Below are 137,127 nucleotides of genomic sequence, written 5' to 3'. Positions count from 1 at the left end.
ATAGCTCACGGCAAGTGCGTGCTGCTCGCCCGCAGCCTGGGCTCGTTTCACAGTGGGTTTAGACCCAAAGCACTGTGTCCAAAAGAAATCCTCCGGAGACTGCACAACTGGAGAAGACCCTTCAGTCCCCGCGTTCTGGAGGGAGACCCTCCGGCACTACCACGGCTCGGAGCAACACCGGAGTGTGAAAGAGTGAACCACCAAAGCTTTCTGCAGCCTCAGTAGCGCTCCTCCCTGCACAAAGCCATTGCCTTCAGAGGCTGCAACTTCCTTGGCAGCTCTTGGTTTCATGTGAGGTATTAAAGGCACATGTTTACTTACTAGAAACCACAGCCTACAGCATATTTTTATTAAATCACTAGCAAGCACTAGCTAGCCCTGCCTGTAGATCAGAGATAAGCTGGCAGAGCTGCATGCGGCTGAGGGCCGGCGCGGTCCCATCGGGTGCTGTGCAACACCCGTGCAGCGGGGACAACTCCGCAGCTTTTGCTGCTGCATGTCTCTGCCTACCACACTGCAACAGGCTGCTTTTCCCAGTTTAATCCGCTGCTTTTCCCCGTTTAACCCGCTGCATTTCCCCATGGCTTTCTCCCGTGCTGCCGTGAGCTCCTGCTGCCCCATCCGAGGGTCCCTCCAGCAAACACCCCTCAGACGTGGGCCCTGCAAAAGGAGCTGCCAGGGGGGTGCTGGCAGCCCCTGCCACCGAGCTCTGCGTCGCTTCGTCCCCACGGTCCCCCACCCTGGGCGCTCAGTGCCTCCTGCTGCCTTTAATCCTGACTCACTTTATGACTCCAAGGCTCAGGATTATGAGGCTCAACACACCCCTGGGGAGATACGGGTGCGCTCGGGGTGGAGGGAGCGTGTGGGAAGGCTGGGGTTTCGCTTGGCAACATCCCCCCTCCTTGGTGGAGGACGCTTGGCTCTGCGGGATCAGTGTCCGAGCCCGAGGGGCTGCACGGGGACCCTCGTGAGTCAGGGAGCAGCAGAAGGAAAAGCAAAATTAAATCATGCCATATTGAGGGAGGGGATGCCGAGCCCTCCACAGCCACCCAGCTTTGCAAGGGGATGGATGCAACAGCCCAAGAGGGCCAGCCCTCCGAAAATGGAAGTGAAAACCGGGGAAGAGCGGGCTTGGCCCCGTCACCCAGTGCCATGTTTGACTTTCGCTTTCAGCAGAAAAAAAAAAAAACCTCCTCCCGGAAAAAGCAGCGGCCACACGCAAACCTCCAGCAGCCAGCTCCGAGGAAGGGCTGTGCTCCCCGGCCCGTCCTGCCCCGTCACCCCTGTCCCCTCCTCGCCCCACTCCTTCAGGACTCCTCCAAAGCGCTTTGCGCCAGCCAGGCACCCACAGAAAGGAGCAGCCCGAGTGCTCAGGCATTGCAAACCCGGGCCAGACCTGCATTCACAACCACTTTTTTGCAGTGGTTGTGCAGCATCTGGCATGGGAGGCATCAGGCACCCCCTGGGGATGGCAATGTCCCATCTCTGCCACCTGTCACCGCTGGCGTTTGCCCAGCAAAGCCCTCGCAGCAGAGCCCGAGCAGGCGGGGAAGGGGACGGGGACAGGCAGGAGTTCTGGAGCTGGCACTAGCGGCTCAGATGCCCTGGGACAAGAAGGTCCCTGCTTGCAAGGAAAGCACTTCCCCGGAGAAACTCCACACTTGGGAAGGGCTTAGGGAAAAAATAATGAATGAGCATTTTATCAATACCCATGTCATTGGCAGGAGAAAACAAACAGTGATCCACCCAGCACACATTCAATCCGCGAGGCATGCAATCAATAAACCCCGAGCGGGGCTCTGTCAGATTTATGGGCTGCACTCAGAAAACACGCCGTTGCCCGCCGGGGCACGCGGGGGCCGAGTGCCGCCTTTGAGGTGGGCGGTGGGGACGGTCGCACACCCACGCCGCGTCCCCGTCCCCACAATGCCCCATTGTTCGGCGCGGGCCGCGTGTGAAACCCGGGGAAAGCGTGTTTGCTTTGCCCGCTGGGCCCTCTTATCTTATCAGTGCCGCCGCCACAATAGCCCAGGTGTACTCACCATTTTGCCGTCGGGAGAGAGCAAACCGTGGCCCGGGTCCAAGCCGGCCGGGGAGACCTGCTGCAGGACCGCCTGGCTGGTGGTGACCATGGCACCGCCGCCGTGGTGGCTGATGGCCCCGGAGGATGCCGCCTCGCCGCTCGCCTGGCTGTACCGGACCCCTGCAAAACATCACCAGGAGCTGGAATCACCCATGGGCACCTTGGTGAGGGTGCCCTGGCTGTGCCAACCCCCCCGAAAGTGGCTCTGCCAAAGGGACCCCCCCACCCCTCCCCGGCTCCCTCGGTGTGCGCAGCACGAGGGTGCAAAACAGATGGGCGAGCTCCTAAATGACACCCTTGAATGACAAGGGATGGCACCAGACGACGTGTCCCTCCCTTTCCAGCTTCGCCCAAACCCCACCTTCTGAAATTACAGCCAGAAAACGATGGTGAGGGGTGCTGAACGCCCAGGCAGGGCCGCAGCCCCCACGCTGCCCATGGGTCCCCGTGCCGTGGGGTGGAAAGAGCTGCTCCCCGGGGAGCCCAACCCGGGCCAGGGACACCCGTCCTCATCCCTTGTGCTTTCGTTTGCACCCATCGTGCAAACCCCTGTGATGTTCCCACAGCTCTCGCACACCATCCCGGGGACCCTGAGCCGTGGGGAGCGACTCTGCACAGAGCTCTTCTCTCGGCAAGGCCAGCACTGCCCAGCTCCCAACAGCGACTCCTCTCGCTTTTTTCTCAGGCCCTTCTGCATCCGATTTCCCTCTCGACAAGTGTATGATTAACAGGTTACTGCAGGAAAACAGAGGGACCAGACACATACAAGCCTTCAAATCAGAGCACAGCCCACCACTGCCGAGAAGGGAAATCTGGCTCAAGCACAGGTCTTCTGTACAAATATATTTAATTTGGCTAAAACGCCGCGCACTGATAACCATATGATCAGCCATGTGTCATGGAAAGGCATCTACAGATCACAAATAATTAACCGAGGAAAACCCACAGGAAACAAAAGCGTCTTTTACGAAGCTGCCTTGATGACTATGGTGAAAAGCCATTTATTACAAGGAGCCCAGCACTGTGCTTGTGGCTGGGTGCACTGAACTGCCCCGGGATCGAAGCGGATGATGGACAGCCAGCCAGCCCACTGCTCTCCTGGGAACGAAACCCACAGGGTGAAGCCCACCCTCCCAAGTGAGACCACCAAGAGCATCGCCCACCCATGAACCCGGCCACTGCAGAGTGGCATTGGGGACAGCTCCCCAAAATGACCGTCAGCCGGAGAGGTTCTGCCTGTGGAGGATGCTGGTGGCTTCTCGGCTGCCCCGGCACAGCTCCCAAACCCGCCCAGGTAAAGGATGCTCCTCCTGGGATTTGGGAGGCTCCTTCTCCCAGGTGCGCGAGGGGAAGAGCAGATGCAGGCTGGCTTGGCAGAGGATGCTCTAAGGGCTACTCTAAAAACCACTGAATCGAGATAAAAGAAAGAAGTGAGAACGTGAGTCCAGAAGCTTTCCACAAGCTCCAAAAGCACCTGCTAAAGTACAGAGGGCTACTCACACCCTCCACCAAAACTACGGCAAAGTCACTCTTTAATCGCCTCCAAATTTTCCCCATCAGCTGGTTAAACACGTCCCACAGATAGGAATCTCCCCGCGATGTCTGGTTCCTGATCATTTCCCAGCAGACCCCTTTTATCCCTGATAATAAAAGAATGTCCTCTGGCAGGTGGATATTTGCCGGTCCGAGTGGACGTCCCCGCCGCGCACAGGGTAAACATTACCCAACCGGGGCACTGTCACACACATTCCTCCCTGCGGCCCCGGCCCCGTGCAGCGTGTGCTGTGGCCGCTGCCGCCCGACATCCCGCAGCGCGGGTTAAACAATGCGGGGGAGATAAAATAAAGCCCTTTCTTCTGAGCATGATCTTCAAGATAGACAAGGAGCACAGGCAGCTCCTCTTGGAAAGAAAATCAGAGTTTCTGCTCAATCTTCAATCTCTTTTGGGTTCAGCGAAGCTTTCAGTAAAAAAAAAAAAAAAAAAAAAGCCATTTTAATCCCCAAATCATGGTTTACCCAAGTGAGGATGCTTGTAACCCATGAGCCAAGACACCCAAAGTCATCAAGTTGTCTTTAAAACATACGAGAAGTTAAAAGTTGATGTTAAAGCTTTTCCCTGCAACCCAAAGGACTACGCTTTTATTGTGTGAGAAACAATAACCAGTGCTGGGATTGCCAGATAATCGGGTGACCGAGATTTTGGTTCTCCAGATAAAACCGCTGAAGACTCCGACTCTTGATGAAGATTAACTCTCCTGAGGAGCGCGAGGTCGGGCTCCAGGGATGCTGGCCGTGGCAGGGGTGCCAAGACCTGGGAACCAGCTGTCCCCCACCAGCACAACCCCTTGTCCCCACCATGGGACCCTCCCGGGATGCGGTGAACGCATGGGGACGGCTCCGGCGGTTCGCAGTGGGACACGGGGGTTTCCTCCCAGGGGCTCTGCAGTCCCCAGGGCTCTGACAGCCAGTGATGCCCGACACGACTGTTCTCCCGCCCCGTGCAGAGATTTATTCCTCCTCAGCCTCTCCCCGCAGCCACCAAGAGAGGAGCCTGGATGGGGATCAGCGGGAACGGCCTCGGCCACAGAGCTTTTCCTCTTTAAGGCTTTTATTTTTTTTACTGGAGCTACAGCCGTAATATAAAAGTCTGTTTATGGGACCCAGCTATTGTGCGGCCCCTGAGCTGCACTGCCTGTGAAATGTTTTACTGCTTTCCCGTGTTTCCAGACAAGCCGCAGGGTCCGGCTCCGGAGCCTTAACCCTGTGTTTGAGCCAAGGGGAACGGGGACAGGCAGCACGACAGCTCCCAGACCCCCCGGCTGGTTGGGGGTCCCACGCACCCACAGCTCCCAGCAGCCAGCCCCAGCACCCTCTGGCTTCTCAGAGGTGCCAAACCCAGCTTTTGGGGTGGGGAGAGCAATGGGGGGATTTGGGGCAATAATCAATAACTTTGCTGTTTTCATTGCAGTCTCGTGCCATTTTCTAGGTAGACACCAGTCTGGTGTCTTTGGCAGGCAAAAGCAAAGAAACAGCTTTGTTCTCCTCTGCTTTAAGTCATATTGCTATGATTAAATTGTGCTTCAAAAAAACCCCAAACCAAACCAAAACCTCACTGTACTTGTAAATGTATTTCCCATGCAGCAGGAGCCCTGGCCATTGCACAGCACATCCCAGCCTCCGCTACTCACCGGTACCTGGCTGCACTTTTGCCCACAGCTTTGTAAACATCCTGCAAATCACCAGCGATGCCCAACCCCACAACGGCCCCGGCCGCTCTGCGCCTGCTCAGCACTGGCTCAGCGGCGGCAGGGACTCAGCCCCAGGAGCCCAGCAGTGGAGGAAGAAAGGCAAAGTGTCATTTTTGGGGTCACGCTGGACTCAGCGATGCCGCAGCTATTGACATCGTGGGAGCAGCTGGGTGGGTGACAGGACCGTTTCACCCTCCCAAACGCAGGTCCAGGCAGCTCTGATTTTTGGGCTGCCACTCAAATTGTCTCTAAAGTGTTAATCTTGCTAAGTTACAGAGGTGCGTAGTTTATATCCATTATAAACCTGTTTATGGGGACTGGACCCTCCCATTTTGCTGCTGTCATAAAGTCCTAATTACCCCCCATAAAACGGGCAAAAGCTCCTAACAGCGCACTGTACCCACCAAGCCCCACAATGTGCCCAACAGTAAAATATTACAACCACTGGCACCGGGTCCACAATCAGAACCAGCACATACCCCAAGGAACAACGTGTAGGATCCAGATATAAACCAAAGCACCTCTGGACCGAGGGTTTATTGATGGGCTCTTCTTTAAAATAAAGTTAAAACACTTAAATTGGCCTTTGGGTTTAGAAAGAATCTCAGGGGTGGTACAGAGTTATTTTTCTTATCTACATCAATAGAGATATCTAAAAAATATAGATAAATACTGTACATTCATATGTGTGTGTGTGCACTGATTACTCTGATATTGCTCCGATACTCTGATATTGCAGCGTAGGTGCTGCTGGACAGACAGACGGAAGCCTTGACCACATTTTGGTGTAGGACCCCCCAGGAGGGGCTGGAGGTGACACCACGACCCCCGGCCGTGGGGATGGGGATTTGGGGGGTCCAGCGATCACCAAGCAGCCCTTTGTATGCAGGACGGGGCGGGGGGCGGCTGGCGAGCGGGGCGGTGTGTCACCTAATCTCGTCAATGCGCTGATTGTCTGCAGGGCTCTTGAAGATAAAAATGGCATAAGCCAGAGTCTACGGCACCAAGATAAAGCCCCGAGTGACCTTCAAATCAAACGGAACCAAGATCGCTGATAATACCCCCTATGAAGGGAAAAGTCCAGAGTCTGAGAGAAGCCTCCAAGATAGATAGGCTTTAAGTATTTACCTCCAAATAGTTAAAAACTACGGCTCCAGGCCTGACAGATGGGTCTCCCAGAAGAGGCCGGGAAGATGTTTGACTTTTACGGCTCTCACCCCTGCCCGGCCATCATTGTGCCGTTTTGCAAGACCCTGCTGACGTCCCGAGGAGCGGGCGATCCCTTTGTCTGCGGGCACCGGAGCGGCTCTGCAGCTGCCCCCCACCACCAGCCCCATCGTTTTGTGCCGGGGGACGTCCCGGGGGGGACAGGGCAGGACGTGGGCAGCGTCCCAGCACCGCACCGTCATTAAGCTGTTAAGGCATTGAGCGCCCCAGCCGTGCGGTGCAAGGGCAGTTCAAATCCCAGCATGGGCAGCCCCAGCGGGGTCAGCCGGGCAGCGGGGACAGCCCCAGCACAGCCCTGCACCTCCCCAGGCAGCGGGTCCCCCACCACTGCAAACATTTCTTGGAAGAGGTTTTAGCTGCGATGGACCCAGTGGCGCTTTGGGAGCTGCAAGCCCACCAGACCCAGCTTGGTCCAAACGACCCCGAAGCATCACCACTGAGCTCTGCCCCTGCCCACCACCCCCAAACAAGACCTACAACCCCGTGGGCACCCTCACCATGCCCACCTACTCCTCCTCAGCGAGGCCGACGGATACGACCACCGGCCACCAGTAAATTCCTATGGCCGAGCCCTCCTGACCCCTCCACTGCTGCCGCGGCCATCACTCCTGCCCTGCTCAAAAGCCCCTCCGAATGGGCTGTCACCGGCCCTATAGCCGCGGCCGGCTCCTGCTGGCCACCGCTCCAGCAGGAAAATAAAGGTTGGGGATTAACGGCCCTCCAGCCCTGAGATAAATGCCCGCGGTGACAGGAATTGCCATCCCCTAACAGCAGAAAACAAAGGCTCTCGAGGGGTGCCTGCATGGGCGCTGCCAGGACGGGGCACATCAAAGGCAGGGGGGTTCGTTCAAAGCCCCGGCTTAATTGTCAATTAAGCATGCACGGGGGGCGGACAACGCCATGACAACGCGGGGCTGCATGCTGGTGGGGTATTGTAAAACCTGCCGGCCGACACTGAAAACAGCTGATTTTGCTGACAATGTGCTTGTAGGGCACCTTGTAAGCAATCAGCCGGTGACAGGAGGGCAAACGTCCTCCCTGTCCCCACCATTGTGCGGGGCATTCCTGGGGCAGGGTCACATTTTGGTCACCACCAGCCGGCCCTATGGGATGAGTGGTACCCAGGAGCGAGGTTGGATGCTGCCTGTCCCCCCACGGGTGGCAGTGGGGTCGGATGCTGCTTACCCATCCGGGGCTGCTGCATCCCCCGGGTACCACTTCGGGGGCTGCCCTCGCTTGCTAACGCCCAGGGCCCTGTTTCCAGCCACGGACTGGCACTGTCCCCAGCTCCCAGCCTCCGCTCCCCAGGCTCCTTGCCCTTCCCTCGGGCACTCTCTGCCACATGGGGTTATTTTAATTTGCCTTTGTAATGAGCTGGGTGTGGGTAACGAGCCAGGCAGGGTCATTTCCAAGAGGCGGCTGGTTTGAGCCTCCCCGGCTGGGCTGTGCCGGTGCCGTGGCCGAGGGGGGATGTGGAGGCAGTTGGGGTGCAGCCCACACACTGACCCCCCTGCAGCCGCCTTGGCGGCACAGGGCAAGGAGGGGGACAATGGGGATTGTTCTCCCAACAATGCCTCTCGCCCCACGGCGCGCCACCCCCACCCACCCTGATTAGCCCCCTCCCCGGGCGTTATCTCCTGCTTAAATCCCTCGGGAGTTGTCGGGTCTGCTCTCCCCAGCCAGCTCCTCGCTATGGGGCTGGACCACAGTGGGGAGATGTGGAGGTTGGGGTGAGCCCTGTACCCCACAAGTAGCTTTCTTCACCCACCTCCTCCTGCTCTGGCATGGGGACGGTGCAGCACCGCACACCCATCAAGGCTGGGACAAGCTGCTGCAGCTTCCTACGGGCTTTGCAGCACCACCTGCGCGCTCCTCCAGCCAAAACCAGTGCTCACCAGTGGGCTGCACCCCAAGGCCCCAGCACCAACGCGTCAGCCTGCCTCCCTGCCCTGCCCAGCACAGCCCGCACGAGGACTCCACTGAATTAAACCAACCAAGCAAATGCTGATTTATCCCTGGCAGGATGGAAATCCAGCCCCCACCACGTGGCTCACCCGGCCATAACGCTGCAGCCACAGCACTTGCTCCTCTCCACACCAGCATCACTTGTTTAGGCTGCAGCAGGGACCAGGATGACCATCTCCCCCCCTTGAAGGCCACCCATGCACGGCCCCGAGGGCTCAGCACCTCTTTCCCCAACAGAAACAGGAGCCAGCGCTGCAACTGCTCCGTGCCACCACCCGAGCACACCTGCCGAGGTCTCACCTGGCATTTTGCTGGGAGGCGAGGCGCTGGGCTGGTTGTGGTGGGGGGAGCCGTGGGACAGCAGCAGGTTCATGCTGTGCGGGGGCTGGCCCGAGCTGTAGGCGTCCATGGCCAGCTTCTGGCGGAAAGCCTCCTCCTTCCGCCGGTTGGCAAACCAGTTGTAGACGCGGACCTCTGTCACCAGGTTGGAGCCGAGCCCGTGCGCCTTGGAGGGTGACACCCCTCGCTGCAGACACTCAGCCCTGTGTGGGCAAGGGGACACGCTGGAACAGAGTGCTGTCAGGGGGTCCTCTGCCAGCACTGCTGGGATGGGGCTTCGGGGAGGACAGGTAAATTTGGGGGCATTTAAGCTCTTCCTAAGAGCCTGCTTGCTCTTTCCAGCTACATACATTCCGTAAAAGCCATCCCCGCACCCTCTGACATTGCTGTAACACTGCAGCATCCCCACAGCATCCCTGCTGCATCCCCGAGCATCCTTGCTGCAGCCTCATGGTATCCCCGTGGCATCCTTGCTGCATCCCTGCTGTATCCCAACGGCATCCCCATGGCATCCCTGCCACAGCGTGGAGCTCACTTAGCCCTGGCCACCATCCAGATGGGGAAAACAAGACAAAAAGGGGCCAGGAAGCTCAGCAAAGCTGGGCCATGGGCTGGCAGCCTGGGCTGCACACCAAGAGCCCAGCATCACATGCAGTTTTCAGAAAAAAGGCTGCGGGGCAGGCATGGAGGCGGCAGAGGGTGTGGGACAGCCTTTACCTGTTGCATTCCTCCACCAGAACCTCACGCTCCTCCTTGCTGGGGTTCTTTTGGCGGTCGTAGGCTTGGTACAAGATTTGCTGGGAGGCCGGCCCCCACTTGAACCGATTGCGCCGCATCTTCTTGCTGGGGGTTTCAGAGCAGGCGTCGTCGAGCTGGGCAGCCCCTTGGTTCTGCTGATTGAACTCTGGAAAGAGAAACAGCAGCTGATCCTGAGTGCTTTTGTCTGTCCTATTTCCACACCCCTGGACTGTCTGGTTGAATTCTGAAAGAGAAAGGAGCAGACGTGAGCCGGGCTGTCGCCGCTGCTCGGAGGCAACATCCCGCGCCGAGGCGGCCCCCCCGTGTCCCGTCCTGCAGCACCCCCAGCCCACAGCCCTGGCCCGGTTTGGTGTGAGCGCAGTGCACCCCAGCACTGGCTCTCTGCCCCCCGGCGGGTGTGGAACCCCGGGAAGGGGGCGAGGGAGTTGTCACCATCCCTTGGGGACAGTGTTTAACAGGGTGGCACGTGCAGCGCATGCATATTCACGGGCTGTGTCTCTGCCACTGTGCACTTGTTTTGGGTGGATTTTTGCAAGCCGGGAGCCAGGCAGGACAACAGCAAAGCCCTCCAAGAGGGAACCTCTCCCTGCTCGCCCCCGGCTCCCGCTCCCGTCCCAGCGCGGCGGGACACGGTCCCGCGCCCCGGCAGGCACCAGAGGTGACCTTCCCCGGCGTCCCGCCTCAGACCCGGCGCTTGTCACCGCGGCAGTAAAGGGAGATTAATGGGAGGGTTTTATTATTCTCAGTTTTGCAGGGGAATTCTCCCTCTTTTTATAATGGCTTTTCCCCCTGTGACAAGGGGCGAAACGAAGGGCAAGGCTGGAGCGGGCTCTGTTTGCTCTAACGTCTCAAGGTGTGTTTTCAAAGCGATGGTATTTGGTGCTAAACCCTTTTCTGCACTTCCCATCCACTGTATTTTGCATCCTTTAGGAAGAGGGGGGCAGAGCCCTTTGCAGGGGGTGTCAGGGCCCCAAGCTGCAGATCAGTCGAAAATGAGGCTGCTTCCAGCAACAGGGACCGACCCCAGGGCGGTGGGGTGGGAGAGGTGCACAAAAGCAATAGTTTGTGTACTTGGTCAAAATCATCTGCATTTTAAATAGCATAGGCTGTCCCAAGACCATGCTACGGATAGGAACAATTTACAGGGTTTTTTTTTCCTTTTCTGTCTCTCTACTTTTTTTGCAAGTAGTTGCAGAAAATGAGCAGTCTCAAGAAACAGAGAGGAAAAGGGGGCAGAGGTGGGAAAGGCATCTAACTGCTTTCCCACCTCTAACAAATAGAATTACACAGAAACTCGGCTGTGTGGATGAGCTTGGGGAAACCTGCACAGTGTTACTGTGACCACGAGGGGCTCTGCCCCAGTTTTCCTGTGCCTTAAATTCATTCTACTTGTAAAACTGTTTAGGGGAAGATGCTGGGCTGCTCTTCACCCGGCTCCGGACACGTCGGGTACCCGCGGGCAGGACGGGGACACGGGGACCTCCTCTCCCTCCCTCCCTCTCCGAAGGGCGAGCGCTGGTGTGGGTACTTACGGCGGAGGATCTCCCGCTGCTTGCGGACGTACCACGTGTAGAGAGCGGCTCTTTTCTGCGTCTTCATGGGGGTGCCCTTGTTGAGGTGCTGGGAGAGGTGGGACTGGTTGAGGCCGGTGACATCCACCACCTCCCGCTGCGGGATGTTGTGCTGCTGCATGTAGCCCTTGATCATCTTCGCCGCCCGCCACGGGTCCTCGCTGCGGGGAGGGAAACGAAGGGTTAATCTCCCCTGGTGGGGGAAAAACACCTGGTATTTGCTCCTTCCCATGATGGAAACCCGTTATTATTATTCCGAAACGTCTTTCAGAAGGACACAAGATCCTTTGAGCACGTGTCATAGAATCAGGGACCCCCACGCGGCCACCAAACCCCAGCCGCCCACTTGCCGCTTTACCTTCTCCCTTCCATTCCTGCAGGGATAATTATCTAAAAATCTCAATATTCACGTGAAAGAGACCCTATTTCCACCCTCCCGCAACAGCAAAACATAAACAAGGGCCATATGCAAAGGGCTGAGAAGTGAAGGTCAAACCAGGAACACAAACCCAGGCAAGTCCCTGAATGGAAAACCAAAACCAACCTCACCCCCAATAATTTTAACTCATTCTTGAATATTTTTATACACTTGAATTCGGCTCCTGCAGGATCCAGGTGTAAAACGACTCTTTCCTAAATCTGTGTTACTTCAGTATCTTTGGGGTAGCTTACACCAATTTAGGGAACAACTGCAATTACAGCCAAAAATCGAAATGCTGCCTGCGTTTTTAGCTCTAACGAAAGCACGACGCGAGGGCAGAGGAACAGGCCAACGCACCTTCGCTGGATTCAGAAGCCCCAGATTTATTCTGCACTACAGGAGGACACTGGACTAAAAGGAAATCTTTTAATGCCGAAAAATCGGTGTGGAGCCTGAACCTGGTCACAGTCATGCACTCAAATAATACGATACTCTATTGCTGCGCTTGGAATAACCGTCTGACTGCTTTCCCAATTCATTACTTATTTTGGATCCTTCAGCTTGTCACAGAAAAAAAAAAAAAAAAAAAAAAAAGTAGATTTCTTACTTTTTTGTCATGAATGCAGCATGAAAACAACGCTGGTTGGATCCAAAGCAGCAGTACCCGAGCAGGGCCAGCACGGTGGGGGCTTTGTCAGCCCCCCGGGCAGGAGGGGCCGGGGGCTTCTAGAGGTGCTGGCCCTGCGCCCCACCCCGCACCCCCTGGGCAGGGGAACCCCCACATGTACGGCGTCCTCTATACGGCCGCGCAGCGCTGCAGAGCTGTACAGACACGCGGACGTGCGGACACAGCGACTCCCGTTTTCCCAACAGCCCGGACGCCCGGCTGGGTTGAGCACGGTGCAAACAGAAAAGCTCGTTCCTGTCCCCAAAACGCCCGGCAGCGCGTGGCCGGGACACGGGCTCAGCCGTCCCCGCACCGAGGGGCTGCCCACGACTTCTGTCGTGAGCGGTTCGGGTCACCCAACTGATCCGGCTATTTACTGATTAATAATAAGTTAATGGAACGGAGCGTTTTTAGCATTTCATTAGCGTTTCTAACAGCAGCTTGGTTCACAGCTAAGCTAAGGGCATCGTTTTCCCAGAGTTAAGTCTCGAGCCAGTGCAATAAAGCACGCTTAAAAATGTAAAATAAGTAACTTGGCGGTTACAGACGTGATTTCTGAATTGAAATAAAATTTAGCAGTGTTTTGGCTGTAGAAAATATGTGAGAATTAGGGAAAAAAAATCCCAAATTTTCCTTCATTTTATTAAGAAAGGCTTCACCTTGATATTTCTAGCTTTTCACACTTACATTTTCAAAATAATTATTCAAGTCTTAATTTCTCAGCAGTGATTTTCCTTTACAAATCAAATTGACCGTATTCAAAAGGGTTAAACAACCTGAAACCAAACCCAAACATTTTGTTTCATGTTAAACAAAATGTTTGGACTTGACCCAAAATGAAATGTTTGAGTGTTTGTTTGGCCTTTTTTTTTTTTCTTTTTCTTTTTTGGTTAACCTAAAAAACCAGAGAGGAAAACCTTTTGATTCAACACAATCCCATTTTTTTTGGTTCTGTCACCAAAATGAAAAAAGCCCATTAATTGTCCAATCTTCACCAGGCCTTTAAGTGCAAAAAAAAAAAAAATCCAAACACCCAACCCAGGAGCGCTTTGTAATACTGTAAAACTAGTTCAAAGCCCTGGCTCCGCAGTTATTGTCCACTGAAGTCAAGGAAAAGTTCTTTTTTCTCACACAAAATTAATCCCAACGAAGCCTGGCCACAGCAAAGCCCGAGAAACGGGCATTTCCCACCTCACGCACAGGTGGGGGCAAAGCCCATCCTGCTCCCCAGGGATTCCCGGACCCACTCACCCCCTTTGTCAGCCTTGAAAACCGGTAAAATACACTCCACATCCTTGGAGAAATATGCCAAGAATTTATACAGATGGATTATAAACCCGGCTCCCTACAGAAATGATCTATCTAATCTGCATCTCCCTGTGCACACAGGGAATCGGCGCGGGGAGCTTTGCTGCGCCCGCCGCTCCCCACACATTTTGCAGCCGCCTTGGGGTATCTCTGGCCACGTCCCCAGCAGCGGGTGGCTTTCCCGCGGCCCCCGGGATCTGGATGCTCCTGGGATCTGTTGTGTGCCCAAGCCCCGGCGGGTGGGACGGGGCAGGGAGGGAGCCGCGGGGCGTCTCGCCCCGGAGCCGGGCTCCGTGTGCTGCCGGCACCTCTCTGGTCGGGCTGTGCGAGAACCCGCCGTGCCAGCCCGCGGTGCAGCACCGACCCCTCTGCCCCCACGTCGGCTGAAGCCCTTTGGGCGCCGTGAATGGGCCCAAGCAAAGGTGCTGCTTGCTGAGGAGCCACGGCAAAGCGCTCAGGACCATGGCAGCGTGACAGGCAGCTCCTGCCCATGCCATAGAAGGGTGGCCAAGCCCAGACCATCCTGCAGTCCTAGAAAAGGGCAGTGTGGACACAGAAACAGCCCAAGACTGAGCCGGCCCTGGGGTCAGGAGGCTGACGCCAGGGAAACAGGAGCAGACGGGGTTTAGCCCCCATGCACGGCTGCAATAAATGGTTCCTGAGTCCCCTACCCAGCTCTCTCTCCAAGTACAAAGGCCTCTCTTAGAGCAAACACGAGCTCTTTGCAAAGGCTCCTCAGGGACATGTGCCTGCTCTTGTTTGCACCAAAGGCAAACTTTGCACAGAAACACCTGTGGGAGCGCAGCCACCCCAGGACAGATCCTGTGCACCCCCACTGCCAGCCTGGGCACCCCTGGGGACAGATGCAGCCAGCAAGAGGGGGGACTGGGGACAGGCAGGAGCACCCAGAGGTGCAGGGCTCAGAGCTACACAGGTGGGGTGGGAACCCAGCGGACAAGGCCTGCAATGATTTATCCCTTGCACAGAGGCTCTTTAGCACCCAGCGTGTCACAGCCGAGCCCATCGGCAGACATGGGTGCTGCTGCCCAGTCCTGCCCGCAAAAGGCACCATCTGCGCTGCCGGTACTGGGGCAGGCCTGGAGACAAGCAGTGCACACACCGCACCGGCCATGGCGGCGTCCCCGTCCCCTGCCAGGCCCTGGCACGCTGCTGCCGGGGCACTGGGGCTGTTGGGGACAAGAGCCAGGGCTGAGCCCGGGCTTTGCGGGCTGGCAGAGGGTACGGGCAGGATCAGTGCCGCACTCCGGCTGCCACTGGGGCATCAAGACAGGTACAAAAACTGCAGTGCCAGGTGAAGGGGGACACAGGGGTGCCCCCACTGCACCCAGGAAGGGCTCCGCTGGGCTCCCAACCTGTTTTTACCGGCTGCGGGTGCGCTGTGTGGCAACCCGCGATCGCCCCGGTGCCCCGGCTGCGGGAGAAGTGTCGGCTGCCCCGGCTCCGCTCCTCGCCCCGGGCACGGCGGGGACCCGCTGCCGCCCGCGCCCCGACAGCCCCGGGGCTGCTCCGCCGCGCCCCGACGGCGGCCGCGCTCCCGGCGGCACGGCCGGGACAGGAGCGGCATCCCCGGGACCGGCAGGAGCCCAGCCCGCCGCCGTTGGGGGTTTCCTCCTTTCCCCCTCCCCGCCCGGTTTACAACTTCGGCAATGAATAACCCGCCGCTCCGCTCGCCCTAATCGCTGCCCTTTGTGTATTTTTCTGTTGATGATTTATAGAAATAAATTAATAACACTACGGACGCCACGTGCTGCAGTTTATGTTTTATCTCCCGGCGCGGACGGAGGGCGGAGGGACGGAGCCGGCGGCCGGTCCAAGCCTCCGCAGCCCCGGCCCCGCCGCGACGGGCGTGCTGGCAATACCCGACGGGGCGGGAGGACGCGGCCGGCGGGCTCCGGCCTCCCTGCCCCGGCCCCTCTCCCTGCCGCTCCCCTCGGCAGCGGGTTCCCGGCGCCCTCGGCTCCCCGCCACGGCGGGGACCGCGGCACAGCCCCGCCGGGCCAGGGCGCACCGGGACCCGCCACCGGAACTAACCACGGGGCGGGAGGGGCACACCGGGACCCGCCACCGGGATTAACCACGGGGCGGGAGGGGCGCACCGGGACCCGCCACCGGGATTAACCACGGGGCGGGAAGGGCGCACCGGGACCCGCCACCGGGTAGGACACCCAGGGCAGGACTCACCGGGCAGGGCGCACCGGGACCGACCCCCAGGGAGGGCGCTTAGTGCCAAGGCCGTCGGACCGGGCACCTGCGGACCGAGCCCGGCGCGCTGCGGGGTGCGCCCCGTCCCCATCCCGTCCCCACCGGTACCTGATCATCCTGTCCACCTCGGCCCGCTGCTCCACGGCCTCCTCCGTGTTGAGCGCCTGCAATTCGCGGAGGATTTGCGGTGTGTCGAAGTCGTCGCCGTCCTCCGAGCCCTCGTCACCGGAGAGCTTGCCCTTGCCGTGCCCGTTGGCCAGCGGCGGGAAGGTGGCCTTGCCGTCGGGCGGCCCGCCGGGGGACAGCGGCAGGCTCTCCAGCTTGACGCCGAAGCCGGCAGCGGGCACCATGTCCTCCAGGGCACGGATCAGCCCTTCCTTGGTGGCTCCGGAGCTGAGTAGGGCACCCAGGAGCTCCCGTTGCAGGGCGCTCAGCTGGGACACCATCCTCCCGGGCGCCGGCGGCGCGGCCCCGCCGCTCGCCCCGCGCCTCCCGCCCGCCCTGCGGCCGCTGCCGCTCCGCCCCGGCCGGCGGGTGCTGCGGGGCGCGGGCCGCCCTCTACCAAGCCATGACCGCCACCATTAGGCAATATACCTTATGCAAATCAGCGCCGACAGGCCTCTCCTCCGGCCGCCGCCCGGGCCCCCGCGCCCCCGCCCCGGCCCGGCCCTTATCGCCCGCGCTGGGACGGACTTTGCCCGCGGCCGCCGGGAGGCCCCGGAGGAGCGGCGGGGAGGGACGGGACGGTGGCCCCGAGCGCTGGAGCCCCGGCTGCCGTCGCGGGGCTCGGGGCCCGAGGCCGGTACCAGCCGCACTCCCGGGATGGGGCCGCGCTCTCCCCTCCAGCACCGCGGGCATCCCCCGCCCCGCCCCGGCACCGCTCTGCCCGCACCCCCGGGCCGGGCAGCAACTCCACGGGGGGTCCAGCTCCCTCAGGGGCTGCACCCCATGCTGAGAGAGGACCAAGTTGAGAAAACTCCCCCCAGACCCCACAAGGGAGTTTTCTCCATCCACCACCACGCAGGGACCCCTACCCAAGCAGGTGTAGGCTGTAAATCACAGGAGAGCACCCCCAAGACAGGGGTTTGCAATAGGGGTCTTGGCCTCCACTGCATGGCAGCTTTGGGGACAGGCTCAGCACAGGCTGACCAAAATCTAGCCACGCTCAGCACAGAAGGATTCTCAGCAAGTGAGCAAAGGGGACCCTACAGGGACAGGGATGCTCCAGGGACACGAAGTCCCCATTGGACCTTGGCAGGCATCCGGGATGGGAGCAGGGACCAGGGTTGGAAGCGGGCAGAAGAGACACAAGCTGAGCTCTGGGATCTGAGTGCAAACTGCTTTTCCTGATGCTGTAAACTCACTGAGGTTCCCCCTCAAAAAAAATCAACAAATTCACTTAAATCAAAGGAGGCATGAATAGAAGAGACACCACCGCACCCAGAACACAACGTGGAGGAGCCTGTGACTCTGCAGGGGAAGGCAGGGCCAGTGTCCAAAATCTCTGGTCATGACCCCCCAGCCTGCCAAAGCGCTTTCAATTTGGTAGCCCAGGTCCCTGCCACTTTTGGCTGGCACCTGGATGTCACCCTGGCTGAGGACAATAGCTTTAAACCCAGCGTTTCCAGCCCAGAATCAGACTTTTACAAGATACCCAGAACCATAGCTGCCTGCCCATCTCAAAACCCTCAGAAAATCCTGCCAGCCACCAGCACCCACGGCAGAACCTGAGCGCTTTGCAGCGCGGCCCCGGAGCTCCACGGGAGCTGTGGGTCTCTGCCACTGCTGGCCACGTGTCCCTCTCCCGGCAAAACACTTCAGGGAGCTAGTGGCACTTCGGCTTCCAGTAGAGCCAGGGAGAGCAAAGGGAAAAGCTCCGCAGCTCTTCTGGGAACAGCCTGCGGGAGCGAGTGCATTGGGAGCTGCACAGCTTGAACACCCTGGTGTGGGGTCAGAGGAAACCGTTCCTGCTCCATGGAGCAGCGCAGCACCATCAGAGCCCCTTGCCTTTCAAGGGTATCCCAAAGGGAGCAAGAATCCTCTCTGTGTGCTTGGGAGGGAGTTTGTGGACAAGCACGTGATGGCACACGGCACACTGAGCACTACCCATGGAAAATAGGACTGAAAAGCCCCCCAGAGCCACCCTCTAGCCCCAGCTCACAGCCTGGATGACAGTCTTCCCCAGCTCTGCTCCCGTGTGCTGGGGGCTGCACAGGTGAAGGCGCCTTCACTCCCGTCCTGCACCGGGCGAGCCCTTGCTCTGCTGTGCCCATGGCAAGGCGGGGGGCTCCCCAGCTCTGCCATGCCTGGTGCTGGCAAGTTGATCCTCTCCTGATTCCAGCCATGCTCCAAAGGAGCTCGGCGCCCAGGTGGATGAGCTTCCCTCTGTCTACAGGATGCAGGGACCAGGGTGCTGGGTGAGTGTCCCCACTATACCCAGCTGTCCCACCCACAAGGACAAGCGAGCAGCACACGCCCACCAGGTCCCTTGCACCCATGGGTGCTCTCATCCTTCAGACTGTGGCAGGTCTCTGATCACCCCATAGCTCCCCTGATCCCAGGTGAGATATCAAACCACCCCCATCTGTGGGTCCACACAGAGCCGCTGCCATCCCTGAGCAACAACCCACTGCCACCAGGATGTGGGCTCAGTCCCACTGTGTCCTCCAGGCTGCCCCTTTGCAGGCTCCTGCCCAGGGCAGAGCTTGTGGGAGGTTCTGTGGGTGAGCAGGAGCCAGGCTGAGCACCCAGACCCCCCAGCACAGGCTGCACCCACCTGCAGATACCCCCCACCCTGCACCGGCCTGGGAACAGCCTGGCTCTTGTTCTGAGAATGTCCCCTCTCCCTTTCAAGTGGGCTGGTGAGCTTTGACTTGGTCTTTGCACAGGCTTCATGGCATCGCATGATAATAATGTTCTGCCACAGTGGGTGACCTGGACCTTGTCCTGTTTCCACACATTTGGAGCCACCTGGCTAATGAAGTGGATATCGTTTTCTGGTCCATCTCTCTCACCCTATTGCTCTTCCCCCTTCCTCCACTCCCAGCTCCTCCGAGCAGCGCAGGCCCCTCACTGCAATCCACCTTTTCCCATCGTTGTCCGGCACAGCTCATTAACTCCTCTCAGCAGAGGAGCGTGGTCATTCCGGCTCGGGGGGCCGATGGGTGCCCCGCGGGGCTGGGAGCACATAGTTTCCCAGCCCAGGGAAGGCACCAGCCCGGCGTGAGCATCAGCCCGAGCTTTCGCCAGCAGGTGACTGTGGCTGGGAATACAGGACAGCTGCACATGCTCGTTGTCTTTTGGTTTTTTCGGTTTTCATTTTTAAGCTGAACATGGTCCGCTCAGCTCCCCAGCCCTGCGAAGCCGCCTGGTTTGCAGCCAGCCCACGTGCACTGTGGCAGAGCCTGGCTGGCCGGTGCTGGCCGCCAGCTCCTGCAGCTGGAGGTGGCCTCGCCACCCGCTCCCCATCGCTCACAGCAGCAGACGTTCCCCAGTACCAAACTGGAAGCCCATCCCCTCACAACCACTGCAAGGGAATAACTGTCCTGGTGCAATTGCCTCAGTCAGACAATCCCCCAGCCTCAGCCTTCCCCGTCACCCACAGACGGACCAGCAGCATTTGCCCTGAGCGCGGGCAGCAGCTCCCACCCAGGCAGCAAAGCCACTCATGCCACACGTGGCCACCAGGGCCACCCCACAGTGTCGGGCATGGGCAAGGCTATGGCACGGGGGACTTTGCTCCTGGCACCCTGTGGCTGCACCTCTGGCAGAGGAAGACTTGGGGCAGGTGAGGACACCTTGCCAGGGCACCCTCGTGTCCCCACCAGGGCACCCGCAGGGACGTGGGACCTGGGGACCAGCGGGGATTTCTCCCACGAGCCACCACGGCGGCCAGTCGGGCTCAGCCGTGACTCACCAGCGCTGGGGGATTTCTGCCATGGACATGCTTACGCATTTTGTATATGCCTCATTTTTTTTTTCTTACAGTTTCATTTAACGCCTGAGCGCGTGCAGACACACCGCCTCTGACCTCGCGGGCAGTGGGCAAGAGAGTTCCCACCAAAACAGGGCCATTAAATCCCCTTGCTGATATTTTTTTTCTCCTCTGCCCCCACTTGTGCCGAGATTTTCGCATTCCCTGCCTGCCTCCGCCTCCCCCACACCGAGGTGACGTAATGTTTTGAAGCCTTCTCCCATCCCCACCTTTATTAAATATGACCCGCGGTTGATCCCCGCGCAGGGAGAAGGGAAGCTGTGGTTTCGGGAGGGATCAGACATGAAAGGCAGAGCTGCCCGGCCCGCGCGGGGCTCTCCCAGCAGGGCCATGGGGACCCGCGCGCCCCGGCCACCCCAATATTTGCAGCCCTCCTGCATCACAGAGGTGGTGGGGACGATGGCATGGAGGCCACTGTCACCCTCTGAGGGTGGCTGGGTCTGTTGGCACTTCGGTTTGGGATGTAAATGCTCTCGCTCCTCATCTTCCCCCTCCCAGACAACGGCCAGAGCCATGGCTCTCCCTCTGAGAAGATTTTGAGCTCAGTTGTAAGTGTTTGGTTCCACAACCCCCAGCACAGCTCCTGGCCATGGCCATCAACTGGCACCCACTGTCCCCAGCACAGAGACCCCACCGACGCAAACACCCCGCGGTCACCCCATCACTGGCCATGCTGCTCAACCACCTCGAAGTCACCACATTTCTCCCTCCCTGTTTTCCAGCATGATCTCACCCGACAGCAGCACCCGCTCAGGGCAGGGGCACCCGCTGGGCTTTGCCGCCAGCGCTTCTCCCACCGCACAGCGGAGCGTCGGCACTGGGGACGCGCCGGGGAGCCCCCCGCGCTGCCCCTCCAGCTGCACCAGCCGCGTGGGTGCACCCGTGCTGGTCCCATCCACCGCCCCGGTCCATCACCCAGGGACAGAGGGGACACGAGGCAGGAGCTGGGGACAGCAGGGCCGGAGGGACAGGGGTGCGGGTGCCACCCGGGGCTTGCCGCGAGCTGCCGGGCCGGGGCGGAGGGGTGGGCAGGAGGACACCCGGCAGCGGCGTTTGTCTGTCACGCCGATAATTAATGCTTCTCCCTTACACTTTGCAAATAACTCGCGACTCTCTTTGTCTGGTGATAAATGGCCCCTTTGAAGTTCTCCTTTCTCAAAAGCAAAGCAAAGAAACACTTTCATAATCCGGCTTCACCCTCCTGTCCTTTGCCGAGGCTCTGGGGGGGCACAGGGGTGCTGGCGGCCCCTCGCCTGCAGGTGGGACCCTCCGGGGCTGCTCCGTGTCCCCTCGCTCTGCCGAGGGCACAGGCAGGGGGGCTTCGCACCACCTCGGCACGTCCCATGGCCATGGCAGCGTGTCCTTCTGCACTGGTGTCCTGGCCACTGCGTCCCCTCCCTAGCAGCACGCTCCCAGCTCACTCTGGGACCCCCCAAAATCCCAGACCCGTCGTTTTCAGAGCCCGGGGGCTTCCCTCAGCCTCCCCAAGGCTCAAGCTGGAGGCAGCAGGGGGGGTCAGGACCCGCTGTGGGGGACATTTGGGGGCACAGGGGCACGAACACGCCCCAGAACCCACCGCGAGCCACCCTCGTGTTCCCCCGCGGCTCCAGCCCGCGCTCGGGTTCTGCTTCGCTGCCGCAGCAAAACAAGTTCTGCTGGGCTATAAAAAGGCGCTGGGAGCGGGGCAGGCCGGGAGCCACGGCTGGAATCCATGCCAGAGCGCTGGCAGGTTGTCACCGGCTTACGTGTCAGGGCAAACAATGCTATCTGCCCAGGAATCACGACACCAGGAACACCACAGCAGCACCCCGGCCCCAAACACGGGGGCACAGGGCAGCAGACCCCCAAGAGGAGCCGGGGACACGGCTCGGTCCCACGCGTGGCTGTGGCAAACGGGGGAGCGCGGCACCGGCACGGCAGACATCGCGCAGATGCCATTCTGCTTCCCCGAGCAGCCGCGCGTCCTCCGACTTTTTATTAATTTTAAGACGAAGAGGAGGGAAGTGAGCTGGAACCAGCGCGGGAGGTGGGGTTGTTTTCTGGGAAAACAAAAGCAGCGCGGTGGCGTGGCACGGCCCAGGAGATGCTGGAGGAGCTCCCCGCTGATGGGGGACCCAACCCCAGTGGCAGCTTTTGGGTACCCCAACCCACACCCTGGCCAGTCCCACCGTCCCGTGTCTCACGCCATGGTTACAGTGCCCGTCTGGCATCGCTCGCCCCTCCATGCAGGGACGGTGGCACCGGCTGAGCGCCGGGCAGGGGTCACCGCTGGCAGCTCCCCGGGCTGAGCGTGAGAGCTGCCGTAGTGGAAAAAAGAAAAATAAACCCCAGCTCCCCATGGGCAGCGTGAGGAGGTGCAGGTGGAAGAGGGATTTCGGAAGCAAGCAAACGCTGTCGGAGGTTTGCAAACGGCTTCGCACCTGCTCATGGGCCCTTTGTGGGCACAGCCACGCCGGCCAAGCACCCCTGGCCCCAAGTGCTTTTCCTCCGCTGCCCTCCCCAGCAGGGTCTGGCCCCCAGCAGGGTCTCTGCCGGGACGTGGGGGGAGCCGGGAGGGTAAAAATCAAAAGCAAATTGCAGGAGTCAATGGTGCGGAGCCACGGGCAGCCTCAGCGGCTGCCGTGTGACTTTGATTCCCCTATCATAACCCCGAATTAAAAATTCAAGCAATTACTTGCATGGCTTCCCTCCGATTAGGCTGGGCCTCGCGTTCATTAATGCAAGCGCACAGAGAAAAGCCATTAGGGCGGGTGGTTGGGACGGTTTCACTGAGAACAGTTCCGCTCCAGGAAGGAGCCAAGCGAAAGCCTAATTTCACACATCTCAGGGGCCGCCCAGGCACGGCCGGCCCCGCCGGGGCCCTGAAAGGCGCCTTTGTCCCCCCAGCCCGTCCTCGGGTGGGTGGCACGCGGAGCAGCATCACCAGGCGGTAAAAGCATCATCCTGGTGCCCATAGCATGGAGGAGAAGGGACCGACCCCTGAACCACAGCGGCATTTCCGACAGCACCAAACTGGTCGCCTCCCCAAATTATTTACCCAGCCCAACCCTGCTGGGTGTGCAGGACCGAGGCCGCACGCGGTGCAGTAGGAACAGCGGTGGCAGCTGAATAAAGCTTTTCACACCAGCCTGGTGCAGCCCAGGCCAATGCTCAAGCAAGATGCAGCAAGTTTTCCCCCCAGCAAGCCTGGTTTTATGAGCAAATGTCAAGTTTCACATAGTTTTCCCTCCCCTCGCAGCGCAAATGTTTCTGCTGCCTCCCCGGGAGCAGGGACCAGGCAGGCGGCAGGACTCAGCCCATCCGTCCCCGCGGGAACCCCCCACCCTGCAGCAGCCACCGGTGCCAGTGCCCGCAGCGCGCTCGTGCTTGGCCATCAAGGAAATGTGCAGGACCGAAAACATACCAGCACGTCTAGACTGAAATACCAGTCTGGGCTCCCCGGGGAGCTGGAGGACCCCCCCGGGGTGGCCCAGGCTCCACTTTCCCGGGGGTGGCACAGGGAGAAGTGACCCCGGGCTGTCCCCACTCGCCAGGTCCCACCAAGCCTCTTTGTCCCGTCTGTCCCCATCCCTGATGGCACTGCCTGTGCCCCTGGGCTGCCTCGTGGTTTCGTTGAGCACCGTTTCCCCCATTGCCTGCGCCCTGCCTGCTGCCACCCTGCCTGCGTCGGGCTGTCAAGCATTGCCCCAGCGCAGGGGTTGGTAGGATGGCCGGGTCAGACCGTGCCGAAAACCCCCTCCCCGGCCACCGCCTCCTCCCGCGGGCGCTGCCGGGGACCATCCATCAGCGCGACCCCGCAGCCGCCCCAGGAGGAGTGACGGGAGGTTGCGGAGGGGAGAGAAGGCAAACGGACAGGATAAAAATCACCGAATTAGCGGGTCCTAGGGAGGGACGGCCTGCAAGATAGCGCAGAGCTATTTTTTATGGGAGAGACAGCAGGCATGAACAGAGGATCAGCCTCTTCCCGCTGACCCCGCCACTGGAAGTCACCCCATGGCTCACCCACCCGTGTGCTGTTCCTGCCAGCAGAGCCCCAACCTCGCTGCTGTGACCCCCCCACCCCAGGGTCCCACAGAGTCGCGGGGAGGAATCCGCGTGGGCAGGCGGGCAGCAGCGAAGCCACGAGCAGGCCGGGACCCCCGGGGGCTGCACTCAGGTCCCGAGGGGCATCGCAGCCCCCACCACCCTGTGCCCACGAACCAGGGCAAGAGCCACCAGCCCCACCCGGGGCTCAGCACCGGCAGGGGAGCAGTTCGGGTTATTACGTGGAGGAACGTGCCTGCCCCTTGTGCCACGGCTGCCGGGGCCCGGCGTGGGCTGTGGGTGCTGCGGCCCCGGGGGAACCTCTGGTGGGTGCACAGGCGGGTGGCACCCGCAATCTGCAAGGCGAACCCCGTGCACCCCCCCACACCCTGCAAAGGGACCCCAACACAACCCCACACACCCACCCGGGGCCGCCCCCGGTGGGTCCCCGCAGCCGGGCTGGCGCTCGGCGGTGGCCGGGGACGTGGTGCCACCTCGTGGGCCCCTTCCCTGCCCTCCCCGGCTGCTCGGGGATGCTCAGAGCGGAACAGCCGCAAGGGAACTCGTGAGTTATTGCCTTTGCTCCCGAGTCCATGAAGTGAGAGTTACTGGGGGAAGGTGGAAAAAAATAATCAAAACAATTAAAAAATCACTACATGAGGGCAAGGGGAGATGCATAAGAGCCCCCACAGCTGCTGCAAGCTGGGTTTGTGGTCACCAGCGAGAAGCTTTACCCAACAAAACCAAGCGCACCGGTTGACCAGGACATCACGGCACGGGTCAGCCCGGCCCGGCCGAGAGGCACGTTCCCGCGCGGAGGCCGCGCCGGCGCTCGGGCAGCGCGCTGGGCATTCACTGACCCACGTAACACAGCTACGTACAAAGGGCTTTACAGCCTGAGCTTTGACCTCGCCGCGTTGCTCCTTGCTGGTTTGCTCAGGGGGAGCCCAGCACCGCGGCTGATGGGTGGGCACCAGTGCCCAGGGAAACGCTCCCTCGGGGGCTCGGCCGCAGGAGACACCCCGTGCTGGGCCCGGGTGGGCTGGGCACTAAGACCCTTTTGTTTCACCCACGCAGTGACCCCGCGCGGAAGAACAGGCAGATTGTCTTTCAAACGGAGCCGATGTGGAGCTTGAATGTCCCTTGCCACCTTGGCTATAAATCATTCTGCATGTGATAAGGTAATTACCTTCTCCTTGAAACTATTCATAGGAAAACCTATAAAGTGCCTGGCTTGTAAACACAACAATAAAGAGGCAGGACAATAAAACCTTGGCCAGGGTGGGGAAGGTGCTGCCTTTTGCCGGCCCTGAGCACCTCGTGTTTCACCAGTCCCCAACTAAGGCTGTGTCCACCCTGCTGCTCTCATCAGCAGCGAGTGAGCTGTACAGGGCACACACCACCCAAACTGCTCTGCCAGGCACCAAAACCGAACATTCAACACTAAAAAACACATAAAATCATCACTGACCTTCACATCCCCATGGGCTCAGGCAGAGAGTCCCTCCCAGCTCTGCTCCAGCATCCTCAGCAGCAGCAGCAACACCCCATGGGGTTGGGAATGGGCACAGCTGAGCCCCATGACTGACCCAGCCCCCCCAGCAGCAGTTTATGTGTTGCCCAGGGAAATTAGGCCTGAATACCTGCAGCTGCCCCCTCCACCTTCCTGCAACACATCTCTCCCCAAGGAGACTGGCCACACACTATTGGGAATCCCAGCTGCTCTCATTCACTTCTTGGGGTGCAGAAAGTCCGAGATTTCCCCGTTCAGAAGACCCCGAGATGGGATGGGGGCTGCTGGAGCAGACGCCCAGCACGGGAACAGCCGTGGCTGCTGCCCGGCCACGTGTTGGGTACCGAGTCCAGAGCTACCTCACCGCCTGGGTTTCAGCTGCTGCAGAGACAGCAGCAAACCTGGGCAAGAAACCCAGGCACAGCTTTCAATGGGGTCTCAGATACTCAAACACTTGAGCCCCACTGAAACCAGCGGCAAGGATGGAAAAACAAAGGAGATAAATGTTGTATCCCGAAGAGCTTTTATGACGGGCAGGGCTCGCGCTGAGCTCTGCTCAAACATCCAAGCCGAGGTTAGGACAGCAGGCTCTCAACTCGCACAGGGCGGCTCATTCCTGGAGGCGTTGACTTGTCCCCAGCAACATCAGAGAGTTCCGTCCTCCACCGGCGCGGGGAGCACAGCAAACAGAGCACGTCACAGAGGTGGGAAGGGAACAGAACTGCAGAAACAGAAACAAACCCACAGAGGGTTTAGAACATCCCTGCCTGTCCCATAAAAAGAGTCAAAATTCCAGCGCTGGAGCACCGACTTTGGATGTTGTGGCTTACGCAGCACAGAACCGACCCCTGGAAACAAGGAGTTCTGAGCTTTTGGAAGACAGGCCGAGCGGAGGCAGCAGGGAGGGCAGGCCAGGTGTAAGACACCAGGAATAGACAGGCAAAGGCAAAGCCTGTTTGCTCTAAGCTGTTACACAAATATTGGCAGATTTGGGTTTATTGCAGGAACACAAGAATGACAACATTTGCAGTTATCAGAAAAACAGAATTCTTCCAGACCCCTCCTTTACAAACATCATTTTGAATACAGCAGCAATAGTAACAAAATGCTTTTAGATAAGCTCAGAGAACAGGCAGTTTTTATAAAATGTACAAAGAAGGAAAAGGCGTTTGTTTTCCAAGTGGTAATGCTGTAACAGGTAAGAGTACAAACAAAACCAAGTGAGGACACTAAACAAAAAAATAAAATAATTTTTTTAAAAAAGTAAAAATTATGTTCTACAGATCTTTACATCAGGCATTATGAATGCTTTGAATAAGCTTGAAATAAATTGTTCAATACCAGCAACAGGAAACTTTTCTTCTGGATGCCCTGCGTAAAGGAGAGCAGCGTTTCTGTTCTGCGCCCAAAGTGCCAGTTATTGGTCACCAAAACAGGTGTTTCTTTCTAAGCCTCTGCTAATTCAGTGGCATTCACGTGGTTTGTCAAGACATCTTCCAGATAAACAGACACTCTTACCCTGGCTTTGCCCCCCAGCTGTTTCTCTATCCCACCCAGATGTTCGATAGCTCCTTTTAACACTCTCTCCCTCTCGCACGAGTCCACGTGCGTTCCTGCTTCATTTTCTTCAGCTCCAGATTTCAGATATTGCAAGACATAGGATTTGATCACATCCCCGTCTTGGGTGATGCTTTCCCAAATGAGCGGCAGGTCTGTGCTCTTGGCCAGACTCAGCAGGTGCAGCAGAGCCTGGCAGATCTGTGTCCGGAGGCTGGCACTGTACTTGAACTCCAGAAAGTCCTCAGTGTCTTCGCTCTTCTGCAAGGCAACCACCAAGGCAGCCCAGATCTGGCGGAACTGCTCCGTGGAGCCGTAGCATTCCCTCCTGCTGGGGATGGAGAGGGCCATGGCCGACTTGATTCGGACTTTAAAATTCTTGCAGGACTTCACTACCGAGGAAAGTGCACTGTATGCTTGTGTTGTCCAAGGAGCCTCTCCTAAAAAACAATCCAAACCAAAACAACCCTTTTGGATCAGTCAAATATACAAAACTGTCAATGTATCTCCTAAATATTTAATGAGCTCATATTTACTGGTCTAAATGATAGACTGAGAGGTCATAAAATTTAAAAGTAGTTAAAAACCAGTTAATCTTCTGAAGTTTTGTAAGGGGAAAAGTGTCATTTTGCATCTATTCCCAGCTATAATCCCATCCTCATGCTCTTTTCTAACATGACATCCAACTGGACACAGCAGTTACTACATATACCTGTATTTGCAGGATCTGAGCCTGTTGCACTGGCTAGAGTCCTGGGAAAGCCACGACAGCGAGATCCAGCTCCCTTTGCTTCCTCCCCTCTTCCCCAACGCATTTCTAACAGACCTTCTTATCAAATCCACAACCCACTGTGCAAATCCAGAGCCAGCGGGACAAGCGACTCACCGAGGGGCAAGGCAGGGTTCTTGAAGACATTCCCCAGCGCGTAACAAGCGTTCCAGCGCACTTTCATCGTGGCCTCACTCTGAACGGTGGAAATAAGGGCCTGAAGAGATTCCTCGATGGCTTCCCTGAACCTGGGGTTCGCTACGTGATACGGCTGCAGGAAATGAAGCACGTTCCCAAGGGCCCGGACTGCATTACTCTTCACCTGGAACACACATATACAAAAAAAACAGCCTGGCTTTCAGCTTATAGGCAAAGACTTTGTCAAGCCTGCTAGGAAATCCTGCTCAGAGCCAACAAGGAGCCCATCTGGAATCAGTCTGGTGTCTTATAAGGTGGTAACTCCCTGAACGCCACCAGAAAGACCATTCCCTGCAAATGGTCAAAACAAACCCACCAAACCAAAAGTCCCCCCCACACTGTGGAAAAATGCAATCAAACACCCTGCAGGACAAACAACATGGGAAACCTCCAAAGCCCGGCCCTCAGGAGAGGCTGCTGAGCTGCAGCTCCCTGTCCATTGGGGCAAAACATCCCAACCTGAAGTAACTGGTGCCTTTTTTCCTCTCTTTTTTTTTTTTAAATGCGAGAGTTAACTACACCATGGTAACTCCACCCTCCTTCCCCTCGGTCATACCTTGTCTCTGTCCTTGGATGCTTCAGTCGCAGACCATAACATTTTCAACAGGAGGAGATCAGAAAATTCCTCTTGAAAACGCTGTCCCATGGTTTCCCTGCAGGAAGAGTCGCCCTGTGAGAGCCCAGCTCAGACAATCCAGCCCCAAAGATGTGAGACAATCCTTTATAAATGCCTATGAACAACCTTCACTCTTTAGAGGGCTAATATGTAAGGTAGACCTTACTACATGTGACCACTATGTTTATTAATTTAAAACCAAACTATCAATGCAAGAAAGCCGGTTAGCAATGCGTTTAGTCTGTAATATAAAACAGAGGGCAACGGATTGCTCAGAGGCAGGAATATATGATAAACCATTTGTCCTGTTAAAAATGTAACAGTAGGTTAGAACTCCTTCAGTCTTTCGCTTGAGGAAATGTTAAATATTTATTAATTTTACTTCTGTGTTATGGTGAAAGTGAAGTAACCATGGAACATGCAACTGCACAAAGCAACATAGGAGAAATAAAAAACTGAAAAGGAAACTTGGAATACACTCCAGAACTGATGATCAGAAAGACCTAAACCCAAGCAGTTTAGTGGAACTCAACCCCAGATGGACATGGGATACTTATAATACGTTGTCATACACTGGGAGACACACAGACTGAAGAGTGCTCAGAAAGAAGCATCCAAGCCAAATTTGGGCTTTGTTTTGACCCTGTGTGACGCTATGGGAATCGGGGCAGAGAGGCGTTCCGCGGGCCGTGCCACACTCACGTACATGTTGATGATCAGGGTGTCTGTCAGGTTGCCCAGGGACCACGCTGCTTTGGCACGGACGTTCGGAGACTTGTCATGGAGGGAATTCAGAATAGCGTTTGCTGTGTCTGCCACAAACATCACGTCCTAAAGGCAAAAACTGCTGCAAAGTTAGAAAGTTTCAAAAACTCAGGTGATTTCCTCAGTAACATACACATTCTGGCCTTTCCAGGGAAAATGGTACCTGCACAGACACCAGCTCTACTCATCTACTGTTCTTTTTCAGGCAACAACTTTTAACAGGTTTCTGGTGCTCGCTGTACAGCTTCGTTTGGCCCTTCGTTAACAGTCTAGGCCCACACACTGACAAAGTTCACCCCTCTCTTGGGTAGTTGTTACTGAAAAGTTTCAATGCATTATTTAATTTCATTGGTGCTTTAGTTACTGTGGATTTTAACATAATTACCTGGACTGCCAATCTTACACTCATCAAATCCCACTCTTAAGAAAGTAATTGCTTCTCCAAACTCCCTGTTGAGCTGCCTGTCTAATCTTCTCTTCTACGGCACATTACCTTTGCTTTTCATTCCCATGCCTGTGGCAAAGGATTTTCTTTCAAAATATTTTGGAATCAAATCTCAACGTCAGCTACTGCATAATTTTTTTTATTACCAGCACTCGTTTAAGGCCACATTGCAAAAACCAGAGAGTCTTCCGGCTCAGCCAAGCTAAGACCAGGTTTTTTGTGGAAACAAGCCAGCATTTTTCTCTAGATAAGCCTTACTACTTAGTTTTAAGCAAAACTGAAGCTTTCACATTAAAAACTTGCACTGGTTCTGTTCACCACACAAAGGCAGGAGGTCTGGAGACAGACAGGAAAAGCTAAATACACATACAGACCAGAATCAAGAAAGAGGTCAACTCATTCCAGAAGAACTCATCCCACATCTTACGGTTCACCAAACCAGTTATAAAATGGCTCAAAATAAGAAAAATAGGCCAGTTCTGACCTGCCGAAGGCAAGAGAAGAGGATGTAGACTCCAAGCGCACGTGCGGCAGCGGCTTTTACCAGCGGGTTCTCGCTGTGGTTCAGGCCCAGCAGCAGAGTGACACACAGGATCTGCTGGTCGTCCTGCAACGAGGAGCAGTGACGGCACCAGAGAGAAACCAAAGAGAGCTCTGGCCCACAAAGACAACTGGCAAATACTCTGAAAGACCGTAATATGTGGAATGTATAGAAGCTATCATTCAGAGCGCACTCTTTTAAGTAACTGAGTGGCATTTCAGGATGCCACGGGGGAAATGGGAATGACTCCAGCAAACATGATCTTGTTGTTGTTAGATAAGCCCACAAAGGAAACCAAAATACTAACTATCATCCAAACGCAAAAGGCATGGCCCATCAGCGGTAAAACAGACTGGACCGGTTGCTTTTTCCCGTCTTACTTCACTCTTTCCCCTTCATTAACAAGGACAGCCAGGCAGATTAAGTTCATCCTGGACAGATTGTCAGTTTACCAACCCATGACAAAAACCCTTGTTTCATCAGAGCAAGGGGTCAGGGTGGGCACTGACTTGAACCCACATGGCCACGGGGACAAGAGAGTGTATGGGATCAAAGTACAGGGTGATGAAGTACACGCTGTACTTGGGGAAACCAGAGGGAGAATTCCAGAGATACTGCTGGACCGGCAGTTCTGGGGCAAATGAGATCTGGCAGAGCACTCCCCATCAAGAAGGGCACAGTGACACAAAAGGAGCTGCACAATGCAGCGGTGACACACTGCCAAGGCTTTTATGTTTAAAAGCATATTTAATGTTACAAAAGGAGAGTAAGGCCAACACACTTATTTGCTCCTGCCAGGGCGATCGCTGCAGTTTCGTGTTTTAAAATCCAGCCAAAAGAAAAAACCATGCATGCAAATTGGTGACCAACGTCAGCCCATGGCTGTTCGCTCGGCTGTCTCATCGAAGACTTAACCAGCAAAATAACAACCCTTCACCCCTCCTTTGTGCAATGACATTCTTGCCCTCCATCTCCCATGTGGCATCACCAATGCGGAGTATGCGTGGTGGGGCCAAACGGCTTCTGTGACCCACAGTTTAATAATTTTGACAGATGAATTACTCCCAACATTGCCTTTCCCAGTCTTCAATAGTCACGACTTGTTCAGAGTGTAAAAGAAATCTGGAAGGTTTCTCTACTCTTTCCCTGTAAGTTTTTCAAAGGCTTTACGCTACTGTAATCTGGTAGACAAGCACAAGGCCTCAGGAGGTGAAAACGCCCCGATTAAAGGAGCGCACTCCTACCTGCAGACTGCTGAAAGCTTCTGGCAAGATAGAGGACAGGGCATCACAGGCGCTTGTCTGAAGAGTCGCATGTGGAGAGTTCTGAAGAATCCCAGGTAAAGGGCCATTTAACATCATTGTCCAGAAAGTTACAACCTACAGAGGAAGCAGCCAGGTTTACCTATTTAAACTCAGCAGTTATGCTCAAGTTCTATAGTAGATTGTCTTTTTCTAAGAAAAAAAGGAAAAAAAGAAAAAAACCACAACACATCTGCCTACAGACAAAAACCGGATACAATAATAATGCAGGAAGTCTATAAAAGTTGTGCATATCATCACCTATAAAGCCACAGGGTACTGAGTCCCTTTCTGCTTTCCTGCAATTGATTTATCTGTTCCTGTGCCAGTAACTTTGTGGAGCTGAAGAAAGGAGTCTCAGAGGAGCCCACGCACTCACCAGGCTGAGCGGTACCCTCTGCTCAGGGGACACGGCGGAATCGGGTCTGTACTGCTGCAGTACCCCCGTGCCCAGCTCCTCCAGAAGCTGCAAGGAAACAAAAACCAACGAGATCTTTACCGGGGATGACTCAAGCACCATGGAACTATAGCGACCTTCACTTAGGACTATACTTACTTACCCAGGTAACAAAAAGAAAAGATTCGGTATTGTTTTGGACCCTATTCTGTCCCTGCTAGTAAAGAAATGAGAGGAAAATCCTTTCTTACGTAAAGTCTCCAGCTAGAACAGCCTAACAAATTGCTGGGCAAAGAGGAAATCTTGCTGAGCTTTCCTCTGGGTGACAGACTACAGCTCCTGCACCAGCTGAGGCTACGTCAGAGAAAGGCCAGTGCTACAGTCTTTGCATTTCCCAAGCTTCCTGGTGTCTCAGCAGAGCAACAAAATTCTGCTAAGAATTCAAGACTGGAAGTGGAAAGCGCACTTCTCAAACTGTCAGGGTACTGCATGTGCCAAAGAGCTACAGCAGGCACCCAGAGATGCTCTGGATATTCATCACCACTCATCTGCATTGGCGAAGCACACTAACAGGTAAAACTGACTTGGTAAAACGATGTTGACGTTTCCTCCTGCTCTTACTTTGGCTCCATGAAGCTGAATGGATGGATCCATTTCTTCCATGCACCTGCAAGCCACTTCTCCAAGTTCTAGGAAATAGCTCTGAGCCAGAGAGAAATAACCTTTCACAAGAAGAGCCAACACCTACGCACAAACAAAAGAAATTCCATTCAGTGTCATTTCCTTCTGTTAAACGAAAATACCCCAAATACACACAGAGAGAATGTCAACGGGCTAATCAACACTTGGACCACATACTAAACTCTGATGTAACAGATACACCTTGCAGCACAACTTCTAGAATAATACAGCTAATTAAAAACCTCCCTATTCCATTATCTTGTTCAAAAAAGGGCCACAAAAGCACTATCAGGTAGCAACACCATGAATTATTTACTGTGAGGTCTCCTGTAGCTAAAAAATCAAGCAAGACTGCCTGTAAGAGCAACATATTCTGTATCACCCGTAATACTGCTGCTGCATTCTGTGAAGCTGGATTTAACAAGCACAGTAAAAGTGAGACTTCTTAGGATGCATGTTACAAAATCTTATTATTTTTTGTAGTTACATGAAGGAAAACAAGGCCAAGTCTCAACATTCACAGGTACTGCTTTAGTCGTATCAGCATCGCTCCATAGTTCCCTGCAGACTATTCTTTGGCTGCAAGGTTCTTCCCCACTGTTTTCGAGCAAAACTTGAATTTAGATTCTGTATGGAGGAGTTTGCATGGGGAAGTTTCACAGCCTTCACCAGGTGTCAGCACACACAGCCAAATAATATTTAAAAATAATGAAGGCAACAAAAATCACAGGCTGACGAACTTGCTACAGCAGGTGTTACTATGGGACAGTTATGCTGCAGCCACAGTCACAGAATTGAAACATTATTCCCTAACGCTGCTCTGTCAGTCACAGCAGCACAGACACTAGGCGAGCAAGTGCTTTAGCCTAAATCTCACTGAAAGAGCGAGGAGCAAAGGCAACCACGTCTGAGGCCTGGCTGACATGAGGCAGTTTGCTGTTGTACCAAAATGTCGATTTTACAAACTTCCTGCTCATCCACACCTGTAAGGACTCCAGCCGAAGGGGACAGGGCTCATAAACGCTGGAAAACGCTAAGTTAGCATCGCTGTCAGAACAGGAGTCCTCTCTGGGCAGCACGATGATGGAAACGCAGAGGTGGATAAGCCAGCAGGGTTCCGAAGCCATACATCCCGCTGGATTCTCCGGAGTCCCCCGCTCCGAGGGCAGGGCTTTCCTCCACGGATCACTACTCCAGCGGTGAGGGGTTGCGCTGCCGCTGTTATTCAGCCCTGCGGAACTGGGCTGCTGCAAAAGTAACTGCACCTCTGGTAAAGGTGCTTGGACAGATACTATGGCCCCTAATAATGTGAGACTGGAAACTCGAACATTCACATCTGCAAGAAAGAACAGGGCGGGGGAAGAAAATCCAGTCTGTTAGCATCTCACCAACACTTCAGCATCCTTCTTCAGCACTTTTCAAATGAAACAGATCATAACATGCAATTTGACAGCAACACATATTTTGATGTATTTATGAAGCATGCGGTGGGGAGAGGGAAATCCACAACTATTTTGTAATAACCAGTGTCAAATTAAGGTATAACATATACACACCTTTATGGCAAATGTATGGCTTTATCTGGTTCCAAACTCTCGTCAGCAACCCAGGTTTTAAACGGCTGTAAGGTGCATTTGAAACCAAATTCGCAAGGCACTGAAACGCACAAAAGAACATACATGGAGCAGTGGTTACAATGTCAGTCTGGCCTCCAAGAGATTTGTTCTTACATTTGCAATTTAGGTCATTTAGACAGCTAATTATCTGAGGGCACCTGAAAACAAATGTGCCAATTATCTGCTGTTTTGAAAACCGGTTACAAACTTGGCTCCTAAGAACAACTATTTAACCACTATGACCTGGCATTAAGACCACGGAATTTCAATAGTTTTTCTTGACAATTGGGATTCCAGTTTCAAAGTTTTCAGAATCATTTCATAGGTTGATTCAGCTCCAAAAAGACTACATGAAAGAAATGCAGGAACAAAAGAATTGTGCTGGAGAGAAAAGAAACCCCAGGACTCTGTAGGAAGACTCAGTCCATGAAGCCTCGTGAGACAACAACAGTCAACAGGGTGTTTCAAAAAGATGGACTCAATCTGAAATCACTATGTGTTTGAAATTGGGTCCATCTTTTTGAACCACCCTGTATTACCCCACCACCACCTTAGTCCCCAACAGCTCCAATAATATTTGTGTAATCTTTCTTCAAGACATAATCTAGAGAAAAACATCATCTCTTGGGCAGCATTTGAAACATCTATGGTGCAGTTACCTTGACTATCTGTGTCAGTGTTTGGGAGGAGGACTCTGCCACCAGGGCGAGCAGCAGGCAGCGGTGCAGCTCCCGCACGCTGGACGCAATGGTGACCGAGAAGGGAGTGAAAGCTCTCTTGTGGTCACTGGCATCTTCAGCAACAGAAAGAAACTGCTTAGAACCTTCCAGGATGGCTGAGAGAACTTGAAGAGCACAGGCACGGGTCTGAAACGATAAGACATTTCTGTTACCCACTTTTAACACCTCCTTCAAGCTGATGGAGAATTTTAAGATTTGTAAAAGTCTCTTTCTCCAGCCAGAGAAAATTCAACTCCAACTATATTTTCTCATAACTGTAAGCAGTATACAACTAATCCTTTGTTTCCTTAACCAATACATCCTCTTATTTCTTGTGTTACGGTGACCAAGCAATACAGATACGGCAGCCAAAGTACCTACTGAAGGCCAGAGAAAACAACTCTAAAGATTAATATGGGAAAAAATACAAAAATACAATGCTTTCCCTACGCAGAATTGCCTCACCTTTGGAGAAGGGTCCTTTAAAGCAATTGTCATCAAGGACACCGACTGGGGGCTGCCAATACCGGGTGCATCGGGAACAAACGCTGACCAGTAGCCATAAATAACTCTTTTCTCTATTGATTTTATAGCGGAGAGGAAACAGGCCAGGGCCCCTTGACGAACATTGGCTTGGTAAGATCTTAAAAACAAACAAAAAGACTAATGAAATCACAGCAGTGCAAAGTAATGGATGCAATCTCTTTCACATATGAGAGTGGCTAGCTGTGAGAAGAATTTTTTTAGACCAAGAACAGGAAGAGAAAGAACAAATTTACTTTCAAACCAGTACAAGAAAATTGGAAGGCAGTAATTCGTATCACCAGAGAAATCAAAAGGCAAAGTGATTTCTCCAAGAGTTTTGATTAAGAAAAAAGCACTAAGATCACGTGGAAGAGTCTGCACACATGTAAAAGTTGTGCCAGATTGACAGGAGCAAAAGCTGGGCTTTAACATGACACGTGAGCTTAAATCGTTACGAACAGTACGCTCTGCTACTGTGCTTTCTGTTCACATCAACGACAATCACCTCACTTTGCTCTGTATTCCACCTTCAGCATCCGAATACTCCGACTCGCTGCTGCTGATTCTTTTCCAGGCGGTACAGCGTGAGGACGAGTGGTCCTTTCCGGCGGGCACAGCTGCCCCGGCCGGTGCGCGGGTCCCGGGGTCTGCACGGGGGCTGTTCGGCACATCCCCCAAGTGCAATTTCAGCATGTCGGCTCCAAGTACCGATTCGTTTCCTGCATCACCCGAATGTTCTTTTCCTTCTTCCGCAAGCTCTCCCTTCTTTTGTTTGCCTTTGGACTTCTTCCTTCGGTTCTGTTGTAAGACAAAAATAGATTTTTTTTTTTTCAATCTTTTGAAGTAATATCTAGAAAGATGTGCAAACATTTTGTAGTTGTAAATCTCAGGAAAAAAGGTCTTAACTGAAAACAAAACTAATTGCTAATCCAGCATAAAACCAGAGTTTAAGATAATAAATCATGTCCTCTGTGTAGTACATCAACATCAAATTATACAAGTTTCTAAATGAGTTTTCAGATGAGATTTAATTTAATCAAGAGTTATCACAGCTATGTAGCAGTCTTCCGATGCAACAATACTGCACGTAAGTACAATTACACGAATGTGCAATACCGTACATACAGAAACTGTCACTTCTTTAGTATCTGAGAATCTGCAAACCCTGCTTATTAGTAGCAACAGTAACATCAGTACAGGAATATCTTAGTGTAAATACACAGTTTATATCTGAACAGCCTCAAAAATTAAGCTTTGGCCTCTTCATTAGTAAAGCAAAAGATCTGCAAGAAAACTTTTAGTTAAAAATCAGATTTCACACAAAAGTAATTAAAGAAGAGAAAGAGTAAATACTTCTGTAGTTCTTTTTAATTTACAGTAGGTATTTAACATGTAAAAGAAACACGTCAACATGACTATACAACTTTATTTTCTTGAATGTCTTTCAGATAATCGGTAATCCAAAATATTTACAGGGTTAAAAAATAACCTGCAGAAGGATTAAGCAGAACAGATGGGGGAGGGAGGAGGAAATCAGCCTCTAGATGAACTTGACTTCCCTAAGAAATAGTCAAACAATTGTGCAAGTGTCAGGAGGGAAAATGTAACTTATAAAATAAAAAGCTTCGCCTAGTCTGTAGGAACCAATCCCCTGTCTGCAGGCCAAGAATTCTTGGCTACAGATGAATAACTGATGCACAGAGCGTAACTCAGGAAAACCAGGCTCTGCAGAGCCAGCTGCTCTCAGCATCTGAGCGTACAAAGCAGTTTTACTCAGTGCGGAGGTTTACAATCAATACCTTTACAGCAAAGAATCCGAAACGTATCACATACTCAGAACACAAAGTGCCTTTCAGCCACTAATATCACCTCAGGTAATGAACAACCGCAGCAAACACACACACAATGAGCAAACAGTAGCATCGGTATAATTTCAGCTTACCCCCGTCTGCTTAAAGGCGGCCGGTTCCAATTGCTCCTGTTTAGCGGGCGACCTCTTGTCGTACTGCGGTAGCGGAGCTGGGTACAAGGCTGCGGGCATTTCTATGCTCAGTCCTGGCAGTCCGTGAAACATGCATTTCTCGAACAGTCACAAAAACGTTAGCATTCTCCCCCTTTTTGACGCACAAAGATTTACTGTAAATACTCGGCTGTTCATCAATTTTTGGTTGGGCTGGTGATCCTTCCCCCGGGTCTGCCCTCTCCCCATGCTACTTAACAGCTATGCAACACCTGAAATTCAACCATCTCTAGAAGGATCTTAATAGGTCCAAAAAAATGAGCCTCCCATCTTTCTCTCACATTTTTTTGCGGGAAGTGCAGTTAAGATGCTGTGAGAGAAACTCAATCCCTTTCTCTCTCACACAACGTTGCCCCCACGCTCTTTCTGCTCCCTCCTTGTCTTCTCCTGCTGTTTCCCACTTCACAAGCACCTGGAACATGCACCTTCCCGTGTCTGCCTCCTCCTCCAAGTGGATTTAAGTATTTACCTTTAATACTGCAAGAAGAGATCCAATTTGGTCAGTTTGCATTAGTTTCATCTTCCCACCATTGAGAAGCGACTGGATACCTTTCAGTGCATTTTGCAGTAACTGGAAACCAAAAGACAGAATTACTTCTCCTTCCCAAAACACTGAATGTTCGCCTCTTTCAAGTGACCTTCTAGGCACTTATGTTTTTGCTCAACATAATTACTGGGACAGTTACTTATGATTATTAAAAAAAAAAAAAAAAAGACTATTTAAGCAAAATCTCAGTTGACAATATTCCAAATTTCATACATTCCAAATTCCAACATTCCAGCAGCACAATCTCCTAATTAGATTATTCTAGACAATTAGGCTTACACTTACCATGCAAAAAGTGATGTCATCTACATCGGAGGTTTTTGAAGACTGCAGCACACTTAGAAAAGTTTGAAAACAGACGTTTCTGTAGGACTCATCCAAGTACGGCTGTCCAGGCACGCTAAAATGAAAGGAAGAGACAGATGGCTCGTTCATAGTCTGTCCCGCAGCTTTATAAAGTTACACCAGCTCAGACCCAAGTGTTCGATAATCCTTGGGTTTTTTTTTCTTTGTTTTCCTATGTTTAATCAGAATTTCCTGTATTTCAGTTTGTGCCCACTGCCTCTTGTCCTTTCACTGGGCACCACTGAGAACACCACTGAGGATTTGATGCTGCTGTGGCATCAGCATGTTTACATGTGGAATAGAAAAACAGATGAATTGAAAAAGAATCACTGACAATAACTACAAAAACAGAGCACAGCAGCTGTGCCTGTGCTCAGATGTACGTCTAAAGCATCCGCTCCACCATCTGAGCAGGCTGGTACGCACCTGAGACACAGGTTGGCCATGCTGCGAACCGCTGCCCTCCGGAGCTCCACGTCCGGCTGAGCCGAATCGCTGAACTGCACCAAGAGCCCAGTCTTGCCCAGCAAATCCGGGAGATACTAAAACAAACCAGGAGAAGTCATTAGGGGTCGGTGCTCTTCCCTCAGCCTCCTGGCTCTTCTGTTTGGTAGCTAGACATATCTATGCTACAAAAAAAGATTTGTCAGCTGCAATTTCAGATTCCACAGACAGATTATAAAAATGACATGAAAATATTAATTTCCAAAGGTTTTTTATTTTGTATTTTAAAAGTATTGAGCATGAGCATAGTTCAGATCGAGTCCCAGCTTATCCTTTCTGCCCAGACATAAAGCTCAGCCAGTAACTGCCGTACCAAACTGCTGCGGTTATGCAGGCTACAGACCCATGCGAGCTGGCAGCCCCAGAACCACCGGCATCACCGCCATGTGCTTCAGCCCAACACCAGAAACTGCTCTGCAAGCTGCCAAGAGCTGCTGACAGCAGGAGAATTCATTGCATCAAACACTCCTGGTCACGCTGCAGCAACAGGGAGCTTTGTGCAGACCTCAGGGTTGATATCCGACAGTCTCCACTTTGCCACGGCTTCAAGCCCATCGCACACAAAAGACCTGATCTGGTTACAGGATAAATTTTAGGGTCCTCAGTGGAGCCTGCTGAGTAACGAGCAATTTGAAGCTCCCCGCATTCTTCCTGCCTGATCCACAGGTACACTGGGGTGGTCAGTCTGCACACTACATCTGGTGCCTTTCTTTGATAGTGTGCCTTTGGCTCAAGCCAGATAGTAAGTGGTCCTGATTACTGGTATATACACCGATCACACCTCAAATTCAGCTTTTCTACAAATATCAGTCACTATTTAAATGGGATTATTCTTAACATAAAAGATGTGATGATTTGAGAACATGACACTTTTTAATTGTCCTTTTTTGTAGGAAAAAGAGTGTAAATATTTTTGTGTTTACTTTCTCTTGGCTTGTAAGCTCACCTTCTGACATTTCGGTCCATTATTGTAAACAAGAGCTGCTAAGGCTTGCAGAATTTCCACATGTGTCCAAGAGTTGCACTGCTTAAGAGCGGAGATGCAGTAGGAGAGAAGAAAATTCAAGTTCTGTTCATCGACCATCACCTGACACAGCAGAAAAGGACTGTGGTCAAGAAAACATCGTCGTGTTGGAGTTAATACACGCAGATATATTGATTACAGACTCAGGTGACCTGGCTGTTAAAATCACATACAATCACAGAATCAGCCGACACTTCAGAAGTGGATATATCAAAACAAGTGTCCTATAGCCAAGAGTATTTCCAATGGTCTGTCATTTGTGACTGAGCTGTTTTCACAGCCATGCTGCAGCCACAGATCAGAACCTCAGCTAGGAATAAATAAGCAATATATTGAAAATCTGAGAAACTCAGCATGAAGGTCGGCTCCATAATCCCGTAAAAAGACAGAAGGGCTTCCCAGGGAGCAAGCACACAGGGAAAGGACGGACAAGGCCAAACCTTCCGTACCTGAAATCTGTTAAGTAAGTGATGGATGAGCTGGCAAAGTTTGCTGACAAGATGTTCCTGATCAAGGTGAACCAGCTGACAGGCTTGGACAAGCAGAGCACAAACATCCTGGAAAAGAGAAGCCTTGGTTTATTATTCCGAGACTACAAAGCTGGGTGGAAACCACATCATCAGCTGAGACTTTGATCACACAACCCGATCTGTGTGGATACCACAAACATCAGTACGCGCGGGTAACGTCACGAAACGGATGGAACTGCAGCCCGTGAGCTGCCCCTGCCGCACCCCAGCGCTCGGTCCCCACACGGGACGTGACACGGATCCGCAGGGGAGCCGCTCGACGACCCCGCGAACACCGGGGCAGCCCAGCCGGCAGCTACGAAAGAGAAACACAAACTTGCACCAAGGGACAGGCAGCGGGGAAAGGAGCATCGTCCAAAACAATCAATTAATTGCAAATTGCGTCACGTTGGACTCCCGTGACGTGGACACCCACGTGACGTGCACACTCGCGTGACGTGCACACCCACGTGCGAGCGCGTTCTCCCCCCCGCGGCCGCGCACATCCCCGCGCCCGCCCCGCCCGAGCCCCAGCACCGGCCCGGCCCCCGCCGCCCCGGCCCCGGCCCCCGCCGCCCCGGCCCCGGCCCCGGGCCCCGCCGTACCTGGGCGCTGGGCGCGGCCGCCGGCGCCGGCCCGCAGCTCTCCGAGATGAGCTGGTCGAAGAGCAGGTGGAGCTCGGTGCGGCGGCCGCCGTCGGGCCGCTCCGCGCCGGGCTGGGAGCGCAGGGCGCCCAACCGCTCCAGGTACCGGCGCAAAGAGCCGTCCGGCTCCTCCGGCCGCGCCACCGCCACGGCCGCCATCTTCCGCCCTCCCGGCAGCGGCGCTATGGCAACGGGAGCGCTTCCGGGGCGGAGGGCGGCTACGGCGGCCGGGCGGGGCCGGCCCGGGTGGCAGCGGGGACACCCGCACAGCAGTGCCACTCACAGCAGTGTCACCCGCACAGCCCGGACACCCGCACAGCAGTGCCACTCACAGCAGTGTCACCCGCACAGCCCGGACACCCGCACAGCAGTGCCACTCACAGCAGTGTCACCCGCACAGCCAGGACACCCGCACAGCAGTGCCACTCACAGCAGTGTCACCCTCACAGCCCGGACACCCGCACAGCAGTGTCACCCTCAGCGGTGTCACCATCCTCACAGGTGCCCAGCCTCCCTGTGCAGATTTTAGCCGTCATGGACACTCCGCGTTTCTTTAACACCCACCGTAAGGGATCGATGTGGCCTGAAATCAGCCCCCGGCTGCTGAGCGGGGACCCCCTGCCCCGTCCCAGGCCCGTCTGTACACGGGACGCCACAGATTTACGGCACTGGGGACACGAGCGGCTGGCGGCTGGGAACAGAAACCTGCCCATGTTAGGGACGTGACTCCAGATTCCATCTGCACCTTGCCCGGAATTAATTTCTTGCTGGTGTGTAACATCAAATTAACAGATTCTCCCACCATTTCCTTGTGAGTAGGATCCCAGGAGAGAGGCCAGGGACTGAAAGGCCACGGTTGGGGAAATACCCTTGAACGGGGACAGGCCAAGTGTCGCTGCCCTGCGCATAGAGCAACTGCCAACATGGGGACCTGCATCCCCCGAAAGGAGCGGGGGGCTGCAGGGCCGGGCACGGCGTCCTCTCCATCCCTGTCACAACCAGGCGAAGCCACGATCTGGTACCTCACTCGAGTGTCTTACCTCCGGTTCACCTCGCTTCACCTTCCTTTCATTTCCTTATCGGGCCAAGCACCTCAAGTAAGGAAAGTACATGCTGTGCTCGCAGTACTGTCGCCTCGGCTTTCTTCTTTGCCCTGGGCTGTCTGATTATGGCTAATTGCTCTGCTTCTTACCTCCACAGTTCCATTTATTCCTTATTATTTGTTCCCCCAAAGTCCCTAACAGGCCTCCGAGGCAGACACAGTGAAACACGTAGCAGAGACAGCCTCAGGCAGTACCACGTATTAATATTGTGCTCGGATGATTTTAGAGAGCTCTTTGCCATCCCAGCCCAGCCATCGCTCTGGGGAGAGCCACTGTTTGACATCCTGTAAGTGCTCTGCGAGGCAGTGTAAAAAAAGACTTATTTTATTTTGTGATTTATTATTTTTAAAACTTCTTAATACATATTTAACGCTCTTCCTTTCTTCTCATCCTGTTTTTAAAATGGTGCTGAAATTAACATTTTTGACAGCAGCCCCTGCTTTTGTGAGGCCCTCATAAATCTGGGACTGAAATCAGACTCACACCACTGCCTGGGTTTATAAAGCAATGAAACCAGCTGAGAGCTGGGTAAAGATGCTGTGGATTTAGGGCATAACTCACTGCAGCCAGCGATGTTACACCAAGACACATTTTACCAGCGCCTGGTAAGCCTTCGCCCCTTAAAACCCCCAAATGAAAGTAAACAGTATCCAGCAGTGGCCATGGGGGAAAATAGCAAAAGTCGGCAACTGTTAAACGCGCTCTGCTACTATCATGCAAATACATCTGGTTCAGCAGCTCAGAGACAGACTTCAAAGGATGGAGAAGTCATTAGAATCACAGTTCAAAGAAAAAAAGTGAGCAGCTGGCTCAGGCCATCTGGTAGAGGACATAAAATGGGCTCTTTCTTCCCCAGTCAGTCTATGAAATTTTCATTAGTTGTAGGAACACCTTCCAACATTAACCAACATAATATTGTTAAAAATGTAAGTCTAAATAAATCATCAAAACCCCCGTCTTAGGAAAACAATGTAGCTAGTCTGGTGGGTTCTTTCCTCCCCTGTAATACAGCATGCCATCATTACAATTTTAGGTTGGTGTTTTCAAAGCAAATTAGTGGGAATTGGATTCCTCAGCTCCTTTGAAGGTCCCAGGGAAGAATGTGGACAGGATGGCTCCCCAGGCTGCAGAGGAATCTCCCTCTCTGTTGATTTCAAGAGCGACATTTGTCTAAGAACACGTGCAGTGAGTGTCTTCCCTGGGCTGTGTCACTTGGGCTCATTTCTCCCGGGCTGGGTCTCCCCAGCCATGATGCTGCTGGGACACGGGAGAACAGACTTACACGGGCAAGCGGGCCCCATGCTCCTCCGGGCACCAGGGAGCGGGGCTGTGGCCAGAAAAACACCAACAACATTTTGCCCATCTTGTTTGGTTACAGCTTCAATCAAAACCCCTGTCTGCAGCCCCCCAGCTGAGAAATTCCAGCTCAGGGGTGTCAGCACAGCTCAGCAGAAATCCCCGGGCTGGCTGTTCTGATCTCAAGGCCGCCAAGAGCTCCCAGAAATTTATATTCCTGCTGAATACATGGATGAGATCCTTGAAATTCAGGCAGGTGGTTTGATAATGCGGGGATGCTGACAGCTGCCATGGGGAAGCCAAATTAAAGAGGAGCCGCGAGAGAGAGCTCAAGGGCACGGCAGATACCTGCTGATTTCGACAAAGTGATAACCTGGGAGCTGCTGCCGGTTCTCCCTGCCTCCTCCTCACCTTTCAGATTTGTCAGCTGTGTCTCTTCCTGTAAAAGGCAAAATGGAGGGAGTGCATCTTAATCTTGTTGCTCTGGGAGCATAACTGGCCCAAAACTCAGGTGGAATTTTGGAGGGTTACAGTCCCAGGCTTTCCTGGACACTGCAGTTTCTGCCCATCCCGCCTTTGGTTCTCTTTCCTGGGAACGTCCAAATTTACTAACTTTTCCTATCAGCCGCATTTCAAAGCAGATCAAACACCTGAACCCAGGAAAAATCCCCAATCCTCTGACATGCTCATACATGTGGGGAAGTCGATGTGGCTGCACCAGTCACCTGTGTTTTGCCTGCGCCATGCAGAGCATTGCCAGGCGTTACACACCAGTGTCACGAGCTGTGCCGTCCTCAGCCACACGGGTCCTCAGGTGACTGGCTCAGGTTGTAGAGCGGGCAGGCTGAGGACAGCGGGAACAGAAAAACCACTTGTCCCAGAGCTGAGATGGGTGCAGGAGCAGGAGCTGCCTGGGGAGCCCCCGGCCGCAGAGGGGTCCTGCAAACCTGCACACGCAGCTACCCCATCCCTGGGAGGGGGATTTAGCGAGTGCCCCTGCCTGCACCAGGATACACACCATTCCCCAAAGGCATGTGCAAATTCAGCGTTATCTCTGCTGGTGCCTGAGGTGCCTCCCAGCACCTTCCCGGCTGTTTTCCCAAGCTGCTGGCCAGCTGACGGGACAAACAGCGCTGGCTCCGGGCTGCTTTGCCACTGAAGGACAGACACAAATACTTGAAATACTTTCCTAATCTCATTTTCTCACACAAACAACTGCTGGGTTGTCAGGGATGTCACTCCAAGGCAGCAGCAGCGATGGGACACCCCAGCCTGGACCCCCGAGTTGGTTCCCTGAGCCCTCCCCCTGGGTGCAGGTGCCCTGGTGATTTGGCTAATCAGGATAATTCTTCCCCTGCACTGAGGGCCATTAAACGTCCTTTCACATGGAAACCCCTGTGGGTTGGGGTCACCAGCCCTCCTGGGCTCAGGCTTCCCGAGCTGTTTCTCATGGAAGGACTGCAGGCTTGATTTAATGTGGCTTTCATCGCCTGTGCGCTGGGACTGCAGCTGAGTCTGGTGCGCAGATTTTGGAAACGCTGCTGCCGCCTCCTCCTTGCGATCCTCTCCCTGGAGCTGGGAATGTTTCCATGCCTGCCTTCCCCGGGAGGTGCTGGGGACCCCGGGGACACCAGTGAAACCTGGCTGGTGGCAGCAGAGCCTGCAAACGCCTCCTCCTCTATACAAAATAGTGCAGACTTGCTTTTTTAGTTTTACACCTAAATCTTGTTTTCATCCATTGCATGTTTTCAGAAGAGGTACCATAAATTAACACAGACAAAAACTGCTTTCCCAGGCCAGCGGGGTGAAGGCGCAGGGGCTGCATCCTCACGGCTGCTCCCCAAGAGGCTCCGCAGCCCCCGAGGAACAAGGGACCCGAAAGCGCAGGGACACGCTGGGAGCTGGCGAGAGCGCTCTGCTCGCTGCCAAACTGCCAGCAACCTGCCAGGGCTGCACACCAAACATGAGCTAATCCCAACAAAAATAGGAGTGAAATCATAATTCATATGCATAATTCATGTGCATAATTTTATCTTTGCTGTATATTCTCCAGGGATGTATTCTAGAAAATGCTTTCTTTCCCCTCCTTTCAGCGCTCACGTCCTTCCAAAAAGTGCCGTAGATGAAAATCATTGGAGGCAGCAAGAGGTAGTAGCTTTGCTGGGTTACTAAATAAATGCTAAATTTGTCTGAGTTTCTAGCCTACGTCTTGGCAAATTATGCAGATTGAAGCTGTTGCATAGACATGCAGGCTTGTAATAATCACGGGATTTTAATTGCTTGCATTGTGAACCCTGGCTACTGATTGTATCTGCACAGAAAACTGTAACAGTTTGCACTTGCAAATGCTAAAAATGTTAAACAATAATGGCAATTAAGAGATAATTATAGTTATTCTGAAGCAAGGATTGGAGTTAAGACTCCAAGAAGACATCCCAAACAACTGGGAAGCATTAACTGCACAGACTTCAAGCTGCTTTTTCTATGATGTGAGATCTGCCAGACTTAATTGCTTAATGATTTTCTATAAAATATTTAAGTAACACAGGACCTTTAGCCGGCCCAGGCTCTGCCTGAATTGTACGCGTCAGTCAGAGGACAGGGCAGTGTCACAGCCCTGGCCTGGCACCCAGAGCTCGCTGAGTCACACTAGGGTTTTTCTTCTGCTAATTACAACACAGCAAAGGTGCAGGGAACCCCTGCCAGGGGAACTGCCAGCACCCGCAGGTGGGGACCCTGCCGGAAAGGGGAGACATGGGTGCCGTCCCTCAGCCCCCCTGCAAGCTACCGTTTCAGAGGAGACTTTGCAACATGGGTCCAGGTTTACCCAGTCCAAGCTGACCCACGGCAGAGCAGACACTTTTGGCCAGGTCACTGCAAACCTTTAGAGGAAAGAGGACTTTTAAAACCAGATTCAGAAAGAGGTTTTGTCCTTGTCGAAGCATTCTGGGCTTTCCTCAAAAACAAAAAAGGCATTTATTTTTTTCCAGAGCCGTGTTCTGGGCCGGGTGCCAGCCGCCTGTGTGCAGGCTGCAGCAGAGGCATGTCCTGGCTCGGTGTCAGCCCCTCCGTCCTTTCCTGCCAGAGCAGGCAGCGGGCGAGCGGCACGGCCAGATGGGGAACGGGGCGAGATGGGTGTGAGATTAATCCCCAAAGCTGTAATTGAACACTTTGTGGAAAAATATCTGTGTAAGAAGGGATTTCCATTCCTCTGACTCAGCTTAAGCAGCACCAGGCTCAAGCTGGGGTCACACCGTGTGTGTCAGCGGGCACTCAGCCCGGCCTGGGGAAACCTTCCATCGCACCCGGCGGTGCCCAACACTGCTCACCCGGGTGCTCGCTCAGGCCAGGGCAAGACACAGGAAAACCCTTCCCCGACGGCCCCAGTGCAGTGTGGCACCTGCACAGGGGCTGCGAAAGGTGACGTGTCAGGGGAGCACACGTCCAGCCATGCAGATTCCAGCCCCATCCCTGTGTGGGACTCTGAGGCTGCAGGAACAAAGGGCAGCTTTTACTGGCTCACCCCGCACAGAGACCACCGTGGCGAATTCCTCAGATGCTTTTATGGGCTGCAACCAACGCACAGGGAGAGCGGGAGCAGGGCACCCAGCGATCTCCTCCCCCTGAAAGCACTTCATTCACACCCAGGCTGGAAGGAGGCAAAAGAAAAGGCCGTACATAGGTCTAAATGCAGGGGGGGCTTGGATCTCTCCCCTAAATCCTCCCCACCTGGCAGGCTGAGACTGAGGGCACACAGGCTGGCCGGGGTCTGGGCAAGCGGCTGAGTCACAATTGGGATGCTCTGCAATGGTCATAAATCAACAGAGACACATAAGCAAGGGAGGGAACAAAGGACATGGAGTGATTCCACAGCATCTGGCGGGGGAGGGCCGTGGCGGCCGCGCCGGAGGATGGCGTCTGAGGAAAGGCTCTGAGCAAGCCTGCAAGGGTCCCAGCCCCGCACCCTGCAAGGGGACAAGAGCTGGACCCGCTCTCAGGGGCCCGTGAGCAAGTGCTGCTGCATGGGGCAGCGAGGGGCCAGCACACGGGGACAGGGGACATAGCCGAGCGTGACAGCCGCCTCACCCCTCTGCGGCACGCTGCGCTGCTCCACCATCGATTTTTCCACAGGCCACAGCCAGCTCTGGTGCATTTGCTCCATGTCTCCAGCACTAGGACAGAAAGACACGGCCTGCAAGGCCAGGACTGCTTCCAGAGGCAGGAGAAAACCAGCTACACCAGGGCTAGATAAAACCTGTTCCTCAAGCTTAACTCAGGGCCAAATCCTGCAGAGCAGAGCCTGGGGTTGTCCCCCCGAGTTAGGAACAGGACAGGGACCAGTGCAAGGTCTGGCAGGGCTGCTCCCTTCTCACTCCCCATGGGGGTGCTGAGCCCACCGGTGCTCAGTGCAGAAACACAGCGCCTGCCATCGGGAACAGAAGGGCTGGGGAAGGCACTGACCTGGTGATAAGCGGTTGTCTCATTGGTAATGAGTTATTACTCAGCCTCAGCTAGACATTGCCTTAAGGGAGGAAACATCTGATCATCTTTTAATAAACAGTTGGCTCCTGCAGCTCCTGTATCTATAAAGCACTCCGAGACACATGGCTTATGCACAGACACTGCTGCTATGAGTCACAGGCTGGAAAAGGGTGTCAGAACCGTTGCTCAATAAATAGAACAAAGCAGGGAAACCTCGGGTGGGCAGGGATGGCACAGTCCCGCGTCCTTCATGAAGTGGCACTGGCCTCCTAAGGATTTATCCATCAGACTGAAAGTGAGATAAAAATGAATTCTGTGTTTTGTCTCTTCATCTCAAATCTACTGCAAAAGCACTGTGAAAAGGAACGCACCTGTTGGGTACCAGGTTTACCAGCAACAGGCTCCGCTTCCACGTGCTTGGGGGTGATCAAGGCTGCAAGGGCAGGGCCACAGGCTCTGCTGGGCAGGAGGGATGGGGAGCACAGCCCTGCAGGCTGCGTGTCCCCACAGGAGCAGCCTGCGACACCCAGGCCCTCACAGGATTCCCTGGGTGGGGAGGACATTGCTGTCACTTTGTCCCTTCCCAAGTGTCACAGGTGGTCACAGAAAAGGGGGAAGAATATCACACTAGGCAGGCATGGAGCAAGGCTCTGGCTAACGGAGTCACACACCTCCTGTGGCTTTACAGCATGCTCCCTCTGCAGAAGAATGAACCCTAGATAACATCTAGTACAACATGGAGCACAGCTACCAGAAACCAGCCTGTCTGCTCCACGGGGCCACAAAGCTTTGCTTTTGTAAGGCCACATCTGGAAGAAATACTTGACATGAGGAATTGAATAACTTGGCTTGTACAAGAGAAAACAATGTGACACACTCCCCAGCCAAGAACCACACTGCTCCCCGCAACAAATGCGCACACACACACCTGCAGACACTGTCCTGTGCCCAGCACCTCCACCTCCTCCACAATCAGAGGTTTTCAGAGTGCTTGTAAGGCAGGACAGTAACATATTAACATTTAAATAGCATTTTTGCCCAAACACATCTGGAAAGTTTCTTCCTCCAGATGTTTTCCCCAGATACGTACCTTCCATTCAGTGCCCCAGATCCAGATGTTTCCAAATAACTTCATGCTGCTGTTGAAAGGGAGGGACCATCCTGGGGACGCTGGTGGCCTCTCCAGCACAGCAGCAGTTAATGCTCACAGGCATCATGTCAGACACCTGAGCCTAGTGGAAACCGGAGACAAAGTGGAGCTGGCAATGGAAAAAGTGAAAGCCGAAAGCTGTCAGACAGCTGCCAGGAGCAGGAGGGGAAGGCAGCAGGGACAGAAAGCTCCCCATTAAAACCTCAGCCTGCTCTCGGCTGCACAGAGGGAAGCGCTGCTGAACTTCAGGCAGTTTGTATCTTCCAGAGCTACACAGACGATGGCTTAGCGGGACAGCTGAGGACACACAGCACCAGTATCATCACAGGGAGATGAGCAGGGCTCAGGTTCACTGCCTGCTCAAGGTGGAAGCTAGAATTTATTTTCCTCAGTCTGAAGCAGGATCCTGCTGCAGTGACACATCCTAGGAAGTATTAAACCCACTTTCTACTTGCGTGTGTCAGTCCTGGGGCACACTGCCCCTCCTGCAGCACCCCAGATACAACCACACACTCCTGGAAGTGTTGCTTTCCCACAGACGCAGCTCAGGCTGGAAACGTTTTTCACCTCAGGCTGGGATTAGCTCCTGCCTCCTTCAGGTCACCGGCATCTTCCAGGGCAGAGAACTCTCTGCTCACCCTCACTGGACAAGTGCAGTTTTTGCTTGGGACAGCTGGCAATGAAAAAGAAACTAGAGGCTGTTTAAATGTGTCAATTCACCTTTAATGTTTGAAAAAAATAAATGGTATTTGAGCCATTGCAGTTATGAAGGGAACAGATCTTGCTCCATGAGAGACTGTGAACAGGTTCACATTAGACTCATGCTTGGGGGAAAAAAAAAAAACCACACCACAAACACACAAACCAAAACATTCTCCTTTCAGATCCAGAGCAGACTTCTGAATAGACAAGACCACAAAAGTGCCCCAGACAGTCCAAGGCACATTACCCCAGTGCAGACATTTCCATCAACATGAAGTTATGACAGCTACATTCTTTCTAGTTACAACATTGTTCTATCAATATTACAAAATTAGGCATACTTTGGATTTTGCACAGAGACAAGAAGGACTTTTACTTCAGGAAGTAGTCAACCTGGGTCAGCAAGTCATTTCACAATGAAGAGCTCCCTTCCCTCTGCTCTTCCTGCCCCAGCAGTGACTTGTTGCCAACACCAAATTTATCTCAGAGACACAAGTCAGGCTCACCAGCCCAACAATATTATCTATGCATTAGTTAGCAAACCAATAAATAGACCTTATGACAAGCACCAGGTATTTACTTGCCATCACACAGCATTTCTGCACACCCAGATAAAAAAAACTTCCTGCAGTGTTATCCAAGAGTCAGTACATACTAAGACAACATCACTGCTGAACCTATTGGAGACCAAGACATTTGTCTGCCTTTGAAGCAGATGTTACATGAGTTTCCTTCACACAAACATCACATGTAAATTTAACTTCTTGGTACTGTGCTTTAAGAACAAAAGCAGATATCCGAACATGGAGGACAGTCCTCCAGAAATAGCTTATCAGCTACAAAAAATTTTTTTAAAAAAAAAAGACAGTGGCCACTTACAAGTCTTCCACATGACTAATTTGCTTTAAAGAGAGCATCAAGTTAAGGCAGTGTTGAGACAACTGGCTAAGAACACACCAAATCAAGCTGTTGTCAGCAGTCACCAATTTGATATCCTACTCCATTTCAGGGACGGGCCACGTGGCTTTAGATCTCAGTATCAAGGTCTAAAGACTTCAGCCCCAGGATGCTGCTTTCACCACAAGCAGCAACTCAGGTGGATGTTTGTTGAAGTCTTCTAGACCAGGCTGAGTTGCTGACAAGTCTAGGTCAATGTTTCAGCAGAGCAAAAACTACAGCAGCGGGCACAGAAAGAACGAGCAAGGGTGCCAGCTGCAAGTCTGGTCATCACAGTCCGAGGTGGAGTTCAACTTGGGTGTGAAAGCCACAGGATCAAGAGCCACCCACCAGCTTTCAGGGCAGATCTAAGCACCTGCCCATGGTTACTGGGAGAGCCAGCTCTCTGCAGTCTGCAGGGTGGGGATGGAGGCTCACACTGGCTTTGCTCCTCGTTACAAGATTAACAGTCTAATAAAACTCGGTAAGGAAGTCAGGGTCTTTTGGCCTGCCCAAATAAGTTTTCCCAGCCTCAAAGAAGGAATTACCACTGAGGGAGCTGTTGTGGAATAGTTTTATTTCTTCCCACGTAAAGGCCATTGATTAAGCATTTACAGGTTTCCTAGTGCAATACAACCAAAAAAAAAAAAAGCAGTAACAAAAAAAATGCCGCCTTCTTCTCAGGCAACTAAACAGAAGTAGATTTTTACTGCAACATATACACATTAAATATAGTATACAGTCCATGCAGCGGCATAGCCATGTTAAAGGGAGTTGTGGCTTCAGCCATCAGTGCATTACAGTCCAAACTTCACTTGCTCCTACTTCCTATCCAGACTTGAAGAGAAGAATTGCAACCTGACCCAAGTAAAAATAGATGAAGTGCTTTGTCTCATGTGTTACATAGCTGCCAAAGTTTCTGCCAACAATGCAGTGCCAAGTTGGGTTGTACTTCTTGTCAAATTCCTGAAGAAAGAGAAGAGAGGCATTAAGGCCAAGAAAGCCCACATGAAAATAGTTCTAAGTACATACTCTTAGCTGGTTCTGTTCACACACTATTGCCTCTCCTCCCACCTGCAGCATCTTTAGATTCCCCAAAGCCAGCCACTATTACATTAAGCAAGGTAGTGACTGACACAACCAGACCTCTGCACTGGATTGTTTGAAGGCTCCAACACAAGCAAATTATCTCCTGAGATTTCCAGCACCCATCAGCCCTGGGCAGAGGGATCAGACCTAAGAGCTCTCCCTGGTGCAGTGTTATTCAAGCTCTGCGTGTAGGCCAGCTCAGGGGAATATTCCTCCTCTCCCATTCCAAGCCCACTCACAAAAAATAAAAAAAGATTTTGGCATGTCTGCCCCAGCAAGGCATTTGAGTTTAAAGGTCACCTAAAAAAAGGAAAGAGAAGTTTGGCTGCTCTTCACATAAAGGGGAGAAAAATCTGCATTGAAACAGAGAGCACATGAGGATCTAAGAGGTCAGAGATGAGCAAGCTGAATGCTGCCTTAATAGTTAGCCTTGTACTCAGCAGGTAAGATAGGGTTAAAGACCATTTTCCTCTCTCTAATTAATACACAGCTCCCAAGATCACCCTTCCCTCCCCTGAGACAGAGCCAGAAGAACAGACTCAACATTCAAGATTAAAGCCAGTGCTAGTTCTCAGACAGCAGCAAGACACTTTAAGCTCTTTGCAGGTAACCTTTGAAGTACAGAAAAGCTTTCTTGCCAGGGCATGAAGGTGCATTGAATTGCTTCCCTCCTCCCAACACACTCTCAAGAAATAAAGGCCAACTTCTTGGATGCCTTCTGTTGCACTCACTTCACTTTACAGGCTGCTTTGCCCCAAGCACTTGGAGATAAGTCTTGCCTCCAATCAAAGTGATCTGAGAAGTCAGGAGACACCTTTGAATCCTTTACATTCAAGCCTAGATTACAAGCAAGGCCCAAAAGCTAGCCCAGGTACCAGGCCTACATCACCTAAGCAGCACGCTCTGCCCTTTCAAAAGCACTTTGTCCAGCCATCAGAAATTACTACAGGGGGAAATGACAGCTCCCCAGATGCCATCAAGCTTGAGACTTGTTAAGTTAATGGGCTCCTGCAAATGGGGAGACAACCCTCCACAAGCCAGGGCAGCTGCTTGTGCTGGTTTTGAAGCAGCACCTTTCCCAACCCTGCCAGCCAGCACAAGGCTCCATCCTCCTCCACACCACCTGTCCCAGAGCCAGGAATGCAGCAGACAGAACCGCACATGCACAGCTGCCCACACAGAGCAAAATGGAGTAATCCCACCCTGCGCTGGAGCTGCAAGTCCAGCAGCAGCATCTGGGGAGCAAGTGCTAAAGAGAGACTCAGCCAGCTCTTCCTGGGCTGGCAAATCCAGAGGGACAGCACTCACACTGCTCAGAGCTTGCCAGAACAACACACCAAGCCCTGCTCTGCCACAGCCCTCCTCTGACCTTGCAGAAGTCACTCCATCCTCTTGGGAACAGCACCAAAGAAGCAAGCATCTTCTCTCTCTCTCTAAACACATGAGTATGAAGTCTCAGACAGACACTCAGGCTGATGATCAGCACACACACTGAACAGCTTCAGGAAGTCTCAGCCAGAACAGCCCCCTTACCTTTTTTATATACGCTGCAATGTCCTTCTCTATGTTGTACTTCTCCATTGCCTGCGTAGCACAGTCTACAGCATCCTGCTGCATGTCCTCGGACATGTCGGCATTCTTTATCACAGCCTTTCTGTCAGACATTGTGAACCTAAGGCAGAACATAGATTGCTTTAATCCCTTCCCAAGAAAAGAGAAGCTTCCTGCACATCAGACGTTGTCCTTTCTGTGGCAGGCTGTGTCACAAACTGATAACACAACCCCGCTGTTATGCCCAAGGTGAATTTCAGGGTGGCCTACAGTAGTCCCAGGCTAAAATGCCCCTTATAGTCAGAGCACTGTGGTGCTGGCAGTGGCTGGAAGTTAGATCAGAGACAGCCCAACATCAGCACCTGCAAAAAACACATGCAGAAAAAGCTTATGTGGGAAGAGGTGGCATCTGCAGAGAGCCACAGCCCTCCTGTACATCAATAGCCTACAGCCAAGTGTGCCTTCCAGGAGCACCAGTGGTTTGGAGCATCATCCATTCAGAGCCTTGTGAGCAAGGGGTCCCAGACTGCCCATCCCCAGCAGGGAGGCTCAGGAAGCATGTTAACAGCAGCGGTGCTTTTTATTCCACCCCACACTAGGATTACAGTCACTGCTGTGAGGTTAGCCTGGAAGGAGTGGTGTTCCACATTCAGCCAGTCACCACCCCCTCATCTCACCACTGCTTTGCCACTGAAACCCAGACTTCAGCTGCTCCCATGGGACAAAGCTGGTCTGACGAGCCAGAAACAGGTTTACACCACATTGCAGCCTGGAAACAGGGGCAGCAAGCCCCACACAGAGCTGGCACAGCATGGGCCTGGCAAAGCCACCACCTTTTCCTCTCCCTGTCTGCAAACCACAACACAGATGCTAGAAACCAGCATGTGAGTGCTGCCCTGACCTGTACGAAACTAGAAAGGGGTGCACTGGAGCTGAGTGTTTGGCCACCTTGTTTCAGGTGGTTCATACCAGTCACTGAAGCCATTTACATGTAGATATGCCGTGGACTTTCCAGGGAGATGTTCAGCATTGGGAAGTTTTCAGTGCAGTTCATATTATCCTAGAAAACGGGGATTTGGCAATCCTAGCCCTGCAGCCTCTCTTCAAGCAACGGCTGCACCACACCCTCTGTGGAAGGAGCCCTGTGCAGCCCCGCTGCTGGCTGGCACACCCCAACACTCCTGCAGGCACCAGACCCTCACCCCAAGCCACCTGTTATCTGGGGGACCTGTCCAGCAACAGCCTGCACTGAGGGGGACCACAGCTGCTCACCTTGGGAGCAGCTCTTACCAGAGCATATTAAAACTTTGTGGGAATAAGCTTCTTAATGGCAAGGAGTGCCTCCAATTAAGCCTGCAGAGCACCATTAAGTTTGCTAAATCCTTTTACAGTGCTGTAAGTCTTGAGTGATACTACCAAGTATGTTTTGAAATAGTGAAACTACACATTTTTAGCTCTACTGGGGAGTGAAGAAAATCTGCTGCACTGATCGCTTCCTGGAGCAGTCCCAGAAAACTGGAGTAGCTTTGTTACAGCAATTAAAGGAGGTTGCTACCCAGAGAGAAAGAGAATCCAGTTACATAATTGCAGCCCTCTGATTACAACACTTCAATTCTTCACTCTGCCTGCAGTTGAAGACTTCTATTGCAACCTTAATTTATACATTTTAGATAAAATGTTTAATGGAGCATTGCTATTAACACACACTAATAGCATCAGGAGAAATGACAGGAACTGAGCGCAAACACCAGAGAGCATGCACGCCTACCACAGCTCTGAAAAAGCCACAGCCAGACAGTTTGTTCCCCTCCCTGATGTGGCTTAAGCCAGCAGGTTTTAGCCTGTGGCCCAGAAACCCTGGCAGGACAAGACATGGCTCAGAACACTCCAACCAACTGCCCATAGATTTGGATTCACTATTCAGGAATCTAGCAATCCCCCGGAAAAAGTCTCCTGGATGTCCAGCCCACAGGAAAAGGGCAGTAGGAGAAATTCACTTATGGGGTCATTCTTCAAGGAAAGCCTCTTTAGGGAAAAAGGGCAAGCAAGCTCTCATGGACATCAGGCCTTTCTTCACACACTTCCACTGCACCATGAGTTCAGAGGGCACTTCCCATTACATAACCAGTGACCTGCAAAAAGCATCTTCCTTCTTCATTGTTCAGGCAAAGAGCATCTCAGTGCAGGCCCATGCTGCCGAGGGCCAACAGCGCCAGGGAAAAAAAAATTATTCTTCAGTAGAGCTGCAAGAGCCACCCAGCCTGCCCTCCCCAGCACCGCACTGCTCCAGGGCACAGCATCCTTTCTGGGCCAGCCGTGACAGAGGATGGCAGACAGAGGGAGGGTCCCCGCACCCACCTTGGGCTGAGAGCAGCTCTGAGAGCCAGCCCATCCACCCACAGGAACTCCACAGAGCAGGGCCCCCATCTCAGCACATTCCCCGTGGGGTTGGAGACATCCTCCCCACAAGGCAGCCCTGCAATACCACATACGCATCTGATCCCTAAACCACAAGATCACAGCTGGCCCTCAGGGTCTTGCCACCCAAGTCTGGCCCTCTCTGAGGAAAACTACAAAGCCCCAACACCCTGGGCAGGATGGGGTCTCAATGGAGGAAGACCACAGCTCTAGAAGAGCCACTCCAGGGCAGAATGAGGCCTTGGGAGGGGAGGAAGCACAGCCTCAGTACCTACACTGCTCCCCACCAGGGCAGGATGGGCCTTGGGAGGAGGATTAGGCCCAAGCCAGCACCCAAACCTTCCCTCATCTGAGTACAGTGAGGTCTTGGAAGGAGGACAAGGCCCAGGCCCAGCACCCAACCACTCCCGCACCAGGACAGGATGGATCTTTGGAAGGGGGATGATACTCCAGCTCGGCAGCCACTCCTTCCCTCACCAGGACAAGATGCAGCTTCAGGAGAATGAGGCACAAGCCCCCACACCGCCCCTTCCCTCCCCAGGCAGGATGGGGCCCTGGGAGCTGGATGAACCCAAGCCCAGCACCCCACCGCTTCCCCAGCAGGACAGTGTGGGGCACGAAAATGGGGACGAGGCCCAAGCCCAGCACCCACCGCTTCACCACCACGGCAAGACAGGGCCCTGGGAAGGGGGAGCGGCACAGCCCCTTCCCCTCCAGGGCAGCAGCAGGCCCGGGGAGACGCTCCCAGGAGCCAGGCGCATGTGCAGGCCGGAGCCCTGCGTGACCTTCACGGGGGGAGCCCCGGGGGCACCCGAGGCAGCGCTGACCTTGCCCGGAGCACGGCCAGCAACGCACGGGCGGCAGGCTACCGGGGCGGGGCGGGCTCCGAGCACCGCCGGGGGCCGCTAATAGCCGGAGCCGCCAGCCCGCCAGGACCTCAACCTCCTCCCCCGGAACGGCCCCGCCGCCACCTCACACACGAAGCGACCGGTCTCCGCCGCCCCGGCGGAGGGTGTCGCTCACCTTCACAGTGACAAGGCCACCCCGGGATGGCGAGGCGAGGCACGGCACGGCACCGATGAAGAGGTGGGAGGAGGCCCGAACCCGTTCGCCTCTGCTCGCTCCGTTCCTTTCCCTCCGCCGCGCCGAGCGCTCTGCGCCTCGCCGCCGCGCCGCGCTCAAATACCGCCCCGCCCGCTGCGGCGCGCGGCCCGTCGCTCCCCCATTGGCTGCGCCGCCCTGCACGCCGCGCCCCCATTGGCTGCACCGCGGCGCAGCCCGCCGCCCCGGCCCGTCCGCCCGCGCTGTTCTGCCTACATCCTGTTTCATCCCACAATGCCGCGGGGCGAGCGCGGGGCGGGGCGGCGCGGGGCGGGGCCTCGCGGGGGCGGGGGGGCGCCCGCGGGGCGGTGAGGAGCTGGGGCCTGGTCAGGGGGGCCCGGTCCCCGGGGCGTCCCGGCCGCCTTGGGGACCCCGATCCGCGGGGGTGACCCTGAACCCCTAGGAGGGACCAACTGCCTTGGGGAGACCTAATTCCCTTGGGGGAAACTGCCTTGGGAGAGCCCGACCCCTCAGGGGGCCTTGCTGCCGTGGTGTCCCTGGGGCATTGGGCCTCGCACTGGGCCAGGACTCACAGGCGCAGCGAGGGAGCAGCAGGGCCGGCAGGAGCCTGGCACAGGAGTGTAACACTTGGCTTGCCCAGGCAGGGCTCCTGCCCTCCATTAAGTGCTCTGCGCACAGGCCTGCCCCACCAGCTCCCGCCTCGATCACTCGGTTTCACTTGAGTGGAGGTGCCAAGAAGCCTTTTGCAGACGCCACCTGAAGAAAAGCCCAGTGAAACAAAGCCCCTGTTCCTGTGCTGTCCCGCTTCCTGCGCCCTCCCCCTCCCTGTATGGCACTGCCCGGCATGAATAGTGGGAAGATGCTGCCTGGGCTGAGCTGCCTCTTAACGAGAGCAATTTTAATTGCATGTGTGGCCTTCAGAACCAGGGAGACCACTCCGGCTACTGAAATCTATCAAATTTCATTGCTCCAGGAAGAGAGGCTGATAACAGCACTCGGGGGGAAAGGCTGGAGTTCATGGCTGTGTTTTCGCCTTGTGAAGAGATGGCCCAGGAACGGGCTGATCCCACGTGCTAACGAAGTGGATGTTTCCTGCTGTGACCTTTGCAGCCTCTGAGATACTGGTCAAGACTCCCAATAGCAAATAAAATATTTACTATTCCCAAATGGGTCCAGACCTGAGCTTCAGCCTCAAGATGAGCAGGAGCCAGTGAGCAGCAGCAAAGCGAACAAGGACTAACACTGCAGGGCTGGACAGCGCTGAGTTTGTAAGAACCACGGCTGCTGGCATGGGACCTGACCTCCTGCCTTCAGATGGATAATTTGAGGGTGTCAGACCGTAATCCCGGTATAAACCACATCATCGCAGTTACATCCTGCTTCCTTCCCCAGAGCCGTCAGCAGCAAGAGAGCATAGAGGAGCCCCCTGGCAGGCTTGGCGCGCTCTTTGCACATGATGGAGCGTGGCCTTGACGTAAAAAAGTGCTTCAAATGCCACGGAGGAAGATGCGTTCCTGAATCGTGACAAAAAGCATTTATTTATAAATTCCTCTGAGTGCACTATATAAGGCACTTCACAGGGATTAGCAGGAAAAGGGCCTGGCTGCGAGGAGCCCTTTGCCATCTAAGGCTGTGCTCCTCCTGCCCCATAGCCATGCGCTTCCCCACGGGATGCGTTTCCAATCCCGGGCGTTTTCAAGTCAAAAAATACAGACTTTGTGTGCATGTGCCCTAAACAACGCAGAGGTTTGGAAAACCAAAAGCTGGGCTGACAGCACAGCTGCAGCATTGCACCAGCTCCGCTTCCACGCTGCACCTCCACAGTGACATGCCATTTTTCTTCTTATTTAACCCAAACCCACTTTGCTACAACTTAGCCTACAGCTCATTGCTGCAGCCATCAGCTTTCGGCTGCTGGAGCAGGTTCCTCGCCGGCCGCAGCCTCCCCAAAGCCGCCCGAGTTATTTTTTACCAGGAGTCAATTGTTTTGGCAAGTGTTGTGCAAACTGCATTACAGAGAGTTTTCTGTCAGTCCTGGGCTGCTTTGATCAATCTTGTCTGCGAAGCAGTTTTCAGCGCCCTGGTTAATGTACGTTATTATCTCCCTGAATCCCTGCTATAGAACCTGAATAAATCCTGTGGAAAAAGAAAGTGCCCTATAAAAGGAATGCTCTGTAAAACTGCAGCGGGGAGCTGCCACCGCCGATGCTGAGGGTTTGATCACCGTAAGCAGTCCGTTAACATCCGTATCAGACCCCACGTCCCTCTGTTTATTGTTCACAAATTTGGGATGATAAAGCATTTTCACCATCTGCAATTCTCATCACTACAAAGATCCCGTCTGGTGCATTTCTGTCTCCCAGGGGTTGCTCTCACATCCCCCAATCAATGGGAACCAGGTTCTCTCCATGCCCGGCGCGCTGAGCACCTTGTCCCCACACCTGATCCCGCATCGCAGGACCCTGGGACTGCCCCCATGTCCCCAGGTAAGGAATCACCCCGTTACTGCTGCAGGAGCTGTGGGGCGGTAGGCGTGGGGTGTCGAGGTGTTCCTGCCCAGGGAGAAACGCTCTGGTATCGGTGGGATATCACTGCTCTGTCCCAGAGCAGGGACAGCTGCAGTGTAGCACCACGTCAGGGCAGCCCGGGCTTATCTCCAAGGCAAACGGGCTTAAAGTGTGACAAGCTCTAGAAGGCTTTTTGTCTCAACATCGTTTTCCACGAGGTAGCGTGCTCCTTGCCATCCCGCAAGCGTGGCAGAAAAAAACTAATACTAAATGACTTGTGAGCCTTATTAATATGTATTCAGGTCATCTGCTCTCTTCAAGTTTTTGCAAGTGACTTGCGGTGTGCAGTTCATGCAGAATCCATAAATAAAAACATCTCTCTGGAATCTTGGTGCGGTTGTATCAGCATGTGAGCATAACAAGTGCCGTTGTGCGTGCACAGAGACGAGGGCTGAGCCAGCCGGCCCACAGCTCCCAGCACCCAGCCCAGGCCCCCAAACCAGCTGGATGTGCCAAGAGCTGGGAACTCCCTTTAACCTGATCTCTCCGGAGGGGAAAGGTGGGTTTAGAGACAACATAAACGCCAAAGCAAAAGTCACCTGAAAGCCGTGTGCTGTGTGACCATGTCCCACGGCTGTGCAGGGCTCCCAGTCTGACCACGAGGCAGAGGGCTTTTGGGACACAGGTTAAGGACAAGAGTTAATTTGACTTCTGCCCTTGAACTTCTCTATTTTTTCTCTTCTGTCCTCTCTCCCATTACAGCATTTGGGCTGGGTGCTCCTGCACAAGCCCTAAACCCAACACAGTTTATCCGCAAGGGGTCCTGCCTGCACATCAAAAGCTTCCTGAAGTTTTCAGACTTGTAATGATCTGCTCCAGCGTCCATGAGCCACAGCACAGCCCAGGGTTGGGTTTTGTGGTGGAGCAGAGGCCAGCGCTGCCCTCAGCTCAGCTCGCAGTGCTGGGATGTGCCCAGGTGCTCTGGGCTGGCTATGGGGGATTCATCCTGCACCGCTGCAGCACATCCCTGCAGCCGGTGTCACCTCCACTCTGCCCTGCTCCCTCCATCCCCAGAGTGTCCCCGTGCCCAGAACACGCTGGGCACTCATGGGTGAGCCAGCTGGGAAATCTCCTGTAAATCACTGGGTGCTCATGCATGAAATAATGGAGCAGTCATGCACGCACTAATTGGGCATTCACATGCAAAATAACTGGGTGCTCATGCATGAACAACTTGGGTGCTCATGCACACACTAATTGGGGGCTCATGCACAGGGTAATTAGGCAGTCATGCACGCGTTAACTGGGCATTCACGGGTGGACTAATCCTGTGCTCGTGTATGAACTAATTGCGATCTGTGTGCAGGTTCTCTGCTCATGCAGGACCCTTGTGGCTGCTCGCATGCGGCTGGTCAGGCCCTCCTGCACCTTCTGAGCACCCATGCGTGATTAATTGGGTGCTGATGCATTCACTAATTAGGTGCTCAAGTGTAAATTAACTGGGCACTTGTGCATTCACTGGTGGACACTCATGGGTGAATTAACCAGGCACACATGCATGATCTGAGCAGGACAAGCTGAACCGGGTGGAGCAGCAGCCCCGCACAGGGACAGGGAAACGGGCCGGCACCAAGCACGGGGTGGTACCGCACGAAAAATCCCCCCTGGTTCCGCCGGCACGCGTGAGCTGGTGGTTCTGTCCCCCTGGCAGCCTCGCTGCCACACGCGAGCTGATCTCACACCTTCCCCCGAGCTCCGCGGGGTGTAGGAAGGAGCTGCTGCCACACAGACAACTTAAACTCTGCTTTGGCACAGCGTAAATACGAGAAGCTCCAAAAGTGGGAGACAAGGTCTCCGCTGTGTAAAATGATTTGGGTCAGTCTCACTTCTGCAGTGATTTATTTAAGCTCTAGCAGTTCCTGGCCTGAGTGAAGGAAAAAATGAGGAAAAAAAATAGAATCCCCCATATTTACATGATTTCTCTGTAATGTTTACATTGTGGAAGCTACAGCATCATCTGCGAGGGCCATTTTAATCCAGGCCTGCAGACATTTCCACTACGCACATTTCTTGGAGTTGTTCTTCCAGGTGGAGCAACTTGCTAAGCACAAAAGCTCAGCCTGCAAAAGCCTTCAAGTGGCTGTTTCTCACTGGAAGGCACGTCCGGTCCCTCATCACTGCTGGGCCTTTACCAGGAATAATCTTGCCTTCCTGCAATCGAAAAAAGGCCATTGTGAACAAATCAGAAGCAAAGCAGCCAGAAACAACTCACTGTGGGTGCATCTCTGCAAACCCATACCCGCACCAGCCCGGGAAAGCAGGACCAGAATGGAGGGGATCCCCCAGGGGCTCCCCAGGACGGGCGCTGCAGGCGGTGCCGAGGTGGGCAGCTCCGTATATGTACGTGTAGATGCAGCAGGCAGGTGTTCGCGGCGCTGTGACACAGCTGCCAAAGCCCCAGCCCTGCCCTCAGTCATCTGTTAGTGCTCTCACCAGATCCTATGGAAGGAGCTGCAACAGTTCATCCAATCAATAAATATACATTTTATACATCCCTTCGGTTTGTAATACCTCTCTGTATACAAGAGGCCATGAAGGATTTTCTTTTAATTAGAGGAATGCTTAAGGCTACTCCGTCTGCTGCTGGATTTGCCGTGGGAATGCAGAGGGGAGAGGAGAGGTTGTCCTTGTGCCCAGCTCTGCTCCTGTCCCGGCTTCTCACCAGCAGCAACCCACTGTGAACCACCAACATGGGTGTCCAGGACGTGCATTTCCAGTTCAGCCCAGTCCCACCGGTGCTCGGGACACTTCAGCCCCAGTCCGTCACAGCGCTCGGCTCGTGTTTAACTCCAAACAGGATTGTTAGCGAGCAAAGCTGCCTCTGCCCAGGAGGATGAGGAGAAGCAAAAAGGGGAATAATAATAAAACAAGAGCCCTAGGGGAAAAAAAATACTCACTGACGTCTTTGATGCTGTCGAAGCACAAGTATACGGAAGCACTGCTTTATGTTCACCCCCAGGACCAGGAGCAGACATTTATTGTTCATTTTCCTCTGCTGTTAACAGCACAGAAGCCTCAACATTACCCAGAGCGCTGGGGTTTGGGCCAACTGGTTCCCATAGAGGAAATGCGGCGTCTACTGGTGCTGCAGCTTCCCACCATTCCCAGTTCTCCCAGACCTCAGCCACGGAGCTGGCTGCTCCTTTCATCCTTTCTTTCTCACATGTGGTATTTCAGAGTATAAAAATGCTAATATGCTTCCTGGGAAACTAGCAAAATAATATCCACATGTTCATGCTTGGGTGCTGCCTCTAAAATACAATTATCTGCTATTCTTATTTATTATCCTCAAGCAACCGCACCCAAAAGGCATATTAGGAAAAAGAAAAAAAAAAGTTTATTTTTTGCATTTCACATTTCAGTTGGGTTATTGTGGTACCAGTAAGTCCGGTACCACACAAGAAATGAAAATGGCTTCATGTTTGCTTTGCACTGCAGGGTGCAAAGACAGCCACTTCCATGCCTAATTCTGACCATGGATTTTAACTTGCTCATTTAAAAGCAGTTGATTTTGCACATTTCACCTTCTTTAAGGATGACTGGGATATGAACTCTGACGTTTCCTAAACTGGGGATATCTGGATAATAAGATGCTGTGAAACAGGATTTCCAGTGGGAACAGCAGAACCTTTCAGCAAACTGCTCCCACCCTGGGCCTTTTGCAAACATCTGGGTTATTTTTTCCTCATTTGTTTGCCTTGCATTGAGCTCCAACAGCCAAAATGCACAGCTCAGCGTCACTCCTACCTTGGGCTGTGTAACTTTTCGTATTCGAGTGGTTATCGCAATCCCTCGCCTTCCTCAAATGTTTACACAAAGTTCCGCAGGTCAACGGAACAGTTCCTAAAACTTCATTTGTATTGAAAAATATTCTGCTTGAAACCAATTTAAATCCATTTCTCACTCATTCCATTTCCACGTATTATAAAAATCAGCAACCCCACGTTGATGCCACAGGGGCTGCGTCCTGTTATCTCTTTTCAGAGTGCGGGGAATGTGGGCAGCGCTGCTGGCGGCTCTGAGGGAACCTAATGGAAAAGCTCCTTTTAGAAACCACTGAGGCCAAGCAAATCAGGGTTATTTTTGGAGAACAAAATTATTCAGCTCTACCCGCGCTGCTGAGGCTCAGCAGCACGGCTACCAGCATGTCCCAACATGGAACCCTTGCTGCTGCCGCAGCCACAGCACCGCCGTGTCCTGCTAGGGACGGTGACAGGTGCCACACGCCAAACCAGAAGCTCTCGATGCTGCCGATGCACACGTACAAAATGCACGGGAAGGTGTTGGGGGAAACGCAGGGAGAAATAAAAATAGCCATAGAACAAGCAGCAAAGGAGCGGCCGTGGGGAAACCTCGCCGGCCAGCCTGTGCCTGATCACCAGGATCCTTCAGAAATGAGCAGCCCAAATGAAACGCTCCTTTTTGCTTATTTATTCCTTAGCAGGTTTATTTTCATTAAGAGTTTGCATCCCCACGTCAGGTTTTGGGGGATCCCAGCGGGCAGGGAGAGCGGCGGCTGCGATATTCGGTGACAGCCGGCAGCAGTGGGGACGGGCAGGAGGAGCCCGGAGAGCCCTGTGGGAACAGAACTGTGTTCCCAGGGGAAAAAATCAATTAAAACAGGTTGGGGGGGCCTCAGTTAAACCTTTCAGTCTGTGCTGTAATAACTGCTGCCTCATCCCCTCCCCACTCCAGACGTGGTGCAGTGGCACATGGGAATTGCAGATGAAAATCGCAGGAACATCAAAACAGGCTGCAGAAATCACATCAGAAGCCCTGATTTTTATTTTGTAATTAACCTTTAATTGCTACTAGCAAGACAAATAACCACACAGGGTTTAACTAAACTCTGCTTCCGTGCATCCCTTCGACTGGCCCGGGGTGAGGAGGCGGCTCCTGGTCCCGCACAGCCGCAGGAACAGGAACGGTGCAGCTGCGCTAATGAAGAATAAAGAACAATGTCTCAGAATTCCTAAAAATGAGCATTTTCACAATGCCTTCCAGGCGTGATTTGAACTCGGGTGGTGTCATTTGAGGAAAATGCCAGTCGGTGCTGCCTGCTCTGCTGGGTGCCTTTTCCTCTTTAAACCCCTACCCAAGTGTGTCCTTCCAGGCCGGATTTCAGGAAAGGTTCACACTCAGAGTGTGTTGTGGGTTTTGTTTGCATCAAGACGTACTACAGCACGTGTATATGAAACCTTTTCGCTTACACATAAATCTACATAAATAAAATGAGCTCTGCCATTGTGGTAAATCTTTTCAAACTGACACACACTTTCCTTGTCTGAACAATGTGCTCTGAGTTTCTCTGAAAAAAATCACAGGCTGTATTTTTGCATCTTTTTTTCTACATGCAAATTAATAACTTGAGGCACTATTTAAAATCAAAGGCCCCCAAAATATCAGCTTTATGACACTATCTGTGCGGTTTCGTGTTACTGTGGAAATGCCAAAAGAAACCACTCAAGCAGCGCATTCAGAACGATGGTTACGGGTGGGAAACAGCAAGTTTGGACAATGCAAAGCTCGGTTCTCAAAAAAACCCCGTTGCAACTAAGACGCTATTTTCAAAATGACCCTTTTCATCCAAACAATCTGAGCTTTGATGAACAATTATTGTGCAACAAAGTAAGATTAGTTGCGACTAATCCCAGCTGGATCATGCTGCACTAAGGAGGTGATTTAGGAAAAACAGGTTCTCGGTGAAGTGATGAAACACAGAGGCCATGGCTCCACCTGGGAAAACCGCTGGCTGCCAAGTCCTCTCTGTCATCATCAAAAAAATGAGTGGTGATAAAGCATTTTAGTATTTTTGCATAAAAAGACCCACCTGCAGCAGGGCGATGGCTCTTTGCGAAGAGCGAGGGTGCGTTTTCACACCATGGATGCAAAGAGGTCTGGGTGGGAAGGGGATAGGAAGGCAAGTTGTGAAAAAGCCAGAAAAGGGCGAAAGCGCCGTTGCAGGTTTTTGTTCTTGCCGTGGGAAGGGCCTCGAGCAGAGTGAGGAGCGGCTGCACCAACACTCCTCCAGCACATCTCCACCCGGGCACGTTCCGTGCTCAGACAGACTGAGTTACACAGTTAATATTTGCATTATTCATCAATATTCTCTATTTGAAAGCCCTGGTTTTCATTACTCTGATTTTGAGACTGAAAGTTGTCATTTTACAGCAGTTGCCTTTTTTTTAAAGCAAGATCATTTGCCATTTCCTTCCCACTAATTTATTTTCTACATAATTAATGATTCTGCACATACACATTGTGCCAGAAAGCCAAAAGCGACTCTGACAAAGCAAATAAATGCTTTGCAGCTTATACAGCTGTTTAAAGCGCTCTGCTGATAACAGAGCTAAAAAAGAGAACAAGGAAGAAAACATTCGTTATTTCTATAAAGAGACACTTCATTAAGGTAATTAAGGCAATCAGTTAAAGCAGTTATGAGGATTATTAACACACAAAAGAAAACATGCAATAGGGTTTTCGCAAACCAGGCGCACTTACTTCATTTTATGATGCCTTTAAGAATAACTTTCAGCCGTTTAATAAGCTTTTGAAAACAAACACTCATTTCTTGGCAAAGGACGGAGACTTCCCTGCTCCTGGGAAAAGCATAGTGGGGTTTTGGAGATTTTTGTTGTTGCTGTGAGTTTTGGTGGTGGAGGTTTTGTTTTCGTTTTTAATATGCAACAAGTATTTCTACTGACCTGGCAAATAACTGAATCAGCTTGTTAAACTGTGCTGGTCCCGAAGATGTATCTACCCACAAGCGCGCCCTAAAGTCCCGTAGATCAACACTGGAACCACAGTCCCCGTCTCACCAGCTCGTATCCCCCTACAAACAGAATTGTGAAACCACAACACTTTCAAAAATGCGGAAAATCCTCAGACAGTTGGTAGTTTATACTTTGCAAACCACCACTTCTGATGCTAGGCTTTCCCATCCCTCAGTGATTGACAGCAGTCTTTATTTAAACCACCAGCAATTAACAGAGATATTGCCCGTGTTAAAAATCACTGGAGCGGCACACACGACGTTAACCTACATGAGAAACCAATGAAAGGCATTTGTAACGGTCAAACGTGACGTTACACTGAAAATATTGTTCTAACTGTAAGTCGCCAGGATTGCTGTTTTCTAGAGGAATATGCATTTTTAATTAACACATGAAAAATGAAGTATGCACGACAGACTCCTAAAGAGGCATGACACATTTTTCAAAATCCCTTAATTAACTTAGGAGCCTAAAGGGTTTTTCTACACGCTCAGATACTTTAACCCCGTCACGGCGGTTACGGTGACTCAACCTTTCCGGCCCCACGTGGACTCGCGTGTGCCGGTGCACAGGATACAAAGGGATAAATGAGAGAAATCCAGGTTAGAGACTACTCAAGTGACACTAATTTGAACATTTTTTAAAAGTCGCCTTCCTATACCCATTGTATCTTGTGGATCACACAAACCCTCATTTGGAAAAGAATTTCAATGTGACTTCAACTGTACATTATTTTCTTGCCTCTTCCCCAGAAAACCCTCTTCTGCCTTCTTTTGCACACATTTTTCATGTAACTTTACATTAAATTTCTGAAGACGCACCACACAGCACAGTTCTGTGAGGGCAGAGCCCTCAGGAAAGGTTTTCATGCGTCCACTCGAGATGTGACTTCGCCTCAAGTGCTTGTGTTCCTCCACTTTTATTAACTTGCGTAGACTAAAACAGAAGTCAAGGACGTTTTCAAGGTTTGTTCTGTCCAAAGTAGCTGTGCTCAGCCCGCAGAGTACATCGGGGTGTTCTCCAGAGCAGACCGTGACACAGTCTGATGCGAGAACCACGGTACTACGCTCAGAATGAGCAAACAGTGCTAGTGGAGAAAAACAAACAGAACCGGACAGGACTAAGACGTGACTCTAATGCTGTGCCGAAAGGGGTCACATAAGCGGGCCGCACACACGGCCGAGCGGCGCGCCCGGCCCGGCCCGGCCTCCCCGTGCCCCAGGGCAGCCATTTTACCTCAGCGTGGCGGCGCCGGGCCCAGCCCGCCTCCGCCCCGCCCCGCCCTCCCGGGGAACGGGCAGAGCCCTCTTCCCCACAGCCCTCGGGCACACCGCAACGTGACAGAGCCACGACGGGCGGCGAGTGCGGCTACAGCCCCCGTGCCCGCGGCGGAGACCGCGGCGCTCCGCCCGCCCGCCGCCATCCACCCGGCGCGCCCCGCGGTGCATTGTGGGACACGCCCCGCACTTTGGCGCCAAGCGCCCCCGCCGCCGCGCTGCATTGTGGGATACACCCCTCCCCACCACGGCCGGGCCTTCTTGGCGCGGGCGCCGCACCGGATGTGACGCCACACGGCCTGCCGCCATAAAAAAAGCGGCGGGGGATTGCGTCCTTCCCCCACCGGGAACAGCGGGAGCTTTTCCGAGGGAGAATCGGGCTCGCTGCACCCTCGCGCTCAGCGGCTGCACCGCCAGCACAGGCTCGGCTTCTGAGGCGGAGCCGCTAGGGCGCGAGAGAGGAGGAACTACTTTTCTGCGGCGCCGCGCATGCGCATGACGGAGGAGTGAGGGCGCGGCGGAAGACGCGGGCGCCGCCTGGTTGGCGGTCAGCGCGGTGGTGCTGCGTCCCGGGGTGAGATCGCTGCGCGCAGCAGCACCGCGAGGGGAGCCGCGGTCGCCATTTTGAAGCGGCCGTTGGGGGAGGCGGCGTGTGCGCTCCCGTGTGCCCGGCCCGGCCCCGCGCCCGCCCGCTCTCCGCGCCCCGGCCCTCCACCGCCGCAGCCATTGCCGACCTTGCCATGTCCGGAGGGGGCGTGATCCGCGGCCCAGCCGGCAACAACGACTGCCGCATCTACGTGGGGAACCTGCCCCCCGACATCCGCACCAAGGACATCGAGGACGTTTTCTACAAGTACGGGGCCATCCGCGACATCGACCTCAAGAACCGCCGCGGGGGCCCGCCCTTCGCCTTCGTCGAGTTTGAGGACCCCAGGTGAGCCCCCCCTCCGTCCCCGGGGCGCTCCCCCGTGTCCCGCAGCCCCGGCCTGAGGCGGGAGCGGCGCCCGGAGCCGCCTGGGCCGCGCTGACGGGCCCCGCGCGGGGGGGGCGGCGGGAGCGGGAACAAAGGCGGGGGGGCCGCGGGGGGGTGACCGCGCTCACCGCCCGGCCCGGCCCGCAGGGACGCGGAGGACGCCGTGTACGGGCGGGACGGCTACGACTACGATGGGTATCGGCTCCGCGTGGAGTTCCCCCGGAGCGGCCGGGGCACCGGCAGAGGCGGCGGCGGTGGCGGCGGGGGAGGAGCCCCCCGGGGCAGGTACGGGCCCCCGTCCCGGCGCTCGGAGTACAGAGTGATCGTCTCGGGTGAGTCATTGCTCTCTTGTCACCCAAGTGCTCCCCCGGGGTCCTCCAGGCGATCGTCCCGGCGAGGGGCCGTGCAGCTCCGAGCTGGTTCTTCAAAAGCATCGCCTGGGAGGAATCCCGGCCCCGTGGGGCCAACGGCTCTTCAGTTTCCTGCGAACTGATGCTGCAGCTACAGGAGATGAGAGCGCAACTTGGTTTTGACGTGACATCTTGCTTTTGATTTAGGGCTGCCTCCAAGTGGGAGTTGGCAGGATTTAAAGGATCACATGCGTGAAGCAGGTGATGTATGTTATGCTGATGTTTTCCGAGATGGCACTGGTGTCGTGGAGTTTGTGCGGAAGGAAGATATGACCTACGCTGTGCGAAAACTGGATAACACTAAATTTAGATCTCATGAGGTAGGTTTCATACTTACTTTCTTTGGCCAGAATTGGATACAAGGGGCTTAACAGTAGGATCTGAAGGTAAGGAACGTGTGGAATTCATTGCTTATGTACAAAGCAGCTAAATGAAATCTGTGGTCAGCATATCAGGAGATAGACTGTAAAGCTTTGATGTCTGTTTCCGTGCTGTAGTAAATAATCTCTTCGGTCTGTCAGCATGCCTAAAAAGATGGCCCTAAAGCCTCGACTTTTCAATCGAAAGTTCTGTCTATTCAATAGGGAGAAACTGCCTACATCCGTGTTAAAGTTGATGGCCCAAGAAGCCCAAGCTATGGAAGATCTCGGTCACGCAGCCGTAGTCGTAGCAGAAGCCGTAGTCGAAGCAACAGCAGAAGCCGCAGTTATTCCCCAAGAAGAAGCAGAGGATCTCCACGCTACTCTCCCCGCCACAGCAGATCCCGATCTCGTACATAAATGATAACTAGCTCTGATCTTTTTGTAGAACCCCATGTTGTACACAGTTCTCCTTTACTTAGTACAGTCTTTCTTTCTTTTTTTTTTTTAAATTCAAACTGTTTTATTCGAATTGGCTGAAGTGTTGAATTGCATTCTTGTGTAAAATCCCTAGTGAGTATTTGCTCCTTAACATCAACATTCCCCTTATGTCTCTGGTAAATTGTATTTTAATTGATGTCAGTCAGGATTGTTCCGATTTAGTTCTAGTTAAATACCAACATTCTTCACGCTGTGGTATTGCTGTGTAAATGTCTCCGTGTTCAGCTATGGTTTACACGAGCTGGGGATGTTGGGATGTTTGTGGCTAACTTGTCTCTTCTGGGGGATCTTATATTTTATCTTGCCTTTTCGTGTGTCTTTCTGTAGACATATCTGAAGAGATGGATTAAGAATGCTTTGGATTAAAGGATTGTGGAGCACATGTCAATCATTTTAGGATTGTCAAAAGGAGGATTGAGGAGGATCAGATCAATAATGGAGGCAATGGTATGACTCCAAGTGCTATTGTCACAGATGAACTTGGCAGTATTGACCTTATACTGAGAGACAGGTTAATTGAGCACGTGCACCTACGTGGCACTTCAGGCATGTTCTAGTTACCGCAGACTACAATTGCTCTTTTCTTTAAAACTTTTTTGGGGGGCAATTGTGGCTAAGTACTTGCTTTTGTAATTCTCTATTCCATTCTATTCTTTTTTTAAAGGAATAACTGGGACGGGGGTGGGATATTGGTTTATTTTGTCATGCAGCATTTGGTTACAAGTGTTAATATTCTGTAGTATTCGTACACTTGTAGTAGATCAAGGGTATCTTTAAATCAGAGTATAATATCAATACTGCTAAAATCTGCATGTCCTCTGTGTGACTGATACAGCGTTACTATTGCATTTTTTTTTAAAGTATCAGAACGAAAGCAAAAAAGAAAAATAGAAAACCTAGTGGGGAATAATTCCTTAAGTCTCAGCCCTGCCCCCTCAGACTAATTCACAATTGACGCACCGATAAGTTTGGAAACTTTGGGTAGTTAATGTGGTCCCGTCCAGCCGTGCATAGGTCGATAGCTGTACCAGTAAAGCTTTTCCAGTTTCATAAACATTTTTTGCAACCACAGAACCTGTAGCGCACCACCATACAAGCGATGACTATGTTGGCATTTTCAGTTGACGTATTGTAAATATTACAGTGTTTCCTCCAAATAGTAATTAACATTTCTAACGAAATTATCTGAGCATCACCATTCAAAAGTTTGTTTTGGGGAATTGATAGTTATTAATGTACATCTGTATTAATTGATGGCAAACATAACTGATCATTCCCCAGAATCCTATTTTTTCATTACAGTATCTAACTTTTTGCCTCCTCTTTTTTGGTTTTGCTGGTTATAAAGGTTTGGATTGGAGAGGGCTCACTGGATCCCAATCCTTGGAGCTGGATCATTGGATTCAAATCATAATGTGGATAGGATAGGGAGGCTGAATTACCAGGATTCATGGAGCGGGATCAAATTACCAGGAACATAGGAGTGGATTCCTGCCCCAACCAAACCGCATTCGTGTGGATTTTTTTATTCAACTCAATTGGCTATTCCAAAGATTTTTTTTTTTCCTATTTTTGACGATTGGAGCCCTTAAGATGCACGATGGAGTTGTTCATTTTTTTGGTAAAAGGAGCAAAGCGAGGACCTGGAGAGGTACGCTGGAGCAATCTCCTTGGAAGGATTCAGCACGAGTAGATGGTAAATGTTAAAGGGGAAAAAGGGGGGTTTGTTTAAAAAAAAAAAAAAGTAAATCAATAAGTCATTTCTCTAAATTTAAAGACAAAAATTGGAGTTAAAGATTAAGTAGGTTTTCAATTGGCTATTGCCTTTTTTCTTTGACAAATAAAATTTTTAAAAAAACACGCATGGTTGTCATCATTTGTTGCTAAGAGTCTGAGTCTCGGCTTGCTGCTGGAGCGGTGTTAAAACCGAGCTCTGAGACAAAAGGCTTTTGTGCTGAACAGAGCTGTAGTGTTCGCAGGAAGCGTTCATGTTTGAGCTGCTCCCAAATAAAGGATCAGTTCCCTGGGAAATGGGTGGAATTTATTATACGAGGAGGTGAAAAGGGGAAAAGAATTCTGACTGCTCAAAGGAGGATGCTTGAGTGTGAATGTTGTTGCTAAAGATACTCCGAGGTATCACAAAAGGCAAATGGGGAGATTAATCGGGCTCAGCGCTTCCCGGTGTCCTGGGGTAGAAATGGGACAGACCTTCCTGGTGCTGCCACCGCATCTGAAATGGCATTGCTTATGTTTGAATATCTTGAATTTACAGTGAGTTACAGAGCAGTATCAGGACGGAGCAGAGAGCGGGATTTCCTGCACATCTGCTTGTGTACAGGAGGGTCCTGGGGGTGCGGAGCAGGTGCTGACCAGGGTAATGCTGGAACAGGGGATTTGTGTCAATATGGACACTTTTTTTTGGACGTAGATGAGTGGTGGTTGCTTCTCTGCAGCAGGGAAATGTGTCCTGCCTGGGTTGGGGCAGGAGGGTCATGTGTAAATTGTGATTTGGGGCGGGATGAGCAGATGTGGGTTTTAGCCCAATGCTGCAAGGGTGCTGGGGGTGGTGACAGGCGGTTTGTTACAGAACGTCGTGGCCCTCCAGAAACACTGTGTTGCCAAAGGCGTGAACTTGAGGCTTTTCTCAAAAATGCTGAAATCCCAATAGCAAAGCCCTGTGTTTAGTGGGAGGTAAAAGGCGTGTTGTGGGCAGAGCGGACTGACCGAGGTGGCTGTGGGGTGAGTGGGGGGCTCTGGCCAGTGCAGATTTTTGGTCAGGGTGTGGGGTGTGATGGAGCGGAGCGGGTGGTGCTTGCCTGGGGGTACAAGTGGTGTGGTGGTGAAACAAGGGGAAGTTTGGCCTAGAAAACCCCAAACTCTCTTGGGCTTTGAGTGGTTCTGCCCCCTGTGAAGGTGAAATGGGAGTGGTTTTAAAGCAGCGAGTGTGCACAGGGAAACGAAACCTTTCACGAAAGGAGAGCTGGAGGGTTTGCAGAGGGTTGAGCTCTTAGGAGTTGGAGGAAGAACTTGGTGAGGGAGATTGGAACTGGGGAGAGGAGCAGTGACCAGCGTCGGTGCTTGCCCAGGGGCTCCGGCAGAGCCTGTGCTTCTAAGCAAGCTCATAAGAAACTAATTAATGTGTTGGAGCACTAATTTAACTCCTGTCGGTGCCTCGGGAGAGCTCCGTGCCCTCCTGCGCTCCCTCTGGGGAGCTGAGTTCCTGAAGACTAGGAGGGCAGCTGCTTCTCTTCATTTCACTTGAAAAATGGACAGAAACGGAGCAATGCTGGAGTCTTTCTCATTTTGGCTTTCTGTGCCGAGGCGGAGAGGTTGGGTCACCGCAGCAGGTGACCTGCTGGTCTGAGTTCCTGCTGGTCCATGTGTCTGTCCCAGCCCTGCGTGCCGTGACCAGCCTGTCCCCTTTGTCCTCTCGTGCGTACCTCACACTGTTCAGCACTGGTGTTTGTAAAGCACTTTGAGATCCTGTAATAAAACTGTTTGTGATGCCGAGCTCTGGTGTGTTTCATGCCTCTAGACACTTTTTTTTTTCCTGTAAAACGTTTTCAGTTGTAAACAGCCAGAGGTGCTGGTGATGGAGCAGGAGAGCCCCCTGCCCCAGGTCAGCCCAGGCTTCCCCACCTGCTTGGGTTTTCATTTCTGGCTCTCATCCACAGCAACTAGCACAGCTCACCATCTTCAGGGGGAGTATCGCGTTCTCTGATGTAATGGGCTTTACAAGTAGAGGAATTAAATTAAAAGCTCAGAAATGCACTGTAAACCGTTTTTGATAGCGCGAGGAAAAGTTAGCTGGAGGAGTCTGTGCCTTCTGCCATACTCAGTTTTTGATTACACCATGTCTCGTAGTTCATTAACTTAGTTACTGAGATGGTTTGGGGTGAGCTGGGTGCTGGAGCCGTCACTGCAGCCGGGGAGCCCCGGGCCACCCCCTCTTCCCCCTCTGCCTTCTCGGGCTGTGGATGAAAACGAACCCACGTCAGCGCCGGCGTCGCTGCCCTGCCAGGGAGCGCTGCCCTCGGGCACGGACCTGCCAGTCCCGCGGGGGAAACCTCCTGCCGTTTATTTTAATGTCTCACATGAATTAGTGGGAACAGGTTCTGCTGGAAGGCAGCAGTCCGATCGCGTTAGCTGTTCTGCAAGCACTTGTTCCAAGAATGTGTTCTGTAGGGTTTAAACAGATCAAGGAGCCCAGTGTCTTTATTAAACGCATTTATCCCCAAACTCAATGTTTGCAAGAGTCCGTTGGCTATGAAGAAAACCAAAAGCAGCAGCAATTGGAAGATGGAAAGGCCTGAAAACCCCTTGTTGAGGAGGGGGCACCCAGACTTCACTCCCTCCCCTGAATAAGTTTATTTTCCATGGTAAGGATGGGAGCGGGTGGGTTCCTCAGCCGGTTGCACTGGGCTGGTGTCTGCGGCTTTACCTCCCCGGTGCCATTGCGCTGTTCCCCCGGCAGCTCTGCCACCCGTGCACGGGGAAACCCGCCTTTCCAGATGGTCCTGAGCTCCCGATAGTGCCGCTTTGTTGGGAAACTGAGGGCGATTGTCCGCCCGGAGCCGCGCAGCCCCGCGGCTGGTGCAGCTGCCCAGCGCAGCCAGGACGATGCTGCTGCCTGCGCCAGCTGCGCCGGAGAGAGGAAGGGAGGGAGCCCGGCCTTAATCGCACATCGCGCTGACAGTGGAGAGCTCAATAAACCCAACATCAGCGCTGCAATAGAGAGAAAACTTGTGGTTTCTCCTAGAAACCAGTTTGGGTTTTCTTGATGGTTTGTTTTGGTTTTCTGAACAGAGACTTCTGCTTTAGAACAGCCGGCTCTTTCATTGATCTGCTCGTGTTTAGTCGTGGCTCGAGGTTTCTTACTCCTGATGACAGCGGATAGTTTTCAGCTGTACAGAAAAATTATTGTAATTGCTAGATGAGCTAAAAATAGCGACAGCTTTGGTAAAAGTCCACTATGTAAAAATCCTCACTGCACCTGCGGAGAGAAGAGCGGTTGATCTTGGATTGCTATTGAAGCTGTTGTGAATAGCTGAATTTAAAGAAAAAATATCAAGATTCCGGGAAGTTCCCTGTATAACAAATGTTCCCTAACATCCCTCTCCCACGCGGCCGGAGAAGGTGAGTGAGTCCGACCATGGAGCCTGTTGAACCCACCGCAGCGTGTGCGTCTTGCGGGGTTTGTCTCACTCTGCGGAGCCCCGGGAGAGACACGGAGCCCGATGGAGCCCGATGGAGCCCGATGGAGCCAACGGAGCCCGATGGAGCCCGACGGAGCCACCGGAGCCGCGGGACGGGCTGCAACCCAGCCTGGCCCTCGGTCCCCTGGCTCATCCCCTCACAGCCGCAGGGCTGCGTATACGCAACAGTTGTAGGGCTATTAATATAATTTTATGCACTAATTTGTGTAATCATTAAAGAGTTGAGAAGGGCATTGTTCGCATGAGTAATTACCTCTGTGTTCTAATAGCTCTAATTCATCCCTTAAGTGAGTTTCATATTTCTATGAGTCAGCTTCGGGTATAATGTTTTTCTTTAAAATACCCGTTTCTCACCTGACCGGGTTGCGTTCTGCGGAGCCGATGACGCGCCGGGTCCTGCCGAGCCCCACGAGGCGGGTTTTGTACCTGGGCAGCTCCGCCAGCGTGGCCGCGGCGCTGGGCCGGCTCCGCGCGGGCGTTCCGCTCGCTCGATGCCAAGAGGCTGCAGAAAGCAGCTGCCTCCAGCACGCCAGCGGAAACTTAAAACCGAAATACTTGGCAGTTTGCTGAACTCTGTGTATTTTCCTTCTGACAAAGGGCAGGTCTGTATTTTTCTAGTGATTTTTTTTTTTTTTTTTGTCGATACCGTTTTAAACTCGGGGGGGAAAAACTTCCTCTGCGCAGCTCTGGCTTGGATTTGACTCTGCCTCGGATTTGACTCTGCCTCCTCTGACCACGTTGCTTTTCCACCCCTGCTCGTGTGCGGACCTGTAGAGTTGGTTCCCTGGCTGTGGGAGCCTCGGGCAGAGCGTCCCCGCTCCGCAGAGGTGACAAAGAGGAGCTGGATGCTCATCCCCACTGTATCGGCTGAGCGATGCAGACAAATGCACAAACATCGATTATTTTGGAGCAATCCATAGCTGCCAAATGAGATTAAACAACAGCCAGGTCCCAGAAAAAAAAAAGAAAAAAAAGTAAATAGCAAAGAATAAAGAAAATGGGGCGCAGTGTTTGTCCCAGGGGACCACAGCCAGCTAGCTGGGTATTAATCCTCACCATTCCCTTCCCCAAAGGATTTTCGAGCTCTTCGCTGCTATTAATCGCAGCAGCCTCGCAGGGACGGTAATGCAGCTTTATCCGCGGTTCCCAGCTGTGGCGGGAGGAGGGAGCAGCCGGCCGGCCGAGCTCTGCCCGTGTGTCAGTGAAAGATCAGGGATTAGCGCGAGGATTTCCTCGCCGGCTTGGCTGCTCTAATTCAGTGCCCGTGGGGTTTTTTTCCCCAAACGCACTGACCTGCCGTGCCCGCCGCACAGCCAGGAGAGCCGGGGCAGATGGTGGCAAGGGGAGCGAGGCAGCAGTGGATGTTTCCCTGCCATCCTCGGCCCCGCAGGAATTATTACTAAAAATGGTCAGTGGTGATTAACCGGAGGAGCGGCCGCTGAGGAACCGGTGCACGCTCTGTCTGGGGAAGATTTCAAATCAAACTGGGGAGGACGTCCTGGGCGGCGCGGGGCGGACGGTGCCGCGGGCAGGGGTCGGTGAGCGCCCACCAGCCGGTCCCTGAAACATCCTGGTACAAACCAGAAAACCCTGTAGACCTGCGTGGTTTTGTGTAAATCATACACGAAGCATACATAAATCATATATAAACCATATACAAACCACATACAGGGTGTTCAAAAAGGATAGACCCACAGGCTCAACGCTGGGCAGGTTGCACGGGACCCCAAGACTTGGCACTACCCTTGGCCCCCAAGGCCCCCAGACATTACACCCTGTGGCTTTTTCTTGTGGGGACAGATCAAAGACTGTGGTTTTGTGCCACCGTTATTGACTGATCTGGATGACCTTAAAATACACCGCCTTAAAATCTGGTTTGTCTTTTGGAAATACCCTATACATGCGTAAAACTGGGTATTTGGTGTAAAGCGTGAGCAATCTGCGCTGCACGGCATCGTGGCCCCGCTCCGCACACCCTCGCAGGGCGTCCCCCGCGTGTGTCCCCGTTGAGCGGCAGCAGAGGCGGGTGGCCCCGGTTTTGGGGCACGGGCAGTCGTTTTGGCCGTGCCGGGGGACGGCGGCCGCGCCAGCAGCCTGTCCCCAGGGCCGGCGTGCTGAGCGGCGGAAAGGGCGGCTCTGTGGGAAAAAAAAGTTGTGACGGAGAGAACCAAAATAACAACAAAGGGCCGCTGGGTGCTCGTGGCGCGGGGCAGCTCAAGGTGCCGAGCGGAGATTAGCTCCAGCACAGCTGAGGACAAGGAGGTGGGAAGAGATAACGCCACTTTTCCGGCGCGCTGCAGGGCTGAAGATAGCCACGCTCCTCGCCACGCTCCTCCTCGCCGCAGCTCGCCGGCCGCACCGTCTGCACCGTCTGGCAGCACCGAGCGTCTCCTGGCGTGTGCCGGGCTGGGGGGACGCGGCGGAGCTGGCAGGAGGGGATCCGGCCCTGGCATTGCTGTGTGCGGGGCAGCAGAGCTCAGGCTGCGGGGACGTGGGAGGGGGACGGTGCTGGATTCACGGGTGGCGAAGATGGGGGAGGATGGTGGAGGGCGAGGGGCTCCCATGGCGGGGACGGTAGCGGGGAAGGGTTCCGAGCTGCACGGACCAGGGCTGAACGCCCAAAGTGGCCGTAACGCTCCCGCTTTTCCTGCTGGCGGGGACAACGGGCCCCCCGGCTCTCGGGGAGCCCTGGGGTGTGGTGGGAGCTGACGCAGCTCCACAGGGACCCGAGGTGTCCCTGTTGCCAGGACAGCGTGGGGACCTCGTGGCACCACAGCTCCAGCGCTGTGGGCATTGCGCTGGCTTTTCCAGTTTCCCTCCCTACCTCCCTGCACATGGCTGCTGCAGCGACGCACGTTTCAAATTTTGGTGCTGAAAACGTGAAACCGGGGCGTCGAGCATCATCCAGTCCCCACCGAGCCCCATTGACGAGGCTCCCGCCCTTTGAGCAGCTTCTTGCTGCTTCTCCATTGATCGGCACCGTGCTTTTCTGTGGCGATTCAGCTGAGCCGGCTGGTAATTTCCTGCATCCTATTTTCCTCTTTTGAAAAGTGGAGCGATCCTTTAGATGTGCTAATTACGAGAAGGAGACGGCGCTTTCCGCAGCGGCAGCGCTCCCGCCAAGCCCTGGGGCAGGTGCAGGCAGGGAGCAGGGTGGAGGGGTGGAGGGATGGATGGATGGATGGACGGACGGACGGACAGACAGATGGATGGCAGCAGGTTTGCGTGGCAGCAGGGACGACGACTCTGTAGCTGTGGGCAGATTTTACCCTCTCTTTTTATCTTCCCTGGTCAGTTGGGGAGGGAAGTTGGGGCTGCAAAGAGAGAAACCAGAGAAGCTGGGAAGCAGCTGAAGGGAAACTGCCCGAAGGGAGCACATTCTCGGCAGTGTCGTTGCAGCTTATTTACACACTCGAGGGCTCTTCAGCCTCATGGAGATGTGAAACTCAGAGCCCGCCGCATCACTCAGGGAGCAGAGCACAAACAGAAAGGGGCTCCTCTAAAGCTGAAATATTTGACAACATTTTCTATTCTTAGCGATGCAAGCACATGCTCGCCGGAGGAAACCGGAGCACGGCGTGTGGGCAGCAGGGCTGGGGAAGGTGCTTTGTGGGTCCCGGTGAGCAGGCTCAGGGGCGCAGCCGCTCGCCCAGCCCGACTCGTCCACTCTACAACCACGCAAGATGCGCGGACAGCAGAAAAGCAAATTATTATTTTATCACCCATGTCCCATTACGGGTCCTAACGCACAGGGGGCTTCTGCAAGGGTAATTGTGTAAAACAGGGAGAGTTCAGACGATCCTCCCGGGCTGGCGGAGGGAGCTCATCGCTCATCCCCCTGCCCGGCATCCCGAGCAGGCAGGACAGCTAATGGCGCCTGTGCTAATAGGCACTTTATTAACTGTTTCGTGGCTGAGCACGGTGGAGGCAGCGGCTCCTCTCTGTACCAGTCGTGCCGCGAATTGGTTTGATGCATTACCCGTGAGGATCGCTCCTGCGGAGGGGACGTCCCGCGCGGGGGTGGCAGGAGGCGTGGGGGGTTCGGCGGCACCGGCGTCAGGCTGTGGCACCAAGGGGCAGCCCCGGGGGGCTCCCCAAGACCAGCCTCGGCTGTGGGGGCCCTGGCAGCGTCCCTGTCCTTCCCAACAATGTGGGGAGTGCTGAGAGAGAAAAGAGGGAAGATTTGTGTTGGTAAAGGCAGGAAAGAGCAGCCTGGGGATGGTGGTAAATGGGCCACACGGTTCCCACTGCCCTAGAAATTCCCTTTGCCCGCCCGCCGCGGGGAGCCGAGCGGCAGCGGGTGGCTGCTGGTGCTGTCACTGTCCCAGCTCAGTGACTCAGGGAGCTGGAAAGTATAAATTAAATAACACAATACTTCAAGCCACCTGTTATGTGGGTTTGTCCAAAGCAGTGCTGCGTTAATTAAGATGGAGAGCTTACAAATCTAACCTTTGTTTATTCTGCTTTGGGGCATATATAATGTAAATACATGTTTTCAAACACTGTGGCTTCTTATATTTCCAATTATAATTCTGGGTAAAGGAAAGTTCGTCAGGTTTGGCATAGACTTGCCCTCGACAAACACAGCTCCTGCAGGCTCTTTTCGCCCCGGGGATTTTCTGCAGCCCTTCGCTCGCTTTGCTCCCACCGCAGCTTTTCTGTCGGCGATCGCTGCTGCGCTGCGGGATGTGTCGGGTGCGAGGGGCGCCGGACGCTGGCGAGAGGAAAGCGGCTCCAGCTCTGTTTCCCTCTCCCCCGACTTAGTAAGAAGGTTTTGAGTCTTCTAGGTTTTGTTCCCATATCCCCTCCTGGTTCTTTAGTTGTAAAAACAACAAGAACGTGGAGTTTAGCCTCCTACGTGCTCATCGGGATTTCTTCGATGACTCACCGATACGCTTGGGTAGTTTTCTTAGCCTTTAACTGACGCGAGTGTGAGCCCTTAACAAAGAGAGCTCTGCCAAGTCTCCATTAATAAGCGTTAACAAAAATAACTGATCGACCGGGAGATAAATAACCAGGAGCAGCAGCGGTATCCCCACTCCGCAGCGGGTTTCCTCTCTCTGCCGGGGACAGGATGAAGGGCAGGAGCAGGAAAGCTCCCGACGTGCGGCAGAGCATCTGCCCAGCAGAACGAGCGCTCCCTGGGCGCGTGTCGCACGTGCGCTACCAAACCCATTCCACTCCTTGTTTTTTGGTTTGTTTTCCTTAATTCAGAGCTTCTGCAGAGCAAGGGTGGGATTTTGCCCGTTTCCAGTGCTGCCTAGCGGATGCATCAGTGCAGAGGTTTAGAGCTTTACCGCGGTGCAGATGGGGCTGGTCCAAACGAAGCAGGTTCCAAATTCCCTGAGGCAGACGGACTCTCAGAGCCGCGGGTGACCCCAGGGGCTCAGGCTCCTCCAGGCAGCTAATCCCCCCTGGGCACATATCCACAAACTTTCCTCTGGGCGCACAGGGCTGAGAAACATTTTTTCTTAAAATGCAAACAGATTTTGACATAATCACTTGACTTGAGGGCTGGGTTTTCAAGGAAAAAAGCTAGCAGCTAGCCTGAGAGGCATGAAACGACTGCAAGCGTCACTCTGAACAGAACAACTACTGTTTTGCAACGCTCTTGGAAAGTGAAGAAACACTCAGGGAGGGCCAAGGACCAGCACCACACAGCCAGGTCACTCACCCAAGGTGGCACAAAGCGACACCCGAGCTGGGAGCCCTGCCGAGCCCCCTGCCGAGGGCTGCTCGGTGTCCGTCCCTGGTCCCCGCTGCAGCCCCAGCGCTACACCGAGCTGGGGCTTTGGGACCAGCCTTTGCATTATCTGTAACACAAGAAAAACCACCCGGCTCTCCCGTAGGGAGGGAAGTACCACGGGAACCTTCCTCGACACGAGCCGTATTTGGCACTGCTTGCTGGGGTCAAGCTGTGCGGGAGCCTGCGGCGACTCGGCTGCACTTCTTCACGCGTTGGCTGCTTTTGGTGAAGCAGGTGCCGAGGCCTCGACGGGCAGCGTGGCTCAGCACGGATGGGCCTGAGTGAAGAGGATTGAGTGGAGCGAGGGAGAATAATAATAATAATAATAATAATAATAATAATAATAATAATAATAATAATAATAATAATAATGTCCTGTAAGCCTGTTGTGATCTCCGCCAGTCCCAGGGAAGGCAGCCCTTGCCTGTATGCAGACGTCTGGTTTTCAAACACCCATCCTCCTGCTATGTTTAACCTGCTTCTTGCCAAATAGACGCCGGACACCCCCCGGGGCGGTGCCGCAGGTGCCCCCGCACCCACCCGTGTCCCCCGGGCCGCTGGGGGGGCACACGGAGCCCCCATCGCACGGGCAGCTCAGGGCCGCTGTCAGGGACGTGCTTGATGTGTATAAACACGTAATTAACGGTAAGTATATACTTAATTGCTTGTGGCTTTGATTTGCATTCAGGTGCTGCGCTGGAGACGCCTGAGACAGCAGCGAACCCGGACGGTTTGCAACTCGGACGGGTGTCGCTGGGGAAGCGGGGGGGCTGCGCAGCCGCGCCGGGAGCGCGGCCCTGCCCGCGGGGAGCTGCCCTGAGCACCGGGGGCGGGCGGGGGGCTCGGCGGCCCCGGAGACCCGCGGCCCGGCTGGCTGCGAGGCCCGGCGGCGGCCGCCCGGGCGGGCCGCGGAGCAGCCCCGGGCGGGCCGAGGACGCGGCGGCGCCGGGCGACCCCCGGGGCGACCCCGCCGCTCCCCCCGCGCGGGTCCCGGCGCTGCCGCGGGCGGGCGGGGCGGCACGTGCGGGGCCTCCTCCCGCCGCCGGCCCGCACCCGCGGGCGAAGCCGCCCCCCGCCGCCCCCGCGGCTCCCTCCCTGCGCGGCGGGCGGGGGCGGCGGGCGGGCGGGCGGGGAGGGGAAGGAGGGAAGGAGGGGAGGGCGGGCGGCGCGGGCGGCCCCCGCGGGGCCGGGCCGGGGCGCGGCGAGGCGGCGGCGGCGCTGGACAGCTCGGCCGCTCCTCCATCTTCTCTCGCCACAGCTCGCCTCGGCTTCCCCAGCCCGGGACCGGCCCATTGCCAGCCCCGCGGGGGGGGCGGCCGGCCCGCCGCGCCGCCCCGGCCCCACCGCCCGCCCCGCCGCCCCGCCGCGCCGCCCCGAGGCCGCCGCCCGCCCCGCGGCGAGGGGAGCGGCGGGGGCGGCGCCGCGGCGGCCCGGGCCCGCGCCGCCCCGCCGGGCCGCCGCGCCGCCGCCTCCCCCCTCTGGGCCGCAGTGGTGCAGCCCGGAGGTTAGCGGAAGCGGCCGCTCGGCGCTGCCATGTTGAGCCGCCGCCGCCGCCGCCGCTTTGTTGTCGGCTCCATGTAGCTGGGGCCCGGGGGAGGGAGGGGGGGACCGCGCCGCCGGAGCCGCCGCCGCCGCCCGCCGAGGGCCGGGACGCCCCCGCCATGGAGGCCAACTGGACCGCGTTCCTCTTTCAGGTGAGGCCCCGCGGCGGCCGGCGCTGCCCGCGCCCCCCCTCCCCTCAGCGGCCGCGGGCGGGCGGCCGCCCCGCCGGGCTCCCCGCTAGGCCGGGGCTGTCAGTCAGCGCCGCCGCCCGGCCTCCCGCCCGCCTCCCCCGGCCCGCGGCGGGGCCCGGCCCGGCCCGGCCCGCCGGGGGAGCGCCCGCCCGGCCCCGCCGCCGGCTGCGCTTTTCCCTCCTTTCCCTCCTGCACTTTCTCCCGCCCGCCGCCCCCGAGCCGATCGCGCTCGGCGCTCGCCGCCGCCCCGGGATGCTTTGCCTTGCGTTTTTTCCTTAGAAAGAGGGCGGCGTTTATAATTTTGATATTTCTGATTATTTTGCTCTTCCCTCCAGAACCCGAATTAGCTTCTTTTTGTTTGTTTGTTTTGTTTGTTCTCTCCCCCCCCCCCCCGCCAAAAAGAAAAACAACAAAAAAAAAAACCCACCCAACCTTCCACCGAGCTCTAACAAAACCCCGATGGAACAAACACCGTGTCTGGGAGAATAAATTAATCCCTCTTTAAACAGCCTGACTCAGGGGCCGGGTGACGAGGGAGCTTGTTTTCTTTTAAAATAGGACGCGAGCGGGCTGGATTTCTGTAAAAACTGGCGAAATGGTAACGGGAATGAGGAGGAATGGGGACGGGAGAGCGTGCAACCCCTCCCTTTGCCAACTGAGTCACAATTTTCCCCCCTTCTGTCTGCGAAAGACCGACTTAAAAGCACCGCTGTTTATGTAATTCCAAAGAAAATCCAGTGTACCAAAAAAAAAAAATTATCCTCCTTTGGCTTTTGTGAGCCAAGCCCTTTCACGCCAGATTGTTTTCTGATGCCTCCTGCTCTTTTTGAGCTTGAAAACAGAAAATGTGTAATTGCAGCAGCAGCAAAAAAAAAAAAAAAAAAAAAAAAGGCAAAGCTCCACACATCACCTTTCTCAAGGTAAAATAATCCTCTTTGCACGTTGCCAGTGGCGGTCGCTCGCTCGCTCACTGTCCTCCTCGGAATTAAACCCAAACCCAACCCGTGACACGAGTTTGAAAACCTGAGTTGAATGAATAAATCCGCCAAGAGCGAGCACCATTCCTTTAGAGAGGAAAAATGATTTCCTTGCAAGTACCGAGGGATGAGTCACTCCCTCGGGTGCTCTGGCTCCGAAAACACGCCGGGAATGTTCCGGGAGCCGGTACCGGGAGCCGGGCGCTGGGTTTTCCGCCTTTTTGTGACGAATGCGGGTGATGCCGTGGAGTTTGGCCGAGGTCTCGCGAATTATTTCTCGCTCTAGCGGGCAGTTGTGATTCGCACATAGGCAACTTCACGTTAAGAAGTTAATCTCCTTAGTTTAGGGCCATCTCCCTCCGAGTTGGGGCTGGTTTATCGCCTTTCTGCCTCCCAGGCTCACAGCTGAGCGTTTTCGAGGGGAAATTATTCGCAGGCTGGTGGTTTGGTATTGCGGCAACCCCGGCGAGAAATGCCAAGTAATACTTTCAAGTACGTGTCCAGCTTCTTGCTGCTCGCCTTTATTTTTGTGAAAGGTTCTGTATTTTGAAAGAGCGATGTCACACTTTGATTTAGGAGAAGGCTTTGCTGCTTTTAATTAAGGAGTCAGCAGTTCACTCTCCTAACGTACTCAGCTATGTGTGACTTGGAAGCATCTTCATAAAACTGTGACGTGGAAATTTTCCTCTTGATTTTTTTTTTTTTTTTTTTTTACCCCCCAAATAATAAAGCTTTAAGATCTCGCAATAAATGCTGAACATTGTTTCTCGAGTCGTTTTGTTAAAACCAACGATTTGGGGTGCGAGCATCCTGATGCACCCAGCAGAAAGCACTGTTAAGATACTCCTGATGGGACTTCAGTTTTTCTTCTTCCCCTTCTCACCAGCAGCCGAGATCCAACCAGTCGGTTAAAACTAGCAATAAAAGGTGGATTTAAAAGCCCCTCCCGGCCTCCCTCCCTGGTATCAGTTAAATAACAAATGCAAGCGACCGAATACGCGCACTGGTTCTTTGCGGGGGGAGTTTTGCCAAGTGTGTGTTTCAGCTGTGACAGGGTTTCTAAGGGACAGTTTAATAAGCAGTGTGTAAAGCTGTAATTTTTAGCAAAATGTTTTTAGAGGAGGTTCCAAAGTTTTAATTTTAGTCTTGCTAGCAATGGGATACGTGCCTGTAAATTGCCCTTTCCAAATAAAGCTGTTTGATTGTGTTTAGGTGGCATTTTGATGAATTGTATCTCTAAAAAGAAACAATTGTGACACTGAATAAGCAGCTCCTGTTTGGATCTTATTAGTCCCTGAAATGGGTATTTGGAAAACCACTTTTAATATCTCCTCGGAAAGTGAAAGTTGTTATTTGTTAATGCGAGGAGGAATCATCCATCAAACGGAGCGTTCAAGATATGACTCATGCTAATTTGTTGCTCTCACATTAAGGCTGGAGCGCAAAAATATTTTAGCCTCTGGCACTGGAAGTTCACAATGCCACATCCTACCACTTTGGGTCATGAATTACAGTATTTTTTTGTTTACTGCTCCCCAGGAAAGAAAAAACTAGTGATAGGATGAGGATATTTTGCAGGAGAGCCTGTCCCAGGCGAGCAAAATATCGCAAAAATGTTGACTTGCCATGACTGCTAGGTCAAGTAAAGCTGCGGTCTGTGCCTGAATAAAAACGACTCGTGAAAGGCGTGCAGCAGGTGCTGCCTTCCCTCCTCGAACAGAAAGTTAAAAAAATACTGCCTGAGCCTTTTTTGACAGGCTGGAGCACGGGCAGCCCCTGGAAACTGAGGCACGGGGCGCGTGGCGGAGGGTTCGTTAGAGACAGCGCTGCTAATGACGCTGCCTGCCTGGGAACCCAGATAAGCAGGCTTACATAAGCAGCGGCTTCCCAGCCTGTGGCCTGATGAATATACATTGTTTTATGGCCACCGTCTCTATCAGTTCTGTAGGAATAAGTGCATCATTACCTTGAAGTGCTGATGATTCTTTAAGGCTTAAAAATATCCATAAACTGCATAAGTTTGAACCTTGTCCAAAGGATTTGGGCTCTATTATCCGATCTGCGAGCTCTGCCTTTGAAACTGTATCTCTGGAGCTATCCTTAGGTGCTCTTAAGTGTCTTCTGATGCAGTTTAACAACATTGTTTAATGCTTATTTAAAGTTGGCTGTAAAACATTTCAGAATTTTTTAAAATTAAAGTTGTATTTAGGTATGCAACTTGCTCAATATTGTACTTGCAATGTGTATTGTGCGTACTCTATTCTTTTTATACAATGTAGGTGTCTCAGTCACTTTTTTAAGAACATGGAAAAATAAATGGTTGAAAATCCACAATTGTCACTGAAGTCTGGCAGAAGTTTAGCAGAGAGGCTGGAGCTGGGGCCGTGCCCTGATTTAGCAGCGCAGCCTCCAGGAGAGTTCAGCGTTCGACTCTTCAGCAACCGCTGCTGCAAACCGGCCCCTCGGGCTGTTGCATGAGGTGGCTGCTGCGGTGTGGCAATACTCAGCTTACCTGTTGCATCCCAAGCTCCGGCACAGATGGGACATAAAACGCAGATGAAAACGGACAGGCTGGCCTGGTTCCTAACGATTCGGGCGAGTTTTGTCTCTCGTTATCGCACCGAATCTGGGATTTCTCCCATGAACCGTTTTCCTGTCAGATAGGCTTGGGGTGTTAGGGAGCACGTATTCGTACCCACGTGGGCTAGTGTTTGTGTCCACCGGTGGCTTTTATCCAAAGGTCACCTGCCAAAGGAGCGGCTGCAGCTGTGCACGCCCCGGGAGAGTCGCACCCAGGCGGCTGGAGCTGCTGCCGCCATCGGGAAAGGCAAAGCGGCCGGAGCTTGGATGCAACTGAGAAAAAGTCCCAAAGTGAGCTTCTAGAAATACTGTCGTCTCTAAAGGACGTGATGAAATGGATTCAGTATTAGCCCGAGCGCACTTCGTAACGCTGTGCGTCCTCAACTGATGTAAAAGTAAGCGAGTTGGGGCTCCCAAGCCAGCCCAGCATTTTATTCATCTCTCACAGCCTCGAGTCGTGTTGTTTTGTGAAGGGAACCGTAGGGGAGAGGTCCTGGGAGGCTGCAGAGCTGATCTAATGGGAACACAAGTTTCCCCAAACTCAGCTTCAGACCTGGCACGCTGCATTAGTGACAAGACCGATTTAAAACTGGTCTGATGAGACTGAGGCACATCTTGAATACAGACGCGCTTAAACTGGCTTAAGGTGCTAGAGTGATTTATTTTAATGCTCCGTTAGGCTGAATTGGTCTGTGTAGTTTCTAAACCACTTTAAATTTGTATCTGCCAGGGTTTTGCCCCAGTCTGAGTGCATGAGTTTTAATAATAGTGTTTTCTGCCCTAGCGTGCTGCGGAGCTCTGCTGGGCGGTGGTTGCCGGGGCAGGCTGGCGGGGTCCCCTCTGCCCCCTCCCTCCAGCTTCTCCGTCTGATTCCCCAGCTCAGATCAGCTGGTATTGGCTGTTTTGAAACAGCTCCAAGGGCTTTTTTTCCTACTCCCCCCCCCGCCACTGTGTTCTCCAGCAAGTCTAGATGTCTCCCAGTGCTTATCGATTAGCTTCTCTTCCTATCGAGAAGAAAAAGAACATGTCGCTATTCTTATTAGTTTCCAGACGCAAAGAGCACAGTGGTCAGTGTATAAATGTGGCGGGAACCTGCTAAATATAGAAATGTGGCTTTAGACGGTTCTCGATTGGTGTTGCTTTGGTTTCAGTGCTAACACACTGGTATGAATACGTTGTTTAAATAAGATGCCTTATCGCACCCTGGCTCTCTGTGCTTGCAGTTTAATTCTGAATGTGCACTAAGCTCAGCTTAAAGGTGGGGCATTATTTTGCAACTCCCATCAGTACATTCATAGGCTCCAAAGATAGTCTCAAGGTGGCATCTGATATGATCGTTATCAAAACAAGTTATCTGTTATGTAAAGATCAAAAGCTGTGTTAGTAAAAGATCTGACAAGCACCTAGTTGTTTTCCCTAAGAAGTGTTGCCCTCCAGAAACTTAATAATGATTTGATAGTTCCAGTGTGTGCCATCCTGCACTTTCCACAGAACCTGCATGGTGAACGCATTTAAAGCGCGAGCGGTTTATCCTGTCCAAACCCCAAATTATGTAACCTTTTCCAGTCGCTACTTCAACGGCTTTTGCTCTAGAATGTGCTTTCCTGTAGTGTGTAAATGTTCTCACCGTGTCAGAGTGAGCACCCATCAATAGAATTTAAGTGTGAATGTTTGGTTTTAGGCACACGAAGCCTCACATCACCAACAGCAGGCAGCACAGAACAGTTTGTTGCCTCTCCTGAGCTCTGCTGTTGAGCCACCCGATCAGAAGCCGATTCTGCCCTTACCAATAACGCAGAAACCTCAACCTGCACCAGAAACATTAAAGGATGCTATTGTTGGGATTAAAAAGGAAAAACCTAAAACCTCCTTTGTGTGCACTTACTGCAGCAAAGCTTTCAGGGACAGCTACCATTTGAGGCGTCACGAGTCCTGCCACACAGGAATAAAATTAGTGTCACGGCCAAAGAAAACTCCTACCACAATGGTGCCCCTTATCTCGACCATCGCTGGTGACAACAGCCGAAGTTCATTGGTTTCGACCATCGCAGGCATCCTGTCCACAGTCACTACGTCTTCCTCTGCCACCAACCCCAGCAGTAGCGCCGGCGCAACGGCTATGGCGGTCACTCCGACGGTCAAGAAGCCCAGCAAGCCCGTTAAGAAGAACCATGCTTGTGAGATGTGCGGAAAGGCCTTCAGGGATGTCTACCACCTCAACCGGCACAAGCTGTCCCACTCGGACGAAAAACCCTTTGAATGTCCAATTTGCAATCAGCGCTTCAAGAGGAAGGATCGCATGACCTACCACGTGAGGTCTCACGAAGGTGGCATCACGAAACCCTACACCTGTGGTGTTTGTGGAAAAGGCTTCTCGAGGTACCATGTAGAAAATCCCAGGCGAGCTCAAGTATTGGCTTTTCATAACCAAGAAGGGTTAAGCTATCATAGCGAGGGGCTAGGAGAACCAGACATCTTAGAAGATTGGTGAGGGGATAAAGAGCCTTGTTTACCTCTAGGGTGTGGGTCTCGGTCTGAGCCAGATTGGCAGTGGCCAAAAGCGCTCGCTCTTTTACAAGAGTGTTTTGAAAAGATTTCGCGACCTTATCCAGGTCCCGTAGGACACGTGCCTGTGTCGCTGGTGGTGACCACAGAGCTCCTTGACCAGCCTTTGCGAAGGTCCATGACCGAAGGGGGCCTGGCAGGCAAACCGTCTCCTTGTCCCGTAGCAAGGCCGGGTGTGCGGGCAGAGCGTTGTGGGGGAGCTCGCATTGCTGCTGCCTCTAGTGAAAATGTCTGTGCTTGCAACAGAGCAGACTGCAATCTGTAGAGCTGTTGATCGGTCACCTTTACACACGGTACGACCAAACGTACCATTTTGAGGTGTGTAAGAAGAACACGGTTCAGTTTTAAACTGCGGGTTGGGTCTCAGCGTAACCACGTGTTACTCAAGCTGAAAGCCACCGCGGGGGCACGGGGATGTGCAGAGGGACGGGGCTGCAAGGGGCCAGCAGCGCAGTGTTCAGCACCGCTGGCCAAGTGTCCTTACTGTGTATTTGTAACGATATGCGTTTTCTGTTCCTCTCTTTTTTTTTGCAGGCCTGATCATTTAAGCTGTCACGTTAAACATGTTCACTCAACAGAGAGACCCTTCAAATGCCAAGTAAGGGCTAAAATGATTTGTTAAGAACAGTATGTTGTTGTATTATTAGAATCTCAGATGAATAATCTTTTCGGAACTGTACTCACTCCTGGAGTTTTCTTTGGAAAGCTCGTTTAGGAATAAAGTCGCATCTGCCTTACATACCAGCAGCACTGTAGTTCTGATGTAAGTGTAGAGGCAATTTAAAAGGATGCTGTGGCTACTTTTTTAGGAAGATTAGCGGCTTTTTGCTTTCTTGGAGAACAATATAGGTGTGCTGTTTTAGCATAAGCTTAACATAGTATTAGGATTGTAACAGCGTCCTCGGCTCAGGGCTAATTACTGGAGTAATGTGTGCAATGTGGTTTTCAGCATATTTAAATTAAATTCGTTTCTCGATATACCCGTTATTTAAAATGGATTGGAATAGCTGATTCTGGATCTGTTATTCTGCTGGAAGGTGAAAGCAAGTTGTCGTAAGTTGATGACTTGAATATAAGACAAATAACTTGATTGCCCTTGAACAATTAACTGTTTCGCTTGGAATATCCCTGCTTGTTCCAGCCTGTGTTTTAGTGACTCATCATAATAAATAAATGTCTTGTGTAAAATACTAGTGTTAGAAAAAGGTTTCGTTTCCTTCTTCTGATTTGGATAGGAACAGGAGTAATTGAGCAACTCAAGTTCAGATTTGTGCAGTAAAAATATTATCAGAACACAACTTTGCCCATTTTAGAGTTTTTTAATAAGCCACCTCCTGTTTTGGTAGGTATGGCAACTCGCTGTTTTAAGAAGGGTCAGCTAGTATGGAGTATGATTTTGGCCTAATTATCTCAGAAGCCAACTTCCATTTTCAGTCTCTGTTTAGCAGTTTGATTTTGGTTTCTCGGTAAATACAGGTAGAACTTAAGGTTGTCCGTATCCTTAGGATATTGTTTGCACCTACAAGGTAAACCAGGCTTACAGTGGGCATGTAATTCACGTGCTGATGCTGTCTGCACTTCATGTGTAACTGTTGTCCTTCGTCTAGACGTGCACTGCTGCCTTTGCCACCAAAGACAGACTGCGGACACACATGGTGCGCCATGAAGGAAAGGTATCGTGTAATATCTGTGGTAAACTTCTGAGTGCAGCATATATCACCAGCCACTTAAAGACACACGGGCAGAGCCAAAGTATCAACTGTAATACCTGTAAACAAGGCATCAATAAAAGTAGGTGAACGTTTTAAAAACATTTCTAATAACAATGTGTTTGCAAAGGGAATTGCCTTTGATGACGTTAAAATGCAAAACCATACCCATCGGTCTGGGTATTCGCACCTATTAAAAATAGATATTTGATAACAGGATCTTCTTCAGCTCAAGAAATTGGCAGATGTGGAATGAGTTTGCTGCTAGACTGTGCTCTTATCCCTTAGGAATGCCCTGCACTTTGTGAGAATAACCCATCTCTGGCAGAAAAGAGTTCCCAGGTTTTCTCAGCTTCCACGTTCAGTGCTGCTTCCTGAACTGTGCAGGCCTAGCAGTCCCAACAGATAATTCTGAAGTTTTTAGAATATTTAAGAACTGCTAAGATCTGCCAGGTTTCAAGTTTGGAGCCTCATCTAAAGCTTATCAAAATTAGGAGAAAGATTTCTCTGCTTTCTCTGAGCTTTTCCCTGGGGCTCAATGATTCCTCTGGCAGTAGCGAACAAGAAAAGCATTTAAATCCAGCCCTGGTACGTTTGGGGCATTAATGGCATTTGGCGGGCGGTGTGCAGTTCAGATGAAATGGTTGTGATAGTTCCTTCTAGTCTCAAACCCAGTGGAAGTGCTGCAGCCTGAACCTGGGAGTGCCTAGTAAGCAAATGAAGACTTGACTTTCAAATCTTCCCTATTAAAATACCCGTAACTTAAGTTCACCTACATGGTCAGTGATACAAGATGGGTTTTCAGAGCAATCAAGAGGGAGAAGTAAGGAATATCTTTGGAAGCTTTGTCCTTAAACAGTATTAATTTACAAGATCTTTTCAGTTCCTGTTACTCCTGCATAATTTGAAGGTACCGGGAATGTCTAAAATGCCTGATTGTTGAGCTTAAACTGAAATTTGGACGTGAAGTATTTTTCAAGGTGTAGGGTTACAGCTCTGGCTTCTCCAGCCGGTTCGGTGGTGCTAAGCCAGTTCACGAGGCATTTACGGCAGTTGCTAGAGGTGCAAATGATGAGCTGTAATGTGGCCAGAGAGTAGTAACATGCTGTTCTGTGAGGTAATGGTAAACTGAAAATTGTTGACAATGAAAGCAGACTGATCTTTTGGTTTTTAGATCTTGGAAAAGCAGGTTTTATAAAACATAGAATTAATTATATGTTTTTAAACACCTCTGTGATTTTTGCTCTTGGAATCCTGTGAGATTCCACCCACTCTTTATGGAAGAAGCCTTTCTCATCTCAGCAGAAAACAGAGTAACTTTTCAAGGTGAATTTGTGTTCTTACTTAATTGGCATAGCATGCATGAGTGAAGAGACCAGCAATCAGAAGCAGCAACAGCAGCAGCAACAACAGCAGCAACAACAACAACAACAGCAGCAGCAACAACAACAGCAACAGCAACAACAGCAGCAGCAGCAGCAACAGCAGCAGCAGCAACACGTCACAAGTTGGCCGGGAAAGCAGGTAGAGACCCTGAGGTTGTGGGAAGAGGCCGTCAAAGCCAGGAAGAAAGGTAAAATAAACCAGTATTTTCTGTCTTGGTTTTATAAGATACTGAAGTTAGCAGATGTGTAGGGAGTTTAAGGTGTCATAAAAGGATATCTTACATGAAAATTTCATTCTCGATGTTAGAAGTCATAGGTAAAAGCTAGCGGGAGGATAACAAGACCAAAATTAAGGCTGTTGTAAATGAGCTCCTCATTACTAACTTCCCTCTGCTCTCTGTGCTTGCGTGTGTACGTAGCCATCATCAATTACAGTGGGATGTTTGTGCCTGCTCCGAGGCAAGAGTGTGTTTTTGACTTGCATGTGGTTTTTAGCTGTGTTTATGCATATTTACCCCTTGTTAACTGGTGTGCATATATATGTATATATACACACACCACACCCTCTGGTGTTGCATCAGCAGCAGTTTGCATGCAGGTGCTTTCTGTGTCCCTTTCATCTTTTCTTTCCGAATTTATTCCATTCGCTTTAGCATCACGTAACTGTCTTTTTGGAACTTATAGAATTGACTCCTCTCTCTGTTTGTTCCATTACGAAGTTAACTAAGAGGTGATGATGTTTTTTTCTTATTGCTGCTCCCAGCTCACTCTCACCTGTGCTACTGCAATGGAGGCTGAACAGCTTCCGATGTTGGTCGATGTGTCAGTTTTGTGAAGAATACATTGCTTCAATGTAGTGTCCGTTAGGGTTACAGCAGTTTAAAGTCTCAACAATTCGATTTCTAATGCCTACCATGTGACTTGTGGATTACATGTTTTAGCAGAAGTTCTTAGTGACCACTTACTGTTTTTCACCAGCTGTTTTTAGTAATAAATGTTTTTGACTCACCTTATTTTTTTCTTTTCTCCTAAACTTTTCAGTTTCTTCACTCTTGTTTTTCTTTTCTAGGTCTTGTTTGTGTATTAGGCTGCTAGCTCCTTTCGTCTTGATTGTTATTCCAATTGAATTCTGTGATCAGACAGTATAGAACAGCTTATTCATGTTACAATGCAGTGATAACAGAAACGTTAAATGTCATCAGGCCACTAAATAGACAAGCAAATGGGTGCCAGATTTAGCCAATCTCTGAGAATTATTTTTCCTGCTTGTTCCTTCCTACTGTGTCTTGTTCCCTCTTCCCTGTCTTACTGAGATTATTGGATGTAGTTTAACAGAACCAGCGGTTTTGGACAGAAGGGCAGGTGAGGGAGGTGGATGGGGGGAAGCGTGGTCAGATTGATGGTGTTAGTTTGATTTAATTGGGGCAGGGGCATGGGCTGGAATGTGTCTCTGCATGTTCTGTGCTTGGAAGGCGAAGCCAGACCGGTCAGTGCCCGTGCTGCTGCTTTTCCTCTGCTAGTGCCACCTCTTGTGTTGGCTTTACAACACTAGATGGGATTTTTTTTTTAGTCTAATACGATTTATTTTCACTTTTTTTTCTTTTTTTTTTACTCTTTCCCTTCCTTTCCACCCCTCCTAGATATGGACTTTGAAGAACCAACAGTAACCCTTGAATGGGGCTAATGTTGCTTTCAAAGTTAACTCTGTCTTGGTTCATTTGTCTTGCCCCAGTGGCAAGAGTGGACTCTTTGCTCCTGGCTTAACCTCCTGAAACGTGGGTCTAGACCGAGCTTGGTGTCCTGCCCTACAATTGCGGAATAAGACACGACTTAGACGTGCCGTAGCGTTGATGTAGGATATATTTTTGTTGGTTTCTCTAGCAGTCATCCCTCCCCTTTACCCGCTTCTCTTTTTGGAGCCTCCCAGAAGGGCAGAGCCGGCAGGTGGTGCTGATGGATGCCCAGGGATCCCGCCGCCCGGACCGCTGCCCAGGGCCCAGCCACCCGCCTCTGCCTTCTGCGGCACTTAATGCCTGCTTACTGCAAAACAAAGTAAAAAAAAAAAGCACAGACCTAAAAAACCACAAAACAACTGAGAGTGGAGCTGTAGTGTGTGTGACAGCTGAGGAGATAATGGGGGTTGAAAGATGTACTGACTGGGTAGCCGTGAAAATTGTTAAGTAGAAGTACTGTGATCAGTGGAACGATTTAGTAGCAATAATTAAGACTGAAATAAGCAGGTGAATATTGAAACGGGCTTTGCTTATCAGTCCCTAATAATGACTTTTTAAAACCTTCACAGAATGTCAGTTCACCTTTGAGAAGGCTATAGAGTACGTACCATTCGGTATGTACACTCTCTCCTCTATTTATAATGTTCCTCTTGGGAGGATTTTTTTGATTGTACGATACTGTTTTTATGAACATCGAAACCCTCTTTATAAGACAACCTCGCTTGATTTCTCAGGAAAACAATATTGCATTGAAATGAACTGCATGAGAGTTTGTATTTCTTGTAGGCTATAGAATGTTAACAGTTTTAACTTACTAATAATTCCTAAAGAAAATTATTTGAGAACTTGTACCTGTTCTTGTTTGGGTTTTGTTTTTGGTTTTGTTTTTGTTTTATTTTTAAATCTTGTCCATGGTTTTTTATGTGTTAAAAACTTTTTGTCTTTTTATGTCTCATTTTTAGAAGCTGCTAACTTGTGCCAAACCTCCACTGCTGCTACTACGCCTGTGACTCTTACTACTCCATTCAATATAACGTCCTCTGTGGCTTCTGGGACTATCACAAACCCAGTCACAGTGGCAGCTGCAATGAGCATGAGAAGTCCAGTAAATGTATCAAGTGCAGTTAATATATCCAGCCCGATGAACCTAGGGCATCCTGTAACTATAACCAGTCCATTGTCCATGACATCTCCATTAACGCTCACCACACCAGTCAATTTACCCACCCCAGTAACGGCTCCAGTGAACATAGCGCACCCCGTCACCATAACGTCCCCCATGAACCTCCCCACGCCCATGACGCTGGCGGGTCCCCTCAACATCGCCATGCGGCCGGTGGAGAGCATGCCCTTCCTGCCCCAGGCCCTGCCCACCTCGCCCCCCTGGTAAAAAACTCCTCAACAGTATTAAAAAAGGATTAAAATGGAATCCTTACCAGCAGTTCTTTTTTCGGGTTTTGTTTGGTTGGGGTTTTTTTTGTTTGTTTTTTTTTTGTTTTGTTTTAGTTAATAATAAATTCAGACTAAGACACTGGGGCAACAAGCACCATCGGAGACCATAGTAGCATCTTCCTTCCCCTGTTGATTTGGCTCACATGGTTCAAACTTGAGTTTCACTGGAGCACTTCATTTAAAGTAAGTTTTACCTTTTAGCTGACTGATGCTGAATTAGAGCAGATGCTTATTTGCCAGAGTTTAAAAAAAAGTTATTAAAAAACCAGTTTTATGTTTTATCCCCCAAATTATAACTTAGAAAATTATTTGAATCTAAACACTAGCAAAGACCCCTCTGTATGTTTAGCAGAGCGGATGGCTCATTTTAACTTGCCAGTCCTTCAGTCCACTGTTTCTGAGCTAGTGTAGAATCTTTGTCTGTGTTGATGTTTTGGTTTTTTTGGTTTTTTTGGTTTTTTTTAATGAGTAAATGCATTACAATGTTGTCATTAAAAAAAATGCATTTTGGAGAAAATATGCATTTTACCTTTGGGAATATGATAATTTCAGGCAGCATTCCCTATGGGAAAGGTGATACCAGCTCTGATATGCAAAGCATATGATAACTTATCATTCTAACTTCAACATATAATAGGGATTGTGACCTGATATTTGGAGATGTAAATATTACCCAACATATTACCCTAAGGGAATATAGCATTGTAGTCAACATTTTTTTAAAAAAACTGTTATTGTTTGGTGAGAAACAGCCATGGCTGACAGAAGAGGAGTTGAAATGTATGTACACATGGTCTCTGAACAGTCAGACCCCTATGGGACTCTTATCTAGGAGCAAAAGGAGTGCTTTGGAACTTCAGAAATCTTGCTTTAAGCTGGAAGATTCTGGAGGCACTGGGTGTGATTTTTATGCCCTGTGCCTCCCAGTCAGAGCCTGCTGGTGTTGCAGCAGGGGACAGACGTGTTAGTTGTTCACTAGAAGTTTTGTCTTATATTAAATTGTATACAGTTTTTATTCTAACCACTAACTAGGTAGGATGCCCCTCCAGGACAAGCAGAGAGCGTCTTTTAATTTCTCCCCTATTTCTTAATCAAGTGTTGTGCAAATCTGTTCAACTTTGTAAATATTTGCAAACATCATCATTTTTACGTTATTCTTCTATTGTGTTAACACATTTCTATCAATTTGTGGGAGTTCTGGGGTGATGGTTTGAACTACCCAGCCCAGAACTTCTCCACAAATGGTCACACATGTTTAAGCTACATGTGCTTTTTATTTCTTAACCTGTTTATCTGTACATAAAGTAGAAAGCAAAATTTAGGGAGACAGATATACTTTTTAGACTATCATGTCACATATTCACGTTTTTAAAACTTTGTTTTAAAAAAAAAAAACACCCTAAACCCAAGACTCTACATTAAAAAAAAAAAAAAAAAGAAAAAGAAAAAAAAAGCCAGTTGAGAAGTTTTTATGTGAATGAAGTTGAAGCTGTGGAGCTGAGCGTGCGCACGTGTCCGAGCGCTGGCGGGACCGCCGGGGCCAGGGCCGGCCGCCGGGGCAGCACAGATTGCCGGGCTGCGGGCTCAGGTGACAGGTGTCTGTATCATCACGTGAAACCGGTCTAGGGGCTTGGACTACATAGTAAAACAAAAACAAAAAACCGAAAAAAAATAGAGCTTAGTGTAAAATAATTTTATAAATGATCTTTTGTACTTTAGGACATCAAATTGTACAACTTTTGTATATATAAAAGCTTAGGAACTTTCTGTTTAGCAGAAAGGAAACACATTCCTACACTTTTAATGTATATGTTTGTTATAATGTCCATGTAAACATATGCCCTATGTTTGTGCCTTTTAATTAGTTTGTCTCAATAAACAAAACTGTAGAGAAGAACATGTAGCTATGACTTTGTTCCCGCTCAGCCGTGCCGAGGCGGGTGCCGCTGCCCCGTGCAGAGCGGCTGCCCCGGCACAACCGGCACAGCCGGCACAGCCTGGCGCAGGGGACGCGCAGCTCCCCATCCAGCCCCTACCCCGGCACTGCCACCACCTCCCACCGCTCCGACGTGGTAGCTCTAGCGTTCCGCATCTGGGGGAATCACAGAGATGACCCTTAGATGAAGTTTGGGTGTCCGTGAGCTTTAAAAAACCCAAAAGCATTAAAAGCCAAGATGAAAATGTGTACTAGAAGTGGTTATCTATGAATTACTCACAATAAACAGGTGTGAGACTTAATTGTATGTTGTTAATTACTGCAGTATTGAGAGTGGGTGCTCCGTCCAGCCCTGCTGACGTTATTTTTATCCCAGCAGAGTAGCAGTAGAATAAACACATTAAACACCGGCAAGGAAATTTTTCAACGTGACAAGAGGCTTCCCAAACCACTAACCACGGCGCTCTTAGCGTGGGATAGGAAAAGGGCTGTTTCCTTTTTATTTTATGTTGGTTCTGCCTGAATGTACCTGGTTTATGTCCACGAAGCTACACTAGCTAATTGTCAACCTGTTTCATTTGTACTTGGGTAAACATTTGCTCTGTACTGTGTATGACTGGTTCCGAGGTGTGCTTCTCCGCTGTCTCGATGCAGACATTAATTTCACGTTGTAATGCCATCGTACCAAATACATTCAGCTGTTTTTTTGACAAATGAAAGCTACCTGGTCAAATAGTTTATACGGCTTGCATGCTACCTTCTAACCCGCAGCATGTCGAGAGACGATGCGGTTTGCACGGCAGCTCGTGTCCCCGCGGCACCGGGGAGCGGAGGCTCTGAGAAAATGGTGGATGCAAAGAACAGATGCTCCTGTTACAGCGAGTTAGTTTCTGTGCAGCTGATGCGCTTAGCCGAGTTTATTTCATGGAAACTTTTAAGCTGGATCTAGTCCAACACCCAGGGAAGCCTATTGCTGCTGTTGATTTGAGCGGGGTTTATATCGAGCCCATTCAGGTCTCCAATTGCAAGTAGTTCAATGGGGGGGATGGTATTTTTCGCTTCTTAAGTTTCCATAAGCATTCAGCGTTCGGTTAATGGCTCAGCCCCGGCTGGAAGTTGGAAGGTTGAATTTTGCCAGGACAGGCGGATGGATGGCACGGGAGCTCATCCTGGGCTCGGGAGCCGCCGGGAAGGGAGGATTATGGCACAACCACCCACAGTGCCAGGAACTGTACAAATGGGTTACCGTGGGCACGGGGTTTTTCTTTATTTGGAACACCACTTCCAGAGGGTGTTCGGAGAAATCTGGGATTTGACCTTTCATGTCTTATCATTGGGGAGTTATACCTGAGTCTTGTAAATTGGGAAGATTTCTGTTCAGTCAAGATCACAGGTGAGAGACAAAACCACGTTATTCTTGGCGTATGAGTTAAATTTTATTTGCCATTGTTCACAAATAAACGATTTTTTCTTCCCCTCTTAATAACTTTTTCTTTAGAGCGGCAGAAAAGTATTGAATGTGTGTGCATTTGTCCATGGGAGGTTTAAAGTAAAACACCAAAAAGCCCGTAAGCTGGTTGAGCTGCAGCAATCCCGGGTTACGTAAAGGGCCAGGGCTGCCGAGGGATTAGTCGGCGGCATTACTGGGGCTGATAAACCCTCCGAGTTCTGCTCGCTCTCCGCTCACTTTTATTTTAGAAACAGCCGCCCTGAGCCGTATTTTGAAAACTGCCTGGGGTTAATTTCCAAGGCTGTCAGGGTTAAATTCCCACCAAAGAAAGAAGGAAAATCAGGACTTGCAGAACATTCAGGTTTTTAAAAGCATCCGGTACTCTGATATTTTTCTATCGTACCGCTGAGGGTCCCTATATTGGAGTTGAGCTGTCGAGAAGCAACTGCAGCTGGGTCCTGCTGCAACTCCTGCCGTGCTTTATTGGCAGCTTAGTTTATTCATCTCAAAAAGAGATTTAACAGTATTTTTGAAATGCAGCTATTAAAAGCACTTCAGATTTTTAAACGCCTTTGAGGTCTGTCTTGGTGCTTAAGTGGACCTTTTAACTGGTGCTTTTTAGGATAAATTGCAGGCATAAAAATCTCTTCCTAATTGTCAGGCAGAGTAAAACTTAAAACTTTATCTCCTTCTACCTATTCATTTAATTCAGGGTGTTTATACTTCTTATCTTTGGATCATTCGCTCACAGCTTCCAGAGCAGCAACCGAAGGCTGACAGAGGAACTACGTGCTAATTTTTATGTCAAAAATAGCTTTCACCTTTAAACGCACAAGGCTCAATGGTTGTTTTCTAATTAGAAAAAGAATGCCTGAGCTCCTGTTGCGAATCCGTTTTACAGCTGTGTTCAGGTTTGACTGTCAGCCCCTGGTTAAAGTTGAGTACTGAGGTCCTGACCTAGAAACAAACCTTTTTTGGTATTGGTTTGGAAAAAGCATTTCAGCGCTAAGATGAGCCGAGCCAGGCTGCCCAGCACGCTCCTCGGCGGGGCTGGCGAGAGCCCCAACGTCACATCGCTCATCCTCCACTGCATCTCCCCGAGCCCAGCTCTCACCGCTGGGAAAACTGGCTTATGATTTTTAAAAATAATAGATTTTTTTGGTAGCTCTTCAGGTTTCTGGGCTCATTTGAGCCATTTTTCAAAGCTCTGGGTTTTTCTTCAAGGAAGCGTGAATGCTTTTTGAAAACCAGACATTTGTAAAACATTTCAGCGTGGGCAGCTGAAATTACTGCTTGCGTCAGAGTCCAGACCTCTGCTTTCCTTGCAAAGCCTTTGCAACAGCTCCCCAAAATCAGCCTATTCAGTGAAAAAACAAGGGCCATTTTCAGGATGTGTGGCACCTTTTGTTTTTCAGAGAAGGCAGAAATAGTCCATTCACCTTTTCATTTAGTTGCTCTCACCAGCTGCCAAGACAAAAACATTTGTGTTCTGTGTTGTCTGTGCAAGGTTTGTTTTTCAGGCAATTACCAAATTAGTTGGAATTGGATGAATTAAATTCACTATTTTAATTCTTCATAGTTGTGTATTTCTATTCCAATTTCTTTTTACTTCCTAGTGTCATTAGCAGCTAAGACCCATATCAAAGGACAGTAAAGAAATTTGATAAAACCGCCTGTTTTCCCTGAAAGAAGCCTGGATTAGGAAAAGAGATGGCAGTCAACAAAGCTCGCTGCAAGGCGCTGTGTCACAGGAGATGCTGCTCTGCCTTTAACTCTGGGGAAGCAAACGTGGCACATGTACGCTGGGAAAGCCAAAGGTTTGCCTCATGTTTTCAGTCTTACTGATGTCTGTGTTCCTTGTCAAAGCCTTGCAGATTTTTACCCAGTCTAAGGACCGCTTAGCTGCCAGACACGGATGAAACGATTGAGTGGGGAAAAAACCTTCTGCACGGAGAGCTGTCCTGCGGGAGCTCTGCGCCATCCCAAACGCGTGCTCGGGGTCCAGCACCCACAGACGCGGTTCCGAGCGGGTCTCGCTGGCCGCGGCAGGAGCTGCAGGTGCCGGGAGCGCGGTGCTCGTGTCCGCAAGGGTTTGGAGAGCTGCGAGGGAGGCGGAGGCCCCGACCCGCTGCTGTTTGCGGTCTCGCTCTGGTCTCCACAAAATGAGAAGTATTTCCCCCGATGTAAAGTGTCTCCTGTAATTTGTAAGAGGAGACCGCTTCCCGTGCAGAGCTGTTCTGTGGTGTGGCTGCAAGCTGTCAGACGCTGGATACCAGAGATGGTTGCTTTCAGTCCGTGGTCGAAGTGATGCTTTCTTATAACCCGTCTCTCGTGTTCAGCCCGTGGGGCAGGGTGGCGTGTCCTCTTCCTCATGCCAGCGTGCACGGGGCTGGTGGTCTGAGATCCAGGAGCCCGGGATGCTCAAAAGGTGCGGAGGAGATGGAAAACCAGCCCTGGAAGCCGCTCTCCTGGGGATGCTGCTCGGCGGGTGGGCACTGGGGCTGCCCGGGGAGCGCTGCCCAACGCCGCGGCCACAGCCGGGGGTGTCGGGGGCCCCGAGCCCCCCAGGCCCCGTCTCACCCCCAGGGCCGGGCAGACCCGGGGCGGCAGCGGGGGCAGAAGGGACCGGGCGGCGCCGGCCCCTCGACGCCTCCGGCCTGGCCGAGACGGGCCGCCACGCTCCCGCAAGGGGGGACACCCCGGCGCGGGGGCGACACGCTCGGATCCGGAGGGGGGTCACCCAGGCCCCGGGCGGGGCGCAAGCGACCCCCGTCCCCGCTGCGCTTTGGCCCGGCCGCCGCTAGGCCCCGCTCCCCGCGCCCCCCCCGGGCCGCCCCGGCCCGGCCCCGGCCCCGCCGCGCCGCCCCCAGCTGCCGGGCACGGTGGCCGCCCCCGCCCCCGCCCGCCCGCCACGTACGTCTCCCCTCCCGGCTCCTTTCCATGGTTCCCGGCGTGACTGGTGCCAGCCGCCGCCGCCCCCGCAGCGCGGCGCCGACCGCCGGTAAGGGGGGCGGGCCGGGCTCTTTGTGCGCCGGGCCGGGCCGCGCTGGGCCGGGCCGGGCCGGGCCGCGGCGGGCGGCGCCTCTCGGCCTGCGCGGGCCGCGGCCCGGAGCCTGGCGGGCCCCGCCGGGGAGGGGGGGCGGCCCCGGGGCTGCGCGGTGCGGCGGGGCCGGCGGCCGCCCCCGGGCCCCCGCGTTTGGGCGCCCGGCGGGGCCCGGGCAGAGCGGCCCGGGGGCGCCCGGCGGCTGCGGCCGGGCCCGGTGCCCGCTGCGGGGCCGCGCCTGGTGCGGCTGCCCGGGCGGTTAGGGCCGCAGCCCAGCGGCCTGGCCACGCCGCTTCTCCCGCTGGATCCCTGCAGCCGCGCCCGCCGGGCACCGCGAGGGTCCCGCGGGGCCGCCCCGCCTGGGGACAGCCCCGGGGGCGGTGCGGGGCCGGCGGGGCAGAACGCGGCGGTGCGGCAGGACCGGGGGCCCGGCGGCAGCCGTGTCCCCTCTGCCCCCCAGCATCGCCGCTCCCCGAGCGGAAGGCAGGGCTGCGGTTGGTGGTTCCCGCCGCGGGACACCAGCCGCTTCCTCTGCGCCCGGGTCGTGGCGCGGTGGCACCTCTGCCGGGTGGGTCACAGCGAGGGGCAGGATCCACAGCAGGGCGCGGGCGTGCCGAGGCGGCGGTCGCCCCCCGGGCTCGGGGCAGTTCGGGGACCCCCGCCAGGTGCCCGGCCGCGGCTCCTGGGGGGCACCGTCCCGCCAGGCTGCTCCTTGCCCGGGGCTCCCGGCCAGCGCTGGCATTGCCACCCGGGGGTTTGGGCAAACGGCGATGGAGAAGGGTTTGAGAGCTGTGGAAGGCACTGTTGAAAGCCGCGCTCTCATGCACAGTCCTGCCAGGCGGGTTGGAAAGCTCCTTTTTATTATTTTTTAAAAAGCAGCAGATTCACACCTCCTCCTCACACCTCCTCCTCCTGCTACCGCTGCCAAGGAGCATGCAGGACGGAGCGGGAAGGGTGTCCGTGCGCAAAGCCACCGTCCTGGGCCGACCTCCGGGGCTGCGACGGGGGCTTTGCTGGCCGGGCTGGCCGGCCGCTGGGCGGCTGTGGCTCTCCTCTCCTCCTCGCTTGTCTCTAACAACGTGGGCTGAAGCAGCGTCTTCTTCCCGGCAGCGTCTGCCTCGGCCGTGGTGAGGATGTGCCCAATGCCTGCAGAGCCTTTCACGCCCACCCCTGGGTGCCCACAGCCCCTTCCTAGTGCCGGAGCCTCCAATTGCCAAAAGTGTTTCCTTCAAAGATGGGTCGAAGGTGCCCGTCCTCTTCCCAACCACAAAGTTCCCAGGGAAGTTTTGACTTTTTCAACATTTTATTAAAAAAGAGTGTTCAAATTTAAAAACTCCAATGAGCCGGTGTCTAAGCTCTTCCCCTGACCGGATCCGGAGCGCGCAGGAGCGGGCAGGGTGTCCAGCACGATAGCGAGGGCTCGGTCCTTATCTGCCTGCGCAAACACGCTCCGTGGGCTCAGATAACGGAGGATGCTGTGGGCGCTGGCATTTGGGGGGAACGGCTGGGAGAGGAGCCGGAGGGTCGTTTGTGCCCATGTTGGTGCTGTGAGGGTAAAATCTGGGAGCGGGGCCTGCGGGGAGGGGGCTGCTGCCGTGACCTGGGGGTGCGCACGCTGGCCAGTGGTGTGGGGCGCTCACGGTCAGGGCTGGGAAGCGTTTAGGCGGCATGAGTTAATGATGATAATTGCAGACTATAAAGTAAGAAAAATGCTTGAAATAATAATGCGAAACCCCTCGCAGGTGTGCAGAGCGCTGGGTCCCTCTCTTGTGGCCCGGCTGGGGCAGCAGCGTCGCTGTCACCGGCGAGCAGAGGGACGGTGGCCGGGGCCGTGTCTCTGCTCGCTGGCACTGGGCTTGCAGCAGTGGCTCAGGGACCAGGTTTTCCCATGTCTCGGTCCCGTTTTTGGCTGGTCTGCAGGTTCCCTGGGGTGAGCACCAGAGCCGGGCCGTGTCGGTGTCCCCACCGCTGCTCCAGCAGTGACCGCCAAAGCCGCCGGTGTCCCACGTGTTGGCTGCCCCCAGCCTCTGCCCCTGCCCAGGGGCTCCTGTGTCCCCCCCGCTGTCGGTGGTGCCAGGGGGAACAGGCTGCGGTGTCCCCATCCCCGGTGCTCACGTCTCACCCCGCCGGCCGCCTTTGATGCGGGTGAGTGACAGGTCTATTGTGGCCCCTTTTGTGCCTCCTTCGGTTCTCGGGGTCCACACAAAACCTGCCATGGAAACCAAAGGCAGCCGCTGCCCCAGGAAACCCACAGACGCAATTAGGAAATGCAAATATGAATGTAAATTCCTACGCTGCCTTCCAGGGCCTGGAAAGTTGTCCCTGGGCCACCGATGTCCCTGGGCCACTGGTGTCCCCGGCTGTGGGGATGGGGACGGTGTTCAGGTAGGCAGTGAGAGGAGGGCTGATCAGATTTTGGGGTGCCTCAAGCCCTTCCCTGCCCCGCACGCAGCGGTGGGAGAAATGGAGCATCTCAGCCCGTGCTGGGTGGTGACTCATAAGTGACAATATGACATTGATATTTTTTTCCATCCTCTCAGTTGCCCAGCGACAAACAAACAAACAAGCATCTTAAAACCCAAACTAAGTGCCTTGCAGGAGCTGTCCCCTCCTGCCATGGCTCTGCGTGCCTGGGCTCCGGTGTGTCCCCATCGCCGGCGGGGCTGCCGGGGTCTTCCAGGGTTCGTTTTGGGGAGATAACTGTGTTTCTTGCATGCTCTGCAGCTGCGGCGTGTGAGCCTGGCAGAGGGAAGGGAGGCTGCCGGCTCACCTGTAAGGACCCTCCTCGCCAGAGTGCACCGAGAATAGGTGGAAAAGGAGATAAAATCCACCCACAAATAACTCCGGGAAGCTTCAGGCCTTCATTTCTAGATGGTGTTTGTGAGCCATGGATACTCTGGCCCTTCCTCAGGTCCCCAGAGGGGTGTGTGTGGGCGGAGTGGGGCTGATGGGGCTGAAGAGGACGGAGGGAGAGTGGGGAGGATGATCTGGGGAATTCCCCTCCCTGGGAGGAAGCAATAACACTTTATTTTCCCATCTGCTGGAGAAGCTGGAGCCGGGAGCCGGGGAGCCGAGGCTGGCATGTGGAGGGCATCGTCCACGGCAATAACACGTGTTGGGAAGGGCAGATCCTTTATGCACCAATCTGAACCCAATCTAGTGCTTTAACTGCTTAAAACCAAGCATTTGCTGGTGGATTTTATTCTTCCAAGCTGAAGCCCCTTGGTCCTTTCCACTCAGCGGCTGAAGTGGTGCGGGATGTGTTTTCTCTCAGCCCCGCGCCGCTTTATTGCTGGGAAATGAGCTCTGGCTCCTGGCAGTGGTATTTCTTCCTTCTGCCTGACAGCATGTCGATCCCTGCCCTCGCTTGCGTCCCCGGGGAGGGGACGATGGAGCACGGCGATGGAGCGCGGCTGCTGTCCCCGGCGAGGAAACGGAGCTCGAGTGGGGGGAAAAAAGGCAGATGGTCTCCAGAAAATGGAGCGCGGCACGCTGCTAGGTGGGTTACAGGGACAGTCAGCCTCAAAGCTGATTGAAAGCTTGAAAAGAGACTGAGAGCTTATCTGAGCCTTGGCCTGCCTTCAAATCCAGTTCAGCACCCCGTATCATTTCTGTATGTAAACTGCGACGTGCTGGGGTGGAGCAGGAGGAGTGGAGCAAACTCAGCACTTTGGCTTTCGGGGGCTTTTCTCTCCCCTGTGAGCCCCGTTGGGCCAGCGATGGCAGAGCCTGTTCTTGAGGCTGGAGATGCTTCTGCAGGAGGGGCCTGACGTACTGGTGTTAGTTAAATATCTGTCCCTGGCGAGGTGTAGCATTTCAAGCAGGTTCTCCTCTGCTGAGCAATGTCACCCGGCACAGGGGAGGACAAAAGACCGGCGCAATTACAGTGTGACGCCGTGTCCCGGGACAACGAGGATACGGCAGCGCCCGAATTGCCAGCTCAGTGCTTTTGCAGGGTAGCTTGCAGCAGCCATATGGCTTAGTGGCTCATAAAAAAAAAAAAAAAAAGCTTAATTTGCAACTTAATTAGTCCCTTTCTTCCCCTCCTCTTGGCTCGCAGGGATCCCCACTTGTGGGCGCGGTGCTGAGAGGCGCCGTGGGCTCATCCTGCGTGCCAAGGGACGGGTGACCGTGCCGGGCGGCTGGTGTGGGCACCGGGCAGGAGCCTTGTCACCAGCTTTGTGCCACCATCGCCGCTGTGCCATGCAGCGCGGGGCTGGGGAGGAGGGAGAAGCGAGGGGTCCTGCCTGGGAGGGCACATGTGTCTTCTGCTTCACTTCTGCACCCAAAATACCGCGCCCACAGTGTGGAAACTCCGGGGCTTTCCTCCTGCAGGGCTGTGGTTTGGTGCCCCGAGGGACGGGGCCGCCGGCAGCACAGTGAGCACCTTTAAATCTTGTACCAGACCCTGATGGCCAGGGGCCCGTCCTGGTCAATAATTCACCGTGTGTCAGTGAGAGTTTTCCTTGACTAATTTTGTTTCCATAGAAACTCGTGCAGTCTTGCTGCTCCACCGAGCCTCGGGCAAATCAATACGTTGGGTTTTTTTCCTTTGCACAAGAAGTGTCAGCCCTTGAACCCCGACGGCGGGAGAGCAGCAGCTGGAGATGCTGGTGGCTGGGTGGCGCGTCGGTGCTGCCTGTCCCTGCCTGTCCCTGCCTGTCCCTGCTGGGCTGCCTGGCTCTGGGGGATGCCCAGGGCCAGATCCTGCAGAGATGCTCAGCCCCACCACGCTGGGGCAGCCCAGTCTAATCCCAGCCCAGTCCAGTGCATTCCCAGTAGGTTCCTGCTTTGCAAGGAGCTGGAGGGGAAGGGGCTGCCTCTGCTCAGGCTCTTTCTCTGTTTTTCTCCTTCCATTCTTTAATTTCTTTGACCCTTGACCTCAAGCGGCAAATTAGCATTTGTGAATCAGGGGCACTAATTAGCTGGTGAGCTGGGCCGCCCCTGGCCTGGGTTTGCCTTCGCCCGCTCCTGTTAGGAGCTCACTGACCAAATCTAACCCAAAAATTGCCCCGAGGTGACTCCTCCATATACCTTGACCAGGGTCCGGCCCTGGGGGAGCCACACACCGTTGTACCTGCAGGAATTTTGATTTTCTTTCACTCCCCGCTGCTTCCCAGTGCTTTTGTGCCGAGCTGGGAGCGCAACAGGAGAAGACGGGGTGAGCAGTTAAAGATGGGTGCATGTGACATACGGTGTGAGGGCTTTGCACGACGGCTGCGGCCGGTGCCAGGGGGACACAAGTAGGCACGGGCTTGCCCGGGCTTCCCCCCGTGAGGCTTGAGCTGGCTGGGTAAACTGAGGCACGGCTTGGGCGATGGACGCAGGGCTGTGCCGCGGGACACCTCGCTGCTGCCACCGGCGCCTCCGCATCTGGCAGCGCTGGCTCCTCGGGGCTGTTTCTAACAAGCCCTAAGCTGATTTTTCAGCCGGGATGGGTGTGTTTTGATGTCAGGGGTGAAAGCCGGAGGACGAAAGGTCACCGATGTTCAGCCACCTTGCGGAATAATCTAATATCGGCCTCTCTGCTTTAGGCAACCTCTCGCATCTAATTTATTACATGTTGACACAAGATAGAGCTGAACAGAGACACAGTTGAACCATACAAAGGGATGCTGCGTTACTCTAATCGCTCACACTTGCTTGACCTATTTTTTTTTAATCCCTTCCTGGAAACCTTATTTCATGTTTGAATTCCCTCAACTATTTTAGGAATGTCGTCCTACCAAGATCAAATTACCTTCAATGAAGCCAGCGCAAGGCGGCCTCGCAAGGCAGGCGACTTTTTGATTAAGATCTAGTGCTACCTCATTAAATCCAGGCTTAGCTTGGAGGGGGGGGTGGCGGCTGTAATTCTGGCCTGGCAAATGTGTGTGAAAGCCGGGATTAGCGCGATGCCGAAGGGCAGGGGGTTCGGCAGGGGGCTGGGGACGCGCCGGCAGTGCCGGGACCCCGCGGCTGGGCACCCCCCGGGTGTCGCTGGGGGCGGCTGGGTCTGAGCCGGCTGGGTGCTGTGCAGGGCCGACATCTGGCCGGCTCACAAAGGGCCCCCATAAATCTCTCGGGGAGGATGGCATGGCCCTGGGTGCCCCGGGGCAGCCGCCGCCGCTTCTCTTGAATGTGATCATTGTGCATCTCGGAGCGCAGGCCTGGCTGCCGGAGCAGTAACGCGGCCGATGCCAGGCGTCGGGACCCGAATCACTGCGGGGCTCTCCCTGGTCCCTCTCGGCTGCTCCCCTGGCTTCGGGCAGCTCCCGCGGCCGGGAGGGAGTTCCGTTCTGCAGAGAGGTGGGTGCTGCCAGGCTCTCAGGCAGGGCTTCCTTCTGCTCTCCTCCCTCATTGCCTTGTGCTTTTGCTGAAAAGCGCTTAAACCCAGGCATTTTAATACGTGGGAGGACAAGTATTAAAGGGGATCCTCAGGTGCCTATTTGTTTTTGTGAAAAAGGATTTGCTCGCAAGCCATTTTCCCGGGCTCAGGCCAGGAGATGGGCACGCTCAGCCCCTGAGGCAGACGGAAAGGTGCGGGGTGGGATTTTGGAGGCTAAGAACATGTCCTACATATCCTCAGTGTGTGCTCTGCCTTTCAGTTTGCTGGTAGAGACGACTGCTATTTTTGCTCCCGATCATTTACTTTTCATCGTCATTGCAATCCTGTTACAGTTACACCTGCAGTTGCGTTCCCAGACTTCTCGTTCCTTTGCAGGACCTTTCTGCAGGCAGAGCTTGAGAAATCTGCTCTGGCCGAAGCTTTTTTTTCTGATTTAATGTCCCTAGTTCCAAGACTTCCTCCGAGAGCCTTCCCTCCAGCGGCTGGGCAGCCCTTGTCTCCAGATCCTCCTGCAGCTCCCCCGTGTTTGCAGGGATGAGCTGCAAACGCGGCGTGGCAATGGCAGGGAAAGGGGCCGGGCTGGTTTCGGGGGTTTTGAGCGATCCCATCTGCTGTCTGAGCTGCAGCAGACACCGGGGAAGGGAATATTTTTGCTTGCATTTGGTGCCAAGGCTCTTCCCCGAGCTGCGAGGGCTGCGAGCGATCAGTCCCGCGGCTTTTACAGCTGTTCCCCGTTCGGGCTGCGTTCCTCGCGGAGCTGAGCAACTGTCGTTTCCAGCACGACGTTCCCGGTTCCAGCAGCCCCGGGATGATCCAGCTGCTCGGCGCTGACGCCACAGGCGGCTCCTCCTGCCCAGACCGCCCCAACGGCCCCGCGGGCTGTCCCGCGACGGGAAGGGTCCGTTTTGGGGAGGTGCCCAAGCACCGGGAGACAAAGACCCCCCAGCCACAGGCCCTTCTGTTACTGTAAGAGATGTTAGGATTTTTTACAGATCTGGGGATTTCCAAGCATGTGCCTGGTTTTGGGGGCTGATTTTACCGTTCGAGGTTCGTGGGCTAGCATGGCATTGCTGAGCAGAAGCTTTCATCTTCACACTGCATCATGTTGTGGTGTATCCTGTAAAGCTGTTTTCCCCTTGATGTCCAGGCTCTTTCCCCATCCTCTTGGAGCAGCCAAGCCTCTTAAGGAGCCTGTGAAAGTGGTATAACTCAATTTAATATGTGACTAAACCAGCCATGCAATATTGCAATTAAAGTAAAATACCGGAGGCGCGAACAATGCCGCCTTTTTGCTATGAATGAGTCACGATAGCAGAGGAGCAGCCCAGAAGCCGTACTTTGTTAACTGACTCCTGCAGATTTATTTGTCCTCGGTGAGTAGAGCTGGGCAGGGCTGTCGGAATCACTTCTGCTCCGCGCTGGGCTCCTGGCGGGCAGGAGCAGACCTGGGGACAGAGAGCGGCTGTGGGGATGGACACGGGGCCGATCTGTTAAATGCAGTTGGTTCGCGGGCGGGAAGCGAGCTGGGGGCTCCCGAGGCTGTTTGGAAATTGCCCCTCGAGCCCGGCAGTGAACCCCTGATGCTTCTCTGTGGGTCCTGTCCCGCAGGGCGAGCGAATGCCATGGGGACACAACCAGGCGTTACCCCACATTGCCAAAATAAACCTTTGCCCAGGGTTCGTGGCAAGTTGCCCAGGTTTCGCAAGCGGGTTTGGCTGCCGGCAGCCTCTGGCAGCCCCTCGGAGCGGGTCGGGGCTGCGGGCTGTGCGCTCTGGGGACACGGCTGTCACACGCGGCCTGGCCGCAGCCGGGGGACAGCCCGGGTGACCTTCAGAGGTGACTGCTCCACTTAGTGGCTTTGAATCTGATTATACTCTGTTTTGCTAAGAAATGTGCTTGGCAGGTTCTTCTGAATTAAATACCATTTTAGGGACAGTTATCTTGAACTCTCTGCCTGCTGCTTAGGAAAAAGCCTTTGGAAATGATATTACGGATCAAAAGTGTTCCTGGGGTAATTCTGTTTCAATGGTGGAGTTAATCCAGGACTGAATTTGGCCCCGCATTTCCAAATGAGAAGCAGTAGCTGTATAATCTGTTTATGGTTTTAAAGTGAATGTTAATCTTGGATTTGGTGGCTTTTCCCAAGGGTCGACTTGCCGTGCTGCAGAGTATTGTAGCCCCCTGCTCTGAAACTCTCTGAGCCCACCCCATTTCTTTGTTTTAAAGAGAGATTTTTACTGTGTTTATAAATACATGTCAAACCTGGAAATGTTACGTCCGGGGAGCTCTCGGTGGTGGAAGTGATGCTGTTTTTCTTACCTTGCATTTTGTTTGTACAGCACCTGGCACAGCACATCCGAGCTCCGGCGTACGGACCGCGCCGCGGGGATGGGACGGTCCCGCGGGGCTGCGGTTGGATGGGTCGAATTAAATCAAATTCCCATTGAGACGAGGGATCTGGCAGTGTCCTGGGTGCTGTGTCCTGCGGGTGACTCTGTCCCCTCTCCTGGCAGGTGGGAGGATGCTGCAGCGCGCCGGGGGCTGACGCGCGGAGCCGCCGGCCGTGGGGAGCAGGACCCCGCCGCCCACCCATGCTCCCTGCCGGCCGCGGGGGCAGAGCCCCGTGAGGAGCGGCGGCGGGTGCCCCCCTCGCCGCGCCCCCGCGCCATGACGAGCCTCTTCCGCCGGAGCAGCAGCAATGGCAGCTCGCGCGGCGGCTCCTCCGCGCAGGAGCTCAACAACAGCCGCCCCGCCAGGCAGGTCCGCCGGCTGGAGTTCAACCAGGCCATGGAGGACTTCAAGACCATGTTCCCCAGCATGGACTACGACATCATCGAGTGCGTCTTGAGGGCCAACAACGGCGCTGTGGATGCCACCATCGACCAGCTCCTGCAGATGAACCTGGACAGCAGCGGCTGCGACGACAGCTCGGACTCGGAGGACAGCATCCCCCCCGAGGTAACCCCTGGCTCTCGTGCTTTAACCCCAGCCAGCGACTGAGCACCACGCGGCCACTCGATCATTCCCCCGAGGTGGGATGGGGAAAGAATCAGAAGTGTAAAGATGACAAAACTTGTAGGTTGAGATAAAGGCAGTTTAACAGGTAAAGGAAAAGCTGCACACGCAAGGAAAGCAAAACAAGGAATTCATTCACTACTTCCCATGGGCAGGCAGGTCACAGATTCATAGAATTATGTTGGCATGTGGGGAGCATTTCCCCGGCTCATCCTCACCCCATCCTCTCGTCCTGCAGATCTTGGAGCGGACCCTGGAGCCAGACAGCTCGGACGAGGAGCCCCCTCCTGTCTACTCCCCTCCCGCCTACGAGAGCCAGGAGTTTGGCAGCCGCTACCCCCGCGCGCCGCCCACCCCCCCGCCCAGGTGAGCCCCTTGTGGCCCCAGCACCCCAGAGTCCGGCTGCACATTTGCTGGCCCCGGCAAGGGACATCTGGCGTCACTTCGTTAGGGCTGCGTCAGACGAAGCTGAGGGAGATGAATGAAGCTCACAGCTGGCTAAAAAATCCCTGCGAGGCCCTAGAAAGCGAACAGCTGAGGGGCCCAGAAAGCCGCTGTGGCAGCGCGTGGAATGGCAAAAATCAGCTCCCGGGGGAGGGGAGCGCTCGCCTCCACTCAAAACCAGCAGGTGCTGCGGCCCAGGCCCCGCGCATCGTGGCTCTTGCACCAGAAACCGCGGGGCGGTTTAGCTGCTGTCACTGAGCCCCCGGGCTCCCTGGCTGTCCCCTGGCAGCAACACCGTGGGCTTGGGGATGGTGCGGGTGCCCTGGCTGCCTCTGGGCCAGCCGCCTCGGACGAAGGCGCTGCCGGCTTGTGTGGCATCTGGCGAGAGACGTTCATCGGCTTCCTGAGCAAAACCCTGCAGCGCTCGGGCTCCCACAGGGCTGTTTTCTGCGAGTTTGAGCAAAACGGGGAGGAGGAGGGAAACCCAGCCCGTGCGGTTGTGGGCAGGCTTGGAAAGCAGCTCCCCAAGGCTTCCAGCTGGCTGGGAAAGCCTCTCACTCCCAGAGCTGACGCCGGGGGTCTGGGGGGCGTGCGCTGGTTTCTGGGTTCCCAGGACGGCCGGCAGAGCTGGGCAGGGGCTGCCATGCAGCAGACGTGGGGCGTTTCTCCCTCCCCAAAGGTTCTCTCTGTGCTTTCCCCACAGGACGGACGTGCCGGAGCCCGGCAGCACCGCGGCACCCGGGCGCTACAGGAACTGGAACCCCCCGCTCCTGGGCAACCTCCCCGAGGACTTTCTCCGCATCCTGCCCCAGCAGACGGCCGGCACGCAGGTGAGGCTCGCTGCTCCTCCCGGCTCCGCGGTGCGGCACGGAGCCACAAACCCCGTCCTCAGCCATCCTGAGCGCGCCGTGTCGGCGCTCTGACAGCTCCTGGGTACCAGGCGCGGGCTAAACTGAAAGTTTTGGAGCGCTTCGTGCTGTTCAAGGCAAGACTGAAGCGAGCAAGGTGTGAAAGGGGAAACTTCCAGCGAGGCTTTGACACTTCCCTGCTGTTAGACCAGCGGTTAGTGCCAGAGATGCTGCTTGCACCTGATATTTTAAATTATTTTAAAATCTAACCTGCTACCCTGGTGAGAAGCGGCTGGACTTGGGAGGAGCAGCGCCGCCAGGGAAAATCTGGTGCAGACCAGAGGGTTTGCCCCTGGGAAATCAGAGTCCCGCTGTGCTTTGTGGCAGTTTTGTGGTCACAAGACCTGGGGACAGGCAGCACCCCGTGCGGAACGAGCAGCCCTCAGCCCCTTTGGTGACACAGGAGCCACCCTGCAAAGGGGGCCAGAGCCCCCCTGCATTGGCTCCTCGCTCCCTTCTTGGCTCCAGAGGCAGCCTGCCGCGTTTTCCTGAATGATTGCCCTGGAAGTTGAGCTTTGCGGGTTATATTGCCTTTCTGGGAATAGGAAGGTGCCAATTCATCTGGGCTCAGGGGAAGGAGAGGAGCAGCTGCCCTTTTCTTTCCCCGATAATTGTGTGCTTTTGCTTTTTATGGCTCTCTGAGAGCAGCCACAAATCAGATGAATGTTGTAGGCGAGGATGAGGTTGCGGCTGTAGAGAGCAGCTCTGCCGCTCCCCCGATGCGGCTGCACCAGGGGCTGGGGAGAGCGCGAGGTGCCTCATGCAGGAGCGTTTGTCACCGTGAAATTGCAGCCTCTGCTTTTCAGATTTTTTTTTTTTTTCCTCACCTCCACACCAGTTTCTGTCTTGGCTCAACCCCATAGTTTTAAGTTAAAAATCTTTGCAAGTCCGTTGCTCTGCCAAGGAGCATTTCTGGAGGCACCGGTTCCTCCCTGTGCCACACTGAGCCTGGACCGAGAGGTCCCCATTCCCGTGTGGGATGTCTGTCCCTCCTGCCTCCTGTCTGTCCCACTTCCTGCTGGGCAGAGGTGTCACTGCCCTGTCCCCCTTCGTCCCCTTTGCAGCAGCACCAGCCGGGGAGGGGACGGTGCACTGGGTGTAGTGGGGACCCCGCTGCGGAGCAGCAGCTGATGGCTGTCGGGGCTTGGGGTGTGGTGGCATAACAGAGGAACAAAAGGCCAAGCTCAGGCTGAGGCGCCGCTGCAGGGACCCTCCTGCCCGCTCTGGCGCGGGCACCGAGGCCACCGACCCACCGCTGCCACGTTTTCCTCTCGGCAGGGCTCCCGCAGCCACCGGCAGCCCGAGCCGCAGGGACCGGCCCCGCGGGGCCAGGGCTCGCTGGAGCAGGAGCGGCGCTGGAAGCAGTACCTGGAGGACGAGCGCATCGCACTGTTCCTGCAGAACGAGGAGTTCATGAAGGAGCTCCAGAGGAACCGGGATTTCCTCCTCGCCCTGGAGAGAGGTGAGAAGCGCCTTCAGAAACATCCATCTCCACTTTTCGGGTGCGCGCCTCCCCAGTGATGCTGGCCATCAGCAGCGTTACCCTGCCTGTGCCATGGTGGCTTGTGCCAGCGCAGGATGCGGCCAGGCTGGTGGTGAGTGGTCCAACCCAGTGACACCGGGCAGCGGCTGCTCCTGCTCTGGGTGCTCAGCCGCCTGCCATGAAGTTCTGCTCCCCTGCCTGCCTCTGTGCTGGCTCTGGCAAAGCCCAGCAAAATCCAGAGCAAGGAGCCTGGGAAATGTCCTCTGAGCACAGCCTGGCCGGTGCCGGGCTGGGTCAGGCTGTTCCTGCGGCTGCTGAGCTGTGGGGGGCCGCCAGGAAGGCCCATGTCCCTGCCTTGGGTCAGCCTGTCCCTCCGCAGCTGTGGGGCCACGCAAGGAGAGAGGAGCAGAGCCGCGTGAGCTGCCTCAGGGGTCTGATCCAGCTGGGCTTTTTGTTTTTCAGATCGATTGAAATATGAGTCAAAAAAATCCAAGTCGACCAGCGTTGCTGTCAGCAACGACTTTGGTTTCTCCTCTGTAATATCAGGTAAATGTCAAAGATGCAGGTTGAGCATCGCCTCTGAGCAGCTCCAGTGTCCCCAGCCCTCTGACCTGGCTGCGGGGGGAGGACACTGGCTGATCCCTCCCTGCTGACCCCCCGGCACAGGAGAGGAGCTGGAGGGTGGTGGGGATGGGTTTTGGGGGTGGGTGCTGCTGCCTTCCCCATGGGGAGCTGCTCCCGTGTCCTGCCTCCGTCCATCCCTGTGGGCAGGAGCCGGGATCCAGCTCCCAGGGGAGACAAATCCCCGCCTTGTCCTGGCTGGAACGGAGGATTGTGCCTGGGAGACATAATGACTGTTCCCAGTAAATCCTGATTAACCTCGGGGAGCGGAGCAGCTGCCGCAGTCAGAATTAGAGCTGGTGTCTGTCGATGTCCCAGGGCAGCTGGTGGGGCTCTGGGAGGGTGCACGGCGCTTTGGGGCACCCAGACCCGGGGACAGGGCGCGGGCCAAGGGGAGGGGACACCAGGACCTGGCTCTTGGGATCTCTGGTCCATCTGGCCAAGTCGCTGGGCTGCCTGAACTTCTCCTAATTGGTGGCGCTGCCATCCTGGGTGCTGAGCATAGGCATGATCTAACACCCAATTAGTGCCTGGGGTAATTGGCAGAGCACCGTCCCAGCAGAGCCCCATCCTAGCACAGCCCCATCACACCAGCTCAGCTCAGCTCCTGGCAGGGCTGCGCTTCTCCAGCGCTGGAATTGGGTCATGGAGATGATTTGTCTCCAGCCTCCCCTCGCACGCACTCCCGGTGACCAGATGTTTGCCTTCCAGGTGACACAGCCCCATCCGTGACCAGCGAGGCCGGCGGTGCTGTGTCTGACGATGCCTTATTCCGAGACAAATTGAAACACATGGGAAAATGTGAGTTAATTTGCTGGTCGGGACGCCCACAAGGGCTGGAGGCAGCTGGGGACGGGAGATGGAGACCTGGGTCTTGCTGCCCCAGCTCTGCGCTGTCCGTCTGTCCCTGGTGCACATGTGGGTTGTGGCGTGAGCTGAGGATGTGGGCGGTGTTGAGGAATAGAGGGATTTCTGAGCAGGGTTTGTGTGAATCCTAGAAAAGCAAGCAGAGGGTTTGCTGGAACTCTCCCTTCTCCAATCCTTTCAAGTCACAGCCCGATTCTCCCACCACCAAACAGAGCCAGGTCTTTGGGCAGCCTAAGCTGGGCTGCAGCCAGCTGAGACACGGGGCGGATGTGGGTCAGTCGTGAAGAGAAGGGCACGAGAATCCCAGGGAAAGAGTAAAAACATCAGCTCCCACCAGGGACCAGTGTGTCCCTGCCGGTGGCAGGACCCGGCGCTCCCAGCCTGGCAGCCTCGCACAGCCGCGGTGTGCCCTGGCAAACGTGGGGTGCTGCCCTGGGGAATCGGGGTGCTGGGGGCTGTCACACCGCTGGCCCTGGCTGTCCCCTCCCCATCACCCAGGGCAGCTTTGGGGACGGTTTTGGGGTGAGACCCTCACCTGGCTGCTGCTTCCTTCCAGCCACGCGCAAGAAGCTGTTTGAACTCGCCAGAGCCTTCTCCGAGAAGACAAAGATGAGGAAATCGAAAAGAAAACACTTGTTGAAGCACCAGGTGTATCCTAAAAGAGCTGGGGAGCCGTGGGGGGTGCGGGGGCTGTCCTCGGGTGCTCCCCGGGACTCCCCGAGGCCGGGGGCTGGCCACGGCTCTCACGGCTGGGCTGTGGGCTGGGAGGGCGGTGGTGGCACCGCGGCCACATCCCAGCCCCGCAACTGGTTTTCCTTAGCGGAGGGCACAGGCTGGGGACAGCGGCTTCCACGGCAAATCTTCTCGACGACGTCGAAGGACATTCGTGTGGTAAGAAACGCCGTGCCTTGCTGTGCTGTGCTCAGCACGGTTACCTGGGGTCCAGCGGTGCCCGGCCCCGTCCTGCCCCGCACCATCGTCCTGCTGGGCTGGGCTCCCGTTGGGGCACGGCCACCCCTGCAAGGGGCTCGTCCCCGGTCCCGCGTGGCTCTTCTGGAAGCCTGCGCTTTGCCAGGGTCACTGGAGACAGGGATCTCTTTTGGGCAGTCTCAGGGGTGTCCTCCCCGCTGGGCCACCTCACGGGGCTGGGACCACGACATGGTGGCCGGTGTCCCAGCGTGGAAGTGGCCACAGCCCCCGCCTGCCTCTGCCTTGCAGATGAAGATTTCCAAGTGGGGAGGCAGCAGCTGCGGGAGGAGGAGGAGGCGCCGAAGGAAGGGCAGTAAACGGTGAGAGGCACCCGGGGACAAACGATCCCGGTGAGCGTGCGAACGGCTCTGTCCGTCTGTCTGTCCGTGCCGGAGGAGGGAGCTGGGTGCTCTGGGTCAGGTGCAGAGCGTGTCCGGGTGGGCACAGACCCCGTCAGTGGGTGCCGGGGCCGCGGTGCGGCTGAGGCTGAGCCGTGCTCCTTCCCTCCCCTTCTCCTCCCCTCCAGATCCCAGCGCTGGGGTTTGTTGCTGGCACAGAACATGCACAAGGCTTCATAAGAAGATGGCTGAAAAAGGAAAAAAAAACCTACCCAACAAATAACCCAGCTTTTTGGCTGTCTCGCCTCCGCTGTAGTACTCCTCTGAAGTACGAGTATTGAAGTGAGGCACAATGTTTTCTTAACAGCGGTTTGAAAACAACTTCTATCTAGCAAATCAGCCAAACAGGAAAAAAAAAAAAAGGAAAAAAAAAGTGGGCAGCTGGTGGGAGCTGCTGCTGCGGAGCCGGCGGAGCTCAGCCCTGGGAGGAGCGGCGTCCCGCCTGCTCTCGCGGTCCGAGCGGCGTCGCAGAGGAATGAAAATCAGTTGTACTAACGAGGATGCATTCACATGTGGGATCTGCTCGGCCGGAGCACTCCTGAACATATCTCTGTAGTGATCTGATGTAATGTTACTCTGCGCACACAGGAGAAAAACAAACAAACAACAAAACATGTGAGAAAGAACCTAACAGCCTTGTCTACTACTGCTAGGAGTAACGAGCAGAGATTCAGATCAGGTAATAGTCAAATAATATAAATTGTTTATAAAAGGAAAGGCCTTCTTTTCCTAGGCGTTTCACCTTGAATTAAACCTTTGCCTTCGGCATTGCTAAAACTGCCTTGAAGTCTGGACGCTGGGTGGGCCGTGGCGTGGCTCACCGCGGGGCAGGACGGACAGACGGACGGACGGCGGGGCAGCACCAAGGGCTGGATTTCGCCTCGGTTTACCCCTCGCTGCCGAAGCAGGACACGTCCCGCCGGGTGCGGTGTGCGGGGTGCCGGGCTGGGCGCCGTGGGCGAGATGCAAAGCCTGAGCTGGGGGGTTTGCACCTGAGGGTGCTGGAGGATTTTCGGCACAGAGAGTTTGCACAAGGGCTCGCAGGCGCTGCCGGGTTTGGCGCGGGGTCCCACAGCAGGGCCAGAGCACCCGTCCTCATGCCGCGGGGGCTGGCGGGCAGTGCTTGAACCGTTACAGCTTTCGGAGATGTTCACAGGCTAAAAATAATTACGTAAACAAATCCCTTCCCTGCGTAAGTAATGAGTGACGAGCATAAAGTCAGAAATCGCTGCCGCCAGCACTTTTTCTTCTCCTTTATCGATGTAATCTGTTTACTGCTAAATGCGGGAGGTGGCTACAGACGCGCCTGTTTCTCTTTCTGGCTCCTGCGAACCAGCACAAATGTTGCAAGCGTGGAGCTGTGAAGGTGGCAGACGCAGGAGCCGCAGCCATCAAACACGCATGCAACTGTTTTCCCTGCCTCTCGGCGGGGTTTGCTAACAAAAGCCCACATGGCAGGCGCTGCCTCCTGACCGGCTCCTTTTTAAACCCTCCTGCAGCCCACACGCCTTTGAAGCCAAGATTTCCATCCCCGCCGGCAGCACAGCCGTGGCACCTGTTGATCTCCACGGTCATCACCCCGTGATGGAGATCGGTGGAGAGCTTGGTCCCTGGCCAGGACTGGGGCTGCTCTGAGGTCTCTGGGGTGCAGGGTCTGGGTGGTGTCTCGTTAGCACAAACGAAGCGGTGCCAGCAGCACCGGGGCTCGGCCAAAGCCCGGGGTGCCCAGGGCAGAATGCGCTGGGCTGGGAGCCCCCCCCAGGACCCCAGGAGATTTGGGTTCCAGAGGCCAGGCCCAGAAGATCCACCCCATGGAGCTTGTCCCAGCTTTGGTGTCTGCTCCTATTGGAAGGAAGGATTGGGGAGCATCGTCCCTCGAGCCAAAGAACTTCACATTGAAGTTCAAAGAGGCACCGTGCGCTTTGCACCGGCTGCTCGGCACCGCGGCGGTGACGGTCACCAACAGCAGCGTGTGTCCCCGCGGGCTCGGGTGCCGGCGTGGCTGTGGGTGCAGGGGCTGAGCGTGAAGCTGGGGCTGGGGACAGAAGGCCCTTTATTCCCTGGGTGGGAGGTTGATCCCCAGCCGGTGGAGCGGGAGGAGAGGCTCCTTCCCTTCCCTCCGCTCGCTCGGGGTCTGTAGGAAGCTGCCGTTACTCCCTCCCAGCCCGGAGCAGCTCTCTGCATATTTGGAAGAAAGTCAAGCTTGGAAGCGGATTAGCTTGTCAGTGTTCCAGCGCCTCGGAGCTACCAAGGGCTTCACTTCCAGTGACGTTTCCACGAGCGCGGGAAGCACCGACAGGGCTGGGGAAGGAAATTTTTCTGCTCCCAGCCGGGAGGGTGTTATTGGGGCTGCTCCGGTGCCAGGCTGAAGCACTTGTGCCCAGGCGGTGCCTTCCCTGGGGGGTTGCTGTGCCGAGCCACGGCTCTGGGGACAGCGGTGAGCTCTTTGGCGCTGGGCAAAGCCACGTTTTGCATCACATCCCTGGTCAGACCTGCTGGAATCGCCGGTAAATGCCACTGTTCCTGCTCTGTGCACGTCAGCTCACGTCACCTCCGAGTCGTTTTTGTGGCTGAGCTGTCGTTTGGTGGTGGCCACACGCGCCGACCACGGAGGGCCCTGCGCCAAAAGTGGCACCGCAGCCACGAGCACCCTGGGCTCGGGGACGGATTTGCTAACACCATCGAACAACTTGCCCCAAAATACCCTGGGCTGGGCAAAGCCGCGCTGAATGGAGTCACTCTGTAGCCATTGCAAAATATCTCGGAGGCACAAAGCATCATTTCAATGGAGGATGAAGAGTGATTGTTTTTATGTCATTCAAAGAAAAAAAAATCAGGTCTAATGAGTAGAAAGGCCACTAAAACCGGCTTGGAAGCCAAAATGCATTTCTTACATAAAAATGTACAATTCTCAGTGACGTTTGTATCACTTCTATACAAAATGGTTTAAAAAGAACACAACAAAACAAATCCGTGACATTTGTAAGTGTTGCTATTTTAGAATTTATTTCCGTAAGTGATATTTTTCTTAAAGATTTTAATAGTAATTCACATAATAAAGTCTTGTTGTACTCTTAACGCTCTGGTGCATTTTGCTTTTTGCTGCCACTTATTTACAGCCCGGGAAAAAGAAATAAACCAGGGCGGGGAGGGAAACGCTTCTTCCTTTGTGCCCACTGTCCCTCGTGGCTGCAGACGCCCAAAGCCGCCCTGGCTCGGCGCCTCCCTGCTCCGGACGGCGCTGAATTCGCATCCGACGGTTTTCTCGACGCAGCGAGTGCTGCAGGAGCTGGGGAGCTCCTGTCTCCATCCCCGGGGAAGCTCCTGGCGTATCCGTGGTCGGCTCCGTGTGTGGGAACCTTCCAGGACAGAGAGGAAAAGGAAAAACGCTGCGGTTTACCTGCCCCGTCCCGAATGAGCCCCCCGGGGATGGGGCGTGTGAGGTTTCCTTAAGCCATTTCATCACAATGACTCTGTCAAACAGGCCGTTTGGCTCCTTCGTGTCATCTCTGGGTGGAATGGAAATACGTTATTGGAATGAATTATTTCTGAAATACATGTTATTCATCTCCGGCCCCACACGTTCTCGCGCTGCGCGGAGCTGGCGGGATCGCCGGGTCTGCGACACAGAGAATGTGGAGCTGGACGGCGCCGGTGGAATCGCATCCCCGCATCGCCCCCAAGGGAACCACCTTGGCTTTCCCTTCCACAGCCCTGCAACAGGCTGGAGGAGCAGGACTTCTGCTGAGAAGCTCCTCAGAGGCTCAAAAAGCAGCAGAAGTGCAGGAGGGTCTCTGCAGGGACAGGCAGGTGCCCGTCAAACCACGCTTGGGGAGCTGGCCCCTTGTGTCCCCAGCCAGCGCCAAAGCCCTTGGTCTGCAGCCCTTCGTTTTGGGGACAAGTGGGGCTTTGGACCTGGCTGGGCTGTGAGAAACAGCCAGGGCAGCCCCGGGACCCCCCGCGTCTCCAGGAGCAGCTCTCGGTCACTGGCAGGATCAGAGCTCCCCAGCCCCACGGGTGGCTCGGAAACCTTCCCTGGGAGAGAAGATGCTGGAAAAAGTCACAGCGTTCTTGCCTTAAGTGTCAAAAGCATCGAAACGCTGGAGAAACCCTGGACGTCGCCGTGCGGGGAGCCCGCGGGAGCCGGCGCTGTGCAGAGCTCGCTGCAGCCCGGAGCCGTCCCAGCACCTCCTCCTGGATTCTGCTGCTCCACACGCAGGAGTGTTCATTTCAAAATTTTTGTTTTAAGCAAAACAACAGCTGAGAAAAGCCCAGGAGTGAGAACCGTGGTCAGATGGTGCATGCTGGGGGTGTTCTAGACCGTCACTCTGCGGTGGAAACGTGCTGCCCCTTCCTTCCCCGGGCTGCAGGCAGGAGGGCAGGATGGAAGGATGGAAGCAGGGCAGGATGGAAGGACAGAAGGCTGGAAGGAGGATGCATTTGTGCATTTTGCCCTCAGCTCGCTCCCCAGCCGGGGCTGCGCCCCGTGTCCAGGCTCCGCTGCCTGCTGCGCAGGCTGCTGGAACACGCTGCTGAGGAAGGCCGTGACGCAGGGCAAACGGCCTGGGTGGAGCTGCTGCGTTTAATAAATCACAGTAAAAAATCCAGCCCGGGGCTCTGTGCTGGCCCGACACCGTCTGCTGCCACCTCCCGGCCCGGCGAGCGCTGCCAGGGCAGAATCCGGCGCTGGCCCTTTAAATTGATCCGGCTGAGCCGCTGCTCGGCCATCGGCCGGCGCTGCCTGGGCCTTCCTTCGGCTATCGGCTGCGTGCCCCAGCGGCGGTGGGCGGGGCGCGCGTTTCCGCTGCCGGGTTAAAGGGCAGCCCGTTGCTAGGGGGCGGTGTTGCTAGGGGAGGTCTGGCCGCCATGGCGGGGAACCGCTTGCAGAAAATCGGGAGCGTGTTCAGCCGGTGCGGGGGCGGGCGGGGTCCTGGGAGGGCTGCCCGGGGAGGGAGAGGGCGTCCCCTAAGCTCCCCCCGCCGCTCCTCTCCCCGGCAGGACCCGCAACCTGCTCCGCATCGGGGTGATCGAGAAGCCGCTGTGGTTCGACGTCTACGCCGCCTTCCCCCCGCTGAGGGAGCCCGTGTACCAGGTGCCGCGGCCGCGCTACGGCAAGGTGCAGGATGTCATCCCGCCCGTCTTCTACCCGGAGGATGAAGTGCGAGCGTGAGTCCCCGCTGGGCCTTCCCGGGCGGGGCCGGAGCCCGCGTTCCCCCCCGCCCCGTGGTTTCCCCCCGTGTCCCGTCCCCGCCCCGCGGAGCCACCGCGGCTGCTCCTCCCCGCTTGTTTACATCGCACGGAAACTGAACCACGCGGGTTTTACCGCGTTATCTCCCGCGTGTGCGGCGCGGAAGGCTCGTTTGCAGCAGGGAAGGGAAAACTCCCGTGAGCTGTGCTGTGTGGCCGGGCTGGGCTCACTGAAACACTGTGAAAAGTTACAGCGCTCCTCTGGCTCTCCGGGCGTGGGGAAGCTTACCCGGAATTAATTGAAACAAGTAAAAAATTCTGGAAGGAATATAGACATTGAGGTGTCTGGAGCGAGTTGAGAGAAGGGAAGGGGCTGGAGCACAAGTGCGATGGGAGCGGCTGAGGGAGCTGGGGGGTTAGTGGGAAAACGGCCTCGAGTTGCGCCAGGGGAGGTTGAGGTTGGATCTGGGGAACAATTTCTTCCCCAAAGGGCTGTGGGGCACTGGAACAGGCTGCCCAGGGCAGTGGGGGAGTCACCGTCCCTGGAGGGTTGGACAGACGGAGATGAGGTTCTCAGGACATGGGGCAGTGCCAGGGGTGGGAGAACGGTTGGACTCGATGATCTTGAGGGTCTTGTCCAACCAAAATGATTCTGTGATTTTTATGATCTCTGTGTAACATAATAGCTAATGGAAAAGGGATAAATAGTTAGGTGAATACTTTAGCTGCCTCTGATGTTGTTTATTTACTCCAAAACATATCCCTCTTTGGTTTCAAATATGAAACTCTTTATTTTTTTTAATAGGAAATTTTACAGAATTTATGGCAGCGGCCCAAGACCTTTCGACTTGTCACAATCAAACTATAAATCTACTTGCCAAAGGTGAGATTTATTTATGATTAAAGTATAAATATTGCTGAGACTTGTCCATTTATCCTCTTAAGTCAGTGAACCAAAATGTTATTTGTGGGAGTGAAAAATTACAATATTGAAATCTAGGTTTGTTGAAAAATATAATGAACTGAAAGAAGGAGGAAAAATTGAAGAGGAGAAATTGTTTGAAGAAACAGGAAAAGCCCTTTTAGCCAGTGGGATAATTCTACAGAGAAGAGGAACAGATAAAGTAAGTATTAAGTATTCACAGAATTACTTGGCTAGTGGATTTTATCTTGTAGCTTGAAGTCAGCAGTCTCATTTTGAATTTAAATTTCTTGCACTGGTGATACCTTAACATTGTATTGTACCTTAAAAATAATGTAAGCACGAATTAGAACTTTTCTACCAGCTTTTTCTGGACATACAAACTGGGGCTGTTGCTTTCTATTGCTCCCTTCAGTCACGCCTCAACAGAAACTTTTTCTGACCCTGTTTTTTGGTGGCTGTCTGCCTGTAACTGTAGGTAGCACAACAGGATCATCGAGATGTTGAAACCAGGGATTCTGCGTTACACCTGCAGCTCCAAACCGTGCTGCAAGAGATACAGGAGAAGAAGAAAGGTCGGGAGGAGCAGGTGCCCGAGTCGGCAGAAATGCAGAAGGAAAATCCCTTCCCCTCCTGACAGCCCTGCTGCTCCCCGCGATGCCCCGGCCGTTGCTGCGGGAGCGGCCACTTCTGCCTCCGCAGCCTGGGGTTGCAAGACGCTTTTTTTGGTGGAACACGCCTCAGTTACCCAGCTCTGGTGCCTTTGTCATCATGTGCAGGGCACAGGTTCTGCCACCTCCCCATGTGTACAATTGGAGATAATACCTTTTTTTGAGGTTTAAGACCATGATCTCAAATGGTGACTTGCAAAATACAAATATAAAAGTGGAAAATTAAACATTTTCTTTGAAAATTGGAAGTTCCTTTTCTTCAGGTACCTTATTTTCAGCAGTAAAGATGTTTCCTAACTTCTTGTGTGTGGCGGTACAGGCCCTGTGACAGTCCTGCCGTGGAAATGGCAGCTACTGCTGGCCTGACGTGTCCTAACAGCCGTCTGAAGGGTCAGCTTTTTATAGCTGATGGAGAAGAGTTGCTATTTATAGAAACGTAACAATATGCTCTTCCTAGTCCATCATTTGCTTAAATTCAGAAGGTACAATACCGGGTAATGGGGCTTTTGCTGGTTTTAGTGATTCTTTACTGAAGTTGGTCACCTCAGAAGTGCGAGAGATGTGATGTTACAGCTTTGCTGGAGAGAAAGCTGGGAGCTGCTGCAGAAATAGTCACAGAGACTTGGGCATGAGCGACGTAAGAAAATAACAATCTCATCAGGAGTCACAGCCAACTGGAGTTTCATTCTTCCTGTGTGTGCAACCCCAAGGGCCTACATTCTTTTGTATTAAAGACTTAAACTGTTGTTTGTGGAGTCTTACTTTTTTTTTCTGCTTTTATTACTTTTTGTTTGTATTTTTTTCGTTTGCGTGTTTCCTCTTTTTTGTGTGGGGGTTTTCTTTTGATTGTGTGGGTTTTTTTGTTTGTGTGTTTTCTCTTTGTGTTTTGGTTTTTTTTTTGGTGGTGGTTGTTTGGGTGGTTTTTTTTAAAAAAAAAAAAAACCAAAACAACAACCAAACTACCAGCAGCAACAGCTGTAAGTCATGTCAAACCAACCTCTCCTTCCTTGCCTGGCTCTCCTCCACAGGGAAAAGGGTGGGATTTCCTTTTGGTTTTGTACCTGCCTCCCAGACACATTCTCCATGACACAGTTTTGTGATGCTGCTGTGGCATGTGATGCAAAAAACCTCTCTTACCAATCTGTGGTTGTATGGCTATAAAGAGGATTTTAAAGTGCCGGTGGTTTGGGTTTGTGTGGATGGCTGTAAAGAGGATTTAAAAATGCCGGTGGTTTGGGTTTGTGTGGCTTGATCCCCTTCCTGTTCAGTGTAATTACAGTACAAGTACTGGGTTATCCTCAAAGGTCAAGCTTTATTCCTAGTTCTGCTCTGTAATTCTAGAGGGGTGCAGGATTTCACTACAAAGAGCAAAAAGCCGCCTGTCCATGGCAGAGGACAGAGGTAAAAATTTGGAGCGTTCTGTTTTGCCCTTTTAACTATTGATGGTGCTCTTAGCTTGCCAAAAATTGGGAAGTACTTTAAAAGATGCGGTAGTGCTCTGAAGTCAAATGCACTAACACATGAGAGGTTTCTCACTCACAAATTTACCAAGATTACTGGGAGACATTTTTCCTCTATAATCTGCTGTCACAAGCTTCATTCTTGCATTTTTACTGAGCTTGTCTGTGTCTTCCTTTAGTCACCTGAAGCATATTGAGCAATAACATTAAATTCAGAACACAGACTAGAGCAGAATGAATGGAATTAATTTTCTCTTTTATTCTGTGTTGGAAAAAGCCACAGGGGCAGCTCCAGGGGCAGAGCTCTCTGGGAGCAGCTGGATTTACCCCACGGGCACCTGTGGCCTCTGGGTGGGAATAAGAGACACCTGGGTTGTTTTTTTTTCCTTTTGTAATCCTGAGTGATGATGGTGACTGTCCAGCTGCCTCCCCACTAGTGTTAACGAGCACAGGTGAAGATGTTTAGTGCACCTTGCCTCTCTGCATAGCCCAAACCTGGTGTGCCCAGGCAGCCAAACTGCCATTGGAAGGTGCACAGAAGCTGGGATTTGTGCGACCCGGCTGCGGGACGGGAGGATGGAGCTGAGCTCCGCGCTTCGCTGACCCCTGCGCCCGGCAGCCGTGTGCTCCGCTGACCTGTGCTGTTCTGCTGAAACAGGTATGTGGGCCACTTAGCTGGAAAAGCTGGGAATGTTGAAGGAAGGAGTGATGGAGGAGGCTGGGAGTCCTCGCGTGGTGTTGAGTCGGGAGATTCTTTCTGGAGGTGAGCAGGACAGAGCCAGCCTGGGGCCCGGGCAGGGTGTCGCCGTGTGGTGGGGACGCAGCGGGAGATGTTCTTCTGTGCTGGGGGTTTGTTACAGCTGGTGGGGGACGGGGAGCCTGTTGGGGAATGGAAGCGAGCTTACGTACTTGGTGCAATTAAGAGAAAACACAATTAAGACCAGAGTTCTTTGTGTGTTCGATGGATGCATTTGCTGGGCTGGGACTTCAGAGGAACAAAACGAGTTTTACTGAGCAGTTTGAGCGCGAGTCTGGGGCGAGCCATTCGGTATCTACCGAGCGTTTCCCCTCCAGCGGGAGCCCGGCGGGCGCGGGTTCGCTGGGGAGCCGGGAAGGGCCCCCGGTCTCCCCGCTAGGTGGGGGCCGCGCTCCGCCGCCCGCCCCGCTCCGGTGCCGCCCGCCCCCCGCGCCGGTGCCGCCCGCGCCGCTCCGGTGCCGCCCGCGCCCCGCGGCGGGGGGGCGGCGCTGGGCACCCCCCGGGGCTGCGTCCCGTGTTCCCCCAGCACTGCCCGGCCGGGGGGCAGCGGGCGGCGTGAAAAACACCCGAGCCGGTGCCATCGGCTTTGCCGCGCGCCTGCAGGCGGCCGCTGGGCAGAAATCCCGGTTTTCAGGAAAAACACTTGAAGAGAAATCTCGGTTTGCACTGGGAGCAGGCGCGTGCGCAGCTGGGGGGGTACAAAGGGAACTGGGGCGGGGGGAGAGCCCCAGGGTACAGCAACACTGCTGAGCGCCCGTCCTGCCCGTGCTGGGGAGGCAAAGGGGACTCCGGGGGTGTGGAGGCAAAGGACAGCGATGTGACCTTGTCACTTGGCCTTGGCCTTGGCGGGGCAGCTCGCGCGGTGCAGTAATTTCCTCCTGTCCGGGTGGATCTGTCCTCTGCTGTCGCGGGGCTCCTTAGCGGCCAGAGCAGAGCGCTCGCGGCCTCACAATCCTGCGCCCCATTATGGAGCAGCAGAATGACCTTTTCCAGGCAAAACTGCTGACCTTCTTCCTCCTGCAAGATGAGTGCTGTGTGTAGCAGTTCCTCTCTGATGGCCAGGCTATTTTTAAGTGACAATAAATGCCAAAGTATCAGTTACAAGGTTCTTTACTCCTTGAGGCATCAAAAAGACAAGACAATTGCAGGCAGTCAGTAACCCCTTCTGCAGCTCTGCAAACCAGCCTGAAGGTTTTCCAAGGTCAGTTTCTAAAATTGTGATTCTTACCTGAAAAAGTGAGAGTGAAGAACTCTGCCTGCTCTCTAGCGGGTCCCACCATCGGGTCCAGAAATCTCGATTGCAAAGTCTCCTGCTTTTGTGATCAGTGCCCCCTGCACAGCGATGCCCAGGACAGCTTTTCCCAGCGGCGTTGGCAATAAACCAGCTGCGCTGCAGCCGCGGCGTTTGTGGTGCCGGGAGGGGAAACCTCTGCCCGTTTGGAAATTCAGGGGGCTGTCATTCCATGTCAGCTACCCAGAGTCAGACCGCGTCACCATCCCTGGTCACCATCCCTGGAGGTGTTTAAAAGACTTGTAGATGAGGTTCTCAGGGACACAGGTTAGAGGTGGACTTGGCAGTGCTGGGTTAATGGTTGGACTTGATGGTCTTACAGGTCTTTTCTAACCAAAAGGATTCTGTGATCTACTGTGCTGGTGTGTTGCAGGCAGGTCCTGCACGGCTGCTCTGCAGCGAAGTCACTAAAGAGGCAGCAAATGACGTGGGTATGATAGTGCAATGAATGGTCGGAAAGAAAGTTCTAGGGATGCCGTAGCGTTGCTCAGGGTGGTGCTTTACCAAACGGCATCTGTGCTGGAGCCAGCTTGTGTGCAGGATGCGTCCCGCTGGAGTGAACGCCTCTGGTCCTGCCGTTCAGTGCTGCAGGACGGGCTCTGAGCTTCAGCAGGGTTTTAATCCAACGGCAGCTGCTCCCTGTGGCGATGCACAACCCCTTTGGCAGGTCACCCACACAGCATGTGTCCCTGCGCGGTGACACAGCTCTGACCACGCTTGGTCACGCGCGGGCAGATTATCCGCTGCTACGTGCTGAGGGCAAAGGAACTCGGGATTTAATAGGATCAAGTCTTATGTCTGGGGCAGCCAAAAAAATTCATCGGCTTTGCTGGAAAACCAGGTGATCTGACCTTGCCAACGCCAAGCTTCGTCCAGGCAGGTCATAAAGCATCTACTGCTTTAAGAATGGAGCTCCAAGTAAGATATTAAAATGTTGGTGTCGCCGCACTGTAGTATTCTGTGACTTGCTTCTGCCCACACACACGCGTTTGGTCTTCAAATCTGCCCCGGTTTGAGCTTTGGAATATTCCAGAAAGCTGTATCTGTTAGAATCTGAGCTTGAATTTATTGTGTTTTTATACTTGCCTTCTTATGCAACACCCGATAAAAGATACGCTGAGGTCTGTCGAGGAGTGCGATGGCCTTTGTAACCCAGGGATGAGGCAGTCCCGGTGCTTGGCACGTGAATCAAGGCAATAGCCTTCTTTGCATCACCAGAATTTAGGAAGCTTTTCTTTGGCTGAATTGTGGCTCTCCTAGAGGAGTGGGGCTTGGTGCTGCTCTCTGGGTTGCAAAACCTTAGTGGCATAGGTTCCTGCCATCTGCCCAATTTTTGGTTTTAAGTAAATGCTTTTGTAACAATAGGAATGGGTGATTTCTTTAGTGTTTTGCTTCTGCAGCACCAGAAATGCCCATGTCATAATACTTTCCAGCCCAGCAGTTCTAGAATGGATAAAATTCAGGACAACAACCCTGGGCAGGCAGGAGGGCTGGAGCATCCCTGTGAGACCAGCAGGTTGAGCTCAGCGGTGGCTCAGGGTGCAGAAGCTGGCTGCTGTTTTACCAGCGAATTTTAGGTACTTACAGGGCCTGACCTGTTCCTCGCTCAGTTTTTAGCCCAGTTGACACAAGCCACGGATGGTTTGGCTGCCCAGCTCTCTTGTGGCCGGGCCGGCTGGAAGGGCTGAGCCCCAGGGACCCCGGCCATGGGGCGAGCGCGATGTTGGGTGCTGCAGGTACATTTATTTTAACAAATACTTTCACAGTCATTCAAGGAAGAGCAGGCTGTACCACATCCCCACGGCTGCGAGGGAGCAGTTCAGGAGTGCGAAGGCTTTGCTGACCCCGAGCAATGTGCAGCATCGGGACAGCCGTGAGAAACCCCGTCCCGGTGAGGTGACAGCGGCGGGGCTGGTCCCTTGGCGACAGTCACTCCCCTGCCTGCTCCCCCAAGCTGGGGGTTTGAATTTTTCGCAGGCCATGGCAGTGATTTGGGGGTGTCCTCTGTGCTTTGGAACCGGGAGCATCGGAGAAGCTGGGGAGGGTCCCCGCGCCCCGGCGCCTCAGCTGCCCTTGCTCCGGCTGTCTCCCGGTGCTGCTGCTGCCTCTATGCATATTGCAAGCTCATTCTGATGTGCGCTAATGCTATTATCCTCCAGAAATTGAAATCAAGTCTGAACCTATAATGTTTCACTGGGAGGGAATTGGGGTTATATATTCCTGTGTACAGCAGCATTCTATTTCAGTCATAGCATTTAATTATGATTGGTGTGTTAGTGCCCACCAGAGCATAACAAATTGTCATTATGTTATTCTGCTGAGTCTAATTTAATTGGCAAGTTGTCACAAAAGCAATTATCCATCATTTATTTTGTTGCCATAACCACATCTTGGAGAGCACCTGCTGTCTGAAGTGGAAAGGCTCTGCAGTCTCTTGGTCCTGGATTTCTTCCACTTGCCTGACACAAAGACACCATTTCCTCCTCTTATTTAAAAATATGTTCCTCGTTTCGCGGCGCGGGCTGGTGCGTGAGGCTGGAGATGCCGGAGGAAACGTGCCGTGCAGGTGGGGGCCGAGCGCCCCGGGCTGCTGCGAGTGCCGGAGGTTCGTCCCCCCCGCAGCCAGCCCGGCGTGGGCGCTGGGTCGCGGCCGGACGTGTAAATCGCGGGTGCTGCTGTCCCTTCGCTCCTGGGAAGTCAGGATGAAATAAGGACGGAAAGGGAGGTTTGAAGACGAGACTTTCTCTGCCAGCAGAAAATCGTAGAATAGAATAATAAAAAAACCACTTGGCTTCTCGCAAATAATTTTGGAGAAGAAGTGTGTGTGGGGGAAGCCCCCAGCCCACTGCTGGTTTATTTTGGGTGGTAGGAGTGTGCACAGAGGTGCCACGAGGAGCAGAAGGGGCACGTGGGCCCCCCAGCCCAGCCAGACCCTCGTCCAGGAGCTGCTCGGCCTGGATGCCCCCGAGATAAAGAACTGACGTTTGACATCCCCGTTGGCTTCGTCCTTGCAGCCCTGGGAACCAAACTGCTCCCGTTCCCTGGTGCCAAAACCTCCCCCCGTTCCCCCTGAGCCGCTGCAAACCAGCGCCCGAGCCACCGTCGCACCAGCCCGGTGCTCTGCAACAAGCACCTTTCAGATAAGGTATCTGGGTTCCCACAGAGATTAGGAGGCTGGCGGGGGAAGATTAGTGGTTTCTTATAATCCAGCAGGCAAAGCGATGTCCAGCTTCCCAAGACCAACCCAAAACTGCGGATTTTCTCCTTCCTGAGATGGTGCATGGCTGTGGCCTATTAACTTTTTAGATTTTGGTTGATGGCATCTCAAAATCCTGCCAGGCTAACGCAGGCTTGAATGAACTCGAAGCCTGTGACTCACTGTGAGAAATGAGTAAATAAATGAAAATCTGTTTTGATGTCTGTATTTCTTTCAGTTACTCCCCTCTCCGCCCTGTCTGTAATCTCTTCCCCTCTGGTGGTTCTGATTAGCTCTTAATGAGGAAAGATGATTTTGTAGTTAAAGCACAGAGAGATGGTTTTGTTCCTGGTTCTACTTTTTTTTTTTTTTTTTTTCCTCCCATGCCTTGATTTCCCCGTCTCTAAGCCAAGATACTGCTTATTTCAGATGGATGTTGCAAAGCTAATTTAGTCAGTATTTGCAAAGCAATTTGCTTCAAAGGCAGGGTACAGTGACTTGAAAAGGAAGGTTAAACCTGAGGAATCACAACTTTTCCCTCCCGCTGTCCCCACTGGGACTGAAGCCGAGCGCCGGCCGTCCCGCGTGTCCCGGCAATGGAATCCTGCCCTTTGCCGAACTCGTCCCCTCGCGGTCACCGCGACCAGCTCTGGAGGCTCCTGCGGCGCTGGCTGTCACCCGTGTGCACCACCGGCCACTTACCGCGTTCTCCTCTGGCGATGGAAATAAGAACTGAAAGCCGAGGCAGAAATATCCAGCCTCCCTCCCAGGGTCCCTTCCTACATCCTTGGAGCACTTATTTCAATGAATTTTACTCTCCTTTGCCTCTTGGTGCCACTTTTGCTTCTCCTACCAATATAGTCCTGACAAACGGAGCTCACAGCAAAGCGTCCTGCTTTGCTTTCTTCATCTGCTGGCTTTGTGGCTTTTACCGTTCCTGTTCCCCCTTTGCGCGGTGTCCAGAGGAGGGGGCAATGGGGCGACGTCTGTCCTGGGCACAGAAGTGCCGCTGAATTCGGGCGCTGGGGGCTCCGAGCTGGGGCAGCACAGCAGAGGTTTGTGTGGCTGATTTATGGGTGAAATTCCTCCAGATGGGGGGGTGGGGGGAATCACAAAACTGTGGAGTGTGATAAATAACTCGTCGTAATGTATTATTTAGCAAATTATAATGAGAAGCAGAAAATATATGGAGGAGAGCAGACAAAGACATTCCCCAGTTGGCAAGTTATTGACTGTTTAGGGCCAGGAAGCGGATATTTAAGAGTGTTTGGGAATTTCCATGGCTTCCCGTACAGATAAATCACCCCTCTGCAGACGTATTTATTGGGTGCCCTGCTGCTGCTTTTGATCCCAGGGGACAAAATTGCTCCAGGAGCTGGTGAGAGGCTGACGAGCACCTTGCTCCTGCCGCTGGTTTGGGTGTAGCCTGCGTGAAAGTCGCATTTGGCTGCTGGCTGGTGTGCAAGGGGCCAGTGCCAAAGGGGAAATAGTGAGAAGATTATTTTATCCATGTGTGATGTTTGGTTGTTTTGTTTTGGTTTTTTTTTAAATATTATTTTTACATGATTACTCCCGACTCCTGTCCCAGGGAAGATGCTGTTAGGAGCGGGTTTCCTATGGCAATGCAGGATGTTCTCTCTGCTCTGTGCTGTCAAGATATTTAAACTTCTGTGGTCTCGCAGGAGAAAATACGTCCCTGTGTTTGTGACCCTGCCTGCCAGCCCAGGGCCTTGCAGACCCCTCCGCCCTATCGGAGCCGCTCCATTGCGGGAGTCCCAAATGGTCCGGTGGGGCCGCAGGGTGGGAGGTGACGCCGAACGCCTCCGGGCATCGGCAGGGGAGGGAGGGCTCCGCACGGGGCCCCTGTCACTCTGCCTCCTTCTGTGGTCCCTTAGCGTGGAGCTGCCCGTGGGACCCCGAGGCCAGGCGAGGGCTGGGCAGGGGCAGCACAGCGGAGCCGCGAGCCTCGCGGTTTCCCTGTGCTCTCGGATGCGGAGGCTCTGCACAGCCGTCGGGGTGTGATGCTCGGTGTTGGCAGGGCTGCCGCCGGCACGGCTGCGGGAGAAGCTGCCATAACCCCGTCCCGGTTCTCCTGAGCCCGGGGGAAGCTCTGGTGGTGTTTCTGGTCATGCAAAGAGGCAGGAAAATCAGGAGGTGGTTGTGCAGGTTTATGATACGCTTAAAAAAACGAAGCTGGGATTTGCTTTTGGAATAATCAGGATGAGAAACGAAGCATCGCGGCTGTTCCTGAGCAGAGGTGGGGCTGGCAGGAGCAGCAGCCCCAGGGAGCAGCTGCCCACGTCTCCCCGTCCCTCGGGTCTGCAGGCGGCCCTGGGTGCTTCTCCAGCCGAGCAGGAGCCGGTGCCAGGTTTGAGCCGTGAACTTACATCTGGTGATGAGCTCGGGGCTTCCAAGGTCTCTTTTTGTCTGGGACGCTGTCCGATCGGCGCGATCTGCAGATTGCCACAGCGGCTTTATCGGCAGCACAGATAACGTAGGTGCTCTCGGTTGTACAGAGAAGAGATAAGGGGCTCGGAGAGAACTTGACTGGGTGACTAAGATAAATTTGCTGTACTACAGGAAATCGAAATATGAAATAAAGATCTCAAACAACTGAAATATTTAAAAAGATACAGAAGTTGGCTGTGCGTGAGAGCCATTCTGAGCGAGCCAGCTCCCACCAGGACCGTCTCTTATCAATCCATCACCCGGCCCCGCTGAATTTTATAAAAGATAATAGGGTGGAAGGAGAGTTGAAATAGAAACTAGCCATTACGGGAGGCTGAGTGACAGGTTCTCTGTGCAAAATGCAATCATAATTAAAAAGAGAGAGACGGAAAGTTTTCCGCTTTCTGCTGCTGTTTGTTGCCCGGTCTGGCGCTGGGGGGCACGGGGGTCCCAGGGAGCTCCGGGTGCAGGCAGGACCCCAGCACCCACCAGTTTGCAGGTGTTAGCAAGTGGTGTTGGAAGGAAACCAAACCTGTCCGACATGAATACGTCATCAACCAGCTGTAATATCTAAGAAATACCCAAGAACGAGGCACTTTGGCACAGGCGTGAGATCCAGTTTGCCTTTGGGCACCTGCAGTGTCCTTCCCACCATGGGTCCAGCGGCATTTTTGTTCCTTATTTTGGTAGAATTCCCATAGCACTGCAGCTGATTCTTGAATTCATGCATGGCTTCATGGAGGTGGCCTCCAAAATAGCAGCTTTTAAAAAATATACGTGCTTTTGCAATTTTTGCAATAAGCAAGGTTACTTGGTCTCTGTCTTCAGCTGCTAACGACTCTTTCTTTTCTCAGCGCAGGACCTCCGAATTACAGCCCGGACCACCAGCCCACTCTGCTCCATGGGATGCCTGGGGCACTGTGAAAAGTAAGTTGCATCTTCTTAATGTTGTGTCTACCCCCCCGTTCCCTTCCTTGCTGCAGTGACAGCCGCCCCGGGGGGCTGCAGCCCCCGCACGCCCTCCGTCACCGGCAGCAATCAGCGCTGCGCACCGACAGATTGCCTTGTCCCTTCCAATGATCTTTAACTCTGTTTTTCCCCTGCAATCAGAAGCGCTTTCTCTTCGGCCAGGTGGTCTTTTCCCATTTGGCTCTTTCCAGCCCCAGGCCCCAGGGCAGTCACATCTCATCACGCCTTCGCTCCAGCCATTTGTACCTCCTGCTTTTTCTGTTGCCACCAATTTAGTTGCAGCCTCCGCTCCCTCCTGTGCTACCCACAGCCTATTTGGGGATGAAACTCAGCCTTCAGAGCTCATTCTTATTCTTATTCTTACTATTTATTATTCAGCATCCTTTGGCCATCCAGGCTTTGAACCTCTCTGGTCCACCGTGTTCTGCACCCGCACGCTCCCTCGTGCTCTCTGAGCAAGGCGTCCCCGGTCAGCCTGTGCCCTGACGGTCTCGTCTGCCCTGGAGGGTCCATCGCCAGGAGGAGGCTGCCCAGACCCCACCACGGGCTGTCCCGTTTTGAGGTCCATGCTAATTAAGACAACAGCCTCTTTTGTCCTTGGCTTGCCCAGCCTTCAACCTGGACTAGAAATCATTCCACAGCAGATTGCAAAACACAGGATCATCCGCACCGTGTAGCGATAAAAAAGAAAAATATAAGGATATGGAAATAAAAGATCGCCTAATAGGAAGTCCATCCTGTCTCCAGTGCATGAAGCATCAACTCAGCAAAACACTCTGACTGTGTGATTAAATATAAGCTTGCTCTTAAGTCTGTCGCTGTTCAGCAAAGCAGTTTAGCGATGCTGAGGTACTTTGCCGAGCAGGGGTTTTGCTATCGTTCTGTTTTTCCCTGGGCACAAGAATTAAACTGGTGTTCCTATCACCTATTAATAAGGCAGCAAGTAGCCGCGGCGGCACTCGTGCAGTGCAATAGAGCTCATCATTTTTCTATATATGAGCAATTAAGCTGCACCAGGAGGCCTATGTCTTTATATCATCACCTAATGACAGTGCGAAAGTATTCAGGGGATGGAGAGGGAAAAAATATCGCATCCATATTTAATTGGCAAAGTTATCACCTTCACTTCAGAGCCCTAACTTACAGCCCTTCTGGCCCATTTCCAAGGCACATCTATTTCCCCAGCCTGGAAAGCGAGTGAAGTGTCCTTATATTATACTTCTGCAAGAAAATACCATTTGAAAGCTTGTGAATATGCTTGCAAATGCAGTAAGTAATAGATAGGCTCTTTTCTCTGCAGCAAATGAAGATATCTTTGAGGCGCTAGATTCCTTTCATTTTTTAAAGGAAATTATTTGTGGTGTTATTATTCTCCAGCTCCACACTTGCCTGTCAGATTAGATTTTTGATTGCACTAAAACAAAAAGCCATCTGGAGCTCCTTGCATCCTGCTCTCGGTACCGGCGAGTGGCAGCGTGACCCTTCTCTACGCAGCCTTTTGATTTGTCTCAAGGTCTTTTTTTTTTTTTTTTTTTTCAGTAAATTCTCCAGTCCGTTGTTTTCATCCCTGTGTCCCCTGAGTCTCTTTAGCTCTCAGTTGTGCTCCTTGGGGCTCAGCGTCTTCCCACCCCGTCCCGCGGAGCTGGGCAGCACAGAGCAATAGGGACCGTCCACAACCCATGGCTGCTCCAGGGGCTGTGTCTGTCCAGCCAAACACCTCGTTTCCCAGCTGCTTCGCTCTGGCTTGCGAGCCCCCGCGTCCTCCTGGCGGTTTGCAACGCTTTGCTCAGGCTCCGCGGTTGAACTGGAGCGATTTCTCTTTTTCTCCCTTTCTCTCCTCAGATGGAGCTGAGCCCTGGCTGTGACGGGGATGGATGGACTCGCAGGTTTTATAAAGCACCTCAGGACCCCCCAGCTGTACTAAGTGTCCGTGTCACCGATGTCTGACGGCTCTTTCCAAGGGTTCTTCCTGCGTCCGCAGCAGAGGAGAGCTCTAGCACCCACCAGCAGTGATGGTGAGGGGCCCAAAGCCGTGGCGGGACAGCAGGTCTGGTCCCTGTCAGCTGACATTGGGAATAACCACAGAAAAATCCCACCCTGGCCACCCGACCCTTCTTGGCTTTGCAGTGCCCTGTTGCAGGGAATGTGGCTTTACCACGTTCTGAAGAGACAGAGAAAGCAGAAAAGAGAGAAAAAGGAGAGGAGAAATATCGATAACTTCCATCTCCTCCAGCCCGGTAACTAGCCTTTGACACTTCTCCACCACTTCAGCCTCACAAAGCCCCAGCTCTCTGAAGATTAATTGATGCAGGCCACTCAACCTATTTTCAGATCCCTTTCAGTTACCGTTTAAAACCTTCTGATTTATTTTTTTTGATAAAGTCACTGAGGCTTTTTATGGATTCTCAAATGATTGTCCAGCTTGACAAATTGGATTCTTAAAGCTGGTTCTTTAAAGAAAAGGATGTGGTTTGACAAGACAAGAAACAGCTCATCTTTGAGACAGGGGGATAAATAAAAAAAAGAAAAATCCCATTCTTCCAGTCGGGTGTTACTCAATGAGTGTCTCGCTCGTCACTGATAATCTTATCTCCCGGTGATGGGAAGGGACCCGCACAAAGGGGCCCGGCCGGGCTGGAGGGCTGATATGCCTCTGATTAATAGGACTGTCCGGCGCGCGCGGAGCCGCGGGGAAGGTGATTAATGCCGTTTGATACGAACTCCGACCCGCCTCGCCACACGGTGCCGGGGGCGCCTCCTGCCGCCGGCGATGGATGGACGGCGGCCTCCGGGTCCCCGCGCGGGGCGGCAGCCGGGGCGCCACCTCTGGCTCGAGCCGAGCTCTGTAAGGTCGCGTCAGTCAGCGCTGCAGCCGATGCTTCTGACGGAGTTTTTGTTGCCCGTGCTCAATCCCTGCTTTCCACAGGAGTCCCGGTGCCCATCGTGTGACCCCGGGCTTTGCAAACAGCAAAACCGCGTTTGCGTCCAGCGCGGGGATGGGGCAGCAGCTCCAGAGCCCCAGCGGTGCAGCCCTGGTGTTTATGAACCCAAACGGGGATGCGCCGGTAAGATCGGTTCTGTACCTGTTGGCACCCTCTGGTCTACACCCCGACGGATGCGGATGTCCTTTTGGACGTGCCTGAATAAAACCTGCCACCGTGGAGTTGGTGACGAGGCTGCGGGGTGTCACGGGGTCTGTGGGGTGTCACGGGAGCTGCGGGGTGTCACGGGGTCTGTGGGGTGTCATGGGCGCTGTGGGGTGTCACGGGGGCTGCGGGGTGTCATGGGGGGCTGTGGGGTGTCATGGGGGGCTGTGGGGTGTCACGGGGCTCTGCGGGGTGTCATGGGGCTCTGCGGGGTGCCATGGGGGTCTGCGGGGTGTCACGGGAGCTGTGGGGTGTCACGGGGCTCTGCGGGGTGTCATGGGGGCTGTGGGGTGTCACGGGAGCTGTGGGGTGTCACGGGGGTCTGTGGGGTGTCACGGGGTCTGCGGGGTGTCACGGGGGCTGTGGGGTGTCACGGGAGCTGCGGGGTGTCATGGGGGTCTGCGGGGTGTCACGGGGGCTGCGGGGTGTCACGGGCTCTGCGGGGTGTCACAGGAGCTGTGGGGTGTCACGGGGGCTGTGGGGTGTCACAGGGGTCTGCGGGGTGTCACGGGGGCTGCGGGGTGTCACGGGGGCTGTGGGGTGTCACGGGAGCTGCGGGGTGTCACGGGGGCTGCGGGGGTTTTGGGCTGCGGGGGTTTTGGGCTGCAGGGAGCAGAGGGGTGAGGAGAAGGGGGCTCTGGGCATCGCAGCCTCACAGTCCAGCCGGGAGCCAGAGCGTTCGGTCTGCCCAGGCAAGACAAGATCTAATCTCTTTCTGTTTAAGTAATATTTTCATTTTATAGGCTTTTCTTTTTTTAATTGACTACCTTTGCTTTGAAAATTTTGCACCTAGCAGTTACTCTGAATAA

General features: G+C 53.6%; 7 protein-coding genes and 2 long non-coding RNA genes across 14 annotated transcripts in view; 5 read left to right on the top strand and 4 right to left on the bottom strand.

Annotated features, from left to right (window-relative positions):
- Positions 1-16,257, bottom strand: part of HNF1B (HNF1 homeobox B) — a 20,954-nt gene extending 4,697 nt beyond the window's left edge. Inside the window, exons 1-5 of one of the 2 annotated variants that reach the window (XM_065647182.1) lie at positions 15,920-16,257; positions 11,154-11,353; positions 9,580-9,844; positions 8,824-9,065; positions 2,043-2,203 (exon numbers count right to left, since the gene is read on the bottom strand). In XM_065647182.1, coding sequence (XP_065503254.1) covers positions 2,043-2,203; positions 8,824-9,065; positions 9,580-9,844; positions 11,154-11,353; positions 15,920-16,257 — 1,206 coding nt within the window. The remainder of the gene's footprint in view (positions 1-2,042; positions 2,204-8,823; positions 9,066-9,579; positions 9,845-11,153; positions 11,354-15,919) is intronic. The other variant, XM_065647183.1, reaches the window with a different exon arrangement.
- A 10,072-nt stretch (positions 16,258-26,329) lies between these two features.
- On the bottom strand, positions 26,330-41,223 carry HEATR6 (HEAT repeat containing 6). 2 transcript variants are annotated; one of them, XM_065647014.1, is made up of 20 exons: positions 41,026-41,223; positions 40,361-40,468; positions 39,834-39,974; positions 38,810-38,925; positions 38,324-38,438; positions 37,961-38,062; positions 37,414-37,551; positions 35,977-36,269; positions 35,412-35,589; positions 34,887-35,093; positions 34,168-34,267; positions 33,595-33,947; positions 32,552-32,674; positions 31,913-31,999; positions 31,477-31,611; positions 30,176-30,298; positions 29,188-29,312; positions 28,422-28,518; positions 27,785-27,989; positions 26,330-27,338 (listed from the first exon to the last, which is right to left on the bottom strand). In XM_065647014.1, exons 1-20 carry the CDS (start codon positions 41,221-41,223, stop codon positions 26,788-26,790), a joined length of 3,495 nt encoding a protein of 1,164 aa, XP_065503086.1. In that variant the 3' UTR covers positions 26,330-26,787. The 2 variants fall into 2 exon arrangements, with proteins under 2 accessions (XP_065503086.1, XP_065503087.1); XM_065647015.1 differs by having other exon boundaries at positions 39,834-39,993; positions 41,026-41,107.
- A 10,068-nt stretch (positions 41,224-51,291) lies between these two features.
- On the bottom strand, positions 51,292-56,955 carry DYNLL2 (dynein light chain LC8-type 2). Of its 2 annotated transcripts, XM_065646971.1 has the most exons (3): positions 56,815-56,955; positions 53,356-53,494; positions 51,292-51,699 (listed from the first exon to the last, which is right to left on the bottom strand). In XM_065646971.1, exons 2-3 carry the CDS (start codon positions 53,485-53,487, stop codon positions 51,562-51,564), a joined length of 270 nt encoding a protein of 89 aa, XP_065503043.1. In that variant the 5' UTR covers positions 53,488-53,494; positions 56,815-56,955; the 3' UTR covers positions 51,292-51,561. The 2 variants fall into 2 exon arrangements, with proteins under 2 accessions (XP_065503043.1, XP_065503042.1); XM_065646970.1 differs by lacking the exon at positions 56,815-56,955 and having other exon boundaries at positions 53,356-53,508.
- Positions 56,956-64,224: 7,269 nt separating this feature from the next.
- LOC135995764 (uncharacterized) lies at positions 64,225-67,443 on the bottom strand. Its single transcript, XR_010607170.1, has 4 exons — positions 67,015-67,443; positions 66,125-66,252; positions 65,922-66,019; positions 64,225-64,358 (listed from the first exon to the last, which is right to left on the bottom strand). It is a non-coding gene; the product is annotated as an uncharacterized LOC135995764 (long non-coding RNA).
- A 370-nt stretch (positions 67,444-67,813) lies between these two features.
- On the top strand, positions 67,814-71,576 carry SRSF1 (serine and arginine rich splicing factor 1). Of its 2 annotated transcripts, XR_010607175.1 has the most exons (5): positions 67,814-68,404; positions 68,591-68,775; positions 69,001-69,173; positions 69,438-70,160; positions 71,062-71,572. XR_010607175.1 is itself a non-coding variant. In XM_065647360.1 (4 exons), the coding sequence occupies exons 1-4, from the start codon at positions 68,211-68,213 to the stop codon at positions 69,630-69,632; spliced, it is 747 nt and encodes a 248-aa protein (XP_065503432.1). In that variant the 5' UTR covers positions 67,814-68,210; the 3' UTR covers positions 69,633-71,576. The 2 variants fall into 2 exon arrangements, 1 of the variants encoding a protein (XP_065503432.1); XM_065647360.1 differs by having other exon boundaries at positions 69,438-71,576.
- Positions 71,577-82,172: 10,596 nt separating this feature from the next.
- On the top strand, positions 82,173-97,404 carry VEZF1 (vascular endothelial zinc finger 1). The gene is made up of 7 exons (XM_065647172.1): positions 82,173-82,369; positions 87,647-88,344; positions 89,065-89,128; positions 90,138-90,321; positions 91,597-91,812; positions 93,927-93,971; positions 94,320-97,404. The coding sequence occupies exons 1-7, from the start codon at positions 82,337-82,339 to the stop codon at positions 94,745-94,747; spliced, it is 1,668 nt and encodes a 555-aa protein (XP_065503244.1). The 5' UTR covers positions 82,173-82,336; the 3' UTR covers positions 94,748-97,404.
- Positions 97,405-101,117: 3,713 nt separating this feature from the next.
- On the top strand, positions 101,118-117,508 carry CUEDC1 (CUE domain containing 1). 2 transcript variants are annotated; one of them, XM_065646805.1, is made up of 11 exons: positions 101,118-101,196; positions 110,080-110,524; positions 110,820-110,947; positions 111,729-111,855; positions 113,212-113,395; positions 113,879-113,962; positions 114,749-114,838; positions 115,461-115,554; positions 115,737-115,795; positions 116,123-116,193; positions 116,400-117,508. In XM_065646805.1, the coding sequence occupies exons 2-10, from the start codon at positions 110,234-110,236 to the stop codon at positions 116,188-116,190; spliced, it is 1,125 nt and encodes a 374-aa protein (XP_065502877.1). In that variant the 5' UTR covers positions 101,118-101,196; positions 110,080-110,233; the 3' UTR covers positions 116,191-116,193; positions 116,400-117,508. The 2 variants fall into 2 exon arrangements, with proteins under 2 accessions (XP_065502877.1, XP_065502878.1); XM_065646806.1 differs by having other exon boundaries at positions 116,123-116,223.
- A 3,563-nt stretch (positions 117,509-121,071) lies between these two features.
- Positions 121,072-123,299, top strand: MRPS23 (mitochondrial ribosomal protein S23). The gene is made up of 5 exons (XM_065646807.1): positions 121,072-121,181; positions 121,270-121,437; positions 122,264-122,341; positions 122,459-122,582; positions 122,859-123,299. Exons 1-5 carry the CDS (start codon positions 121,138-121,140, stop codon positions 123,015-123,017), a joined length of 573 nt encoding a protein of 190 aa, XP_065502879.1. The 5' UTR covers positions 121,072-121,137; the 3' UTR covers positions 123,018-123,299.
- Positions 123,300-126,388: 3,089 nt separating this feature from the next.
- LOC135995875 (uncharacterized) lies at positions 126,389-135,522 on the top strand. The gene is made up of 3 exons (XR_010607192.1): positions 126,389-126,469; positions 133,058-133,130; positions 135,015-135,522. It is a non-coding gene; the product is annotated as an uncharacterized LOC135995875 (long non-coding RNA).
- The last annotated feature ends 1,605 nt before the right edge of the window (positions 135,523-137,127 follow it).

The sequence above is a fragment of the Caloenas nicobarica genome, chromosome 17, assembly GCF_036013445.1.
Source record: "Caloenas nicobarica isolate bCalNic1 chromosome 17, bCalNic1.hap1, whole genome shotgun sequence".
NCBI classification, from domain to species: Eukaryota; Metazoa; Chordata; class Aves; order Columbiformes; family Columbidae; genus Caloenas; species Caloenas nicobarica.
This window is presented reverse-complemented; position numbering and strand designations above follow the sequence as displayed.

Coding starts and splice junctions, on each gene's coding strand:
- VEZF1 (XM_065647172.1), top strand. CDS start 82,337: ATGGAGGCCAACTGGACCGCGTTCCTCTTTCAG. Junction 89,129..90,137: donor AGAGACCCTTCAAATGCCAA/GTAAGGGCTAAA, acceptor TCCTTCGTCTAG/ACGTGCACTGCTGCCTTTGC. Junction 93,972..94,319: donor TATAGAGTACGTACCATTCG/GTATGTACACTC, acceptor TCTCATTTTTAG/AAGCTGCTAACTTGTGCCAA.
- DYNLL2 (XM_065646970.1), bottom strand. CDS start 53,508: ATGTTCTGCCTTAGGTTCACAATGTCTGACAGAAAGGCTGTGATAAAG. Junction 51,700..53,355: donor TTGCAGCGTATATAAAAAAG/GTAAGGGGGCTG, acceptor CTCTTTCTTCAG/GAATTTGACAAGAAGTACAA.
- HEATR6 (XM_065647014.1), bottom strand. CDS start 41,223: ATGGCGGCCGTGGCGGTGGCGCGGCCGGAGGAGCCGGACGGCTCTTTG. Junction 38,439..38,809: donor ATGGCCAACCTGTGTCTCAG/GTGCGTACCAGC, acceptor CTTTCATTTTAG/CGTGCCTGGACAGCCGTACT. Junction 33,948..34,167: donor GCCATACATTTGCCATAAAG/GTGTGTATATGT, acceptor TCTTTCTTGCAG/ATGTGAATGTTCGAGTTTCC.
- CUEDC1 (XM_065646805.1), top strand. CDS start 110,234: ATGACGAGCCTCTTCCGCCGGAGCAGCAGCAATGGCAGCTCGCGCGGC. Junction 110,948..111,728: donor CCGCCCACCCCCCCGCCCAG/GTGAGCCCCTTG, acceptor CTTTCCCCACAG/GACGGACGTGCCGGAGCCCG. Junction 115,796..116,122: donor CGTCGAAGGACATTCGTGTG/GTAAGAAACGCC, acceptor TCTGCCTTGCAG/ATGAAGATTTCCAAGTGGGG.
- MRPS23 (XM_065646807.1), top strand. CDS start 121,138: ATGGCGGGGAACCGCTTGCAGAAAATCGGGAGCGTGTTCAGCCG. Junction 121,438..122,263: donor CCGGAGGATGAAGTGCGAGC/GTGAGTCCCCGC, acceptor TTTTTTTAATAG/GAAATTTTACAGAATTTATG. Junction 122,583..122,858: donor AGAGAAGAGGAACAGATAAA/GTAAGTATTAAG, acceptor CTGTAACTGTAG/GTAGCACAACAGGATCATCG.
- SRSF1 (XM_065647360.1), top strand. CDS start 68,211: ATGTCCGGAGGGGGCGTGATCCGCGGCCCAGCCGGCAACAACGACTGC. Junction 68,405..68,590: donor GTCGAGTTTGAGGACCCCAG/GTGAGCCCCCCC, acceptor CCCGGCCCGCAG/GGACGCGGAGGACGCCGTGT. Junction 68,776..69,000: donor GTACAGAGTGATCGTCTCGG/GTGAGTCATTGC, acceptor CTTTTGATTTAG/GGCTGCCTCCAAGTGGGAGT.